Consider the following 144,179-nt stretch of genomic DNA (forward strand, 5'->3'; position numbering starts at 1 on the left):
GTGTAAAGGTACAGAGCGGGAGATTCATATTTAAAGATTTTAGAGGCCTTAAATATCCCTTCAAGCATAGTCAATTCAATTAATAAGAAGTGGAAAGTGTTTGGCTCCACCAAGACTGCTTAGATCACGCTGTGCATCCAAACTGAATGACGAACAAGAAGAAAACTGATCACATAGGCTTCCAAGAGGCCAACGGCAACTTTGAAGAGCTACAAGCTTTTATGGCCAAGACTAATCATAATGTGCATTCAACCGTCCATCCATCCATGTGGCAACAACCATGCCAACAGCAGAATTTGTTCCATTACAACATATCTGTTTCACTACAACTGCACTAATATGACATATCTGAAAGGACTGCTAGCATAACTGTGCTGTCTTTTGTCTGGTTAAGTTGTTAAATCTGAGATGGTAGGAGTCATTGATTGTAGAATTTAGACTTGACAAAATATTTCGATCTCATACGTACAGTGGGCATGTTTTATGTAATATATATGTCCCTTCTAAGATAAGAAAGTAAAAATGATGACAAATAAGAGGAGACCATTTAGCCCTCCTGCATTTTGTACTGTTCCCTCTTGTGTTTCACTTTTGATTAAAGTCAAGATTTGCACAATAGGTGGCTGCATCAACATGCGTAGGTGGTGAAGGAACAAACAAAGGTTTATTCCAAACCAAAATTATCCTGAAACTAGGATCGCACCTTCCCCCTTATCTCAACGACAGACTCGTTTCCTTCTAATCCTCTCTATTCATTTGCAGGTTTTGACTTCACACCTCTCTTCACCCCTCTCGACTTCACACCCCCTGAGTGTCCACTCTGCTCCTCCCCTGCTCCCGGCTCCTCTCCACTCCTGCCTTTTGTTCTCCCTTTCTTTAGCAGCTGCTGATTTCCCACTCTTTCTCACACCCAAAGAAAGGCTCCACAGCTGAAACTTTGTGTTTCTTTCCTTCTCTTTTCATCATGTGATTTTCACAATGTGTTTGAAAACTTGAATTATATCCTACTTGTTCTAGGTATCTCTGTCCAAGACTAAAAAGGATGATTTCTTTCAGCTTGACAGTCAGTCAATGTAGAAAATATCTTTAAGTCTAAGGATACATATGCTTGCTCTTCTCTGGACTGATACCAGAGCAATGTTTAAAATATATATATATATGATGTTTTTACCACATGCATTTAATATTCTGCACTTATTTACATAAAATGTAATCTACCAGGTGCTTGCTTAGTCTTGAATTTTAGCTCAGTCTTTTTGCATTTCATTTGCTGCTTCTACGTTATTTGCTAATTCTCCTATTTTCCTATCATCTGCAAACTTGCCTAGATTACTTTCTATACCATTATCAAGATATAAATTAGAATGAGCATTCGGACTCCAATTCCTGTGGGCCTTCACCATTACATCACTCCGATCTGAGCATTGACCCCTTATCTGTACTCCTTTCCTATTAACTAATTTGGAATCCATGCACATTTTCCTGAATGCCTCCAATCTGTAAGATTTGAAATTTAATCTTAACCAGCATTTTCATTGAAAGCCTTCTAAAAAACCTAAATATACCATGTAATACGCTCTGTGTGCATCTACTACTTGCTCATTCGATCAACTCTAAAACGTTGGTTAAGCCAGACCTACCTTTTCCAAATCCATTTATTTCCAATGCCACATCTCCATACAAGCAATCATCTAGTTATAATAATATCCATAACCTTACATCAGTTCAGAGTTATCGATATATAATTAACTGATTAATTTTCTCACACTTATGAAGGATGGGTACTGGGTACTAGAAATTGTCCATTTGCTGGGTACCACATTGAGTGACTGATGGAAGAGTTGTGTCAATGGCTTCTGAATAAGATCTCTTGTTTCCGTGACTGCAGTTGGCAAGATGCCATCAGGCCCTGGGGTTTTATTAATCTTGACTGCTTCTAATACCGGAAATGTATTTAGTGTATGCGTCTTTTATGCTGATATTTTTTAATACAGAACTTGTTAACTTTGAGTGTCCAGAAAAGTGCTATATAAGTATAAGGAATTATTAACTTCTCATTTGGTAAACACCTGAGTGAAATACTTATTTAGTACATCAGCCATTCCCTTCCATTTTCACTATATTTCCCAGGATTGTATTAGAAGATACATTTTACTTAATCATTAATGGTTCTTTTTCTGTCAAAGTTCTGCAAGAATGCTTCATTATTTATTTTAGCCTGCATTGCTGTATTTCTTTCTATCTTTGCCTTGGCTTTTCTTGTATCCTTTCTCATCTGTGCTCTGACTCATTTCTTCTAAATCTGCTTTCCTTAAAATGTCATCTTCAAAGCAAATCATGTTGTGATCACCGTTCCCCGATGTTTCTCTCACCTCTATTTGCATCACTCCGACTTGATTGTTTGAAAAGTCAAGATCTGTACAATCATTTCCTGAATGTTGAATGTGCTCCAACAAACTGGAAAAGAAAGAAATTATTATTGTTGTCTGCCATTTCTGTTCATGCTACTCAAGTGACTACCAGGGACTACACTGGGACTGTAAGGCTTTTTATCACTGTTGTTGGTGTGGTTTTTGTTCCCTTTCAATTTATTTTTATTTTATCAGCTTCAGAGGGAGAGTCAGTCACTCAGGATTGCCAGAAACATAAAACAAGTGCTTGATAGATGTAGCTCCAATTCTGCAGTGCAGTCAGAGTGTAGGAGTTGCATTTCTGCATTTCTGCTCATTCAGATTCACTGTTGTTGCTGACACAATGAGGATACGGGGCCAGCATTTTGTCCTTGATCGCCTGCTATAACTGGTAGTAGGGTTGGTGTTTTCTCTCCAGCTTTCTCTAAATCCAAGTGCCAAGATGACTCAAACACATGCATCTCTCAATAGAGCATTGGATGCAATCAATAAATCACCAACTTCAAATATTTAAATTGGACTATTGGAGTAATTGTGGATATTTATTATAACAGGGCACACAACTGGGGGGATGTATAAAACCTGTATGTTTGTTTTATTATATTTAAAAAACAAAAAGAAATGTTCAGGGAGACACATCGGTATTGTGATAATGAAGTGATACCACTTTCATCTTATGTGAAAAGATGTGAGTGTGATACAAATTGTACCATGGTAGACATAAAAGGTGCTGTCTAATGACATTATTTTTTATTTCAAATAATGTATTCTCAATAGAGAATCTATGCAGGAAGGATAATTGCTTACAATATTGCAATATTGTTATATTGCACTTTTAAAGAAGAACTACATACAGTACAGGGAAGGACTTAATGCTAAAGCAGATATGTATTTAATCAGTCTTCTTGTTGAATCCAAATGCTTTTAATAAGAAACAAAGCACTTCTTTTGCACATTGCTTGCGGCAGTCTAGTATTGTGCTTACAGTGCTCCCCCTTGTGGTGGACAATACGTGTTTTAAAGCTTTTAAAGTTCACGTATAACTAGGCATTAAAGATCACATCATATTGCTTTCAGTAATTGCTTATCCAAGATAATAATCAAATACAATCATGGTGACCCAGAGTCTAGCTTGGGAAGTACTGGGCTCAAGAGAGGATACATCCTGGATGGGGCACTAGTCCATTGCAGGGCTCACAGACAGAAACTAGAACAAACTCACACCAGGGCCAATTTAACAGAAACCAATTAACCTCCCAGCATGGGAGAACATACAACCGCCACAAAGATAGCAAGTGGAACCTGGACCCCAGCACTGCCAGGCAGCAACGCTTCCTGCTACTGTGCTACTGGGTCACCCTTGCAAGTAACCGTCAGATGTAAAATAAATTCAATTTCTGTTCTACTAAAGATGGTACTTTGCATTGTTCTCTGACATTCATAAATGTCATAAAATTATTTTTGAAATGTTCATATTTAACTACAGTATATGAACTATATACAATATGCTGGTGAACCAAAGAAATTCAACAGTCAGGTCTAATGACTTTAGTGTATGCATAAGCACATTACAAACTCAAGATTTCATCAAGAAACACCACACATTGTCATACGGAAAACATTACAGTTAATTCACCATTCTTTGAAACCCTGACATGGATATTACTGAAGGTGCCAGTCTGGAGGTGTGATTAGGACTCTTGTCTCAGAAGTGGACATTTGGGAGTTCAAAGAGGGAACTGCTGTTGTGCCTTTGAGCAAATGGTTTCATTAAAATGCCCAGTTTTATAAATGGGTGCTAATATAAGTGGCTTTGCCCAGAATCACAGTTATCCAAATCGAATGAAATAGATGATGATGATGATTGTTAATAATAACGATAATAACAACAACAACAATAATAATAATCACCATCATCATCATCATCATCATCATCATCATCTATACATTCATTTTCTAGTGCCTTTCTTCCAACTCTGGGTCGCAGGGGAGCCTAAGCCTATCCCGGCGAACAACAAGCACAAGGCCGGGTACACCCTGGACAGTATGCCAGTCCATCCCAAAGTACACACAAACACAAACACTCAAACCAGGAAAACGTTCTCGGAAGCCAATTAACCTACCAGTATCTCTTTGGATTGTGGGAAGAACCTGGAGTGCCTGGTGAAAACCCCCATGAACAAGGGGAAAACATACAAGCTCCACACAGACAGCTCAGTTCCAGAACTGAACTCAGGGCACCAGCAATGCTAACCACTGCACACCAGAGGCGATTTTGTGTTGAATTAATCGGTCCCTAGGTTATTGCATGTCCACCATTTCACAGACTGGCTTAAACAATGCAATGGTTGTATCTTCTCTCACATCTAGCGGGGCAAAAACAACCCACCATTCTCTTTCCACCTCAGAATCTCTTTCACCCACAGTGACTGTGTCTTTCGGCTGTCAAATATTTTATCCCTGAACATTTCAGAGATATTGTTTTTCCTGGTGTTAGAGAAATTTTGCAAGAAATTAGTATTTGATTGATCATTTAGGATACTTTACTCTTAAAAGATAAATTTAGGACTGATATATGTTGTCTAGGTTCAAAAGAAAGGACAGAATTGCTAGCGTGAATGACTAAACTTCATTCACACAGGCAATAGGAAAATGAACACTGAACACTGCACAAAATAATAACACTTAACTTCTGTTTGCTTATAGGCTGGAATATTGCCATCTGTAGAGCAGAAAATTGAGTTTTCCCCAAGGCCCACTGTCAAAACCCTCTAGCTGTAGTCTTGTAGTCTTTTAGTCTGTACAGTGCCTTGCGAAAGTATTCGGCCCCCTTGAACTTTTCAACCTTTTGCCACATTTCAGGCTTCAAACATAAAGATATAAATTTTTTATTTTATGTGAAGAATCACCAACAAGTGGGACACAATTGTGAAGTGGAACGAAATCTATTGGATTTTTTAAACTTTTTTAACTAATAAAAAAATGAAAAGTGGAGCGTGCAAAATTATTCAGCCCCCTTGCGTTAATACTTTGTAGAGCCACCTTTTGCTGCGATTACAGCTGCAAGTCGCTTGGGGTATGTCTCTATCAGTTTTGCACATCGAGAGACTGAAATTCTTGCCCATTCTTCCTTGCAAAACAGTTCGAGCTCAGTGAGGTTGGATGGAGAGCGTTTGTGAACAGCAGTTTTCAGCTCTTTCCACAGATTCTCGATTGGATTCAGGTCTGGACTTTGACTTGGCCATTCAAACACCTGGATACGTTTATTTGTGAACCATTCCTTTGTAGATTTTGCTGTATGTTTGGGATCATTGTCTTGTTGGAAGATAAATCTCCGTCCCAGTTTCAGGTCTTTTGCAGACTCCAACAGGTTTTCATCCAGAATGGTCCTGTATTTGGCTGCATCCATCTTCCCTGTCCCTGCTGAAGAAAAGCAGGCCCAAACCATGATGCTGCCACCACCATGTTTGACAGTGGGGATGGTGTGTTGAGGGTGATGAGCTGTGTTGCTTTTACGCCAAACATATCGTTTTGCATTGTGGCCAAAAAGTTCGATTTTGGTTTCATCTGACCAGAGCACCTTCTTCCACATGTTTGGGGTGTCTCCCAGGTGGCTTGTGGCAAACTTTAGACGAGACTTTTTATGGATATCTTTGAGAAATGGCTTTCTTCTTGCCACTCTTCCATAAAGGCCAGATTTGTGCAGTGTAAGACTGATTGTTGTCCTATGGACAGACTCTCCCACCTCAGCTGTAGTTCTCTGCAGTTCATCCAGAGTGATCATGGGCCTCTTGGCTGCATCTCTGATCAGTCTTCTCCTTGTCTGAGCTGAAAGTTTAGAGGGATGGCCAGGTCTTGGTAGATTTGCAGTGGTCTGATACTCCTTCCATTTCAAGATGATCGCTTGCACAGTGCTCCTTGGGATGTTTGAAGCTTGGGAAATCTTTTTGTATCCAAATCCGGCTTTAAACTTCTCCACAACAGTATTACGGACCTGCCTGGTGTGTTCCTTGGTCTTCATGATGCTCTCTGCGCTTTCAACAGAACCTTGAGACTATCACAGAGCAGGTGCATTTATACAGAGACTTGATTACACACAGGTGGATTCTATTTATCACCATCAGTCATTTAGGACAACATTGGATCATTCAGAGATCCTCGCTGAACTTCTGGAGTGAGTTTGCTGCACTGAAAGTAAAGGGGCCGAATAATTTTGCACGCCCCACTTTTCATTTTTTTATTAGTTAAAAAAGTTTCAAAAATCCAATAGATTTCGTTCCACTTCACAATTGTGTCCAACTTGTTGGCAATTCTTCACATAAAATAAAAAATTTATATCTTTATGTTTGAAGCCTGAAATGTGGCAAAAGGTTGAAAAGTTCAAGGGGGCCGAATACTTTCGCAAGGCACTGTAGCTTGCCTGAGGCACAGGTGGGTGTATAAACCCCAGATGATGTTATTCAGGTCTGCCACTCAAAACATGACAGCAGTACCATGATGCATTTGACAATCATGAAGGCCAAGACAAACTTTGAATATTTGTGTTCACATATATTGCTGTTTAAGAAAAGGTCATTTAATGTTCTGTATTGTAAGAAAAAAAAGCTCAGATAAAGTAATTGGAATCAGAATCAATCAGAGAAATATACACCACTTTAAAGTGAATAAAACAGTAATATTCTGAATGTTAATTAAGATGTTCATGCACATGATGAGTCACTTTTCAATTCTAATCAAGACAAATGAAATGAAACATACTAAATTCAGTTACACAGGCTGGGAAGGTTGTTGGTGTGGAGGTCTTTTTAATTTTAAATGTACCCGACACATATTACATTTTCCAATACACTGAGCAGACGTAATCATGGAAAACAAAATCTCATTAAATGTATGCCTTTGGTTCTGTTATGAATAAAAACAAAACCATCACCAGCATAAAAACATGTTTTATCCTTTTGTTATATTTATATACAGACCCTGTTGTAAGTGTGACCATGTTTGTTTCTGGTGTTCCATCCAGGATGTATCCTGCCTGATGCCCATTGCTTGCTGGGATGGGAGATGGATACCCCAAGATCCTGTATTGGATAAAGTGTTTAGAAAGTGAATGGAAGTTTTATATATATATACAAAAATAATTTTTATTATTGCTAATTACAATATGTATGCTTTTTATCAAGGGACTAAAATGAAGGACTCTGTTGTGACACAGAGAATATTTCTAGCACGTCTGTGTCCCTGTATAATTTTGTCCACCAGAGTGTGTCACAGTCCTGTGTAATCTGCTCTTTGCAGTAGTCACACTGAACAGGCCTGCAAGACAAGGAGTCACTCTGGCCCCTTGTGACACTGGTCACAGGGAGAACTCTGGGCGTTCAGGACTGAAAGAGCCTCAGTTTAAGATAAAAAGAAATCACTTGTTTTACTTATCACAGTCAAATTTGTTAAAGGACTGTAGATTTTGATTTGATTTGATGGCTAGCCATAAAACCTGTTTGGTGCAGTACAGCATGATCAATAGACCTATAATATAAAACTATGTAAAAAAAACAGAGCCTCTTCCTGATTGATGGTAGCGGGTAGGAATGGATGTTACCTGTTTTTATCATTATCAACAAGGGCATTATTAGTAACAGTAATAACAGCGATGCACCTGCTGGGAATATAAGGGCTATCTAAGTTTTAACCCATTTTGTAAATATTTTAATCAGTTTAAATTAAATCCTATGTAAAAAAATGTGATCTTTTGGAACTGCATTATTCTGACTTAAATCTTATCATTAAAGTTTTCTATGCAAGTTGTTAATTTTTTGGCAAATACTTATATAGGTTTATACAGTATAAACTTATCAGAAACATACACACTATAGCTCTCTCTCAGTTCAGTCACAAAGTCAGAAGTAGAAATGTGAGTTCCTTCAAAGAGACATTCTTTTAGGATAGCTCTCCAATTGGAGACATGTCTGAGTGCTTTAACAGTTGACAAAATAAAGAGTAAATTTTCAGTATGGACTGTCAAATATTGTTTTCAAACTGTAGTACTGTTCAATAAAATTAACAGTAATTGTTATATGTTGGGGTGGCACAGCGGCGCCCTGATTAGCAGTACTGTCTTGCAGCACTGTAGCCCTGGGTTTGGTTCTGGACCAGGGGGGCTATCTGTGTGAAGTTTGCATGGTCTCCTCACGTTCACATGGGTTTCCTTTGGGTTCTCCGGTTTCCTCCCAATCCAAAGACATACTGGTAAGTCTATTGGCTTCTGGGAAAATTGGTCCTGGTGTGAATATGTGCGTTTGTCAGTGTATGCCCTGCAATGGACTGGTGTCCCATCAAGGGTGTACCCTGCCTTGTGCCTGTTGCTTGCTTGGATAGTTGCCAGCTCCCTCATGACTCTAAATTGGGTGAAGCAGTTTGAAAATGGAGGGATGAGAATGTCATATTTCTCCTTAAAAGAATACTTCTTCCTTCATATTTGATGTTTTTCAAGTCAGTCAAATGTGAACGGAGAAAAGAATCTGGGAAAATACAGATTCTTATAAATCCATTTTGATTCTAAAAAAAAATCCAAGAGTTCTTACACATTAAGCGCAGACATTTCAGGTTTCAGAATAAGAACTACCCTTAAGTGTTGTAAATGAGAAAATGTCAGTCAGGCACTTGAAAGCAGAATATATTTTTTAGTTTGACTGTGCATATAATATAGTGACTCATGTCACCCCTAACCCTTCAAGGCAGTTTCAAGACCAGGAAGCATTCCCAACGTTAGTTGAATAGTTGTTCCCAATTATTGCTCAGACTAGTTTTTACATCAGTATTTTAGGACTCACATTTCAATGTCAAAATCTATGATAAGGATAAACTCTTCTCAGCCCCAAAGTTTTTCTGCTAAACACGGCCCACGCAAGCTAATTTGTTCATCCATTTCTGCAGAATCTTTCAAAAAGTTTTCCCAATTTATTACTCAAAGAAACTGACTGACCTTGAGGATCGTTTTCTAGTCATATATTGCGTAATATACTGAAGAAATTAAGCACAGAACTCACTTCCTAAAGTTCCGTCTTATTACCAAGACAAGTGTAAGAAACATGTATGAGTAAAACTACCACTGTTCCAGGGATCGATAGGTTATTCTGAGAACTGCCTTTTTACATGTTGTAAAAGAGTAAAATATTTAACAGACTTTAGTTAAAAATGCCAGAATGTCATTTCTGTACCTATGCAAAATGACCTCCAAAAGTGAGAACAAAAATAAGACATCAATGTTTATTGCAAACCAAAGTCACAAATACATTTTAAAAAAATAAAATTACAGTACATTTAATATGAACAGTTATTCATATGTAAGCATACATTTTCATTTTAAATACATTAAAACTTGTACAGTGACTGAAATGTACAAATGAATTTAAATACAACAATGTTAATGGAATGCCAGGGCTAGACAACTTTAGTGCCCACCTTTACAACACGTCCAAAAGGAAATGGAAGACTGGATGAGATTGACTCTACGGACAGGGCATTTGTTAGATTTTTTTTTGGTCCAGGTACATATTCACATCATAGCAGCAATGCTTTAGTTTAAGCAATTGTAGATTTGCAATTCTTAAAAAAAGGATAATAAAAACCAATGCCCGAACGAATACAATTCAGGACTGTACAGCAAATTTGCCATCTCCCACATGTGGAAGACGCAGGCAATGCCCGCCATTGTAGTGTGTCAAACACCATCCGATGCCAAGGCCAGAAAACTCATGGCCAACTAAAACCTCCCTCATACTTCTGTTCACACTGTAGCCCAAGAGCTCCAGATAAGACCTTATCAAGAGGGAAAAGGCACCTAGCAAAACATTCAAGGTCCTCCAACAAAAAAAATGTCTTGGAACATTTGATATTGCTGCAGTTCCTCCGCGAAGAAAAAAAATCGCCCAAAAGACAGCACCAGATCTCAGGAAATGAGAAGAACATATCTGAAAACTTCCCACTCAGCTTGGACCACTTGTACAAGTTACAGGCCACAAAGCTGCCTTGATCGATGTGCAAATATTTCACCCTGCTGCAGGGTCCGTTGTAAGATCCGTCAGTCTATGGCAAGTCCTTACAAGTAAGAGTCCATAGATGGAGCATAAGAAAATCCCAGAAAAGCTTCAGCAGCCTCCTTGATGCTTGCTGTAATCAGAGCACTGTCTGGAGAGCACCCGATGGAACTTGGGACCGGCTCGTCTGTAAACTCGGGATCAAAGTGCCGTAGATCATTTGGGCCAGTCTGTAATAACAGAAATTAAAAGTACTTAACTTTCAAGTCAATCCAGATAACAGATCAAAGGAATGCTACTGCATATACTACCAGGAATTCCCCGTTTTCTAAAATGTGTACAAACTTAATGCCTTTTCTTATTAATTCTAACCAAATTGAATCAAGTGGCAAAGATGGTCTTGCATTAAGAAATCTTAATTGTACTGCTCAACTAGGGCCATTTCCTTTCTCTTATTAAAGATTAACTTAATGGGTTAATATTTATTGGATTTAACTGTTCAGTGGCTTCAAACAATAGCTAGATACAAATCTGTCACAGATTCACACTGCTGAGAGAATAACAGCACTACCAGGCGGATGAGGCTAATCGAAGCTCCACCACACAACCCAAGCGGAAATAGTCAAGGTGCTGCTGCCAAGGTAGTGATGAGGGGGAGGAAGAGGTGCAAAAGTGCAGAATGTTGGGACACCCATAACCACACTCCACCCCAATAATTGTTTGCCTTCTCTCCAACTTTCATGTAGAACCTTGAACATGGCAAACCAAACCTAGTTTTATGAATCAAACTTACCACGTTTGGGTTAAAAGGAGGGGTGAGTCTTTTTGCATTCAGGTCATCCCAGTTGATAGGAGAGAAGAATACATGGTTCTTGATTTCGATCTAAAACATAAGAAAGGAAGAGGGCACATTTATTACAAATGCCATGATAAACAATAGCCCTGAATGACAGAGACCATTTAGATTAGTCTGCAAACTGCACTTATTGTAAGCCTAGAACACAGACCAGCAGCAATACTGCTAATGTTTTTGTATCCAGAGGTTCTTTTTACTGATCTTTGCACAAAATTTGTTGCAAATTCAGCCAGGTAATTACTTTGCACATAATCCTTTTATCAGTAGCATGAATTAGTTAAATATGTCCTGACAATGTAATCTTTCTACACATTGTAGGACACCCTGCTGCAGGGTCCTGCATAAAGATGTTTGAATGACACAGCAATGGTGGTCATGGTGTTACTTACAAAGTCATCTTTGCAGCCCAGTCTCTTGGTTCGGTCCTTCTGCAGCAGGCCCTCCAAGAGGTGCCTTGCAGAGTTTGAGATGTTGGGTTTCAACTGCAGAGGCTTGTTCAAGATATTGTCATACATTTCTGCAGTGTTCCGGCTGTAGAAAGGTGGCTGCAAATCAAAACAAAACAGACCCTTTACACTTTCAGTCTATAGTGCATGCAGAGATAAGTAAAATATAAAACACTAATCAAATTAATGACTTTGCTGTAAATTTAAACTCCATGCCATTATGTGTTTCTTAAAGGATGTTTAGAAATTTGCATACAAGTACACTATTCAATTTTTTTTCCCCAATTTACAGATAGTGTAGGAACAAGAAGATCAATCACAATCAATTACACTGTTTTACGTACCAGTCCATACAGCATCTCATACAGCACAGCTCCTAAGCACCACCAGTCAACTGTTCTGTCATATGGTTGTTTGTGCAAAACTTCAGGAGCCAAGTACTGCAAAAGAACACATGGATTTGTAAGTTTTGGTTTGAAGACCACCAGACGTATACAGGAGTCTCTCCTCTCGAATTCTGTGAAACTTAAATGTGTGTTTTAATCTTGCAGCAATCCCTGCGTTTAACTGCAGAAAAAAGCTTGCATACCTCTGGTGTGCCACAGAAGGTGGAAGTGGTGCCATTGGGCTCAATGTTCTCTTTGCACAGTCCAAAATCAGTCAACACAATGTGTCCCTGAGAATCCAGCAAGATGTTTTCTGGCTTCAGATCTCTACAAAAGGGGTGAAAGACTCATGAGAAATAGAAACTACAAATGCAAAAAACATCCATCATCTCCTGCTGCTTCTCAGTTGACAAGTAACAGAACAAAATTACATACGTTGGAATAAATAATGTCTAAATCTTTTAAAGGACCAAGTTAAAAACCACATGTCTTCTCAGAAACTGAAAAGATAAAAATTTGTATAGCAGAAGTCTGCATCTAAAAGTTGAGACCATGCCGGCTAACTATAAATGCAGAAGCCCTAACTGCTACCCCACACTTCCAGTTGTAGATGCGTTTTGGCTATGTATAGTTCTCGCCATTTTTAATTCTTTGGGGCAGATGCTACTTCCAAGTGAAGTGAAGAAAGCCTCCTTTGACCTGCTGTGCAGTTTATTTTATTTTTTGGGGGGTGTTGCAAACTCACCTATAAACAATGTTCAAAGAATGCAGGTATCCCAGTGCACTTGCAATCTCTGCAGCATAAAACCGTGCTCTGGGCTCAAGGAAGCAGCGTTCTCTTTGGAGGTGATAAAACAGCTGTGAAAAAAGAGTTTTTTTAAGATTCTGTGCCAAGTCCTGGATACCAATATAAATAAGGAGCAACATCAAGTCTAAACTGCTGAAACAATTGCAGGAAATAACCCACTGCTCCACTATTTTTTTTCCTTCCCCAATTTTGGCAGGCAAGAGAAGGGTCCGCATTCTAGTCTGTCTCCCTCTTTCATCCAATATCCTGAAGTTTCTTTTTTAAGAACAAAAAAAAAGTACAGCTGCCGCACTACAGTTGGACATGAAAGGATTTCCCGTCCTGTGACCTGTTATGTCTTACCTCTCCTCCGTTAATATAGTCCAAGACAAAGTAAAGCTTGTCAGCCGTCTGGAAGGAATAGTGGAGCCCAACCAGGAAAGGGTGTTTCACATTCTTTAAAAGGACATTCCGCTCTGACATTATGTGTTTCTCCTGCAAGAAACAGAAGCAAGCAGTTATGTAGGGATCTGCAAAAAAAATACAACTTCACAAACACCTTTCAAAGCATCCAGGTGCATTTTCTGCAATTTACCTCCTTCTTCTTCAAGATCGCCTTCTTCTGCAAAACCTTCACTGCATAGAACTGGTCGTCGCTGTGGTGCCTTGCTAAGAGGACCTTGCCAAAGCTGCCCTTTCCAATGACCTTTAAGAAGTTGAAGTCGGAGGGTTTGGCGTGAGGGTTAGAAGATGGCCCAAGGTTAATTTGCTGGGATGGGCTGGGCTGCAAATCAGAAAGCAAGACAATGAGTGAAACATGCAATTATCACTAAAATACATTCAGAGGCTCAGTTCCAAAAGAAAATGACTTACAGGAGGGGAAGGGTTGGTGTTCATGAGTTCAGGTTCTTGAGGTTGGTTCAGATTAAGGATTGACTGGACCTCGGGGCTACAAGAAAAAAAAACAACAAATAAGTTAGCTTCTCCCCTTCAGACCAAAGCCGATAAAACTAGGCAATGCACACAGCTCCTAAACAAAGAGATCCCAATACCTTAAAAATACAGAAAATTATAACTACTGGAAAGTTCACAATACTATCACTCCAGTCTTTAAACATGTATACAGAAACACGCGGAGACAAACCAGTACATCCTGTAATTCTCTCATTTCAAACTTCAGTTCACACCTAGACCACCTGTAGCGTCCTGCATGTTCTCCTACTTTGCAGTATCGCACTGTTAAAAAGTGCTTTAAGTAGCTAAAATCTTCCAGCAACCGTCAAACCATCAGCGGCTTGCTGCGCTAAAAGAGCAACGGATCATTTTATCTTAAGCACTTGTGCTGAACAAGAAAAAAAACTCACTGCTTGCAGGCGTAGGAGTTAGTAGCGAGCTTCTGAATGAAGTCATTGAGTCCCATTCTCCTCTGTTTCATAAATGCTGTAAAAAAAGAAACATAAACGCATATCAGATAAACTTTCTTTGCACACCTTATTGAACTTTTACATTATAATTCATTTCCCATGTCAAAACACTTACCAATAAGTATTGCAACCACACCTCTCATTTTAGGGTATGTTAAAGCAGCTGATTCGGTTTTGATTGTCATTGCTGTGCTTTTAGCGGCTGTATTTGTATTCCAAAGAACCTGACCCTTGTTCCCACCACACAGTAAAGTGCTCTAACTAACCGAGACTTTTTTTCCGCACGGTATTTATACTTGGAGGGGAAGTAGGTGGGTGCGAACTGAGAAGTAACATGATTTTGCAGCTACGAATTTCCTGGGGCGTGTCGGAACGGTCAGACACTCGGTGCCTTGAGTAGATCAATCATTAAAAACTCCACCCGGAGCCGTCTGGCGTCACAGAAGAAACGCAACACACATTCAAAAAATTAGGACTTCTTGTAAAGTACAGCAGTGGTACATTATGTGCAATGTCCGGATTAATGTTGCGAAACGTAAAACACAACTCATTGAATCTTTACGTCTCTGGATATGTTTTCAAACAGTCTAAAAATCAGCACCAGAAGAATCTCAAACTTGTTTTCTCTGCATACAATTTCGCTTTTATTTTTAAAGTGCCCTAAACACAATACACGAAGTGCAGTTTATTGTTTTTTTACGTCGCAAACTGTTATTCTAGTTTTATTTTGTAGATAAACTTAGTTTTCATATGTCCCGTGGTTTCAAGATTTACATGATGTTGAGTAATCTCGACAAACTGGACAATCGTTTTAAAAGTAGAATGTAAAACTCTCCAGATTATTGAACAGCAAATCTACGATAATTTTGGCAAACCCTTAGAAAAATGTTACAGAAAACGGTTTTCTGAATTACATATCAATTTGTCCTGAGAAATTTAATCTCAATCTGTTAGAGATTACTGAGCCTACAATGTATAAAGGAAGCCTTCTGTAAATGAAAAAGGAGAAAACTATGGTGGACTGGTGTTCATACACCCTGGATTTTAATTTCAACAAACGTTTTTGACTAAATTTCAATTCAGTTTCGGAAAACTGCTGTGAAGTACGTGACACGAGCCGACGAGATGAATCATAAATTGTTTTCTGCCTGCAGCAACCCTGAGTAACATCTTTAAACATGCATCCCCCAACCTCCTCCAACAGCGACTCAAATCCAACAGTATTTATTAACGAGAAAGAGAATGAATTTTCTGCATTAAAATGTAAATGTCCTTTACTCACACCTGTACGAAAATAGATTGATATTCCACAGATAATACAAAGTGTTTATTTTGCTTTTCAGGTTGTTTTGAGATTGAGGTCACTTTGCCGGAAAAACAAAGCTACACAGTACTGTGGCTACAATATTACCACCTCCCTCCATTCAGGCGATTCGCATTTTCGCAACGACGAAAATTCCTCTGACTGCAGTTAACAAAATAACCGCTAAGTGGGACTCCATGACAAAATTGCATTTACATGACCTGGTTTTAAAATGCATCGGAAATGCTTAACCGTAAATTTTTTAAATTCCGACATATTTTTCTATGATCAAAAAATAGTTGTTACTAATTCATCTATACCGTTTTCCGTAGCAGATTTCAGTAGCTAATTTAATTGTGACAGGTTATCCTGCCATCGCCATAAAACATAAATATATTGATGATTTTCTGCAAAAAATATTCGCGTAAATCCATGCAAAACGGTAAATAACTGTGCAGATCTCTACAACTGACTATTTCACTTGAAACAATACCGAATGAAGTTCTCCACATGGTAGCTATTATTATATAAAGTGAGTTTCATAGATTACACTAGACAATATCGAATGAGCTGTAAAATACAATTCCTGCTTTGGCCGCACTTTTATGAGCCATTTACGGTTTTAAAAAAAGACTATTACGAAAGTTCATACATTTCGGATACAAAATATCATACTAATGGTATCTACCACAGTTTAGCAAATAGACATTTAGCTGAGCTGTTTCTAATGTAACCGTTAAATTCCTACAAAGAAAATATGAAAATAAAGCACTATAGGTATAGTTTCGCTCTTCTTTCGGTAACGGAAAAATATGCAAAATGTACAAAACTGGAGAGTGTAAAAGGACACACTTCAGTACTTCGCCCGCAGATAAGACGTGGCACCGATTGTTCTATATTCTTCGTTTCGACACTTCGGAAATACCATGAAGAACTTTTACTTCCTTTCAAATTTAGTTTAACTTTGTGCAGCAAAGTTAAGGAAAACAACTGAAAAAGATGGTGACGTTGAGAATTAAAAACGATCGCAAATTCAGACTGTTCAATTATATTTTTAAATAATTATATCTAAAGGCAAACCAATAAATAAACCAACCCTTTAGCTCTGCAGTAGTCCTCATTCTCGTTTATATTTCCACACTAAGGCAATACCCTTCTCCCAGCTCCTTCGATATCAGATCAGTTAACAAAGGAACACTTGCCTCAACCAGAACAGCTAAATATATCAGCCCAGACCCATAATCAACCCATATTTGCATAGATAAGAATACAGTGTTAAAATCGGGTCAATGCTAAATTACATGACTGCAGTGGATTCTGAGCCAAGACGCTGTTGCAGTTTGACCTTAAACTTACGGCAAAGCTAAATGATCTTGAGAAAGTCAATCAAATAATACATCGCTCTCATTTTTCAGAACTTAAGACAAAACAGAGTTGTAACTCACATATTAATGACAGTGGAGAGGATTTCTTAAACTTGACCCGAAGCAGGCAGACGGAGTCAGTGCTTGACAGGAACCTTTTTTTTAAGGGAATTTATGTTAAGAGTAGCATTCCTTTGCTCACTGTACCGGATACCTTAAGGCGAAGAGGCCCTGCCCAATCTTTGTTTTCTAGCTTCTGGAAAATTTTCTTTCTGTGAGCGACTCGAGCAGTTAGTGACAAAACAGAACTAGAAATATGGTCCGGGCATTAAGTCTCCCTCATACTACCCCCACCGCCCAACCCGGACCCCTGATGATAGATTAAATTAAAACATGTAATTCTAAGAGTCTTAGCCTTAAACTATTATTCTCAAATCAAATTAAAGCAATTAAAAGCAAAAATAAATCAGACATTGTTTATATTACAGGTGAAATGTATAAAAAACGTCTCAAGCAAAATATACTACTTATTCTGAAAATGAGACATATGAATATACATATTAGATTTATCTAGTTTTTGCCATAATATAGAATTACATTTAATTTATACTCATTTTGTAGTGGTTATTTGCATTTAAGGAGATATTTTTAAGTTTGTTTGTACTAGTCAGACATTTAAAGGGGAGATTGTAAGGCTTAAATGCAATTACTGCTTCTACCTTCCAACAGTGGAGTTAGAAAATGCACAAGATCTAAGTAGTTTTATTTGAAGTGTTTTACCTAGAAGCAAGAGAACTCTGACTTTTTATAGATTTTATGAGCCTTTTACCTTGAAATGTACAGCCTCAGGTAGATCTGGAAAATTTCTCTGAATACAGATAGCTGTTGTAGATTGTCGCTCTTTCATCTTGCAGGAGGAAGAAGTGGAAAATAGTTTGCATGGACTGTTCTTGGAGTTGATTATTAAGTCTCATTAAGATCAATAAACTCTGGTGTAAGCTATTAAGCATATGACCCTGGTGTTTATACTGAAGGACATTCTTGAGTATTAAGTCCAAGTCATAACCTTGCACATTACATTATAGGCAACAGAGGTCAAGATTTCAATTAATGTTCTGTAATGTCATAATATGACAGAAAAAAACTGTACCACAGAAATTGCTTTCTAGTTTGAAGTTCTCCCGCTGTGATTATTTTCACAGCTTTAATAGTTTTAGCTGTTGGGTATCAGCCCTCAAATGAGAGAAAACATGGACACACTATGTCAAAATTAAATGTAGTTAAGTTTTGTGTGTCCCCCGATGGCTAGATTCACTAGCACACACAACACCTTCCATCTCGAACACTTACATATTCTCTTGTGGACTGTGATAATAGCTGTAACTCCATGATGGCCAGAGGAATTTTTACTCTCAACTGTTTTATTAAAACCATATGCTTCTTTTAAGAAGTCCTAGACTGATTCTATTTTGAAGACAAGCATTACTTTTTTAATATTTACTGGCAAAAATATACTTTCTTTTTATTGTCTTGTCCTGAAATCTTATTTAAATTATACGTTTTAACCCTCAACAGACAAGTATTTTCTAGTATAACAAAATTCCAATAATTTATATACATCTTACACTAATAAAACAGCAGCAGTATCTAGAAGTAAGAATAATAACAACCAGTTTTGAAGAGTGCTATTCAGGCAGGAAGACAACATAATACCACAAGAACCTAAGGCTGGTTTAAAAAAGGAGAGGAGGCAATTAAGTTAATCTAGAGATCATTTGGCTGCTTTTAACTAAGTTATCTGAGGATAACATCCAGCTGCTTCTTAAAAATAATCTACTTCAGTAACCTGTCTGTGTACCTTGTTCCAGACTCCCACAACCCTTTGTGTAAAGAGGGGCCCTCCTGATCTAAGTTTTTGTCCTCCAGTTTATCTCAATTCAGAAGAAACCCACTGGGTTTGTCTTTCTGGAATACTTGAATCAGGTCCCCCTAGTAGCCTTCTCTGTTCAAGACTAAAAAGGGTCAGTTCCTTCAGTTTGTCAGCGATTCCATTAGGCCAATGTTTTAGCCTGCTCTTTTCTGAAATTATTCCAAAGCATCAATGCATTTTTTGTAACATGGTGAATATTTATTTGTAATGTGTTCAAACAATGTTTTTAACCATATAAGTGTCAGGAACAGTTCTTTCCGGGCCCTGTGCGGACGACACGATCCGAAAGGTGAAGAAACAATAGGGAAAAATATCATGCTGGAGTCGGTCAGGAGACAGGGGGGCGTGTCCGAGGTGAGCAGGTGTCCAGGGGAAGTGAGTCCGGGGCAAACAATCCAAGCATAAATCCAAAAGGGAAATCCAAAACAGGAGGCAAAGTCCAAAACCAGGGTATCCATCCAAAGTTATTAAAAACCAGAACCGGGTCGGGAACGGCGGAACAATGAATCAGGAACAGGAAACTAAAACCATAACGGAGCCAGACGCGGCAGGACCCCGGGCTCTCATGAAACGGGATTCAATGAGAAGCGCCAGGCAAACGCCTGCGTCTGGCTTTAAAGGTGGAACTAAAAAGGGGCTGGAATAAGGAACAGGTGTGGGGAATAGGACAGAACGAGGAAGGGCTGGAGCGCCCTTAAGAGGAGGAGTAACGATCGTGAAAATGAGATTACATTACTTTATTAGCCATATACAATTTCATGCATTAGGGAATTTGTCTTTTCACATACCCCAGCTTGCTCTCCATGAGACACACAGGCTGGGAGAGAGAAGCTTGGGGTCAGAGTGCAGGGTCAGCCATTTATACAGCACTCCTGGAGCAGCTGGGGTTAAGGGCCTTGCTCTGGGGCCCAACCAAGTAGGATTCCTCTGCTAGCTGCAGGATTTGAACCAGCAACCTTCCAGCCACAGGCACAGATAGCCTTAGCCTCCATGTCACCACTCTACTCCTCTTATATAACTTAACATTCCGTCTCTTGATTACTGCATTGTCTACAATATGTAAATTATGTGTCAACAGAAACACTTCAGTATTTTCATAAGTACTTTTTTGCTACCTACATATCATACTCTGCACTTGTCTACTTAAAACATCATCTGCAAAGTACAGTATTTGCCTCATCTTGAATACTATATAAATCTTTTTGAATTACCTTTGCAGCTTCTACAGTATTTATTAATCATACAAGAAGCAACGACATCCATCCATTATCAGAAAGCCTCTTCTTCCTGGTAAAAGCTGAAACAACCCATATTCGACATAAGAGGCAAAGGAAATGGCAGTCCATCACAGAGCACACAGACTCAAGCATCATTTAAAGACACCTATTATCCCAGCCAGCACATCTTTAGAAAGTAATAGTGAACTAGAGCACCTAGCAAAAACCCACAAGAACACAAGGAGAATATGCAATCTCCACACAGAAAGCACTATAGTCCATAACTGCACCTAAAAGCCAAGAGCTCTGAGGCAGCAGCTCTGACCTCCATACTGCCATGGCATTGACATCATGGTATCGAAATTTCAGAAACTTTCTGCCTGTTTTCAAATGAAGTAAACAAGTCCACATTCTAATCCACATTGGGGAGCGAATCATGATGGGAACATTGAGGTCTCCTTCATGTACTGTATGGTGTGCAAATCCACTTCCTTGTTCAGAATAATATAATAAATCTCATGAATGATTAATTTTCAGGTTCTTTGTCAGGAGTATTTGGTTTAATTTGAACAACACTGAAGGTTTCTCTGCTAAAGCAGAAGGGTAACAATAGAGAATATAATAGACACATCTGTCTCTGTAAAAAGATGCACATGTAACTCATTCACAGTACATGCTTTTACACAGGCAAAAAAGTCAAATATGAACATTTTTTAAGTTTAAAACATTTCCTTTTGCTGACTTTAATTTTATTAGAGTAGGCCCTTGTGAGGTTTCTCTTTGGTCTTACTTTGAATCATTTATATTTTAGATAACACATTAACACATCTATTCTAGTTGCTCTGCACAGAAAAGATATGTAATATTTTCTCTTCGTATGAGACGAATTAAAAATGTATTTTAATGTTAAAAAGGCCTGAAGGGAAATTAAAAATGAGATTACTGAAAATGTACATTTGAACTGCTTTCCAGTAGCAAATGAGCACTGTGTTAATTAAAACAGATAATGAACATTTGTGGTAACTGCTGTATTTTCAAATTAATACGAACCAGGCAAGATCAATTTTTCCTCTTCGGATGGCTTCTTTTTTGTATTTCTGCATAAAAAGTGTAAAAAAAATGATGTGTAAAATCTGAGGGTAATAACTTAAATGTAAGGGACAGTATCTAAACTTTTACTGTATCTGCATTTGTTGATATTCACAAAAATGGAGTGAAAACAGGAAATGGACAAAGCTCACTTCATCTTCTAGCTTTTGTACATTTGGTGTTTCTCAGGATGACAAAGCATCATGTGCATGAATTGGATCCTTAGGAAGTGATGGGGTAGTCAGAATGACAGAACTGATAATTGTTAGCATTGTAAAGGACATACTGTAGAGAGCTAGATGGTAAACTGAATAGCAGACTCTTTACTGTTGCAGGTTAGGGTCTCTTATTAAATATTTTGTTGCTCTGGGGTTTCTAACAAATTGTATTATGTGTCTGTACGTCAAGTAAATGTTTTTAAAGAAAATAAACTTTATTACAGCAATGTACACAACTCTTTCAAATAATGCAATTCTAACAACACTGTTGTAAATATTACCAAGTAATAATTTTATTATATGCTGAAAACAATGTTTCGGCCATGGAGCCTTCTTCAGGTGTGAGCTGTCATGCCTGAAGAAGGCTCCACGGCCAAAACTTTGTGTTTTCTTTCTTTTCTTTTCAGGATGGAATAAACCTATTACTTGTTCCTTTACAGCCTACGCATGCTGATGCAGCTACCCACCTGTAAATAATACTATTGTCACAATTCAAACATTTAAAAAAGGGTGATTGTCCATTATCGATCAATGTTTTTTTTGCAAGCAGTCGTTAAGGCTGGATTTGCACAGCAAAGCCCCCCCAAGCCTTCCAAGTGTAACCACTTGCTGTGGTCCATTTTATGTCTCCAAAGACCTGTCCTGCCTTTGAAACTGTGATAGCCCAGTTATCCGCAACAGCACAAACTGTAGTAACAGGCTTTCCCTCTTCAGCCGCTGTACAGGGCACATGCGAGTAGATAATATGACAATGCACTAATGGGCAGCATGGTGGTGAAGTGGTGAGCATTTCTGCTTTGCAGTACAGAGGCCCTAGGTTCAGTTTCTGCAGCTATTTGTGTGGAGTTTGTATGTATATTGACTTCTAGGAAAATTGGCCCTGGGTATGATTGTATGTGTGCGACCACTCCATCACAGTGTTTTCCCTGTGATGGAGTGGTGTCACATCCAAGGTGTATCTCACATTGCACTCATTGCATTCTGGGAAAGGCTCTGGCTCCCCCACAACTGTGAATTGGAGGAAGTGGCACCAGGGCCTATGCAGGTGAGCCCTTTAGGCCATTAAGAAACATCATTCTCTGTTGTTGTAGTTTTTATATGTGGTGTCTCTTATTAAAGTCCAGTGTAAGAGTTCAGTTTGTGCCTCTTCACTGCTTACTTTTCAGCATTACTGTTCATCATCATTAATATAGTTTTTAACAAACAGCATTGCATTTTTCTTTTCTTATTTTCTGATTGTCTTAGATCTCTTTTTTCCCCTAGAAATAGTTTCCCAAATTTCAACAAAGCGAAATGGTGTAACTTAATATTCAATGAATTCCAAAAAGTAAGATCAACAAGATGTTTGCTTTCTGTTCTAGCTTTAAAATTGAGCAAAAAATAGACCTCTAATATTTCTTGAACCTCTCTTTAACAATACTGAACTCTTCTTGCTGTTTAAGAGTAGTTTCTCAAACTTTGGGATCCATACATTTGCTGGTTTTCTTTCCTGTTGAGTTTCACTTGATTGGTTTCAGTACCTCAACATATCAGAGGTTTTGCCTTTTTAACTATTGTGTTTCATGAGTACTACTCCCAGCCTTTCAATGGAAAAAAAACCGTAAAGGAGCAACTTGTTAGCTCAACTGTGGATTCAGTTAAGTGTTGGGCTTGATGGGAATGATGAAACACTGAAACACATATTAGAGTATTAGGAAATAGTGTTTACAAGACACAAATATTTCAGTCAAACAGGGTTTAAGTTTAAAAAAAAAACTTTTAAGGATAAGTATAACAGCAAGTGCAGTGTAGATAAGGCTAAATAAATATTTTATGTATGTTTTATGCCTATTCAATAAGGAAATATTTTAAATGAACTCTGTGGTTACCACATGAGATAAGAGAGTATGATTTTTTTATGATACCTTCTTTAGTTTGATTGTACTAGCAAACATAAAGTGTTTATCTCATGGTTATGACAGGCAGAGGTTTGTTCGTTAAAAGTAAGTTACAGTCAAGACTTTTCTGTGACTTATGTGAGAATGAAATAAGAACTCCTAGTCCCAGTCTAGAAAGAGCAGCAGTGCTGTGAACCCAATGCATTTTCTTTCACTTTACTGTAAATGCTTTATTAACAAAACTTTGTTAAAGTTTTTAAATAAGAATAAAGGACTTTCCATCCCTAAACAGATATCAGTGTTGTAAAACCACAAGAAAAGCCAAATCTTATAACAAGACATCTTAACCACCATGCAAATATATGTAATATAACTATAGATAATTAAATGGCATTTAAATAGAGCTATGCAATGACAAAGAAAGCCTTATTAATCTTCATGGACTCTGTCACTTTATATCCAGGTGAAATCCCATAATATAGTTGGGTGTGTAACTACATGCATTATCTTAGGTAGACATATCACTGTGCCAGCTGGATTTTCATCAGAGAAGTGATCAAAGTCTCTATGCCTGCTGGTCAAAAACAAGTAGCTTAGGTTTTCAAACTTGGGTTGCTAACCAAATATTTAATTTCGGAGGAAAAATCTTTGTTACACTGTCTGAAGTCATCTTTATATTTAACCTGACTTCACAGCAATAGCTTCATGCGTTCATGAGGATCAGGTATACTTTATCATTCAGGATCTCCATTTCTTTGGTAGGTAATGACATTCAGCTGCGCCTCTTAATTAAAACTAAAACTCCTAATAGCAAAGACGATACCTTGTGATAATGCACATCCTGCTTTTACTATTGCAGAAGTACATTTTCCCTCATAGCAGAGGTCTTAACATTTATATAGTCTTTTATGCAGAGAGTATAATACCCAGGAGAGCTCTAGCTCACAGCTCCCAGTCACCATGGCAACTGGCCGCATTCGCAAGCAAACTCAAACACCTCCCGCTGCGGTGAGAACATGATCAGGTCGGCTGTCTGTACCTCCTGCTCCAAATTAGCAGATAATTACCTCATCCGTGTTGTATATTTAAGGCCTTTCCCATCCTCTGTTTGGAACTCTTTCATTTGGGTTTTTGTCCTGAGAGTCTGAATTGCTTCTCAGATGATCCCACCTGTCTATGCTAAACAAGCATTCTACCTGTATCTGCCTGACCTTTTTGGACCTGTGCCTGGATGTTTACAAACAAACTTGAATCTCCCCCCATACTCAGCATGCTGCACAGCTGCTGAAAGCGTATACAGCACATTTCTTTGCTTTGCCTGCCTGTGCTGCACATCCTCTGGCCCACCTCTCTGCTCGCTTTCACCTGGACCTTGCAATTGGATTCTGAAGCCTGTCTTTACAGAGACCTATTTCTACGGTTAACATGGATACTTTCTACATTTGTTTCCCTGCATACCTCCATTGCTTCCAACCAGTTCAGTTCTGATGAAAGCTAAAGTGACTGTTATTCAGTTTCAATTTATCATGACTGCTTAAACCTAGCAAAATTGAGCACAGGCCATTTAGATATATGGGAATGTCCTACACTACTATTTTGCAGACTATTATCCTTATTTTACCCTTAAAGAGTGCTAACAAAGTAAAAAAAAAGATCAAAATTTACCAAATTGGTCAAAATTAGTTGAGTAATTAACCCACAGGCAATGTGCAAAATGAAAGTGATGTACAATGAAAAATGCCATAACCTGTTTGACACGTAATGTTAAATTTTAAATGTGTTATTATTGAACAGATAGTTTGCTGATTTAGTATTGTTCTGTGAGATAACAAAATCTTGAGCTCAAATCATATGGTTTCATGAAAACACCAGGTGTTCAGGGATGAGCAAAAATTGTGTTAAAATTGCCAAGATTATTTTATACACGAATGTATAAAATGTCACTCAAAATAATATTGCAACGCATACGGCCTCCATTGCTCGAGAGCGCTGGCTTACCAGAGCGGTGACGTCACTGCCCTTCCCTGTAAATAGCAGGGACCGAAGCCGCCGGGCTGATGGGAGGTTTCCCTTTGGCTGGGTCCCTGTTGAGCCTGGGTTTGAGTCCCCGACGGGGGGCTGACCTGATGTGGCAGTGGCGAGGGCGCCCACGTGAACCCCATAGTTCATTAATAAGTGAAAGAAACATGACCATGCTTAGCTTGAGTAATGATGGTGGGTATTGTTATAAACAAAGGTGGTCTGTGTATGAGAGAATTTACCTGGAGAACAAAATGTTCTGCTTCAACAATTAGCAGACTAGTCCACAGAAACATTGTAAATGGCTCTGCGAGGGACAGGCCACATCCTGTGGGCAGAAGGTCGCCACAGTCCAGATTTGACACATCTGTACAATCCATCTGCATACCTGGTTGTGGACTGCACTGGCTATAGTACCAGAAATTTTTAAGAAGAAATACCACTAAAGTATATATATAGATCACCAACTGCACGTTGGTGTTCAGGTGTAATATTGGTTCAGGTGTAATATTGCCAGCTGGGAGACTAAATCACTATCTTCTGTGAGCCAAAGAAGCTGAGAGAGTAGTGAAGTGTGTTATTCATAGATGAATAGTGTTTCTTCTGTAACAGGCCTAATCGAAGACAATGTGTGTGGCAACATGGTGAGTGTTATGCTGACATTATTAGTGCCATCTGGCAGGGTTGTAGAAGTGTGAAGATGTGAGGAGGAAACTTCTTTAACATAGAAATGTCATTGTGCAAACTGAGGTACCACCATACAGCTCAATGGTACAATCGAAAAGTCCTTAAACAGTTTTTTCTGTACGTTTAAGGGTATCCAGAAGTCTTCATTTTCCAAGAGGCCAATGCATGACTACACCATACTACGATAAAACACAACATCAAGAAAACAATGCCCAGGTCTTGCCAGGCCCAAAGTAGTCTCTTGACCTGAATCCAACAGAGCATCTGTTGGAGCAGCTTGCCAATGAAATCAACAGGGAGAGCTGTGACTAGGCAATCTTCAACTGCTGACTGCAGCTGGAATATCCCACAACAGTCTGTGTAGATGCTGATGAGGTGTATGTATAAAAAAACACTACCAGGACCATGCTAATCCTCAGGTAGCCCATATCCCATATGGACTTTGTATTTATGGTATGGTACTTGTACTTTGAAAGTGTTCCACTTTTCATACTGAAAATGATGTTTTGATCTGTATCTTTTTAATCACATTACCTAATCACATTTTCTGGGATTTTGTTAAAATCTAATTTAAACTACTTCATTAAATCAAACCCAAAGACATGATTGGTACATGAGAAGTGTTTAGTTGACTTCATTACTTCTTATTTTCTACTTAAGAAGTAAAGCGGCTTTTCATCTCTTATGGTCTATGGGTTTAGAGAAGTCACACTGTAAAAGTTTGATCATTTCGAAATATTTGCGATTTTCAAAACTGAAAGTTGCAGTCACCTAGGACTTGTAGGTAGTCTCTTTTCTTTCTTAGTTTATTATGTACTTGCAGCAAGGTTAAATTAATGCCTTGGTTTTTGCACTTGTAATATTTGAGTGAATAAATGTTGACATCACAGTTTGTTTATTCTTATTAATATGAAAAATTACCTAATATGTGAAAACAAGGGAAATGGCTTTTATATCTACATATATTTTAGAAAATATCTTGAAAAGATCTGTGGCTATGAGGATATAAACAAAAATCAAAACAGGTGTTGTCACAGGTAGAGCTCTGTCTGTTCTATTGCCTTCTATGTGAGTTCTGCAGGAGTGGCACAGCAGTATTATGTGCACAGTGAAATACACGTTTTTGACTTCAGTGGCTTTCCATATGAGTGTACTGCAATCAACACTCTGCCCCGTTTTCAGTAGCCTATGACTCTTGGGGTAAATGAGAACCTGTGGACATATTCCTCATATGCACTCAATTGTCATTGCCTTTTGTGTTTTAGGAATATCCGGGCTCCACAGTGCATTACAGGAGTCTTTGCAATGACTGTAAGCTCATAGACACCCAATGGGTTGATAGTGCACACTGAGGAAACCCAAACTGATCCAAAGATTCTTTCTTTTAAAACAATCGGCTAGTAAAAGTAGAAAATTGTTAAACACAGCTCTGTATCAACTAGTCTTCAAGTCTGAGATCACGAACTATATATGACGAAAACTGATTATCTTTTCCTCTGTAAATTGCCAGCAATTTCAGCCTTTCATTAGACTTTTATAAAGGGAAGATGAAATGTTACCTGGGTCATTATCGCAACAATACGTCCTTTCTCGGACTGGCAGAATTGGGTAGAACAGATCCATTGCCTATAAAAAACACAAACACAATATCAAGACTTTCATGGTTCTGGAACACATTAGCTTTGTCTTATTGTAACTAGCAATGAATACAATGGCAACACTCTAAAATGACTGCTGGCATAATACAGATTTTCTCTAACCTATTGTGTATTTCTGCAGATTCTATATTTATTTGCACCTGTTATTAGGTTTTATGACAAAACTAATGCAACCTTTTAAGCAGGTATAAAGCAGAACAGCATACAGAGTAAGTTTTTCCATACAGAATGAGGGGATAATGTTTGCAGGACAAAATTATTAGCAGTATATGCGTATGGAATATTTGTAGTGGTGTTGTATTATATCACAAAGATATTAACAGACCAAAAAGTTTTAATTCAGTAAACTAATTTATTACTTTGGTAAAAGGAGACTTTGGCTGTGCACTCTTAGAAATTAGTACAAACATCTTGAAATTGAAAGCCGTAGTCTGAAACTTGCTCAACATCAATAACTGTTGAGTTCAAGTGCAACAATCAGAGAAGCTAAACATAGGTTTATTGCAATTATTATGCTTTTCTTTCTGAGACAGAAAGGGATTTCCTGTGTTAATAACATCTAACATAAATATAATAAAATTGTCTTCAGCAGACACAAATACAAAAATGAACTAATTTCTCATGTCTAAGGTTTGAATGGTTAACCAATGCTGCTGTAATGGAAAACAGGTCTAGACAGTAATCTTGTTTTCAGATAATAAGAGTGGAAGTCTTTATTATATAGTGCCGAATGCCATTGCACTACATTTGAATGAACTGAAGGTGGAGGTCCACGTGACCTAAAATCCTTTTCAGCCTGCAACCTATTTCTGTTGAACATGGGGCTTGTTTTCTTTCAATGCCAAGGATTTCTCAATCAGCTTCTACTGATGATTTTGCTCAGAAACAAGGTGAATCACTTACAAGATGCACATTCCTTTGGACTTAATCAGACAGCCATTGACATACCTACAGTATTTTTTTTGCATGATGTAAGATCTTTAAGTACCTTATGCTTAGGATTCTTTACCTTCCACAGTTGATGCTGTTTTCATCCCTTTTCAAAAATAAGTCAGGAATTTAATGAGCGCCTTTTCACATTGAACACAACCTCAAAGTACTTTGGAAGAGTGACTGTTACATCAGGGCACAGGTAACCACCAGTAGTTTAAAGACATTAACACAAAACATGCACTTTAAAAAAAAACAGATACTGCCGTTAACAAACTCTGCATACTCGAATGGTGTGGAAAAATAAATGAAATACCTTCATTGTAAGGTTAGATGATTGGCAGTAATCCAGCATCTCAATAAAAAATTCAACACTTACTGTGTGCTATAACTAAAACATTTCTCGGTTTGTATTTTGAGATATGATGATGAGAATAGGAGTTGTCATATTTTCAAATCAAAGTAAGCAACCAATCTTGGACTGGTTCTCCCAGTGACCACTGCTTGTTTTGAAGTCAGTTTGTTAAAGGGGAACTGCAATGCTATTTTTATATTTCAGGGTTAGAAAGAGTCAGCATTGATACGTGCATTTCAAACCACAATGAAAGTAAAAGAGTAACTTGTAAAACCTCCAAATTATATCACAGAATTGACTACATTTCCAGGTATGCACAGTGCCATATTCTGCAATTCAGAACAAGGCAACAAACCACTGACGTGAAGCGGCCTTATTACATTGTAAACAAGCAGGTTTGTGAATGCATCTCTTTTAATAGAAATATTGCTCTCGACTTTTTTTGTTGTTTTTGTTTTCAAAAAATATTTTGAATTTATTTTGTTACTGAGATTAAATCACTGGGCAGAAAAATTGGGACTGCAGTTCCCCTTTAAATAAAATCATGCTACATAACTCCACTAGGGAAGATGCTGAAAAACAGAGCAATCAAGATTTTCCTGCAGCTTCCACTGATTCTAGGGTTCAGTAGTTTGAAATTGGAAGGGTCAATCTGACAGTGAGATTCAACAGCACTGCGAAGCACTTTTTTCTCTCTTGCACACCAAGCAAAATGGAAAGAGGAATGGAATCGAAGTATTCTAGAATAAAATGAGATTTTTTAAAAATAAAAAACAAAAATGTCTCACTTCATATACTACAATATACTATATACTATAAAAATTCTCCCCAAATGGGAAAAAAAGCGAAAAAAGGGAAAAAAGTTCCTAAAAAAGGGAACAGTATATGAAAAATTTGTGACTATATGAATAACAATATATATAGAAATATATAGATTATACTATGGACCTGTGTAAGTATAATGACAATAAAGTTGAGTTGAATTGAATTGAAATATAGAGAAAAATAGTCTTATTATAAACAGACTTTTACATTAGCATCCTTGACTTCAAATGTAACCTAGTCAAAGGCATTTTGAAAATACAGCCTTCTCACAGTCTAGAATGTGCTCATTTTAGACATCTTTCACCCAGACTCTTTGTACGTGACAGTTTGTTGCTATTGGTGACCTATTACTTCACTTTCTATGGGAGCCCATTCTTCCCACTGTGGTCCGATCACATGACCCAGTTTGAAGATTCAGTGTGTGCATTTAAATACGAGTCACGTTTACATGACCATGAATGGGTAACAGTTTGGTCAAGTGTAAGTGTGGAATGTTTTGAAACTGAATTAAAATTCCTTCATTTCATTTCTTTCATTGAAATTATAAATAATAAAAATAAAAATTGATTTAAGAAGTCAGTGTGGCTACAGTATTATTCCCTGTAAAGTTATTTATTACTGGATGCACAATACATTTACTGTATACATTTTTTTTCTCCATTGAATTAAACATCAGTAATGTTATTGTTTCCTTAGCTATTTTATTTCTGTCTTTAAAATATTATGTATTCCATAGAGCAAAGAGAAACAAGCAAAGACTCATAAAGTCATATGTAAAAGGCATAAAAATAATCAATAATAGCAACAACAGAAACTCCCCACATCGATTTTGCCACTTTTCATCAGCTGAAGCAAATGACCTGTGGAATTATCTCAGCTTGAACCTTAACCCATCCTCACAACCTCTGTCACCACTACTCACAATCTGCCTGTGCCAAGCTTCAGCCGAGTCACAGAGAGGAGAGGAGGTACAGTAAAATAAAACCAGCTGCTGGAAACCAGCATAATCCCTCCTGGGGTGATCACATTTCACCCTCAGCACAGCATGGGCTAATTAAGCACTTCATGTGTAACACAACCTTAGCAGCTTGTCAAATATGTGAATTATCTATTTTCAACTGTCTGTGTCATGAGTATTAAAAAAATGCTTGACATGCAAATTAAAGAGGAACCAACCACACACTTAAAAAATAATACTTTTTTTTTATTGGAAAGGGATTAATAGAGAAAAGTAATTTGTAGATTTGTGGAGCTAGTGTGAACCCGCAACCTGTGCCAACAGCCTACATATGAATACGTTTTCTATGCTGCAGAGTGATGATGTTTAAAAAAGCAAAATCTTAGCAAAACTGAACTGTGCTAACAACTCAACAAGAACAATGAGCAATTTTGGGCATCAGATAAGACTCACAGAGAATTTTCACTTAAATGTCACTGCAAGAGACAGATCTGTGCTTCTAGGGGACACTGTCAAGGAGCTCAGTCTGATCATGGTGGACGTTGGGGGCATAATGAACGTGCATCTGCTGTAGCCAAGCCGGTGCCCTATAACTAGAAACACCCTGCTGCCTTACATTAAAGAATAGATAACTCTGTGATGGAAACAGCTTAAATACGAACCGATGTGAGGTTATCTGATAAAAAAACCCTTCTATTAATACATAAAGTTCTTTCTTAAATGATGTCTTGAGGTCACGAAATGTTGCATTTCAATTATACCTGTTATATTTCTGATTGTCGATTGTTTGCCTTCAAATAGGTCTGGTAAGACTTGAAAATAAAAACCTCCTCTAATTGAAAGATTTTGAAAACTGATCTCAGAGGGCAGTTACCCGGCATCATTTCTAAACCATCATTTGCCAAGTCTTGCTTTAAAAGGGCAGGAAGACCATATGAAGTATAATCACAACTCATTGTCCAGAAACTCCAAAATGTATTCAGATGTTTAGGAAGGACAGTACAGAGAAAGGAGAGAGTTTTCCAAGTCTGAGTCTAGTAAAAGAACCTACAAATTGTGTTGCAAGTAAAAATGTTTCTGCACATCATGTTTCTGCACATGTTGCATGTGAAAGGTACCAAAAGGAACACCCTGTAGTGTAGCTGTAGTTGCTGTAAAGTCATGCAAAAGGTTTCCTTCTTTAAAAAAGGCCAGAATTTAATACATGACCAAGGGGGGTCTGTTACCTCTAAGAGCTACACTGGCCACCAACACAGCAAAATCAGACACCTGCCAAGATAACTGGCAGCCTCCCCTACATGTAGAGACCTGAAAACCATTAAAAGGACATCAAGTGCTGACAGTAGTAATGCCTTATACAGTGAAAATGTTTGCTTTTATTTTTTATTTCTGGCATCTATAAAATGGTGGAGGGAAAGTCGAATGAGATCTACAATCACTTAAGATTCCCACAGACAGAAATTCTTCTTGAATAGTAAAGACTTTGTCTGAATGCTGCACTACAAAGACTTATGTCTTATGTTGTTCACAGTAAAGTCTTTTGCAAATGTGATAAAGCCAAAGTATAGTTTATCAGAGATTGTTGTGTGCGGATCTGAAGGATTTTAATAGGCCAAGTCCCTTCTGCACTATAGTGCCTATGACTGTTAATTGTATTTTTTTTTCACCACACAGAAAACAGTGAAAAAACTCCTTAATGACTGCCTTGAGGATTATAATGCTCCATTTTATTCCGTCTGTTTAATAAATAAGCCTTTCTGCTCGTCCTTTCATAGCCCTTTTTTGATTTCCAGTAACCCTGCTCCTGAAAAGTTCCTGTATCTCTATTAGTACAATTAGCTTCTGATACTGTAACTGTTGACACATTTTTGTCCAAGTTGTCCTCATTATGAAGAAACTGTCTCCATTATGCGCAGTCTGACATATCCTTGTTCCTTTTCCATTACGAAGCAACTATACGCGTGCCAGAAAGGCAAGCTCTCTTCTCATCTGAATTTTGTTTCTAGACAGCTTCTGAGCAATGATAAGAGGGATTTCTTTTTAAGAGATGGGAGTTCTAACATCAGTAGTAACTGAAGCTTCATAAATGAATAAATAAATGAATTTCTTCCACTTTAGAGTTACCAAAGGTCACGAAACATAAGGAAGGTCTTAAACTTTCCTTTCTAGGATGCTGCCGGCCATGTTAAGGTAGGAAAACCTGAAGAAGATTGGTTATGTCAAGCCAATTGTTTTTTTACAAATTTAGTGGCTGAGAGGCAAATGCATCACAGCGTATGATAAATTGTTCTTTTTTTTTTACTTTACTGAACAGCAGAAAAAAAGGTGGGTCACAAAAATGAATAAAATAATCTGTTTGCTGTTTTGGAATATAAATTCCTAATGTTGGAAATTCAGACTGATTATTTGTCTTTATTTTGCTTTGTCCATTCCCTAAAAAAGTATCACTGTTAATTTACACTGTTTTTGCTTTTTCATGTATTTAACCTTTCTTAGACCACACTGTATAATAAATTCCTATAGTTGGCTTCATGGTTTACATGGTCACTTTTTGCTTACCTCTGATTTCCAATGGTTTTCTACAGTAATATTTGCTTTTACTAAAACATGACAGCATGAAGTTCCTTTGTAATGGTGGTTTCAGGTCAGTGCAAGCATCAATTATCTGATTAACACACACTACACAGAAAACACTGTTGCCATCTTGTGTTTTTTTGCCTCAGCCTACAGTGTGGCATACCCTGATACAAACAGGTTTATTTTCCCCTTAGTCTTGGCCATGTTATTTTTATCCTCTTTTTAAAGTAATATTTAACCCCATGTGGACTCAATCAGAAGAATATTGCACATTCTGAACAATACATGGAATATGTACTTTATAAATGCTAAAATAAAATCACCCATCTCATTTGAAAAAAATTGTTTTTACAAATTTTCACAGATGTTGTGTAACCCATATTATCTGCATTCCTGCACAGCATTACTAAAGAACTAAAGCAAGTGAAATGCCAGTGCAAGGTTCACACTTTCTTCTGCTGCTTCTAGAATAAGTATTGTGCAACAGTTAAACATTTGTCTAAAAAAACACAAATTCAAGTACATCCAGACAGTCTGCTCGTATTTGAATTAAACTGGGTGTCCTCAACATTTGAGGTTATTTCCTGTGGCTAAAATGCTTGAGGAACTGAGGTATATTTTCATTATTGCAAAGTTAATTACTTATACGTTACTTTTTATTACTTATAATGTTTTGTACCTTGATATTAAAAGTACTTTGTTGTTTGAGAATTGCATGCTCATGAAAATGGGTACAAATTGACCTTAAAAATGAGTGCAAACTGCATTTTTCCTTTCGGATTTATGGTTCTATTAAGAAAGCTTCAGTAATGAAAGGTACAACATACAGTATATGAACTCAGAATCATTAAACCACCACTTCATTTTGACACCATGGGATTCTGAGAAACAATAAGGAAATGAGACTGAGAAAATGTTGTTTGCCATCTGCTCCCATCCAATTGAGACCTATCTCATTTTCTCCAACTGTTTCTGGTTTTATATAATTAAGGATATTATTCAAATATATTCATTTAGCGGTCTCAATACATTATACATATGTGTTACAGAAAGCATAAGACTTCCTTATAGAAGTTTATATTTGAATAAAAGTGTAGAATGTAGTTCTTTTTATTTGACACAGTTCCCACAAGGCATGGAGAAATGGCACACTGGTGTGTTTAAGCCCATGGTTTTTGATTGCAGTAAAAATCCTGTATGTTATCAAATACTAGCATAGTTGACTGACAGAATCCTCTCTGCTTCCCAGAATAGTTCCTTTTCCTTTGAAGACTGAATGAAAGTCCTTCCTTAGTACCAAAATCTTCTTTGAAAAGTATTGACAGGTCTTAGAAATCCAAACAGAAACTCACTGCAAGAAAAATCTCAATGAAAGAAAAAAAAACTTCCGGCTCTTCAAACATTATTGCCTACAGAGTCAAGAGAATATGTCTAAGTATATTGGTGTTATTTTTATAGATATGTACTGAATCTGTGAGACTGGCAACTGAATAAACTGTATATTGGAATGGAAGTGTATTAAAGTTATGGAGATATACAGAAATATAATGGAGCATGCGAATAAAATCCACCTGCATCATCTCTCTATTTTCAACAAAAACAGAGTAGTTTATTCTATAAAGCCAATATTTTTGTTTCCAATAACTGGCATGCCATCACTCCTCATTTTTAAATAAAAACCCACTTGATTTTGCTTTATCTATCATGAACATAGTCTTCTAAAAGGAATATTAAAATGTCTAGAAGCTAAATATGTCACACAGTGGACTGTTTTAAATAAGAAACGTTTTTTAATGAAGCTACATATGCAGAGCAATCCTCTTGGTATTAATTGTTGTCTGCTAAAGATATAGATCATTTTTATATGAAAACACAAAAGTGAATACGGGAAGATGAAGCAGGGTGATCTAAATGTTTGATCATATGGTATTAGAATAGTATGTTAGAACCAGCTCAGCTGAACTATATATAAGTAGTCTACTCTGGATTCTGTCCAGAGAAGAGCAACCAGATCTATTCTGAGGCCTAAGAGAATGTTCTGCTCTGCCAGACTAACAGAGCTGAACCTTTTTAGTCCGAGTATGAGGGCACCTGATACAAGTATTCAAAATTCTGACAAAATCAGCCCAGTGAACGTCTTCAGTATTAACGGTGAAACATGAAAGGTCAGAAGTGGAAGCTATGGGGAAGTGCATTTATTGTGAGACTCGGAGACACTTCTTTACACAAAAGGTTGTGAGAGTATGGAACAAGATACTTGGCCATATCGTTGAAGAAACAGATGGATGAGATGCTAGGATCAATAAGTTACTAACCACCAAACAGGAAAGACGGGCTTGGATGTTCTTTTCTATTTTCTACTTTCTTATGTTCTTAAAAATGTTCTCTGGTTGGTTAAGGAATTACTTCAAATGTTACTTCAAAGCTTTGGCTTGAGATACAGAGTCTTCTCATTGTTGCAGCAAACTGTGCTATTGTAAGAAATGAGCTCATCGGGAGGAAAAAGTGGAAAATCTTTGACTGGCCAAGTCAATCTCCCAATTTAACTGAGCATGCAGTTAACATGCTGAAGGAAAAAAATAGACGTCAAACACCCCAAGTATAGAGAAGAACTCAAACTAGTTACAGCAAAGATGTGACAAAGCATCTCTACTGATCCCACAAAGAGTGTTACTTATCACCTCAAAGCAATATGCAACCATGTACCTACTTTTCCAGTGTGGAATGTATGTAAATGGATACCAGTACTTATGGTAACTTGATATCACTAGGTTGTACACAATGCATGATTTGTTTTACAGTAATATAATCAATGCATGGAATTACCCCAAAATGCAAAACATATGTCACATAGTACTTGTCATTCATATTAATCTAATGATCACAAATACATATTGCTTGCCTATAAAGCAACAAGGGCAGGTTCAGCTTTACTGCCCCAATACCTTTGGAGTGGACAGTCCCAGGACACTTAGGAGAGGGGATTGCTATTAGGTGTCCTAGAAAGCTTAAATGCACATTTGTTAAATGCTACATCCAATGTTTGCCTTTTCAAAACTGTATACAATAATTCTTTGGGCATGAATTCTCATACTGGTTGAAATTAGTAAAAGAGATGTAAGACAGACAAATTAAACTATTTTAAATTATTAAATACACCAGCCTGTTCAGCAGTAGTGTGGGGGGTGGGTCACAGTGTCACATGAAATAAAAATACAAAATAACATATTTTTTTACAAAAGACACTATGAAGTGTCCTGTGCTGGAGTGGCATCTCCTCTAAGTGCAGCAGCTGTGTGCTTTCAGGCCGTGAGCCTCATGCATAGTCCTTCTGATAAGCATTTTTTGCTTTCCATGATAAGAGTGTGAGCTGATAAGTACAATAGTTTGGTCTGAACATTTTTTTTTCTGCTCTATCAGATGTGACCTTAAATGTTCCAATGAGTTCAAAACAATAAAGAGAAATATCAATGGACTGGTAATACTTCTGGCTTTTAAGCTTTTTTTACACCAAACTTTTTTTTTCTCTGCAGAAACAGTAACGTATACTGTAAGTAATAATGTTATATTTTCTGTATTTTAATATTGCATGCTTGAGTGCATTTAGTAAAACTTCTCCAAAAGGTGTTGAAGAACTTCTTATTCCTATTTATTCTGTTAGTCTATTCCATTAAGTATATGAACTCTTCAAATATACAAATCAAAGACGTAAGTATGTGGAGAAGGTGGCACTTTCCTGAAAAAAAAAATCCTGTGCACATTAATAGTATTTGCATCAGCTTATGTATTTTAGTGGTTTTAGATATCATGCCGCTGTTGTATGTACTGAAACATTCTAATCACAACTCCTTGTTAAATATAAATTGTTTTGATTATATTGGAAGCACTGTCCTTGTGAAAAGACTGCAGGATTTCTCTGAAGTCCAGTTTGTTCCTGCTGCAACACAGTGTTGATGGGAAATATAGATACCAGAGTAATTTAGACATTATGTCAAACTGCTGAAGTTGAGTTACCCTGATGTCTTAAATATCTTTTGTTGTTAGCCTGATAACATTTAGCACCTAAAGAAATTTCTCTTGTATTAGTATTTAAATCTAATAAGTTGTGGGAGTGGAGGACACACTCCCTAGCTCTGTGGTTGAAGCTGATACCCTGTCTGACGTCAATGCCCTGTTTGTTGAAGTTGATAACAGAAATGTCTGGATGGGACAGATCTTTGAATCTATTAGCTACTACAAACCAAATATACTAGATTGGTTGAATGACTCTGTCATGGAGCAGCTGTTAAGCTGCTGGAGGGTGGATGAGGGATAATTTTCAGGAAAATAAGTACAGACATTCACACTTGGGTTGCAGCTGGTTCCTATTAGATTTTACTTTAAACAGGTAGACCACACAGGAGAAAGGGTGTCTCAGTGAGAACAGTCTCTCAGACTTCTTTTTCAGTTAGGAGCAGTGGCACCAAATTGAGTACAGAAGTTTCAGTGCTCACCCATCGACTTAGTCCTTACTAAAAACTGTACGGTTTGAAGCAATAGGCACAAGGCAGGATACACCCTGAATGGGGTTCCAGTCCTTTACAGAGCAGACACACAGACACAGACACAGACACACAAAGACATGCACACACTCACACCAGGGGGACAATTTTCCCAGACTTTTTCCATGATCTACCAATATGTCTTTGGACTGTGGGAGGAAACTGAAGCACCTAAAGGACAGCCACAGAAACATAAGGAGAACATACAAAGTCCATGCAGGTAGTACCCATGGAATTGAACCCAGGGTCCCAGTATTGCAAGACAGCAATACTATATGCTGCGTAACAAATAACCATTCTTCCGGCTGTTTATTGTGTTGGGATACTCCTCTGCCTAGTTACTATTTTAGGAGGATCGTTCATAGGCTCCTTAGTTTGTAAACGTCCTTATGATACGTCCTTAGTATCATAAGGATACACCTTGGATATGACCGCATTTGATTGCAGGCTATGCACACATGTATAGAGGGGAGGGTTTAGAGGTAATATCTAACCCAGACAGCATGTCTCTGGACTCTGGAAGGAAACAGGAAAACCCACGTGACCACAGGAAGACCACGCAAACTGTGCTCAGAAGAACCCCAGGCTGGAATCAAACTCTGGCAGCAGCACTAATGATCGCTGCAATGTGCCAATGTGCAATGTCCTTAATTAAAATATCCCAAGACCTTTCTTGTTCAATATTTCCACATAGTGTCACCTGTTGGTAAACATACATTCTGTGTGCTTTCAAGTCCTCATTCAGGCCCCAGTGTTTTAAAATTGTACATATTTTGCTAGTGTGCAGCATTAAAATGTCTCTCCACTGACCTAGTATTTCACATCACTCTGAGGACTGAGAAGCATACAGCAAGCCTGCTCACACTGAAGTGTGCCCAATAGTCTCATACACAGTTTTGCATTGCTTAAAAATAGCATGTCAGCACATCTGCTCCACCATCTGTCACATGGACATTTATCTGCAAGGGGAATATAAAGGGCCCGTTTCAGATGGTGGAATTAGAGAAATGCAAGCTGGGAATAAAATATGAGCAAAGGTGGCAAGACTGTATAAACAAGATCCTTTCAATCACTGCAAACAAATGTAATTGCTATGAAATTCAAATTCCTTAGCTGATATTCAACTCAAAATCCACTGGTACAACACACAGAGAATCACCTAACACGCTGAAGAAAAACACATAACATTTTCTAAAGTTTCTAAGAAATGAATTTCCTTTGCTTTAATGGTATTGAAGGTTTTACTTGAAAATAATATTGAAGGGCGAAAGAGTGAATTCTAAATTACATATTATGTATAAATCCTATCTATATTTTATGGGCATCACAGAGCACAATATTGTTTCCCATAGATTCTTTTTTTAAATTCAAATATGGAGAGTTTTACTCTTTTGATAACACAGAAATGGCTTGGAATTCCCTTAAAACCAACATTTCAGACTTTTGTTAGCCAGTAATTGATGACAAGTCTAGTTGAAAATGTTTAAATTTAAAGAAAAACAATCTTAATGCGCTTAAACCAAACTTAAATTATTTTGCCCATGGGGTGTACATAAGAAAAAGAAAACAAAAAAAAAGTCTGAAGTGGAACCAGATTGTTAATAATAAACTCTTTTCCTGGGCCCTATAATTGGGTTTTAAAACTTTTCAAGATGCTGGACATACATCAAGGGGTTTGTGGTTATATGGAAAGTCGTAACTCATTTAGAAAAATGAATACATTGTTTTCATGATTAGTATTATTCTTTGGTCACTTATAACACATCCCGGAATGTCAAATGAAACTTTTCAGAAACGTATAATTGCAAACAGATTCTTGTGGACATCACAAGATATGTGGTGTGCAGCAACCACACTTCTTAACTTTGAGCTAAATTCCAGGGAAATGTATGGAAATGACTTAAAACACCCTAAATATTCTTAAAACACCCATTAACCAACCCAATGGTAAACTATTATTTTGTGGCCTTTAAATAATTCAGCTCTTTTATGTTTGTCCTTTTCCCCATGCTTCCTCAAATCTTCCATGTTCTGCACTTCACGCATGCAGTGCAGTACCACAGGGGTGAAGTGTGGCAGCCATTATGGGCCAGCAGGCCTAGTACTACTCAGCAGATTAGATGGGAAAATGAGAGAATTACTTCACAATTCAATTAAAAAGGCTATTTATGAAAGGACAGAGTAAACTTTAGAGAGTATTAATATCTCTACCTTGGCCGAAAGAGCTTGGAACTTGGAGCCTTTAATTTATCAGAACTTCAGCTTAATAACTCAACACAGTGTCCCTCGTCACTGGGTACTAATTTGGGAATTCTTACCCAGAAGAAAAGTGATCTTCTACCGGCCCAGCAACATCTTCCCATCATACTACTGACCAGGCCCAGCCTTACTTAACATTTGAAATCTGACACTTTTGCTGCTGTTGTTACATACACACAGGAGTGACTACTCCATCTGGATCAATAAGGCTCAAAAGAACTTTCAAAGAATATTTATCTTTACCAGAAGACCGTAACGGAGCAGTGGATAAGGCGATATATGACATGGCTAATAATTTAACTTTGAGACCCTGCTCACCATCAGATGACAGACTGTAAAAGTCTAAAAGATGTTACCCTATCTAGTATCCACTCAAGGTAGCTAATTTTAAGCATTACTCAATGCCGAATATTTAATAACATAACATAACATAACATCACTTTATTAGCCCTAAACAATTTCTTGCATTAGGAATTCATCCTTTCGCATACCCCAGCTTGCTCTCCATGAGACACACATATAGGCAGAGAGCCTGGGGTCAGAGTGCAGGATCAGCCATTGTACAGCGCCCCTGGAGAAGTTGGGGTTAAGGGCCTTGCTCAGGATCCCAACAGAGTAGGATTCCTCTGCCAGCTACAAGATTTGAACCAGCAACCTTCCAGCCACAGGCGCAGATCCTTAGCCACCACTTCACCCCTTAGAAACTTAGAAGCTTGAAGAATAGAAACTTGTTGTGCTAGACTAGACCCCGATCTTTTCAGAAAGTCATGTATGACAGCTGGGCACAGAATAACTGAAACCTTGCTGACTGTTTGCTCACCTGGGCTCTTTCTCTGGGCTCCCAGGCCTCCTGCATCCTGTAGGTGATAACTGGAGCACTGCAGACACAGCATTCCACCATAATTGGGTGAGCTAAGAGATGTGCACTACTCATCGACCAAGGGCAGCTCAAATGCGCTTCTACATCTTGGTCTGCTGATGGAGTTTTCTGTTTATTGTCTGGATGGTGCTTATTCATCATTTTCCATTTTCTTACCTGCAAGAAATCAAATCACAACAATGTGATTAGTAAACTATAATTATGAGGTTTATGAGTTATTGAGGACTATATAAAAATGGAATTTGAATTTGAATTTTCCTTTCATTACAATTCATTTGGACTCACACGATTAAAAAATGCTAATATGATGTAATTAGTTTTATTTCAGTTGTCAATTATTAAATTATCCTTTAAAAAATAATGTATTCGTCTAAAAACTGCAAATATTACATTTAGTGTATTATTTAATATAGGGGACACTTTACCATACTACATGTTCAGTGGATCCTGGAAAACATGAACATAGTATGTGAATCCATCTGAAGATTATCTGAATTTTTGGTGTCATAGAATCATGGCATATGCTAATATTAACACTCTTTAAAAAGATCAATAAAGTAAAAAATAAATGAACAAGAAAAAAAATACATTAGAAAAATATATGAAACTCTGTTCCTTGTTAGAGAACATCTAGATTAGAAAAAACATACTTTGAAATTACACACATTGTTTCAAAATACTACTGTACGAATCAAAAAATCCCCTGCAATGTTTGCTTTAAACTTTGGTTTCTCATTCTTTATACTCAGGTATGATCCCATGCAATTCAGTGAAATAAACACTTTTTAGTGTGGCACACTATTTTTAGTGTGGCAACGATAAAATGCAAGTTGTGGTTAAAGGTTGAGTTTTACTACAAGTGTTCAAGGCCTTCAAACACTAATAACAATCTAATAATAGAAGCGCGATGAATGATTCTAGGTTTACAGGAAATAAACCTGTGTCTATACTAAATCAAGAATGATTACACCTTGGTAAGTATTCATGTTGCTAAAGTTGAGTTTGCACCCGTGTCATATGCCCAGCAAACATGTAAAATCTAACATATCTAACAACGAACACCAATAGAAAGAAGTATTTGTAACCTTTTCTAAACAATACTGTGCACACATTATTAGAAAATAGTGTATACTAAGAATTCATGCAGAGCTTTTCAAAAAAGGGTTTCCTGTGAAAGTTGCAAATAGTAGGTGTAGCCACTGTAGGAAGCAATGCAAACCACTGTATATCCGTGATGCATTCCTGTGATACTGCAGTTCTGTTCCATTCCTTTTTCAAACCCTGGATAAGTAAACAGTTTTATGCAAAAGTTTGGCACCCCTGGCCAAATTATGTTTTGTTGATTTTTGTTAACAACCTCTGCAGCAAACAAACTTAAACTTGACATATCTCTGCAAATTTTAATGCATAGTAACTATTTATTTACTAAATTTAACAGATTTAAAAAAAAAAAACAGTAAATGTGGCATGTGCAAAGGTCTAGACACCCTGTCAGTCTGTACTTAATAACATCCACTTGGGCAGAAACCACAGCTGCCAAACGTTTTTTTTAGGCAGCCTTTCTATTCTTGTTTTAGGAAATTTTTCCCACTCTTCCTTGCAGACCTCTTCTAGCTCAGAAATATTCTTAGGTCGTCTTGCATACACGTTTGAGATCTACCCACAGAATTTCAATAAGTCTGGGGACTATGAAGGCCATTCCAAAAACTTAATCTTTCATTTCTTGAAGTAGTTCATGGTTGATTTTGAGGTATGTTTTGGATCATTGTTTTGTTCTAATATCTAACCTCTTTTCAGCTTTAGTTTCTTCACTGACTGTGGGACATTAGCTTCCAGGATTTGTTGATACCTAGTAGAATCCATTCTTCCCTCTACCTGCACAATATTTCCTGTGCTACTGGCTGCCACACAACCCAAAAGCATAATAGATCCGACTCCATGCTTAACAGTTGGCAAGGTGTTCTTTTCTTCAAATTACTCTTTTTTTCTCCAAACGTACCTTTGGTGATTGCAGCCAAAGAGTTAAATATTTACTTCATCAGACCACAGCACTTGATTCCAAAATGCCTCTGGCTTATCTAAGTGTTGTGTTGCATACTTCATACGTTGACTTTTGTAATGAGATCACAGGTAAGGTTTCTTTCTGATGACTCTTCCATGCAGATCATGTTTGTGTAAGCAACACTGCACAGTGGATCAGTGCACCACTACTCCTGTGCCAGCTGAACCTTCCTGCAGGTCCTTTGCAGTGATATGGGGGTCCACGAGCAGTTCTAACTGAGATTTTTCTTGGTTTTCCAGATCTTGTCTTGACTTCAACAGTTCCCTTTAACTTCCATTTCTTAATGACATTTTGGACAGTGGAAATTGCAAGCTGGAAGCGTTTAGATACCTTTTTATAGCCTTCCCCAGCTTTGTAAGAGTCAATTATCTTTATTTTTTTTTATCCTCAGTCAGCTGCTTCGAGGAGCCCATGGTTGTTGAGTGTAAGCACAACACCCTGAGAGGTTTGAAGAATCAGGGAACTAATGAAACTCTGGAATTGTCATCACCTGTCTTAGATGAAGGCCTAACGAGTCAATTAAGTTCTGAGACCTTACAAACAAATAACACTAGTGGACCAACTGGAAGGGTGCCCTAAGTTTTGCACATGCCACATTTACTGTTTAATTTTTTTCAATCTGTTAAATTTAGCAAATAAATAGTAACTGTGCATCAATACTTGCAGAAACATGTCAAGTTTAAGTTTGTTCACTGCAGAGGTTGTGTTAACTTCTTTTCACTTCGAAAATAAACAAAACATGTAATTTGGCCTGGGGTGCCCAAACTTTTGCATAAAACAGTGTCCATGTTCACTTGTCTCTGAGCCCTAGGTGCCACACATAGTCCCAGCTCATCTCACAAATATTTACTGGAGCTCAGGTTTGGTGAGTAGGGTGCTAATAACATGACTATCACATTGTTACCTTGCATGACAGCTCTTGTTACATGAGCAACTGATATACAGTACCAAGTGAATATTTCACCCAGGAATACACAGTTCTGTATTAAACATTATAAAAGCATAGAAGAAGCATTAATACACTTAATAAATAATATTAATTAACCTCCAAAGCTTGATGGTAACTTTCCAATTGTAATGCAGGAAATAAGAGATGCTAATTGGAAGCTATTGACACAACTCTTCTGAAAGTCACTCAACACAGAGGTAGTAACCATAGACTGGACATTTGTTCATGTCATGTTCAATTATAAGTAGGGCCTGAGTTGTATTACTTGAAAGGTTATGAAAACAATTGCTATAACTAAAATAAAAGGATGGCTTTATCTAAACAGTATCCTAGAAATAGTCATCATGGATTTAAAAAGGGTAGGTCTTGCCTAACCAACTTGTTTTAGCAACAAAAATAATGAATACATATAGGTCATGTGACATGATATATTTTGATTTTCAGAAGACATTGGAAAATGTTTCTGGTAGATAATTATTTCCCAAATTGCAGATGGTAGGCATTCAGGGAAACGTTTGGGTGGAGAATTTGTTATTAAATGGAAAACAGAGGACACAGATAGGTCTACATACTCATATAAGAGTGTTATTCTTATTGGAGTAGAGTAAGTGCAGAATGTGTACTGGAGCCACTGCTCCTAATAATATATATGCATGATTAGATTCTGGTAAACTATTTTGTAAACTATAGACTATTTTGCAGATAACAGAGACTTGGGATTACCAAAAACACTGTAGAAACCACAAATAACATTTTAAAAGGTTTAGATGAAATTCAAGACTGGGCAAATGCCTTCAAGATATTTAATACACACAAATGCAAGTAGCAAAAACATTTAAACTATAAATACAAATGGGAAACACTAGTCAGAAGACTTAGGAAAGGCTACTTTTAGTAAAGACTTGGGTATTTATGTTGACACATCATTTACAGTTTGCAGATAATGTTGGAAAGCAAAAACTAAAATGTGTGATAAAATATTAGATCATGAAACATTAGATTATGTAGTGAAATGTGTAGAATTCAAATTAAAGGATGCTATTTTGAAATTGTACAATGCAGCTGTAAGACATCATTTAGAATACTGTGTACAATTTTTGTTGTTATAGAAAACATATACAGCAGCTGTTCTGGAATCAGTCCAGAGAAGGGCAACCTGATACATTCCTTAAGAGAATGTCCTGCATTGTCTTACAGCCCAGCAGATTTCTTCAGAATGAACAGTGACATCCAAACCAGACGGCACAAGTGGAAACTATGTGGAAGTGCACTTGATACCAAGTAAGCAGGTCATTTTTTTACCTTAAGGGTTATAGGAATATGTATCCCCTGCTATGTTGTAGAAGATAATCTTCTACAACATAGCAACGCCAGCAGCTATACCGGGACACTATACCGTAAACAGGTGCTGTCCTTGGATGAGACGTAAAACCGAGGTCCTGACACTCTATGGTCATTAAAATCCCAGGGCGCTTCTCGAAAAGAGTAGGGGTGTAACCCCGGTGTCCTGGCCAAATTTCCCATTGGCCCTTACCAATCATGGCCTCCTAATAATCCCCCTCTATGAATTGGCTACATTACTCTGCTCTCCTCCCCACTGATAGCTGATGTGTGGTGAATGTTCTGGCACACCAGGTGGATGCTGCACATTGGTGGTGGTGGAGGGGAGTCCCCATTACCTATAAAACACTTTGAGTGGAGTGTCCAGAAAAGTGCTATATAAGTGTAAGCAATAATAATTAAAAAATAAATAAAAATAATAATAATTCTCTGACTTATGTCAAGAAATGGCTGGACAAGAACTTTGAAACAACTACTAACTACCAAATAGACTAGATGGGCTGAACGGCCTCCTCTTTTTTACTACAAGCACAAATGTCTAAAAAGTAGAAGTGCTAAACTTCCTTATGTTCTCTTGACAAACTATGCTGTACATTGTACAAAGGTCATATGGATAGTGCTAGCCCCAAAAAGCTACAATGGTGATAAATGAGGTTAATTATTTAAAATATGCTATATATAAAAAAAAGTGGCACACATTCCACACATGCTGAACTGCCTGAGATTTTGAGTTAACTTTGCACTTATTTAAACTGCTACCAAGGAGACAGTGCAGACTTTAGCATGTCACACCATTGAAAGAACCTGATTACATAATCTCTTACAGAAGATAAGGCTTACTTATGACGTGTGGCCCAACTTTCACTTATCATTGCCCTGTCACACAATTTCCAGTGCACAAAATGCAGTATGTTATTGAGTAGGTGAGACGTCGTAGAAATGAGAAAGATATATACAATACATTTTTATTTATTTATTTTTTTTAAATATCTGCCTCTGTCATTAGGAGCCTTAGCACTGTAGATGGTGTAATTAATGATTATTCCACTGAACTGAAATTCAAAAGGCTAGAACAAAATCTATGGGCATTTGTCCTCAGAATAGCAGAAATTAATACTGAATACATGGGTAGCCTTCTTTAATTAAAGCTAACAGGGGTTGAGTAAATGAATCTTTAAAAAGTCTCAGCTATTGAAAATTATACTGTTGCTTTAGTAATTTGTGGAGAATATTCTATCCATACTCAAATAGCTGCATATTCCTGATAAATGTTATGGCAACCGAGAGCTCGTGCCAGAAGCACAGGACATAAGGTGGGATTCCACCCTAGACAAGCCTGTCATTCCAGTGCATAGCACACACACCATCACAGATTAGAGACTCCAACTAACCTAACCAGCATATCTGGACCCAAGAGCTGTGAGGCACCAGTGTTAACTGTTGTTCGACCATGCAGCTCCCTGGAAAAAATTTATTTCTTTGTGAATCCCCACTCAAATACAGTCACTATCATGTTTAGCTGTAATGTTATTTTTCTGTCTTTATTTTTACTTTGCAGCTTTCAATTTAAACAGTTGCTTGTTACTTAGAGTTACATTTGTATTTGTATTTCTTTTCCTTTTAAAATTAGGATATTGCCTAATTCTGACCAAAAAAACATGAAGGAGGTATGAGCAGGCAGCATTCACAATGAACGGTGAGAGGATATTTACTTCTTAGTACTTGTTTTGACTTTATACTGGATTTTGTCTGTGTATGTTTCATTTACAATGAGTGCTAAATACTGAAAGAAATTCCCATGTGATTTCAATTTCCTTCAATAGAAGTTCTAACATGCATATTTAAGAAAGCAAAACAGTATTTACAAATGTTTGTTTGAATGTGGGATAAGTAATAATTTCCACCCTCATCTGGCATCTAATTATGCAGTAATGGTGTCTTATTAGCTTTGTCAGTCAAGAGGACTTTTGTTATCGAAACATAATTTGCAGTTGGTTATTGTCAGAAAGTCAGCTAAGTACACAATGAAGCTTTCCCACAGTGGAACCACATGACAGCAGAAGCAAGAGTGTTTAAATAATTTGTACTGATCTTTTTCTCTTTTGCTTGAAACTATAAAGTTCTCTTTATGCCTACAGTATAAAACATGCTGTGCACTATATTTGCTTAATAATAGCAAAGAAGGGATTGTGCTGACTCAAAACTAGATGAAAAACATTCAAAATTAGAGTGGACTGAATTAATCTAGTGCTTGATTCTCAACACAGAAATAATATGGTATGTGATTATCATATTTTAAACAAAGGTGTGGCAATGAAGAAAATGCCAGCATGGTTGTTTTCCCTGTGGTTTGGTTTCTCCTTATTAAATTGTTGTGAACAGGCCACATAAGTACTGCAGCTCTTCATAATAGCCAGAAAGACGTGAACAAAAACAGTGTAGACGTTTGTTGTAGATGTTTTACTGTATATCACTCTGAACTGATCCCACTCCCGAATTTCAATAGGTGGAGACAGATATAGTCTGCAATTTAGTTTTGAAGTAAACAAGACAGAAATGTTCCCAATGTGGTCAGGTCACTATTAGTTTGTTGCTGTTGTTTTTTTTATAACTTTTCATCATGTTAAGACAGAATATTTGTATAGGTTATTAAACTGAACTTATTATTGAATGATAAAATAAAAAGAATTATTTTTTTACATCACTAGCTTTGAATTTTGTTTTGCATGATACATGGATCTGGTGTAGGGACTCCAAAACACCCTGTTTTGATGTTGATTGAAAGAGTTATTTTTGCTTAAAAGTAACTACATCTCTTAAAGTTAAATCATGTATAATCAACAATGGACAAGAGTAAAGAGGTGGCTTTGTCCTTTGGGTAAATGTTTAAATAAAATAAAATGTCCATCTTTCATTTGGTGCTGTGATATAATGAACTGTAACACCAGAGACGCTTTTGTTGGTTTATTTTTAACATTTTCAGAGCAAACCAGATCTTTAGTTTTCTGTGTATTGCTGGGAACATGGCAAGCTGGATACTATTTTACTTTTTTTCTTAAACTTAACATTCTTCTTTTAAAGATATGCTTCCTACAATATGTTACCTATGTAAGACCTTTTGGAATCAACTATAATTCGAGGTGGTGCAAGCTTACTAAACCTGAACTAATTCATTAGTTTAAGGACCCTAAATTGGCCTCATGAACAAGTTTCATAAACAAGTTTGTATTTTCTCATAGTAAACTACACCCGAGACATCTACTGCATTCAGATGGCATTTTTTTCAAAAGGAAAGAACAAGAAATGGGAATCTCATCATCTAATACTCAATTGCTTGCTTAGTATATTCCCTGTTTCATAGTTAAGGGCCCTTGGGTTACTTGTTATCTACACACACTCGTATCTTATTTCAGGTTTGTGTGCTTGCTGATTTCTCAGTCACTCTGTTGACTCTTCCTTTCCCATCAAATACCCTTGACCCTCCTCACTCACACCTCTTTTGTCCTGGTCCTACCTTTCCCTTTCTTTTTCAGCTTTGTGCGGCTTATTGCTCTCCCTTCCCCACCATGTTCGTTACCTGCCAAGACCGAATGTTAGGATCACATTCTAAACAGCCTTCTCCCACATCCTCCAGCACAGTCCGTTCTGACAGCACCTGCACATCTTGCAGGCTGAGGCCCTGCTGCAGAACCTGTAAACTGCTGTGATTAGCATTGCGATACATAACATCAGATCAGATCGTAAAACCTTTTGGTTGAACTCTCGACATAGGTTCTCTTTAGACCTGTAGTACAGGATCATATTCCTCACCTTATTTACTGTGGTTAATGTACAGTATCTTGGACTGCAGCTTTACATACTGCTGTGTGTTAGACTGTTCTCCATCCTTCCATTTGTCAGACAGCTCTCTGTAGTAAAGCTGCTAAGTATTGAATTAACTTTTTTAATTACCAGTGAGTTTAGAATATTCCTTTAACACGGTGTGTTAATAATTTTAAAGTCAGCTTTGGAAAAATAATAAAATTGGTATCGGAGAATGTTAATCTTAAAGTAATGAAAGCTGCCTTCAAGCTAAAAATACAACACATCTGAAAAGCAGCCAGTAGCTTTGGCATTTCTCCAGCACACGTCAGAGACTGGAGCATTTCAGGGCTGAAGGATCACTTGCTTTTACAAATTATTACATGGACTGATCTTTGCATTTTCAGAATCACAGTCAAAAGTGTCATTTAAAAAAGGACCTGTGTTCCCTTCAAAACTTTATGAAGTTTTCAAGGGAAGCGTGTTTCACTGTGGAACATAATCTGAAACTTTTTAGACTTCCTCGTTTGGAGGTTTTCAATTTTCCTTGCAAGGGGAAATTTAATCAGTTGTTCCATCCATATTTCCCCCGAGTTTTCCAGATTGATCACATACAGTACGTAAAACCACATATTTTGAAAATAATTTTACACTTCTTCTGTTTTTGTTTAACATCTGGTCCATCCATTTTTTATCTGCTAACTTTTAACATGTTTATAAACAAAGCTACTGAGAATAAAGTAAACCTGATTAGGTAGAAGCACTTTTTACAATATTGTACTAAGGGCCCTTTTATGAGAAAATCGCATATAATATACAGTATATTGCATTGTTTTATTGAGAAACCATTGTAAAGTAATATTACATTTGTATATCCTGTCTGCAAAATAAAATAAGAAATGAACAGGAAATGTGGATGATGTAAACTTTTCCTTTAAAAGTATCCATGAAAATATGAAGGCAAGATATTGCATTTTCTTCTATTTTTACAAAGGAGAGGTGTAACAAATATGTTTCGGATAGGACAAAAGAAAAAGAAAGTAACGACAAAATACAGATGCATGGTTTGTATTGCTGTTTTCAATGCAACAATTCACTTTTCTGCTAACGTTACAGTGGGGAAAAGGGTCTGGCAACTGCTGACCTCTCTTTTATCAGGAACTGGGAGGCAAGCCAAGGCTGGTAAACGAAACAAGCATGTTACTTGTAACTGAGTAAGTTATAAATGGAAAAGAAATGAATCTGCTTACATCATTGGTGCAAACTTGGTTAAGGATCTTAGGTAATTTTGAGTTCATTTTAAACGGAGCAACTTATTTATTCATTCTGAGGATCAAGTTTTCTTACTCAGGACCTGAAAAGGTAAGGATAGTATAGAAACAAGCCAGAAATGATAGGATTCACATACAGAATATAACACAAAATAGAAATTATTCCGCAGTCACCGAGAGGCATTGTTTCTCCAACCAGAAGCTTTGGTTTTGTATCTGACATTGTGTTCATAATATCAATGGGTTTGGGGGTTTTCATCAGCTGGTCACATGGATAATAAATGAAAAAAAGGGCAAATGGCTCCTTGCTCTCCTCACTGTCATCCATCTCTTCCCCCTTATTACATTTACCATTTAAAAAGGCATATTTCATAGAAGGTCATTTGTGTTGTCAGGTATGTAAAATAAACCTGTCAATTTTAAAGGCAACGTAGTTTTTCCAATTTGGCGGCATGGGGCACTTATCAATGACATTTCTTGAAGGTCAAGATTACTTAGTTGAAACATGCAGGAGGTCTTCTACGAGTCACCAGCTAAATCCAACTGCCCCAGAAATACTGTAAGAGGGAGTGCTGGTTCTTTGAGGTAAGTGGACTTTACACCCCTCTTTGCCACTGACAGAATGACAGATGAGGCCAGACAAAGACCAATTCTACTTTCCTCCTGGGAAGACCTACCGCTTGGTACCACCTGTTCATGAGGTGGCATAAGTGATCGAATCTTCAGTCCTCATTTAGAAAATTCAGTGTTGGGAGAAAATAATGAATTCACAACTCTGTGCTTTGGATTGTATTTGTGTTGTACTTAGGAGCTGTGTTTCTTTGAAAAGAAACAGGCACCTTCAAGAAAACCTAAATTGATAAATAATGAATGCCTTTTTAATGTTCCCAGAAAGAAAAATACTTTTCAAAAATGATTGTGTGCAAACTGTATTGAAATAAATAAAGTACACTAGGAATTAAGTCCCTTAGAAAAAAAGAATCTGATGAGAAATAAACCTTTTTGATTGATTGACTGTTTTATATGAGCAGACAATTGCTTTTCTTTTCAGTTTACATTGCATATCAAATAACCTGAAGAGAGATCAATGTTAGGTGATCTTTGCAATTGTTTTAGCCACTTATAAAAAGTCAAACCCATTCAATAAAATGGAATGTCAGTGTTGACACTATAATACCCACCTTGTAGTTATCTTTTAAATGCTCTTCAAATTAGGTGACACTTCATGTTGACAGTTTTCAAATAAATGAAGTGGCATTTTAAGCTTAACTGACAAATAAGCAATTAAAAAATATGTGCATATGTTATTAAATTAATTGTAGATGAAGCTGCAAATACAGGGTGAAGCTGTCAAAGTTTAACAGACATTGCCATTATTATTCAAACTGACAATCTATTCTTCCAAAGTATCTTTGTGTTAGGGCTCTCTAATTGTAGATAAAGTAAGATACCATGTTTACATCCCATTAAGTGGGAAGAGTTTATACAACCAGCTTAACTGTGTACATGCAATACTGGTTTGCCTGTTTCTACTGGACAGGGCTAGATAATAAAGGTATTCTCTGTATATACTGTTTGTTTTTCTCCTCAAACTTTAGTCGCAATCATTTGGATTGTCTGTTTCCTGTTTTTGTTTGTTCTGAGAGGTACATGTCTACACTGTGAGGTACCTCTACTTGGAGATCAGTCATAAACTTAGATCAGCCATGATGTTCAATCCCATATAAAATATGTCTTGGGACATACAGTATTATAACATATAATAACTTTTTATTAAATGTCTTAACTGTCACAGTTACATTTTGTTTTTTTCCTAACAGGCACATAAACTAATTCTTTGTGTGCTAGTTTAACAAGCAGTAATTGTGAGTTCCAATATTATTTAATGCCAGCTGTTAGATTTTCTTTTTTTGTCTGTTGGTAACATACACATTTTTTTTCACAATGACATGAGCTTTTAAGCTGGTCAAGAAACCAAAAACACAAACAGTAGAACACAGTTGATTTATGGTTGATTTGATCTGCTCAATGTTTAATGTTCACTTCATTGTGGCCTGCTTGTTTTAAATAGCTGTATTCCTCTTTAAACATGTATTGTATAGTACAGTATATTGTAAAATAGAAATGTCAAAGCAGCTGGACACTATTTTAAGTACGGCAGACTAGCTCACTCTAATCAAGGCCAAACTTGCAGAATTGCGTGGGTTCTTAGTATATAAATGTTTAATGGAAAAGTGTGTAGGAGTATTTTGAGGGAGGTCCAATTAAGTATCACTAATGAAAGCCCAGCTCCAGCACTGGTAGTCCAGACATGCATGTGATATAATTAGAGGTCTCAGCCCAGTCTCTTGTGGTCTCCTGTCTTGTCACAACAGAACTCAACACAATTTGTTTTGGGAAGGATAAAAAATACTCATTATTTTGAATTTCTGAGGAGTTTGATATCTCAGAGGTTACAACCTTCTCTTCTTGACTTTGTAGAATGCTATAAGAGAGTATTATTTTAAAAACACATTTACCAAAATACATAACCTTCCAAAAAGGCAACATAATTTTTTAGCATTATATGACAAAGGAGTGGAGAGCTCTTGAATGTGTAAAATCTGAAGACATGGAGCTAGAAGTATGCTTACTATCTGTATCTTTAGTCTTTGAGATGACAAACACCTTTAAGAGCAAAGCTCTAAGTGACTGTTTGCTTATTAGAAAGAGATTAGTTTGCACCTGCACCATGTTTGTCCCACTGTATTGACCTTGAACAAAGTCAAACAGTGGCATTGAATGTGGAATTGAATTTGAAAGAAAAAGGAAAAGTTGCAGGTTGCAGGGGCTGACTGAAATAAGGATACATGATGACAAACATGTCTATACTACCTAGCAGAGCCATCAAATGCCTGGTAAAATCAGAGGATTCTGAGCTTTAGTGACTTACTCCAGAGTCATTACATAGTACCAAAGCCTATACAGCACCAAACTGAGTTTTTAGCTAGATGCTTGACAAAAGAGACTTCTGTCAAAAGAAATTGTCTATCCAGCAAACATTTTTTACCTCCTTCATAAAGAGTTGCTGCTGCAAACTTTTCCTTCAGTAATTTCAGTTGGACTGAAAATCCTTTCAGTTTCCTAATGCTATACAGGAAGGCACGGAAGTAAGTCTAACCCGTCCAAGAGGATTATCTTTTCTAGTAGCTTTCCAGACTCAAAACCTTTCAGCCTTGGCTTCTAGTCAAGAAGTCCTTGTTTGGCAGACCTCCATGTAGCCTTCCGTGACTGCAGGGTGCTTTATGAATCTCACTCTGTGACGGGATGTGACTGGAAAGGAGAACAGAGTACAACAGCCATAACACCAGACTTGCAACAGCCATAGGAAAATTAATTTGAAGTACTTTTCACTTCCATTTTAATAAGCTACGGTGCCCTTTCTTAACTCAGAGAAAGGGCTCTGAGCTTTGGCTTTGGCTTGGAGTGCTTTGGCTAGGAGTCATTTCAAGGACTAAAAGTAATTTGAGACAAAATAACTCTGATTTTAGCAGATTATTTTCCAGAAACAAGATTATAAACAAGCTTGTTGTTTGTTCTGCAAAAAACCTCTTATAGAGAGGTTATATATCTATAGAACATCCTTATATACTCTTATATCACCTTATACCAACTTCTAGTATTAATTAAAATCCTAAAACACACTATTGACCATGCATAAAAGGATGTGATGCAAATAAACAAAAATGTTATCTTTAAAATAAGATGCCGCTACACAATTACAATCTGTGGAATCACCTCTGTGGAAAATTATTGAATGAAATACCCCGTTCTTTAAAAATAGTAGAGGCATGCAGATAGTAGTGAAGAATACAAGATATTCTTCATTTTATAGCCATACAGTCTCATACAGTAGATGGAATCAATCACACACTTCATTGAGTAAGATGGTTATTACATCATTAGTCCAAACAAACAGCTTGTTAGGCTACAAGTTACATAAAAAATGCAAATTAAAATTTGATGGACTGAAGGGTCTGTTTTATTTCTGCATGTGTTGTGAGAGCCATCAGGAAATGAGTATGTGGATCTATCAGGTTATTTTCTTTTTTTCCACACACAACATGCAGCAGTTGAAAATTAGTCTTTAGACCTTTTTGGGGTCAGCCCATGTAAATAAAAAGCATTATTTATTTAAATGACACAAAAAGATATGTTGTGGAAATGGTTTTATATCAGACTTGCACAATAGAAGAGCTCTCAAAGGTACCATGATTTTTTTCTGTCTAAAATGGATTTGTAGGTGTGAGATCAGTTTCAAAGTATTTTTTTTCCAGTGAACAATTTTTTTAAATTCATGTAATTAATGTAGTTTTTAAGTTTGGGCAAGGAGGACAGCAACCAAGGTCTCCCTCACCACTGGTATTCTCCATGACTTTATATCCTAAAAATGATGTGAAGTATCATTGTGATAACCTGTAATTGCAAAAGACAAGTAAAGAAGGAAACAGCTATACCAATAATGCTGTAAACCTTGCCCTGCGGTGAACTAGCGTCCTGTCCAGGGTGTACCCTGCCTTGCGCTCGTTGCTTGCCGGGTAGGCTCCAGCTTCCCCCCGACACTGTATGGTATAAAGCGGTTTGGCAAAGGACATGGCATGACTTATATAGCTCTTTTCTGGACACTCCACACAAAGTGCCTTACAGGTAATGGGGACTCCCCTCTACCAGCACCAATGTGCAGCCCCACCTGGATGATGTAACAGCAGCCAGAGTGCACCAGAACGCTCACCACACATCAGCTATTAGTGGGGAGGAGAACAGAGTAATGTAGTCAATTCATAGATGGGGATTATTAGGAGGTCATGATTGGTAAGAGCCAATGGGAAATTTGGCCAGGACGCCTTGGTAACACCCCTACTATTTTTGAGAAATGCCCTAGGATTTTTAATGACCACAGAGAGTCAGGACCTCGGTTTTTTGTCTCACCTGAAGGACGGCGCCTGTTTACAGTATAGTGTCCCCATCACTATAATGGGGCATTAGGACCCACACAGACCACAGGGTGAGAACCCTCAACTAGCCCCACTAACACCTCTTCCAGCAGCAACCTTGGTTTTTCCAGGAGGTCTCTTGTCCAGGTACTGATGAGGCTCACATAAGCTTACCTTCAGTGGGTTGCCAGTTGTGAGTTGGAGGGTGATATGACTACGGGCAACAAAATATACTTACAATCCCTAATACAACTAAGTAGATCCCTTTCAAGTTTATGTTTGAAATTTTACAGTTCAGCATCTCTATGAATCCCTCAAGTGACTGATCAGAATTGGTTAATATTACATTACTCTGTGGTTACTGTACATCCATTCAGTCTCATCTGCTAAAACTGGATAAAATGCAAGGTAGAAGTCCGTCTGGTGCTGAAAGCTTACAATAATAGTAACCATTCATGTACTTGTAAAAGGTAAGTTGTGATATTTTGCAATTACCTCCATCATCATTTAATACGGGCAAGGAAACGCACAAAACAACCTTTCCCTGCATTTCTCATTTCAAACAAAAGACAGTTTACAGTGTCATTTGCACCCCTTCATTTAACTTGTAATAAGCAATTTCCCTCAGTGTGAAATCCAGACTATGACAGCCCTGTTTGCTACAAAGAATATTCTTATCTGTCTGGAATTCACTGAAATTAAACTCAGATTTCCCTTGATTTTCAGCTCACTTTTAGGGGCAAGTAAGCAAAATGCCATTTGATGACATTCAGAGTTTTCCACATCTTCTCTGACAGAAGTTTTTTATTACAGTCAGTGCTTGCGGTGTAGTGTAGCATACAGAGATTGTTAAAATTGTTTTTGTTCTCACCACTGGAAAACAAACTAAATACTCAAATCCAGCAATTTCATATTGTATGAAAATATCTTTATCAGTAAAAGAGCTATCAAAGTTTGGTTTTCATACAGAGGGAAATTGCTGTAAGAAAGTGTGGAACAACTGACACAGCAAACACGTCTCTTTTACACTTTCTATTGTTATTGTCAGATACTGTATATACTGTATATTTTGTGTTTCATTTCAGGTCACCATTTGTTTCTGTTAACTAAGTTCTGTTAAAGAAGAAGGAATTACTTCTTATGTTTTGCTATAAATTATGTTATATTTGCAATATAAGTAACACAAAACACAAAAAGGCAATTTTTTAATTGTACAGATTCAAAAACAGAATTTAACCCTTTTAATATCTTGATTAAATATTGTACTGGAGTCTAATTTAATGAACAAAATTAGGCAATTATTCATGAAAAAATGTTATTTTAATTCCATCATTTCTTGAAAACAACTGAGAAACATAATCTAAACACATCTAGCAGTCTCAGTTTATATCACAATCTTGTGACATGCAGAGTTATCAGTGATGCTCACTCTTGAGTGAAATGTACAATGTACATTCTGTTAATGAGCAAAACCCACAGTGGGACTTTGTAGTGCCAGACAATACTGTAAGAAGCTCCAGCGACAACATACTGCCAAATGTTTTCACTAAATTTGATGGAAAAAAGAAACAGAAATACTAAAATCCTAATTAAATATCTTAAAATATTAATCTTCCTAGAACATTCCCTTAGGGCCATTAGCTATTCTATACAACTGCCAGCTTGAGACAAATGACTACGAATGTATGAAACCAAATTCAATTTAGAGAATGTATATAAATGATGAGAAAATCAGAGTGACATCACATCTACTTACTTTGCAGCTTTTGCCTTTGTCCATGACACATGGCTGATCATCTGGGAGGAAGTCTCTTGTGTGGTTGAGGTGGCAGCAGCTGTAAGCTGGGAACTGCTTATACCAGAGATCTTGGTCCATCTGAGATTTGTGCAGTGATGTAGAATTAGGGTAGAGGAAAGTTTTACTTTGACCCTTTTCCATAGTCACCTTGGGGTTTCTCATCCACCTCCGGACCTAAAAAGAATCAGGGCATATTGCATGTCATGTATTGTTTAGTAGTTCAGGTGGGTAGCTGTGTCAGCATGCGTAGGCTGCAAAGGAACAAGTAATAGGTTTATTCCATGCTGAAAAAAAGAAGAAAGAGAACACAACGTTTCGGCCGTGGAGCCTTCTTCAGGTGTGAGAGAGACAGGGCAGTAGGCAGTTTTACCTTTGCCTACTGCCCTGTCTCTCTCACACCTGAAGAAGGCTCCATGGCCGAAACGTTGTGTTCTCTTTCTTCTTTTTTTCAGCATGTATTGTTTAGTAACTACATCAACAAATGCTCTTTGGTAATCAGCTAGATGGTAAATTCAACAGCATTCTCATGCTGCAGATGGATATGGGAAGTCTTTGTAGCCTTATTTTAAAATATTCTAAAAGTTAACATTAGTTTCCTCCTTTTGGATTTCAAAAGTATGACTTATTAAAGTGGTGAAGTCAGATACAAATAAAATTATAGCATTAGATCATTATTATTATAACACGCACATCAGATGTGTGTGTTATTATAATAATAATGGTTTATGCTGGGACTAGGGATATTTGAAGTAACACAAAACATTGAATCTGTCATGTTGTCATTATTGATGTACAATAATGATTAAATTCTAGTACATTAGCCTGTAAATAAAGTGAATCTTACTTACACATTATTTCTTGAATCAAATGCAGCATTTATATTTAACAATCCCTAGAATCAAACCGCTCAAGTGCCTAGCGGCTCATAGGATACAATGGAGATTTAAGTGCCTAACTATTTTGGTTAGAGGAATCCTGTGCTTTATACGTGTGAATGTGAAGTTAATTTTGTAGATAAACATGTCAAAATAAGTCATTTTGACGGATATTTTATTTGAGCAGGCTTTGAGATTTACAATAACTGTTGAATCAGAGAGGTGTTGTGTGAGAAGTGAGCAGGGTGACTCAGCTTGTCATTGACTCTGGTGCCCCTTTCTTATGGCTTTAATAAGAACATTGGCTTCTGCTTTCAGCACTGCACTGTAATGTTTACAGCTGTAATAACTGAACTATGTTGGCACACATACCGTGGAAACCCTGCCGAAGAATTCTCTTAACAATATCAAAGTTTCCTAAATGGCAAGAGAAACTGTAATTTACATTTCAAGGCCCCTTTATTTAAAAAAAAAAATCATGCGTAACATAATTATGCCTTAAAAGCAAATGAAAAGTGGTTTAACTATTGGTGTGTAAAACTCAACTATAACTAAACTAGTGAATTTTGTGTTTGTCTCCCAAAATGTGTATTACTGATACATAGGAACAAGTAATAGGTTTATTCCATGCTGAAAAAAAGAAGAAAGAAAACAAAATCTTGTGTTTTCTTTCTTCTTTTTTTCAGGAATAAACCTATTACTTGCTCCTTTGCAGCCTACGCATGCTGACGCAGCTACCCACCTGAATTACTGATACATGCAGTGTATCAGCTATACATGATACATATGCTGTAACATGTATGGGATTTGCGATACTTTATCGTTTAGGAGGATTTTTCTGGTCTACAAGAGATCTGCATGGAGTACTGACGTACAGAAGACATAATGGATGGGTTAATACCCTCATTCATTTTTTAATTTTTTTAATTGAATAATGTCAGCATGCCCAAAGGGGTTTGGAAGCCAGTTGACCTTGGACCCCTAGAGGTTTTATTGCTTCTTACTAAGACATTTTTGGTTCCTCTCAAAGTTGTCTTTTGGTCTTTTCTGTTTTGTATTCCCAACATGTATGGTCACTTGCATTGTTAACCACCTTGGGGGAACCTTGTTGTGAAAGGTGCTATAGAAAAATAAATTGAATTGAAATACTTATGCTGCTGAGGTAAACCACCAGAACTAATTTTCTAATACAACACAGGACTTTAGTCAGCTATGAGACACTCAACAAAGCATCAGGTCTAATTGGTATTCACGGCTTATAAAAGAGTGAAATAGGGAAGGCACAGGGGGAGTAAATGGACTGCATTTGTACTGATGAGCCCTGGAAACAAGATGTTTATCATCACTGGCATCTTCTTGTAAAGAGCTGATGATGATATGTACCATCGATAAAGATTGGGAACAGTTTGGATCAGTATCATATTAAAGGCAGACAATAGATTGAAGAGTCTGTGCATTTAAATTAAAACCTTAAGACACTCTCTTGATGTTTCAAGGACAGCATAGCTTAGATTTGGATTTACCCTCCTCCCTACCAGATACTAAATTAAAAGACACTGTATTTGCCATTTCTGACTGGTCACGGTTGTTTTGGGATTCTCCTGAACCGAAGTTTGTGAACGTATGAATGCAAATGAAAGTGGTTTAACCATTGGGTTGTGAACACACGGACACTGTGGAGTAGTAGAAAGTGCAGAACATTTCCTGTTCTTTTTGCAAATATTTTCCAGACAACCTATGGAATATGTGGAAGCACATACTATGGAAGCCACAGGAAGTGCTTGGCTGTGCGGCTCTCCGTGACAAGTGCTCTTGAAGGGCCTAGCAACAGCTCACCAAAACTTGTCCTCGAAATAGATGACACATAACTGTCTTCAGTGACTCATCGTGACTGCAAAAGACCTGCAGGCATACGAGATCTTGAAAGTCATAGAAAGAAAAAAAGATGCACACACATTGCCTAGGAATGGAACGACTGGAAGCTCTAAGCTTTATGCACAGCCCAAGCCGGGTTCTCAAGAAGTGGGGCAGAACCAAATCCGTGTCCGGCTTTCTGTACACTTTAATATTCCTAGGCATAACAATTCTACATGAGCTACCAATTTAAAACTCTCATTAGTGAAATGAAGAAATGATTTTAATTGTAAAGAGTTTTTTTTTTGTGCTGTGAAAATTAAAAAAGACCCAGGATCGTTGATTAAAAAAAAGAAACTGTCAGGGCTCACAGCTTGTTTTAATTATCTCAACCATTCATAGATTGTTTTTGAAATGTCAAAGACTCCCAGTCTATGGTATCATTAGAAAAGTTTACAACACTGCAAAAGAGAATAATTTAAGGAGTGTTGATTTCTATAACCCAGCCATGCAGAGTTACTCCTGTATGCCGGTCCCAAGCCAGGACAAATGGGGAGGGTTGGGGAAAGACCTGACCTGCCCTAGAAAACCATCGTCATGAAAATTCATGGAAAATCTCTCACATGTTTCAAATATGGTACCCAATGGTAGACCCCCCAGGCCAGCAGGTATCCAAAAAGCGACTTGGGAAGAGCAAGGATCATTTGCGAGTAATCTGGGATTTTATGACGCAAATGGCCTTCGGGAAGCCCAGATGCTGATGCTGCCTGCGATGAAAGACAGAATCTGCGCTGCACAAAAACGCAGAAGATCTCAACATGGAACGTCCGCGGAATAAGTCAAGGGAAACTGGACATCATCAAGCAAGAAATGATCAGACTCAACATAGATTTGCTTGGTATTAGTGAATTACACTGGAAAGATAATGGCCACTTAAAATTGGATGACTTTTCAGTGTATTATTCTGGGCATCAAGAACTTAGAAGAAACGGAGTGGCGCTCATAGCACACAAGAACATAGCCCACGCAGTCGAGAGCTACACCACCATCAGCGACCGCATAATGGACATCCGTATCCGTGGAAAACCGCTAAATGTTACGGTTTTACAAGTCTATGCTCCAACAACAGATGCTCCAGAAGATGAAAGAGAACAATTTTATGCCAAAATCGAGGAAGCACTGGAACAAGTGCCCAAAAAGGATATCATTTATATCATGGGCGATTTCAACGCGAAGGTTGGCAGTCAGGAAGAGGCGAACATCATAGGCCGGTGTGGATTGGGAGAAAGGAATGAAGCTGGTGATCGTTTGGTCCAATTCTGCCATGAAAACCATCTCAGGGTCTCAAATACATGGTTCATGCAACCGAAACGCCGTCTGTACACCTGGACAGCCCCCAATGGACAGCATCGCAATCAGATAGATTACACTATTTGCAGTCAATGCTGGAAAAGTTCAGTCCTTGCCATCAAAACTTTCCCTGGTGCTGACTGCGGTTCTGACCACGAACTGCTTGTAGCCACCATCAAGGTGAAATTCTGCAACATAAAAAAGAATGCTTCATCAAAGCATTTTGATGTCTCCAAGGTACCTGTTTCATACACAGTCGCAGTGAAGAACAGATTCGAACTGCTTGGCAATGAAGACAAACAGCCGGACGAATTGTGGCAGGAATTCCAATCCATGATTATCAAAACAGCACAGGAACATATACTATACAAGAAATTAGAGAAAAGGAGCAAGTGGCTGTGGCCAGAAACCATCAACATCGCCAATCAAAGAAGAGCAGCCAAAGCCGTTGGGGACCGAGACGAAGCTAGGAGGCTAAATGCGGAATTTCAGAAGGCAGCAAGGAAGGACAAAGAAGCATACTGGGATCAGCGATGCAAGCAAATGGAGGAGGACTGTCAAAAAGGTCACACCAGAAATCTCTTTGCGCAGGTCAAGAAAATTCGAACTTCTTTCACTGCCCGCAAAGGAGCAATCAAAGACAAGAATGGGAAGGTCCTGACTGGCCAGCAAGGCATCAGAAGCAGATGGAGAGAATACACGGAAGAGTTGTATGCAAGCACTAGCGACCCTGAGCCACCCCATGATGACCCAGTGGAAATGGAGCCAGCTATCCTGGATGAGGAAATCGTATGGGCGCTGAAGCAGTTACCAAACAACAAGGCACCTGGTATTGACTCCATCCCAGCAGAAATGTTGAGGCCTGTTCCACCAGTGGTTATCAAAGCGATCTGCCAGAATATCTGGGATTGGAAGAGATCAGCATTCATCCCACTGCCTAAGAAAGGTGACGCAAGGGGCTGTTGCAACCTCGAGTAATGAAGTTTGCCTGGTTGCTATCACCATGGTTGAAGGCAGGCAGTCTCTCGGAGAAGGTGCTTTGAGAATGAGATGTTTTGCTTTAACAATCAGCAGACCTGTCCAGAGCAACCAGGAAACTGTCTCTGAGTGGGGCAGGACAAATAACTATACAGGTCCAAGACCATCACATCCATCTGCTCATTCTGTGTCATCAATTTCTGACTGCAGTGGCTACAGAATGGAACATTCGTGGAAGAAATAACCTACACATAAGAAAACTGACTACAGCTTTCTATGTGCATGAAAATAATCAGCACATGCAGTGGCTGTTTGGGGAAAATGTTGACAGCTGAGAGACAAAAGTGTTATGTTCTGTGAGATAGGGAACATCAGAAATGGTGGCAGACAGAGTGGTGGAGTGTTTTATTCATCAGTGATACCTATTTTTCCCTTGACATAACCGACAGAAAACAATGCATGTGGAGACATGGTGAGTGTTAACTTTACAGCTCAGTTATGAGGACAGCTGGTGGAATGGTGGAAATGTGATAATATGAGGAAGAATGTCCTTTTAGACAAAAATGTCTTTGGTGCATATTGAAGGTAACCTTACGAGTCAGCAGTACATTGATGAAGTCCTTGAGGAAACAGATTTCAGCTTCCCTCAAGCCATTAGGAAAGACTGAATTTTCCAGCAGTACCACTGATGACACACGGTGCTAGATTTACAAGGGCATGACTTCAGAACTATTTAGGTCTTGCTTTGTTCAGCTTTTAATCCTGATCTGAGTCTATCATAAGATCTGAAGGAACAGCTCACCAATGCCATCAACATGGTCATGGAGGCGACCATGAACACGGGCAAAGTGACAAACTGTCCCACTGCATCTGCCCTGAGGCTTTGCAACAAAACCAGAATTGTGCTCATGCTCAGAAGGTTTGTACCTGATAATTTCACAATGTTTTAATTTTATCAGTGTCAGGTTTCATGCTGAACACCCATCACGATTCTTTGATTTAGCATTTTCTGTGAATTGTGATTTTGTTCAATTTCAATATTTAAAATATTTGATTAAATCCATTAAACCTGAGAGTTTCATTTCTTTTATGCATCCATTTATGCCTTGCATTGCTGCTATACTTCCTATGCACAATATATTTCAAGTATATACAGCATAATGTATATACCAAAATGTTTTAGAAATAAAACCTTAGATTCAAGCTTTACATAGATGATTACATTACATTAAAATAAATAACGTTTTGGTTCTGACACTATAGCAGCATTTGTGAACAGGATTCTATCAAGAAAGGGCAAAATAAGTAATGTAGCAGCCTATGTCATACGCTTTATCCAAGCCAGTTAGGTGTATGTACAGTAAGTGATCAATACCAGCTCACTAGCTCAAACACACATGGCTGTGACTGGCTGAGGCTTTGTATATGTGGACTACAAGTGTGCAGTCTGTGTTGACATACGAAACTGTACAGCTTGCACCGCAGTATCTTGTAATACCAAGGGGAGATGCATAACACAGATTTCAGATGAAAGCTGAATGGCTTGAAGAATCCTCTCCATGTAAGTATGAGCATTATTGTGCTATAGAAATGACATTACCATTAGCCTGGTATTTGCATCAGATACCAGCAGCTCTGAGTCATTTATGCCTATAATTAGGTTCACGGAGCTTCTGTGATGCCCAGTCATGCTTACAGTCTTAGCTGTTGCTCAGCTGCTGGAGTGATCCTACTAAATATGTCATTTCTGTCAGCAGATTTCAGCAATTAAATGAGAATATAATTGAAATCAAGTGTGTTTTTAGCCAGGGAGGGAGTTAGATAAGTCCAGTCACTCATGGGTGCTTCCTGTCAGTTGGTAACTGGTTAGACAGAAGTTTCCCTGGAGATGCTACTGACAGCCACAAGGCCAGAGCATTCCCACTCTCTTTCACTGAGGCATACAATCATTGCAGTGTGATTAAAATTGATCAGCCTGAGTTCACACATTGCTTCTGCACAAAACTCAGTAGCAAACATTTCTTCCCAAGCCTGTACCACATTATGTGTCCCTTCAATCTTAGGCTTTAACTAGGAGTAGGACTAATGTTCAAACATTTCTGAAAGGGCTACAGTGCGACAGCCCATCTTCCAAGCATACAAAGGTTCTTTGGTACAAATTAATTCATTTTTGGAAGCACAGGTGATATTCATTTGTGACATTGTTTCTTATATTATATTGGAATACACTACAAAATCATTTAACATGCTTTTAGAAAAATATTATTTGACATGCACATTTTGACACAAGTAAAAAATTAAAAGGCTGCATTTTAGATAGATGCAAAAGTAAAATATGTACTGTATGTAATAAAAGGTAAATTAAAAAAATAAAATATATATTTTACTATATCTAGTAATGCTATTCTATATACTGTATATATATATTGACTTTTGAAAAACAATATTAACCTTTATAGAAAACAATCAAAAGTCTCGTAAATCATTACAATTCACTACAGAACTGAACATTGTAACTGTATAATTATTGTCTTAATGATAGCTAGACCATATATTATTGCAACTGAGATACCTGCTCAGACCACTGACACTCCTAATATGTTGGACATATTGTAAAAGGAAACAAAGCAAATCAATGTGAATGTAATGGCACAAATGTAGTTTAAATTAAAGTCAATTTTGGAATATCAACATACAAAATATCTTCTCTTGAAAGAATAAAAAATAATTGTTTGAAAAATCTAATAAATTTGCTTTATATCTTAAATGGTATTGTATTTATACAAATTTGATAATCGTAACTAAAACTTTAGACAAAAAGTCTCTTATTATAAAATTAAAAAACATCTTGTAAAATGAGAACAGAAAGACACCTAATTACTCAAATTTTATAATGGACTGTGCATGTAGTATGTGCATCATAAATAAATATTAATGAACATCCTATATGTCAGGATTGGATTTATCTGAAAATGCTAAACATCAAAGAAACATAGATTTTAGTTTCAACAAATCCACAAATTTGTTACTATGATGATACAGTATGTTCGTTGGTCTCTGAGCCCAAACTACCCCATGACATCCAATCTCTCCTCACAAATGTTCAACAAGACTGAAGAGCAAAGAAGCTACTGCATAAATTGTCACACACTCATTTTGCATTAAAGCTGCTGCTATAGTACACAATTAACATGAGGACAAGCCTTCACTCCTGGCCAGATCATTAGTCTTTGAAGTCCACAACATCCGAGTCTGTTGTACACAAAAACATCTATATATCTTTCTCCACACTCACTGATGTCAGTCAGGGATCATCTACTCAAAATCTTGATTCATCGTTAAAGAGGGTTTTGCTCCACAGCTGGCAAGTCCAGCTTAAGTGTTACTCCAACATACCAATATCATGAAAACCTTGTTCTCTCAATGGTTCCAATCTGTGTTTTTGTTTCTTGCTGAACTAATTTGATTTTTCAAATTTGAACATCAACAATTTAAACCACTTCATCACCTAAAACCAAACTACCTGCTCATTAACGAGGTTGTTAAGCCCTTATGCAGTTGTCAAGGTCACACAAGTGTATGAGTGGGGAATGATTAAATAATCAAAATTAAGCCAAAAAACATTTAATCTCTATCTAGCCTGACTTTTACCAACCTGTCAAAACCAACCTTTTCTTAGCAGTTCAGTGAACTCATGTTGAGAATTACCACTCATGAGATAAATATTATAAATACATTTTGCTTAATGAAAAAAAAAATCATTTTAAACCCTCTCTAATTAGAATAATTCAACACCCGTTAGAGCATGGCTAGTTTTTCTGCCTCACAACACTGGAGCCTTGAGTTTGATCCTGGAGCTGGGCCATTACAAATCTGTATTATTATTATGTTCTCCCTTTCTTATTATGTGCTCATGTGGATTCCTCCCACAGTCCAAAGACATACTGCTAGGTTATTTGACTTCTGGGAAAACTGGGCCCTAGTTGGAGTTTATGTATGCCAGTGTTAATGTCTGTGTGTGCCCTGCAATGTATTCATCTCATCTCATTCAGGGTGTATCCAGCCTTGCGCCAATTGCTTGCTGGGATATGATCTGGCTTCCCTTTGACCTGTATTAGATGGTGGTTAGAAAATGGATGTATGGATATAGCATCACTTAAAAAATAAGAAGTAAATGATAAATTAAAGACTGGAGATAGAGAAAATTACTTTCTAACAAATTTAATAAAAGCTGTGCCATACATTTCATTGCCCTATGATGTACTCTTCAAGTAATCAAATACAAAATAATAGATGATATAACATAATATGTTATTCACTAATGGAAGTGAAAAAGTGAGATAAGATATGGCGAGGATGCTTTTAATGACTGCATTGCGCTTACTCCACTTTATCATCTATGGAAGTTACCACACTTCTTGCTGCTTGCATATCTAATGTGAACTTTGTGTTACGTAAAATATTTTATTATGGGACATATAGGAGGTTTTATGTAAAGGCATTAATTAATTTTTGGACTGAGAGCACTGTTTTCATAAAAAGAATGTTTGATGACATTGGTGTCACCAAACAATAAACAGTTCCTTGTAAGTTTTACCACATTTGTGGAAATCATAAGAAGCATTAGGGGATAAGATGTTTTCTCTTTAAGAAAAGCTGCAGGTTTAAATTTGAGCTGTGGACCCAGGCTGCTTCATGCATCAACAGCCGCACAAAGTGTCTGTGAATAAATGCAGTCGACAGCAGAGAGAAAAAAAACAGCATCTTGGTAAAAGAAAAACGAGTACAGCCAAAAAGAACAAGACTTTGGAACTGCAGACAGATGAAAATGAAAAGCATGTGAGAAAGATTCTCTGCTAGTATCATTACCATTTGGTTCTCCCCTGCAAGACACATTACTATCTACGTTTTAATTCATTCCTGTACCTTTTCTAGGCCAGACGTGGATCATGATAGTATGTGTCCCTGCCATTCCTGTCTTTGTGAGGACTTCCTATTGACACCCATTCTATTTTTAATAACCTTTTCAAACTGAAATGAAACATTACAAGGGGTGAAAATAAACCCAAAACAATTATCTGTTGACTGTTATAAACATCAAAGAACAAAGGCATTTGGTTTATTGTCAATCTTGTTTCCACTGTGAAGGTGTCCCCATATCACCTGCATGTCATCTTGCTGTGGACATTTTCTCCATGTAATACATTCCTTTCGGTAAATGCAAATACTTTGTCTTGTTGTCGAGGAATTGCTTATGAGTCATTTGGGGAATGTGGGGTACTGAACTAAATCTTAAAGTAGAAATATGTTTCTAAGCACAATCTGGCTTGTGACATGATCCCCTAACTTAACAGCATACAAGACCACACTGAGTTCACTGTCATATGGATTGTTAATAAAGGATCCATAGCTTCACACATCAATTATTGCCATGTATTGGTACAGTAATTCAGCAAAGATTCTTCTTTTTATTTCATAAGCATTTGACTACCTTTTCCGGAAAACACTCAAAATACCTGGAGAAAAAAAATCTACATTTTTACTGTCAATAACTGGTGATAATCGGCGGGGTTTAAAAAAAAATCATGCTTCATTTGTTGCTCTATTCCCCTTAAATAAACTGCCAATGCTTCACAGTTAGTTTCACTTCTGCACGGTAATTCTAGTAATAAAAAGTAATTTTTTTTTTGTTCCACAAATAATAACTACCAATTTGAAAAAGGACCCTTTACAAAATTGATTTAATTTTGCAAATCGGGCACTGTCAAAGGTTTTTGGTTGTGTTTTGTATTCATGCAAGTTTTGCTTGTTCATTCATTTAAACTTCCATCTTGGCTGACTTCTGTTAATCGTTCATTCATTCCACATAGGACTTTGGCATTTTTAAGCCAATGAGCACAAGAAAAAAGAAAAATCCAACATTCACTTTGCTGTTTATTCACAATCTGCTTTGACAGCCCTGCAATTCAGCATATTTTCTATTTTACAACAAACAAACAGGGAATGTTCCCTCAATACGTGGGCTGTTTTCTAAAACCCATCCTCCTACAACAGTATTATCTCTCTCCAAAACAGAAGAAAATCCATCATGGAATTTTACATTTGTCCGGAAACAACTTGAAGAAGCGTTTGCACTGTTTTGCTATCTCTGCATGAGTTTGTATTGTTTGGCATTTGAACCGTCCTCACAAATGTGATATTTCATTTAATTTATGACATGTCTGTCCTAATGTTTTCAACATTATTGATTACAATAATAATATGGAAGGCAGAGCATTCATCATGCATTCACCAGGCTGAAAACAAGGACTTGAATCTCTGACATGATTAAGCATGTTGTATGATACTTGCATCTTTAAAAAATACAGAATCATTTCAATTTAAGAAGTCACAAAATGTAAATTGTAAGTCATAAGCAAATTCTGCTTATGACTTATCTCTTTGGTTTTTGAGTTATTTTTTTTTACAGAATTCGCAGGTACCAGTAAGTTAACTGTGTGGGAAAGACATTTCATTGCCAGCAACTACTGCTGCACACCTTATTGTTGTGCATTTGATAAATAAACTTTGATTTGATTTGATTGTTGCCCTGAATGTAATGCTGACTGTTCAGTAATTAAATATATTGGTAAAACAAATGAAAAAGAGAAATAGATTTAAAAAGGTACAATATGAATCTTAGACCTTAGTCCCCAGTTTTTTATTGTGTCTCTGTAAACTTGTGATTTTTACTTGTAGCTAAGGATTTATAATAAACATACACTACACAAAGACAACAACCTTCTTACAATAGTAAACAAGCCTGGGACAGAGTGACCTACACACATTTTCAATTCACTGTAGAAGTTACCATATACAGTTTCAATGCTAGTACTGAAGGCTTATTGTGTGAAATAAAAGGGCTATTTCATAGTCCAGGAATCTGAGAAGTCCCTCAACCTATCTCACAAAGCCACTTTTCTGAATGAAAAAAACTGGTGATGCATTCACTACTCGCGCATAAAGAGCCGGCGAACTGCATTTGAGATGGACAGATGCTTAAAAGTCTTTCAATGAAAGCGGAGCTAAATCCGATTCCTCCCCTGTAACTAATTACAGCAAAATGCTAGGGCACGCAGTTCAACGTGTGGCGACAAGCAACAGCGGTACTGACCTTCTTCTTCATGAACTGGAAAGCTGAGCATTTCTTAAACGAAAATCCATTCTTGTCACTGTTGACCATTTTCATCGCCCTGGCTGGAGAGCTGTTATGTTCTGTGGATCCCAGTGTTGCAGCTGCTTTGTCAGAATGCTCTATGTTGCTGGGGAAGCGCTCTGCACGCTGTTGTCTCCTAATAATTTATAGAGAAGGAATGAGATGCACTGAATCACATTCAATCCCTTTGGGCAGATTATTCCCTTTGACACCCGTTTATCACTCAGGTGATACCTAAGCCTCTTCAGCGGTACCTCAGAGATGAGGACAGCCGGTCTGGGAGGTAATCTCACTGAATGTGACTGGCTGCAGCCCTTAGCTTAGCTGCGGAGTGTGTACAGTAGTAGCAAAGCCGTGATGGTAAGTGCTCTGCAGATACTACCAGTTTATCAATGAAAGCTCTGCTGTATGACGCTTGCTGTCTCTTTCATCACCCCCCCCCCCACCACCACCCCTTGCAGTTGGATTATCTACACAACTGATGCTCGGCTTGCTGCCCTCTCATGAGCATTTCAATTAGGCTGCAAAGGGAGACTAAGCTTAGAATAAAATGACAATAAGAGCATAACCCATGCTGTCACCAGTGATGGATAATTTGGGAAATTTGCCTGACTGGACTTCTCAAACACAGCGTATGCACTGTGCTGTTCGTAGAGAAAAAGCCATATTACGTGTACATACCCTTGCCTGAAGAAAATCTATTAGCAAGACAAAGGAATTCTTTGCAGCATTTATGTGAGAGTGTTTAAGGCAGCCTGATATTAATATTTTTTATAACAGGGAATTCTTTAGTTTAAACCGCCACTGCAATAAAACCTTTTCTTTTTACTTTTCAGATTTTCAGTCACCGAAAAGCTGGGTACACATCAGTGATAATAAAATCTTTAAAGGCTAACCTTACAACCTTATGAGGATGAATCAGAGATTTAAGAAAAAAAAACACAGCAACATCTGCCATTGTAGTGATCTATATCTGACTACCTTCTTCTTTACACTGCAAAAACACCTTTTTTTCCAGAACTTTCACTTTCATATTAAACAATTAAAATCCATGTTAACAACTGTTTTTTAACCTATCCAATTCTTCTTAAAGCTCCAGTGTGGCAGATATGCTTATCAGTACACTAAAGAAATCATCAGTTAATTGTGATTTGGCTAAACCCAAAAGAAAAATGAAATTACAGAACCAGCAAACACAAAAGCTACTTGCTTTATGAAAACATTAAGAACATAAGAAAACTGAAGAATATGAATGAATAATCTACTTATGGATATTCTTCTTATGAACTTCTCTGGGTTCCCTCTTTGGGGTTTGAAGCAGCTGCACAGAAAGGTTGTCTTGGTAAATTGCTATGTCAAATCACTGTTAGTGGATCTAAAATCTTAACTAAAATCTATACTATAAGATGGAATTAAAATCGAAGGCAAGCATAACTCAATGTTTCATATAATCGGATTTGATCACGTGGGAAGATAAATACCAAAATATTATAAAATGTTATAAAAATTAAATTGTGAAATTTTCATTCATTCATTCATTCCTAAAATAAAGTATTGAAATGTAAAATACATGCTACAATGTACAGAGCTGTGTTAAACAAACCGCCCAAGGAGCAGAAAAAATAAGAGATTGGCAGGTTTGAATGAGATGACAATTTTCATAGACTTCACCTTCACTGCTCCTATTGACTTCAGTGTGAACTGTCAACACTACAAAATATCAGAAATGAATAAAATAAACATTGTAAACATTAGAAATAATAAGATTACAAGATATCATAATTGAGAACAGAGCCATGAAGCTTATTTGGTTCTATTACTCTATTCTCCCAATGGTAGAACTGGGAACAAGTATTAAGTATCAAATATTAACTACCCTTGAACCCACTACCTTGACCATGGAGATCATGTCTAGCCTCCTCACAGTCATCCCAGACAGAAACTGTGCCTGGGAACCTGGAGATTTGATTAACCAAAAGATGCAGACTAAACATTTTGGTTCATGTTTTCATTGATGTTTTTAACGGGGAACATTACATCAAGATAAACAACTAAAGTTTGCAAGTTATAAATCCCATAAATTGCTGACCCTTGAACCTCCCCACACACCCTAAACCATAGTAATATGGAAAAAGGTAATAAAAGCACAGGTAACCAACTTAAAAAATAAAACCAAAAACAAAGATGATGCAGTAACTGAAATAAAAATCAAAGAAAAGCCACAAGCTCGACAAAAAGATTTTACACTATGCCTATTCTGATAGTTAGTTTCTTATGTTGCTCAATATTTCAGGAAGAATGTGACCTTAATTTTTTTTTTACCAGACCATACTCCTCTGAGACATGAGTCTTCACACCATGTCTGAAATCGGTCCAGCTGTGCTTTATGGAAACCAGTGAAAATTAAAAGCAGCTCATAACTACTGGCCCATGACACCGATGCCTGTAAAGTGTTCAAAGGTCGTATCCATGTTGCGCGTAGCTCCATTCTTTTCTGCCACTCTGAATATAACTACACAGCATGGTGTGACAGCCATGCGACCCCCAGAAAAAAGCACACAGAAAAGCCTATTTGCATGCAGCAAGGATTTCAGGGTTTCTAATGCTCAACTTTGTATCATTTCACCATGGGATCCATCAACTGCCATCCAAGTGCACTGCACAACATTCATTTCCTTTTTTATATGCGTGTTTAAGTGAGAAGTAGTCCCTGAAGCTTCATTTTCATTTTTTAAAATTTGATCCACAATAATTTTATAATAGCAATATACGATCTCAATCATTTTGATCTATAATTTTACTTTATAGCAACATTAAAAATATTTTACCCTGCAGTCTGTCTTTTGCTCATGTACATCGGTTAATCATGCATACTATATATTCTGTAGAATATATCTCTTTAGGGGATCTCTCTGATAGAGCTATCCCACTGGAATTATGTTCTGTGATTGAGAGCTAATAAATACTTTAATGCATTGCTAAAGCAATGGTTATGCCTTGAAGCCTCTTAAAGCATTCCACAGAGGAACAGCAAAAGACGTAGAGATCAGTGTTACACCCCATCTCTTCACACATAAAGCACTATTAACATTGTTAGGTCTATATGTTACTATGGCAAGCAGTTTCTACTCTGTAGAGGTTATTTTAGAAACTTAAATAGGCTGAAGACGCAATAAATATTTTTGTGTCAAATTAAAAAAAACATAAAACAGACAGCCAAACATGCAACCACTACTTCATTAGGTTGCACTAGAATCAGGTGTATGAAAGCAGGGGGGTTAGTCTGGCCCCACTCTCAGAATCACTGAAACCTTAAGAGATAATTTATTTGGCCATATACAATTTCTTGTATTAGGAATTTGTCTTTTCGAATACCCCAACTGTCTCTCCATGAGACACACAGATACACAGACAGGGAGAGAAGCTTGGGGTCAGAGCGCAGGGTCAGCCATTTATACTGCACTCCTGGAGCAGTTGGGGTTAAGGGCCTTGCTCAGGGGCCCAACGGAATAGGATTCCTCTGCCGACTGCGGGATACGAACCTGCAACTCTCCAGCCACAGGCGCAGAGCCTTAGCCATAGAGCCACTGCACCCCCGCCCTATTTTTTATGAGAAAAAAACCTTTGCAAAATCTTTTCAATAATGTAACTGAAATGTAGCTGTTTGCCTTCTGTAATTATGAATAATTATAAGTTTTCCTTATTTATTTGAAGAACAGTCAATTGGTGCTAAACCTAATTTCCCATGAAGAACTGCTTCTGCATAACACAGCCAAGTTAATGTCAAATGCTTGGTAGGTAATGGAAAGAAGTGATACAAAACCCCCAAAAACTGCTTAATTGGTATACTTAGCTAAATTAGCTAAAGGCTGTTATTTAGACAGAAACCCCTAATGTTTTCCCTAATGAAAATACTGGATATTAAGCATGCTGTAATTGCAGTAAACATTAATGTGTCCATTTTCAGTAATGTGTGAGTTGGAGCCTAACCCAGCAGACACAGGGGAGCACTGCATCCTGGGCTGGTCACCTCCCGCTCACTGCGTATAAACACAGTATAAACCGGAGAACTGGGATAAAATCCATGTTAACAGCATGCATTCCTCACAGAGGAACCCAGAACCCAAGAACCCAAGACCTGTGAGGTCACAGCACTAACCACCATGCTGCCTGACTGAAAATGTCCCAGCCAAAAATACCAGCTTTGTTTAATATATAGTCTGTTTTAGTATTACTAGCCCAAAACAAAAATTAGTAGGTTGAATATTAAAAATGAGTAGGCAAAATGTCACAACCGTAAGTCCTTCCTCTTAAGGGCTCTCCGGCTCTTTGCCATTTTGCCTGATTTTCGTGCACCTGACTCCTATCCTGCCCCTCCCTATAAAAGCCAGACGATCCTATCATTCCAGGCTCAGCTTTGGAAGACGGACACCCGGAAGCCCGCCCACCAGCGGGTCCAGGAGTGGCCCGACGGCACAGGCTTCACAACGGCGTCCTGACTAGCTGGGTCCGGGGCTCGGAGCACCTGGTCCTGTTACCCCATTTTATTTCCTCAACCCTTCACCGGATCCTGCTCTGGCTTTAAACTTTTGTCATGGATGGATCACCCGGCTCTGGACTTTTGCTCACCCTGGATCTCCCTTTGGACACCCCTTGGACTTTCGCCTGGACCACGCTCCCCTGAGCACCAGTGCACCATCGATACGCCCCCCATTTGTCTACCAGCCCCATTCCTGATCCTCTCTCCCACTTGTTTGTTTCACTCCCTATCGTCTGCATAGGGTCCTGATTAACGCTTTGTGACACAAAATATGGCAAGAATGGGATTGACTTTTCAGTAGGTTGTAGGGTAGTTTTTTAACATAGTACAAAAGGAAATAAACAGGAAGAATCCATTAAATTGAGTGTTGTGTGATGTCAAAGAAATCTGTAAGATTCAACCCACTTATCTCCAGGTCAGCAACAAACACCAGCTAGTGACTGCAGTGATTCATGTTAAGCTTGTGTGAAGCTAAACACATTTCTTTTACTTCAGTCACAATAATACAGAACTGGTACTGTACATGTTGGCCCTGCTGTTTGGAAATTACATCATTTAGGCAAACGTATTAAATGAAAAAATCTGTACATATCATTTTAATGTTGTGGTGATTTGCTTCATTAAAAAAAGTTCTACTGTAAGGGGAATGAGAATCATATGGGGAAAAGCATACAAGAACAATGAACACAGGAAGTGAAAGAGAAATTATTAAAATTGTAAATGAAGACACCTCAGATGAGTTGTAAACAGTACTTTTAAACCAAAAGGTGCCTTGTTAGTATATAAATGTGATTTTATAAGAACAAGTGAAATATACAGCCATGTGGATGTAGTATTAATAGGTAAACAATATAGTGTTCAAGAAGAAAGGCGTGACAGGAAAGGTAGTGGTGTACTGTATGTTGTGGTACTACATTTAAATTTTTCAAACTCAGAAAAAACTAGGGTTTATGCAGAAGTACTTTATAAACCACCTGACTGTGACATCGATAGAAATAATATTCTACACAATGAAATCTGTGGAAGCAGGATAGGGATTATGAAAGGAGGAAATTAAATAGTAGAGACCTTTAATGATGTCATGAAGTTTGTAGGATCTCAGAAAATACTAAATCAGGTCTAGTGATGCATGCAACTTAATATTTATCAATAATTAATAATTTAATTAAACCACTTAATAATTATCAATTAAAAACCACTAGGAATTGGTTGTGGCAAACATCTTTGATTGGGAGTAAAACTGATACTGAATTACTTGATCCTTTATGTTCACACTTCAGAAGTACATTACAAATGTACCACTAGAGGCAACAGAATTAATCTCCAACAAAAGGAAAGAAAATTCACTGCAGTGGCTTACATGGTTTAATGGAGCAACCCAAAGAAAGAGAACACTTTATAGAGCATGTAAAAGGTGCACAGACCATTAAAACAAAAAAGGAATTAAAGTGGGTTTCAAGAACAATGCAGAAAAGATATTGGAAATATTTATTAGGGTTATGAAATGCATATTACAATTCAGACTACAATTTATATATAATACTATTATTGCACTCTTTAAATTCTCCTTAAATTCCTTATTCTAGGTACTCCTAAAGAAAGACATAGGTTGACAAAGAAATAATAATGAATTAATGTAAGAGGGCTGCGCAATAATTGCAAGTGGAAGTGATATTACAGAGGTGTTAACTAAGCAACTAAGCATTTGCACTGGGTTTAAGCAGGAGCTTGATCAATATGGAAGAAAGCTCTGCATAATAGAGACTGAAGTGTTAGTAAACAGGAGCTCTTAAACACATGAAAGGGAATGTGCAGAAGACTGGACCGGACCTTCTCTTAACATTTTTTTAGTTTATTATTTAACAGCATATGTCACCCAATGCAAAACAGAGAGCTTTTTCACAAAGAAGCCTCTTCAGAAATAGCCATTAGTGAATGAGGGATGAATGTGGAAAAAAAACTGGTTTGCGTTTACTTCCATTACATGAAAAGGTTAAGAAACATGAATAGCTTAATTGAAATTATATTTATTTTGCAAGAGTATTGTGGGTTATAGACTGAAAAAAGTACATACTGAATTGTATAATTTAAGCGATGTTTTAGAACAGCAATGGTAATGAATAACAGTACAAGATATGAAATATTTTAATATTTCCAAAAGACTCTTAATACAAAAAGATTAATTTGGTGGTTTAGCCAAACTGTAATGATTCACAAAGTGAGTTTTATCAGGGTAGATCATTTGACTGAGGAGAGTGAGAGCCCATCAGATGGATCTAGATTAGTTAGTAAGGATCTGGAAGGAAGGGGCTGTCGGACACCCCTTTCCCCCTTAATGAAGGATAGTGGGGAGGGAGGGAATAAAAACAAACACACAAGTGAGTAAGCAAGGAGAGTGTTATTCATACACAGGTAAGTGGTAGAGGGCAAAATTAGGGAACAAACTCTAACCAAGCTCTTGTTTTATACTCCGTTTCTCAGATGGAAATGCATAAGGACCCAAACTCTTAGTCAATGTCTTAGACATTGCATTTTGCTTTGTCTTGCTCTTTTTATTACATTTTTCGATTTATATTCAGAAACACAATTTTACAGAACTCCATCCATCTACAGAATCCATTTTCTAAACCGCCTTTCCAGTGAAGGGTCTTGGGAGGAAGTTTTTCCCAGCAAGCAACAAGTGCACGGCAGGGAACACCCTGGATAGGACTCCAGTCCCTCTCAGGGCACAAGCAGACTCAAACACACTCACACCTGGGCCAATTTTTCCAGAAGCCATTTAACCTACCAGCATGTATTTTGGCATTGGAAGGAAATCACACAAACACGGGGAGGACATATAAATTCTATACAGCTAGCACCTTAGGAATTGAATCCAGGGCCTAAGTAGTATGAGGCAACAATGCTAACCACTGCACCATGGTGCAACCCAATTCTATGGTAATAGTATGCTAAAATGTTTGGCCATTTGATTTCAGTTAAACCTGCCTTCTGTATTTTGCTATAAACAGAAATACTTTTACAATAAAAGTATTATAAAAGACTTTTATCTCAGTATATACGTACATAAAGAGGAAGAAATAAAGTTGATGACAAGGAACATTTGCCAATTAGCCAATTACTTTGGATTGAATTTGCTACTATATCACTTTATATTGGCAGTTAATGTGTAGTTAACCTTGAGTTGCTGGGACCACAAATATAAAGACACTAAAGTGTGAAATAAAAACTCTGCTTTCTCAACACGCATCCTAAGCTTATTAATAATATTTGAGGCTTGTTCAAGGTTGTTGGGTCTGGAATGCTTAAATAATTACTTTTGAACATACAACAAAAATGGAGAGGAATGAATACTAGGAAAGGAAACACAAAAATACTTTTACCAATTAAAAATGCTTATTCAACATGATATAACGAGAGACCAAGAAATGCTGAGAGAACATTTTGGAACTCATATTGCGTTTTCTCATGTATGTTTGAGGTGTTATGCCACAGCTGTACACTAGGCACAGACATGGTTGTGATTTGTCAGAATCCAAGTGCAAGGGGCAGGACAGTGACGGAATTGCCCAAAGGGACTTGACTTTTGGAAAACCAAGTGCTCCAGATCAACTGAGGGAATTTGATGAGGAATTAAGGTGATAATTACATAATTAAGTATGGGCCTGCGGAGCTTGGATACACCCGGCCTGACAGCAAATAAAAAGGCTAGGGCATGACAGTCCCAAAAGAGGTCATGTCACGGTACCATGGGTGGAGAAAGGAGGCTGGCATAGCTCAGTGCCATCCTTAAGCGAAGCTTTCTACCAAAGTCTGCCAACTGGAAACAGGACGGTTTGGCTGCCAGGTTGTCTTTCTCATTGGCCTTGGAGTGGATTCCTACCGCCAGACTCCCATGGAACGGACAGGACAGACCAGGAGGACAGCCCGCTGGAATCACCCAGGGTGCAAGGATCTCGACTGGCAGACTGAAGCACAGGAAGATGAGGGATGAACCACCAATGTCCAAGGCTGAGCTTCATCCAGGAGGCTTCTGTTACAGGCCGGGATACGCAACTCTGGTTGTAGCGGTCCAGTAGGAGGTCTCCAGGAATTGATGCTACACATGTTCTATCAGTCGGTGGTAGTGAGTGCCATTTTCTACGCAGTGGTGTGCTGGGGCTCTGAGATTAGAGCAGTGGATTCTAAAAGGCTGAACAAGCTCATCAGGAGAGCAAGCTCTGTCATTGGGTCTGACCTGGACCCCTTGGAGGTAGTGGCTGAGAGGAGAATGATGTCCAAAGTAGAGGCCATCATGGACAACTTCTCCCATCCCCTCTATGACAGGCTTGCAGGAATGAAAAGCACGATCAGCAATAGACTGATTCATCCACGGTGTGACAGGGAGCGCTACAGGAGGTCATTCTTGCCTTCTGTCATAAGACTGTACAACGCATCCACCTTGCGTCTTGGCAGAGGCAACATCGACAGTGACCCGTTTCTGGACTAAACGTATCTACACATCTACTGCTACATCTGTTCTCTTTCTTTTTCTTGTTCCCGTTTACAACCATTTTTTGTGCAATACATATATGCCAGGGACCTGTGCAATACATTTATATTTATATCTATATTTTCATCTATATTTATATTCATATGTGTGATATGATTTTTCTGTGTACTGTTCTGTTCTAGTTTGTTCTTGTGTTCGGACTGTGAGTAACTCTTGTATTGTATTGTATGTATTGTACTATTATTATATAATTCATTACACTGTGGCTGTGTTGTGTGTGTTAAGCTGCTGTTGCACTGCAATTTCCCTCACGGGATCAATAAAGTATCTATCTAGATTCAGGGTGCACACACGCCCTCGGGGGGGTCTCTTGAAGGACCAGGCCAGGTGTGCATCATCAGCATGGACTCCTGGAAGGCAACTCTCCAAGGAAGTGCCTAGATAGGGATAGAACCAAATTCCAGGTGCGATTTGGAGCAGGCCCAGAGACATCTGCTGAAAACAGGTCCCTGCTTCTGACCCATCCACTGGTCCCCTCTCAGCTACTGAAAGCCTCTGGACAGCACAGCAAAGGGGAGAGCTCTTTGACAGAAATGAGAACTGGAACCCAGGAAGAAGAAGGGCTCCGCTGGGAAACTGGTAGGTGGCTCAGGAGTGAAAAGAGAAGGAAAAGAGTGAAAAGGAAAATAAAGTGAAGAGCTACAGTACCAGATCCAGGATTGCGCTGAGCGCCAGGCACAATGGAAGGTGGAGACGTCCAGCAAAGAGGGGAGGTGGGACACTCACGCTGGAGTGGTCTAAGGAAGGTGCACCAATTTCATACTGCAGGAAATGCAAACACTTGGGGGCCACCTAGGGCGCACAACTGGGGGGCTCCACCTGAAACCAGGCCAGCGGTCCGTAGAGTCTTTGCACGAGTCTGAACTCGGTGCTGAGACCAGGTCCAAAATGGGATCCCGGAGAGGATCTAAGGGCGCCCTAAGGGGGGGTAGGTGGATGGCCGAGGTAGCCCTAAAAAAGATCTTGGTGCCAAGTGAGAGTGAAGGCATGTTGTGGTGAGCACTGGGAAGAACTGCTCTGAGTGGAGGCTTCCCCAGCAGCAGGGCAGAATGAAGGCAGTCTGTGACAAGCTCTAAAATCCCAGACAAATGGGGCTGCTCGGAGATGAAGCCGGGTTAATGGTGGGAGTGAGACAGCTAGAGAGAAGCTGACTATGCAAGTAGCCACATAAGAGTCAGGTGGGTAGCTATGTCAGCATGCGTAGGCTGCAAAGGAACAAGTAATAGTTTTATTCTATCCTGAAAAGAGAAGAAAGAAAACACAGCATTTCGGCCATGGAGCCACCTGAAGAAGGCTCCACAGCCAAAACGTTGTGTTTTCTTTCTTCTCTTTTCAGCATGGAATAAACCTTTACTTATTCCACTGAAGAGTCAGCCTGGAAATAGCTGGAGGGTGGGGTGGAAGAGTGTTCATAGCCTGAACAGGAGAAAAGTCAGTTTAAGATATAAAGAAGTGAAGGCTTTCAGGCTTCTTGGAATCATGATTTAATTCTCATTCTATAGGGGAGCAACACCACAGTTGCTCATATGGGATCTACTTAATTTTCTTTTGCTTGCACAAAATATTTAAAATACAAATATGGGCAAAACTGCCGAAAACCATCTATAATTTATCTGAACAGTATATTTGCTTTTAAACAACATACTGTGACTTTTTACCCAATAAATATATTTTCAGTTTCTGAATTAAAAGCACAAACATCCAACTTACATTAAAAGTTTAGCAACTGAGGAATTCTCAAAAGTCAGGTTTAATGTATTAATTGCCAAAAGCAGGAATGTACAACATGCAACAATGTGTAACAATGGTTTTAAATAATTTGAGAACTAACCTAACATAAATGCTTGTGCATACAGCATAGATCAATTGTAAAATTAAAGTGAACCAATAGTTTGACACATTGATTAGGCATACTGTACAGTATGTCTAATATTGTATTCTGAATTTTTTGTTCAGTTTTGGTCATCGTGTTACAAAATGGACTGTGGCATCCTGTAAAGAACTGAATAACATGAGGATCCAAAATATGTACTAAAATGTATGTCACGTAAAGTCAGGAAAAAGGACCTAAATCAATTTAGTCTCGAACAGACAAGATTACAGAGAATTTGATTAAGGTATTCAAACTCCTGAAAGGCACTGACAAAGTCAGGCTCATCATTGGAACAAGGACCCGAAGGCTGAAGTGGAAATTAAATGCAACAATATTCAATTTTAAAAACAAGCTACCCAGCTATGTTTTTTAACTGACTCTCTGTAACTTTTCAAAACAAGAGGCTGGTTGAGATATTTATTAGTAGCTAAATCAATGACATGGGGTCCCTTTGTCTTTGATCTTTCTTACATTATTATATTCTTGTAGTAATCCAAGTCAAATCTGGAATCTTTGAGCTGAAACTTTAGTTTAAAATTTACCAAAATGAAATCATATTTGACAAACATCACAGGGTCTTAGCTGGCAGTAGCAGCAGTATGAACTGATCTTTATCTTCAGAATTTTCTCCACAATTCCTGCCTTTTGTGTCACTTTTGTTTCTTGGTTGATAGTTTTGCCAATTAGAACTTTCCAGTGAGATCCTCAAACATATAATGTGCAATGTTACAAATTATTCTTCTAATTCAGGAGGATACCTTCTAAATAATATTTGATGACTTAGCAACCTTGTGGATCATAGATGAGAATACAGATCTGCGAAATCAAGTTTTAATGTAAAATATCAAGATCTGAAACATTTCCAGGAAAATTTAAATTGCTAAGTGAAATTTATAGTATACATTTTATACCCTTATTTTTAAACAATTTCTGATAAGATGATTTATTTAAAGTATTGTTCCATAGTAATTTGAGAAACAGAAAATTAAAATCAGTATGTTTCTAACTGAATTACCTTTCTCAACAAAGGGCAACCTTGCATTCCTTAATGTTATACAATTTAATTTCATTTTAATTCTTTTGCAGATCAACTTCATTGACTAAAATATCCATCCATCCTCTGACCATTTTATTCAATTCAGGTTTACAGGGAAGCCGGAGCCTATCCCAGCAAGCAATGGGTGCGACACCAGTCCATCGCAGGGCTCACACAGACACAAACACACTCACACCAAAATCAGTTTTCCCAGAGACCAATTAACCTCTCAGTACGTCTTAAGAATGTGGAAGGAAAATAGAGAAAACCTGGAGAAAACACACACAAAAACACAGGGAGAACAGATAAATTCGAAGGAGATTGCACCTCAGGCCCAAAACTGAACCCAGGGCATAAGCACGTTGAGGTAGCAACATTCCAAAGCAATTGCCTTGGTCACTCTGTACCAGGAAGCATTTTATATTTACTCTTAAATATAAGAGTTAACTGATTTAAGCAACTGTATATTTTGCTTATATCTACATAGATGAAATACACACAATTTGTAAATATTTACTTGAATATATTTACGTAAAGTAACCCAATTAATCTGAGTGATAAACGTTCCTAACCACACAATAATGTGACTAAAACTTAAGACACCGTGAAATGCCTTTCAGCTAAAATCTGGATTGTGATGTACAGCTTTAATCATCTCCAATTACCATTGAATGTGTTCCTGATTTAATTAGGAATTAATTAATTAGTGGAACCAAAATGTGATTAATCCTAATCTTTCAAAATTACATCTATATGTATAATGTATAAAGTTATGTGTAAAGTTACTGTGAAGTCCTAGTGTCCTGTCCAGTATGAATCTAACCTTCTTCCCAAATTTCCATGATGACTTTCTTACAATTCCTTTAAGTACAGTGGAACTAACGGAAGCACATGAAACTATGATATATTTCTATAGAAGAAAATAATTTCTCATCTGTACACAAATAAATCATTAATACAATTAATTAAATTACATGATTCATTATGTAATTTAAAATTTCCTTACCATTATACCCTAGTTTAATCGAAACCAGTCTTTTCTTAAATAACCAAAATGGTTTGTAGTTACAAATACAATATTTTGAGTTTCAATTATATACAAAGTAGCAAAAACTAAACTATTAGGAGTCCATGTTTGTGAATAAATAAGTTAACAGCTACAGTATTTTTCTTATCTCAATTAAAAGGGCATTTAGAATCTGGTGGTTAAATAATTAGATTACAAGTAAACAAGGACTGAGTTTGGGCAGCCTTGTTCTTTATATTTGTCAGAAACAGTTGTTGGTCTAAAATGGAAAATATTTATGATCTAAAAATATTTAGGGGTGACTCTACCCAGGAACGGTCATCCTACCATATGATCTACCCATGACCAGCCCAGAAGATCATTCAGGAATGAATACAGCCATTCCCATAATTCACAGCATACATTAATACACAGTGCATGATGTCCAGTACATGTACATGTAATTTGATACTTTACATGACAACTCACAACTCACAGTACACAAAACTCTATTTTTGAAACTTTGAAACCCAGTAAATGTATTCAAAATAGGCTAAAGAACTCTAACAAAGTTTATTTCAGTTAGACTAGTGACTTAATTTCACAGAAGCCACAGACATGCATTCCTAAACATTCTTTCATCAGAGAGCAAAGGAGATAAGCTTATCATGTGACAGGTTAATGGTAGCTTTTACGAGAGACACCACTATCGGTATTCTATATATATCTGACACAGGGAACAGATTTGTAAATCCCCACTGATAATGATTTAGCACCTGAAGTGCAAGCTTTTGGTTTAATTTGAAAATGATTCTGATTTCAAAGACTGTTGTGAGTGGAAATCAAAAAGTATCAACAAGACAGTGTAAAACAGTATCTCTCCCTCAATCTTGATGAATCAAGACAAAATTTATCAGGCTGATCCACAAAGCCAGATGTTTCATTATTAACATTCTTGCACATCTCACTATTCCCATGGAGTTTATGCAAGACTGAAATTGAGATTACAATTGCAATAGGATAAATGATGTCTGTCCTCAAGCAGTTTGGCAGGGTGCAATATCAGCAAGGGGAAAATGAATCCAATGAACGTTTTACTTTCATTTTTATCTGGTACCTCAAATAAAAACAATGTTTCTCTATTGCTACTTCACCAAAATTAACTCTTTACAAGAAGTATGATAAAATGTGTCTAAAAATGTTTAAACATTCTTGATACGGAGTTAGTTTCATCAACAAGGCTTGAAAGATTGTTCCATACTCCTGCAAATCCTGTTGTGTCTCCAGATCTACGTTTTAAATTCACTTCCAAGTGCATTTCCATTTTCATTTGTGTCCTCCGATTTGTGTTTCATTGGTCCTCTAGCTTGACTTTCTCAGTGCCTTTGAAGATTTTAAATACTTGTATTAGGTCTCCTGGCAATGTTCTCTGTTCAAGACTAGAAAAACCATTTGCTTTAGTCTCTGAGTGTAAGACATTCCCTTAAGAATTTGTTTTGAAACATTATGACCAAAATTGTACATAATATCGCAAATGAGTCTACAATTTTAACATAACATCCCTTAATTTAAATGCTTCACTTAGCTACTGTATATGCTCTAATGTATTGTTTACTTTTCCTAATGCTCCCCCACATTGCCTGGAGTGTCAGCCAGTGGGTGTATACTGCCCTGTGCTCATTGCTTACTGGGATATGGTCTTTAGGTCCCTCATGTACCTTGATTGGATAAAACACTTTGAAAATGGAAGGAGAGATGGTGTCACCAATGACAATGTTCCCTATGCTCCAGACCTTCTCTAACAGCCAGTGACTCTTCTTTATCAATATCTTTCCTGGCTGATCCCAGACATATCAGCAGCCAGCTCTCTCTCCTCTTCTTCTGGTAGGATTCAACCTGTGTCATCTAGACCTTTCTCTCTCAGTCGTGGGGAGAAGCTACACTACTAAGGCATCTCACTACCTCACACTGAGTCCATAAAAGACACAAAGAAAAGAAATGCCTTTCTTGTTATTGATAAAAAGAAAACATAAAACCTGAGAGGACATAGGGTCTGCTCATCTTATTGAACTGGAGCAACTGCAAAATGATAGTGGTAGCCTTGTTATTTGACAGTTTAGTGGGGCCAAGTGGTTAGCAGAAAACTTGAGATTAATAGTCCAAGCACATTCCTATGTGTTTGTATGTATTCTCACCAGACATTTTACTGGAAGAGTACTAAGCCAGAGGAGGGGGGTGCTACAAGGCAGGAGAACTAGCTCTTTGTCCTTTATCGCCAGCTAGATATTATCACAATAGTTTATTTTGTGAATTAACTAGTAAAATGAAAATAATAAAATTCAAACCTCCTCTCCGGAATTTGCTCTTTTTAATTAAAATGTCCTCAATCCAGGCTTTATTTGCTGTAATAAGACCTAGCTTTTTTCCAATCCAAAACAACAGAGTTACCCTTCCATTGGGTTTTTCACAAAGTAATTGCTTTGTCAACAACAGAGCATAATCTATTCATGGTTCTCCTTTGAAACACAATAGTTCAGAACTCAGAACAAAATACATGATGACTATTGTTGACTATTGTGCCACAGCTGTTGAGTCCTGGGTTTGATTCCCACCTGAGCACCATGTTTCATGTTGTTTCAGTGTAAAGTATGAATTTTGTCCAGGTGCTGCAGTTTTCTCCTATATTTCTAAGATATTTTTCTCTTTGCCTTTTCATCCTGGAGCTGTGAAACGTTGAAAGCAGCAATGATTTTAAATCTCCTTTATGCTCACTACTCCTGTGATACTGAGATACTGGTACAAGCCTGAAGTGGATTTTTTTTCTCCTAACTTTTGAAATATTTAGTATTGTTTAGAAATCTTTGGCGTACCAGGAGTACCAGAAAGCATGGTGAAGTTAGTTCAAGCAACCTAAAACTGGTAAAGGGAGGAGAAACACTGGAGGCAGTAAAACAAAGAGTGAAAGCTGGATGGAACAAGTGGAGAGAAATAACTGGAATAATCTGTGACAGGAAAATTCCTAGAAAGGTAAAGTGCAAAATGTACAAGACTGTGATTAGACCTGTACTACTATATGGAGCTAAATGCTTGGCAGTTGGAAAGAGGGAAGAGAACTTGTTGAGAAGAACTGAAATGAGGATGTTGAGATGGATTCTGCAGATTTCAATGAAGGATAAGATCAGAAATGAAGAAATCCGTAGATGATGTATGGTGGTGGATGTATTTGAGAAGATGCGATAGGCGAGGTTATGGAGGTATGGACATATCATGAGGAGGGACTTTGAGGAAGTAACAAAGAGGCTAATGGAATTTGAGGTAGAAGGTAACAGGGGAAGAGGCAGGCCTAGATAGATAGATACTTCATTGATCCCGTGAGGGAAATTGCAGTGCAACAGCATCTTAACACAGACAACACAGCCACAGTGTAATGAATTATATAATAATAGTACAATACATACAACACAATACAAGAGTTACTCACAGTCCGGACACACAAAGAACAAACTAGAACAGAACAGTACACAGAAAAATCATATCACACATATGAATATAAATATAGATGTAAATATAGATATAGATATAAATATAGATATAAATGTATTGCACAGGTCCCTGGCATATATTGCATAAAAAACGGTTGTAAACGGGAAAAAGAAACAGAACAGATGTAGCAGTAGATGTGTAGATGTGTTCAGTCCAGAAACAGGTCACTGTCGATGTTGCCTCTGCCCAGACGCAAGGTGGATGCGTTGTACAGTCTTATGGCAGAAGGCAAGAATGACCTCCTGTAGCGCTCCCTGTCGCACCATGGATGAATCAGTCTATTGCTGAACGTGCTCTTCATTTCTGCAAGCCTGTCATAGAGGGGATGGGAGATGTTGTCCATGATGGCCTCTACTTTGGACATCATTCTCCTCTCAGCCACTACCTCCAAGGGGTCCAGGTCAGACCCAATGACAGAGCTTGCTCTCCTGCTGAGCTTGTTCAGCCTTTTAGAATCCACTGCTCTAATCCCAGAGCCCCAGCACACCACTGCGTAGAAAATGGCACTCGCTACCACCGACTGATAGAACACATGTAGCATCTTACTACACACATTGAAGGACCTGAGCCTCCTCAAGAAGTAAAGTCGGCTCTGTCCCTTCTTATAGATGGCCTCGATGTTCTTAGACCATTCCAGTCTATCGTCGATGTGCACTCCCAGGTACTTGTACGAGTCCACCATCTCCACGCCACTCCCATGGATGTATACAGGAGTAGGTTTGACCTTTTTCCTCCTGAAATCTACCACCAGTTCCTTTGTCTTTGTTACATTCAGTTCCAAGTGGTTCACCCCACACCACTCCACAAAGCTGCTGACCAGTCCTCTGTACTCCTCCTCCTGCTCACCCTTGATACATCCCACAATTGCAGAGTCAGAACTAAAAGAGATGGATAGATTGTGTGAGAAAACATATGGAGGTATGTGAAGTGAGTGAGGAAGATGTGCTCGACAGAGACAAGTGGAGAAGAGCAACCAAAGCAGCTGACCCCAGGACAGTCTGGGACTAAGGCTGTAAAAAAGAAGAAGAAGAGAAACCTTTGGCGAGCGAACTATACTTCATACTAGGCGGATATACTAACTATGGGACAAATCAGGTATTAAATCTGTGACAAAAAGTGTAGTTTCTGGTTTAAACAAAGATGGCTGCTTGAATTCCATTTTGTAACACTAACTTCTACTGTTCAATTTGACTAATAAAAACAAAAATCATTGTACTGACCATATCATTGACATTGACATTGCCATTCTTGAATATAGCAATATTGCCATACAATTACTCTGATTTGAATATTCAAGCTTTTCTGCCCTGGGAACCACAAAACGTATTGAAACATGGCAGATATCATGAACAGCCCAAGCTGCTTCTTATTTACGCCTCACAAATAACTCATTTTAACGCATTTAAATGGATTCCACTTTCGGCTTTTGAATGTGCTCCATTTCCTTGTTCATTATAGAAGGTTTATTACAGGAATTCAATTTTATTCCATTTCTAAGTTTATATGGCAAGGAAACAAAATTATGTAAAGGAATGACTGATGATGACTTAGTGTGTGTTACAGAGGCACCCTGTCATTCTGGGCTCTTCACCGGATGGCCAGGTCTTCAATCACTCTGTGGTGAGTATCTCTCCCTTTTGTAACGCCAGCTGTGACTGTGCTCCCAATGAATCCTTTCCTGTCTTAGTGAGCCTGCTTGCCAGTTCTGCCTCCCACCTGCTGCTCTTGGCATGAAGATCCAGATGATCCATGACAGATCAGAAGCTCCTTTGTGCAGTTTAATATAGCATAGCAGCCTGATTATATTTCAGCACCCGTTTCTCGCAGGCACAAGCACATGAAGGAGATTCCTGAATGTGGTGGCAGTGCTTCTCAAGAGCCAATTCCCCAGGCCTGATTGAGTCTGTAATCTACTCGATGTTAGAGCAATTCCTTGAGTAGTGAGTGTATGAAGGATCAAAGTGAGTGCTGCTCTCAAAACCTACAATCATACCCCTTCAGGACATGTATGAAGTGATAAAATGAAACTTAGAATAAAAATCGAATTCATTGGCTGTACAATGTTATTGGCAGCCCATTGCTGATAAAATTTTTTCCATATTTTGAATTTAAACAGATAAAGGTATTATTTATATTCAAAGCAACTGAGTAAACTAGATGGGCTACGAGTAGCCTTATCTTTATTACCATTTTTATCTCATGTACCCAAACACAATATCACAAGATGATTTGCCATTTCCCTCTTATTTTAAATTAGATTAAGTTTAGTTGAGACTCCATTATGAAAAAAATAAAGTATTGTGAAGGTTGGTACATAAAGCACAATAGTTTAATAAATGTTTATGCTGCTGTATCTAAAAATTATGTATTTTTAATGGAAGTTATGCATACTAGTTACTGTAGGTAATCATTAACATGAAGTGGATTGCCTTATTATTTGTAATAAAATGATGATTAATAACCACATATAATGTTTATATTTAAATACAAAAGGCTCCTATGACCATATATCCAAAGCTTGAAAATCAAGATATAAAGTTACTCAGAAAACAGCAGAAAACAATTTGTTTTTCTAAACACTGCAATGTTTCCTGAAAAGGAAGACAATCAACAGACAATGACAGAGGTGCGTCAATCTTTGAGACAATTTAGAAGGAAGTTCAAAATGTACATAGAAAAGCCTTGTAATGTATTGAGGTCTGCGCTTGCTTAAGGCTCTTTGGAGGCTCAAAACAATTGCGTGACTTACATACAGTACATTTACAGTATATACAGAAAATTCAAATCATAATGAACTGCTGAGTGAAATTATACTTGTAGGTCAGCAGATCATTGAAGGCAGCCTTACATTGCCACATGCAAATGACCTGAAGCTGATTATAATTTCTAAAGCAAGAAAGCTTCTCAGTGATGCCCCATTTGTCGTGTTCATCTGTGATGGAGTATTCAAGGTGAATCAGAAGGAAAACAATGGCAGTCAGAAATTCACCAATTTAAACCCAAGCAAATAATTTTACAGTAGATGTGGATAAAAGGTTTGGTGACAACACCACAAGGTGTAAAATTAAATATTGAATTGAATAAATGATTTAAGTGATGTCGGTAGATGAGAAGTCATTTTATTCATCTTGAATGTGAAAGCTTTTGTCCACGTATGTTTTTAAGATGCTTATTTTATTTGTTTTATTAAATAACTGTCATACTCATATACTCTTATAGTTTCTTTTAAGTAAGAATGAGATTTTTTCACATAATTATAGTGCATATAATTTATTCACAGATGATACTAGGGGGACAATAATTTATTTTTTGATTGTAGCTGCTCATGAGAGCAGACACTATATTTTTATTGCAGAAGGATGTTTATGGATTATTTCCAAAGGATCATTTACGGATCAGTAGTATTTCATAAAAACAACTATTAAAGGCACCCTGTTAAATGAACACAGGTCTACTTTAATCAATATAACCCACACAACGTATTTGTTTAATTTAAATACTACCCAGAGTAAAACATAAAATGAATCCATAGCACAGATGGAAGTGACTGTTATGTAAAAGAGAATGTGTAACAATTCAACAACAAAGATTTCAGAGAGTCCCTTCAGTTAATTTTAAAATGTACATTGGCTACACAGGTGTAATTTCCTGGCACTTACACCAGAAACTTGAACAAAAGTATATGTAATACAGTGCAATGTATTTATTGCATTTCCTGCAATTGTTTTATGCACCAGATATGTTATATCCTCCCTCTAATGCATATAGTCCCTGGATTAACTTTTAAATCACTTACCTTCTTACTTACTTTATCTCTTACTTCTTTTCATGCTATTTCTACACACTATGTAGTAGCTTTTGAAGTGCATTTAAACTGTATCAAGAGCCCCTTTTACTGCTTTCTAAAGTCATAGTCTCCTTACCTTTAATCTGCTAACTAAAAAAAACCTCTCAGAATGTGTGGATAAAAAAAATACAGAAAGGAGAAACTGCATGTGGAGTTTAGTCACAGTACATTATTTTTTGGTACGTGAATACAAACATTAATTAGTGCAATTTCATGAACCATGCAATGTTCAATTTACTCGTTTTTGTTTTTAGCTAAATGTTTGGCTTAACCTTTTCAATCTGCAAAAATTACATCTGACGTTTGACAGGTTTGGGAAGAGTCCTAATTCATCCTTTCTAATTACTCTGCTTTTCTACGTTTGATCCTATAAATTTCATCTCCATCTAAACCTAAGGTGATTTCAATTCATTTTGATTCATTGCATGACTGTATAGTGCCTTTGCCAAAGGTTTTTGCACCCCTGCAAGGTTTTCACTTTTTATTGCATTAAGGTTTGTATTCATGACTCTTTATGTAGCAATTTATTATTTGTTATAATCATAAATTACTCCATACATTCACAGCAAAAAGTAAATAGATAATTTATATAATTAAAAAAATTTAAAAAGTCCTGATTGCAGAAGTATTTGCAATACCCATCGCTGTGGCAAACCTACATTCATTTAGTCACACAAAATTACCTTAATTAGCCACAATTATGTAAGTGGCTGCTGTTTGCTTGCATTAAAACTGGTTCTCACGAAAAACAGTAGTTTACTGTCTCAGGTCCCTCAATTAGATAGTGCCTTTCACGTTTTCAATGAAGACCAAGGAGCTTTTAAATCAGCCCAGGGATAAAGTTGTATAAAAACACAGAAAAGGAGAGGCATATAAAGACATTTCAAAGACGCTTTATATTTGTGGAAGTGTGTTGAAGTCATTAAGATCCTTCTGGTTGTCCCTTCAAAGTTAGCAGTCTGCCAAAGGTGACTTTGAAAGAGCTTAAAGAGTTCAATGGCTGAGATGGGAGAAAATGTGCTTGAGTCAACAATTTCCCACTCAATCAACAAAGCTGGCCTATATGGCATTGTGAAAAACCCTTGACAAATCCTGGTAAGCATTTCAGTGATACTACACACACGTGGCAAATGTTTTTGTGGTCGGCCAAAAAAGAAATTGCAAATTTTAGTCTGCAAAATGTTACATGAGACACAAACCTAGCACAGCGCATTACTTATTATGTAACAGTTATACTTCTCATCAGACTAACCTTATTAAATAGACCTTTTACATAAATAATCTACAAAACAGGTGTTGTTTGACTATGTTTAAGGACAACATATAATTAATTATTTGGCCACCTCTGAGGTGAAGTAACTTACCTCCATACTTTCCATTTCTGTAATTTCCATGTGAACATCCAGGACTTTAGTAAGATGTGAGCATGTTTTGTTGACCAATGCTTTAATCATGCTTGACCCAAAAAAGCAAAATTAGAGCAAAATTAATTTGTGCTTTTTATTGTTATTCCTGTTTGACAACCATTTACAATCCTCAGGAATCCTGAAATAGGGATTAATTTAATCTAACACTATATAACTCAGATACACTAGAAAACCTAGAACATAATGCATAAAAATGCAAAAAGATATGAATCAAATGTTTCATCCAATAAGTATTATTCGTGTTCATGTATAATGCAAATGATTTTTGTAGGCTGCAGAAGTAATTCTCATATTTTAGACACCATACACTGTGTACAAAACCAATGTACAAAAAGTACTGTTTTTTTAATTTCCTTTCTGAGACATGATGAAACTCAATTGTTATTTTTTCCTGTCAGCATGGAATACACAATTCTTATTAAACTCTAGTGGATAATATCTCACCAAAAAATCTTAGGAGTGTAAGAAACATTAATGATGAGAACAAGTCAGTGGTGCGCATCAAATTCTCATCCCAACATCATGCTTAGTTTGGCAACACAGCAACTTCCATAGTATGTTTTGTTGCCCTATTCCAAGCATTGATTGCTCCTTTTGTAAAGCAGTGTTTTCTTGTATCATCATTATGTATTGTTGGAACGAAGAAGGGGCCCACATATTTGAAATGATCATTTCCAGGAAGAATAAAAAAACAGTCGTATATAACATTTTGTTTCATTAAAAAAGAAAAACAAGAAAACAGAATGCTCATTCTGCTCTGAGCCAAAGCATGACCAACTGTGAAGTAAAAGAGACAGTGTGAAATTAACACATACTATAGTCAGTTACCAGAGGAAGTGACTCAGGGGTGTTTCTGGACCTGTGTCCCACAGGCATAGAAAGAGATTAAACATAAACAGAGCTACAGTCGCAGGCTTTGATAATGGCAAGGAGAGAGGTGTTTGATAATGGAACAGTTAAGATTTTTACCAAATATAAATAGAACAATCTTTCACATTTGCTTCAATTGCTATTTTGAAACGATCATTTAGACGACCAATATATTCGTACAACCTTAAAATAACCTTCTGATCCCATTGAACTTCTTTAAGTTTTGCCAGCAAAATGTTCTTCTTTCTATGTCCTTCTGCATATTTTACTCACTTTACACTGTACATACCAGCAAGAAAGATTCACAGAGCTATGAGAGTATCTGGACCACACTGTAATATACAACATTTTGGATTGTACAGACATTAAGACACTACTTACTACTCACAGAAGAAGGTATTACATTTTAAGGTATCAATTCCAAATTAATCTCTAACACTCATTACCTGGCTGTGATTTTTTATGTAACGAAGTTACAAGATCTGAAGGAGTATTCTGGTTTCACAATATTCGTTTGTTACTTTTCTGTTTTCTGAAAATAATTCTTGATCCTGATCTGAGCAGCAAAGACGTGAAACACCTAAGCAACTGAGATTCATTTCTTTCTCATGCATTAAACTACAGTATGTGAAACACATGAGACTGTGTCCTAAACACATTGTCTCATTCATGCCCTCCTATGCAGCATGCATTGTGAACTGATGTCATCATCAAGTGTTATGTTACTGGGATCAAATGCTTATCAGTTGTAAAGAAGTTCAGAAGGAAAAACAACCAAGCTGAATCAGAAATGGAGAGAGATGCAGTACATATGCATGCACAGATTAAATAAATTATATGTATTATTTAACCAGTAGTTTTGTAAAGTGAGTAAAATTGGTTGGGCAAAACCAAGAAAAAAATATTAAAAAACCAATGATTATACTTGTGATCGCACAAGAATTATAGAAAATACATACTAAGACACTATTTTGAAGTTGCACAGTTAAGCTTAGCTATGACTATGATACATAATAATTTCATTACAGTACTGGCTGCTTAGCAGCCAGCATACATTTATTTTAAACAGACATAAGTGACTAAGATGAACTACTTAAATAATCAATTTCAGGATAGCATTCTACACATTTCCCTTAACTACAGTATTGTAACTGGAAGTAATCATTATGTTAAGTCAACTAAATGCAGTTTCAAATTTGTAATTACTAAGAAGATAGGCATATTACACCAACATATATGAAACAAGATGAACATTACAAAACTGATGTAGCACGACTTCAGAAATGAATTGCCAATTGTAGACTTCTGTGAATCTTCAATAATATGTTCTTAAGATGTAGCCAAAATGTGTAATGAACTGAAAGGAATCCGTTAACTAAATTAACAGCAACATTCTGAGATGCTTGGAAAGTATTATGTATGAGACATTTCACTGAATTTACCATTTGTTTGTTTATAAAGCTGGTGATATTATTATACAGTATGGATTTAAAATTTTAAAATGTGTGCATGAAAATACTGCATACAGAAGTAAGTGAAGAGCTAATGGGTAGCTTATTTGATCCAAGATCCCACACTGTAGTTTGGATATTGGCTATTTTTCTGCATGATTTGCCTCTGGCTGTGTGTTTTGTACTACTATTGCACAGCAGGTTCTCCACACATAATTATGCATGTAGGCTTCCAGCTATACATATATATATAGTCCAGTGCAGGAATTAATTATTCAAACATAGATAAAAGTTAAAGTGAAGAAAAATACAACACTTATGATTATAAAATTCACATAGTAATCCTAAACACTATACAGTCCTTTCTTTAAGATACGAACACATTGTTTTAATCATACTTGATGGGATAAAATGACATGCTAATTGTGCTTTATCACATTTATTTTCTGTTTTAGTCACTGAACTCTTTGCACATCTCCAATAGAACAGTTCTTTAATTTGTCAAGTACCTAATGAATTCTATTCTTTAATGGTTCTTCAACAAAATGTGAATATAGGGTAGCTTACTTTGGGCATTCAATGAAATGTGTTTAAAGTTATTATTTTATTGTCATTACACTTTCATTTATTATTTTTAAAAAGTCTAAGGCTTAACAACTTAAAAATATGTTCTTCACAGTTTACAAATAATAAAAAACTGACCAGGTATGAAGACTGCATCCAAAATATTCAGAAAATATTTCTTTACCTCCTTTCCTCCTTTTTTAGCCTGTTTTTTAAAGGCTAAAAAGACATTTTCTCTTCCACTGTGACAAAGGTAAGTGATTAGAACTTCAGGCAGCTTTAATTTGGGGATCAATACAGAAGAAAATAAGCAGCTAACTTATTGACAGTTATCACTTCAAATGGAGAGGCTTGCCAACCTCTTGCTAGACCAAGAAAGTAATTAGCAAGTGCCAAATCAAATTAGACAGACGTGCACTTTAAAATGTGTTTTGTTGCAGTATTTTGTGTGCAGTAAAATTGATGTTGAAACTAAACAATTATATAGGCTAGATACTGTAAGTACCCAAACAAATACTTTTCCAATAATAATAGCTGTTTGGTTGGAACTAGTACTTTTTACAGTACATTGTACAGTACATAAGATTCAGTGCAATGCAGACATATTAGCTGAATCTGTTATTTCTCGCTTTTGTTTCTAAGTGTTAGCAAGTACTGCAATTTACTATACAGTTTAGTGAAAGGTTTGGTACATAATGTAAAACATTCAGATCTAGTTTGTTTTCATTTTGTGCAGGCAAACTCCAATATGCAGTTAAAATAAAGTAAAACACACAGACAGAAGTAGTTTTAAGTGATAATACACATGGGACTTTGTAGTAAGCTTGAGTGAACATAATGTATAGGACATTCAGTATATATTTCTGTGTATGCATAATGGTAACAGTTTATTATTTCTCTTTAACCTGTGTTAATATGTGAGCAATGGAATAAGGAATCTTCTCAGGGGTGGTGTGCAGGTTTCAGTGAGATCTTGGAAATTTCTATGTTTCATATGTATGTGTGCAATAAAGAGATTTTGTTATCTTTAAAATATCTAAATGTTTCTTAACAGATGAAAAGAGTAGGCTCATTTGGGTTTGAAATTACATTATTTTTAAGAAGACAAAAACACTTTTTAAAATGGATACACTTTAGACTCTGAGATCTCAGAATGTAACAGTCAGCTGGGAAAATGTGATTTTTGTGTAGAGGATTTTACCAAATGAAAGCAAGGTCTGTAAATTATTAATCTGTTTCTAGAAAGATGGTAAATAATTTATATATGCAATTCTGAGAAGATGTGAACATGTTCTAAGGCTCTGCTTCCTGGCAGAAATGACTTTGAATTTTTCTGATTCCTGTGAAAGCTTTGTTTTAACTTGGTGTAGTGGGATGGGAAAAATTAAACTGAGATGGAATTTAAGGAAGTCCATAAAAATCTAATCTTTACAAATACTGTATATTGGTTTTTAAAAATACATATTTTGGATTAAAGTGCATGAATAAAGGGATGCATTTTTCCATTAATAACAAAAGCTTTCATAGTAGTGTAACTGTGGGTTCGTGCGACGGTGGTAAACGGATGTCCTTTGTCCAATTTATTTCTGAACAGCCACATTTACACTGGCTGCATTCTTTCTCTCTCCTTAATCTCCCCTCTTTTCTAGTCACATTCTCCCCACACCCAATCAGAAAACACAGAAATCTATACTGAATTAATGTAAACCTATCTACAAACTGAAACAGAGAATTCCGTATAACTCTATACTCCATATAACTATAAAAATATGTTGAATAAAACAACAACAACAGGACCAAAGCTTACAGCAGAAAGAACTGAAGCAATGGTGACACGAGACTGATACCTGTGGCCACCACGCATTTTAAAACTTACAGTACCTGCTGTTTCAGAAATCACTTTCAAGCAAATGAACTGTAATTACCAGGAGGGCCTGCTGAACTGCTGAAAAACACACATCCTAAATATAAAACCCCCAATTATTGCCATCAACCTCTTTTTGCCATTCATGGGAATGCAGGGAATATTGCATTCTCTTGTTAAATAGCTATAAATCTAAATAAACTGATTACACCTGTACTTTTATGTAAAAATAAGAATGGGAAAAAAACGATGATTTACTCTGTATCACTGTTTCACATTCGAGTCCTGGATCCTACAGTCCAGCAAGACTTGGGCTTTAGATAGAATTTTAAAATCTATGGGTTTAAATAATCCAGGGCAAAAATGTTCTTTTTGCCTTTTTTGTTAAGTCAACAATGACTAAAAAACCTAAATCAGAATTCAGCTGAAATGAGGCCCAGAAAATCCATGAGCCTTTTGAAGACAAGAGATCAGGCTCTTCGGTCTAAGCCTTTAGCACGCTATACTGTTACCGTCTTCCGTTTCAGACTGGGCGGCATCCACACTGTCACTTTTTCCATTGGAAGAGCAGAATCTGCAACCAGACATTTCCAGCAAAGGTCATGCAACATCTGCAAATTTCACTTACATGTCCAAGATGTTCATGACCTGAAGAAATATATTATAGTCATTTTCCTTTCAATTAACTTTTTCCTTGTATATAAAAGCCAGATTCTACTGTATATATTTCTAATGTAATGCACAATAATGTTATATTTATATAATGTAATCTCTCTGCCACCAGCATGGCGAATCGTGATTTAGTTAACCAAAACAATATAATTGTTAAATAAATATGGTGAAATAAACATTTTTTAATTAAATTAATTAGTTAATCAAATTGAATCAGATTAAGAAGTGGTAATTATGTTTTATGGAACTACATATTTATACAATTATATCATTTCCTTAGCTGAAGTGTATACTGTATAAGCTTTAATCACAATTTTTAACACTTTTGTAAGAGTATTAATCAGTCAGTCAATTAATTAGCAATTAGTAACATGGTTATTGTATTAATCAAGTCATTCCGTGTCCTTTGCCATAATCTCTAAGCTATGTTTAGCCAACCTGTGCCCAGCAGCACTCATTATAGCAAAAACGTGAGCATTAGTCACCCACTGCAACAAAGCATCAAAATGTAATTTAGAAGCAGCTGGGTTTCACTTTTGGTCAAATGCAAATCAATACCTGTGCACCTGTGCATCTTTAATACCAAATAGAGAGAATATCAAAACTGAAGAGAAAAAAGTTGTAAGTGAAGCTTGCAAATGCATTTGTGATGTAACACTACCGCACATTTAGGGAAAGGGTAGTTTATGAGTTGTGTGGAGTTGCCTATCCTGTACTGGTGTGCATTTGCATGGCTCTTAGCATTTTTCTAGGACACTAGGAAGAACATCCCTACCAATAACACCCTGCTTTGTCTTTTGCAGAAGCTTCTGAGAGATGTCAAAATTAATGAATTTCAGTGCCCATTATATTACTGCCAGCTGTATCTTTTACTGCTCATGATACCATTGACTGCCTCATGCTTGCAGTATAACCCATACTAAACTGAAGTGAGTCAGTGGCATAAAATGTTAATGCAGTGGAGACCCTAAGTGCTACAGTCAAATGCTGTTCTCTGCTTGTCTTCTTTGATATCAACCTGAAGCAACTGGCACATGTTAGTCACTTTCTGCTGATGCAAAATATCATATATTATATTATTATATAATTTAAGAAAAGACTGGGGGAGCTACTGTTCATGGTGTCATAGTAGTTAGCATTACTGCCTTGCGGCACTGAGGCTCTGGGTTCAAATGTGGACCTACAGTAGGGTGCTATCTGTGTAGAAGACAGTAGAAGACAGAGTGTATATGTTCCCCCTGTGTTTACATGAGTTTCCCCTGGATGCTCCAATTTCCTCCCACAGTCCAAAATCATACTGAATGGTTAATTGGCTTCTGGGAAAATTGGCTCTGATATGAGCGTGGGCATATATGTGTTTGTGTCTGTTTGCCCTGAGATGGACTGGAGTCCTGCCCTGGGTATTCCCTACCTCTCACCCCTTGCTTGCTAGGATAGGCTCTGACTCTCCCTTGACCTTTGCAAATAATGCTTAAAACCAAGGCGTCAGCTTCAGCAACATGGGTATGTAAATGTGTAAAAGTTCATTGTGTCCCCAGTTTTATATCCACTTCCCCAAACTTTTGTAATAGAAATGAAAATAATTGAAGTAATAATCATTGATCTGGGATTGTTTCAGTTTTGTCACCCTTAAATGAATTGGCACTGTATTAGGAATTTTCCAGTCAATGGGTAGTACCCTTGTGTCGAGAAACTGCTGGAAGAGTGTAACTAATGGCCCATAAATAATGCATCATTTCCTTAAGTACAGCTGGTAAAATACCATTTGGCCCTGGGGATTTGTTATTCTTAAATATGTCTAGTACCTGCAGCACTTCTGATTCTTCAATGCTAATGTCATTCCATATATGTATATGAATGTACAGTATTTAATGCACAAATTCATGTTTCCACAGCTAAATGCATATTAGGATGACTTAGCAACCTAATATAACTTTTTCTTTCATGGTAAACACTCCATAACCCTTCTTCATCTAAGAGTGCTCCACTTTTTATCTCTAAGACATTCTGCTTCGTCATTTACTGTTCTTTTGCTGCAGTATTACTGAAAAAAAAACTTTTTTAACCTCTTTATCGAATTATTCATTTCAACTGAGGTGTGAAATGATAGAGCAAAGCTGATTTGTCACAGAATGAGCCAAAATGTGAGCCACACAATCTCAGGTATTACAAAAACAAGTTGTTAAAATATAATCTCAAAGGAACTGTCCATCCATTGTATGTGTGTAGCTTTAGTTTTATTACAAAGAAGCATGAAGTGTGAAAGTATCTGATCATTATCGGAGTTAGTGTTTATCACAAAGATATCTGATTTGAAAGCTGCAACTTGGAAATACAGATTTAGCTCCTTGACTACCCTCCAAGCTAAGTTTCATAGCTTAGAATGCATATTATTTTAAGCATTTGGTACTTCATTTTCTTTCATGAAAGTGTTGCAAATACAAAATTTGCTGTGAATTTATCTTTTTCCCATCTAAAATCACTTTTCATGTGGTATGATGACTAAGCTATTATTCACCAAGCCACTTCTGCTGAAACTTAATGCAGCGTTAAAGAGAGAGAACAGACTTCGACGGAGAAAATTGTAACATGACAAAATCAAAAGAATGACAAATGATTTTGCTCTCTCTATATTTTATTTTAGAAATTACCATCTCAACCCTGAACTGTAATCGTAATAGGAAATCATACAAAGTAACCATACTCATTTTCTTTCTTTTACTGACAGTGGATTATCATTTGTGTGATATTGTAACTGTTCATGAACTGTTTCATGAGGAACAATGGCATCCAAAGATTGTTTACTTTGTGAATATTTGAATGTTTTTGGAAGGACAATTTTGGCTTAACCTGCTTGGCAGCCCCCTGGCTACAGGACAAGGTGGCTAACAAATCATGAGAGAGAAGAGTAAATCAAAGGGTAGCTGCTAATGTGGAGATGGGATGGAGGAGGGATGCGACAGATTTGAAAAATGTATCTGTGTGAGATACTATATATACTGTAAAACTGATTTAAGTAATGACTATGATTTAGAACAGCAGGGAGAGACTGACTTGTTGTCGTTATCCCTCGTAAACTTTAGTTCAGTCTATTTATTGACAATGCACAAAGAAAGTCAATTATGCTAACTGTTTGTTGTCCTTTAGAAGAGAGCAGGAATAAGCATTTATAAATCCCTTTCTGGTGGAGCAATAACATTTGGTTTAGAGAAATAATCATCAGTAATGAAAATCAGTGTGTTTTTGTAACCAGGGAACGTGGGTTAAATGAATATTCAACCAATTAAGAAAGAAAACAATACGTGGATATGAAGGGTGACAGTACTGAGCGGTGTCAGTGACAGTGGTCACTTTTTAGACTGAGACAGACAGAGACAACTTTTCAAGTCATTTATTTTCTTTAAAGTCAACACCTGTCACAAATAACACACACACACCGTGCCTTTTAGCCTTGCTTCACCAATGGCACAGTCACTTATTTTTTTATGCTTATTTTGTTTCAAAAGATTTGAGTATTGTGAGTGTTATGCTCTAGCAACATAGCTCAGGGTGCTTATGACCAAAAGCAACAGTCCAGAATGTTAGGATGGTTGTCTAGATAAAACAAAAGTCATATCAAATCAATTAGGTTTACTGTTTAACAGAGTAATGTCTACCATTAAGACAGATACATATGTGAAGTCAGTATATCACACCTTCATCCTTAAATATGCCTTTACTCAAGTTCTTTAGCATGTATTGCTACATGGCTTTTAATAGAAAACTACTATTAAACAAATTCACACAATTTTCTAAAGGAGGCATAATAACTATATTAGTGGGAATTCTTTATTTACTCAATATCCATTTTAAAACCATCCAAATGAGGTGGTGAGGGCACATGGGAGTGATGAGTAGATTCTTTATTATTGTATTTTACTGTCGATCGATTTTTTATAAATAATTTTTTGCTTGGATTTCAACATCACATTTTTTCCACAACTGGATTATCTGCATTGGTGTATTGTAATATATTGGTGGGGTAATGATAAAAAATGAGATTTTCTATTATAGGCAGCAACTTTAAAGTGCAAATTCTCAGTAGTGTCATAATAATGTCTGAGAGACTACACAGGAGCAAGGTCCCATCACACCCTGGCTATTTACAGACCTGAAATCATCGCTGGCAATCCTGTCTTAGCTGAGTCCGCGATGAAGTATGCTGGGAAGCCATGAGGCAATTTGTTCCAATTGTGCTTTTTTTGGAGGGCTTCAGTTCTGTTTGGTCATTTTATTTCTTCCATTCTTCCATTCTTTATCCTTTTAACCCCTAATTGTAAGGTTCAGATGAAGAAAGGTTCAACCTTTTTGAAAAAGATTACATATCATATTTAATATAAATGTGGATCAACTTTCTTCCCCTGCCCTAATAATAAAAAGCATTTAATAACATTCTCTTCTGGTTTAATTATAAACTTGATTGGTTTAAACTTTAGGATGATTAATTCTGAAAACATCTTCAGTTTCCTTGTGTTTTATGGCCCTGATAGATCCTTTAGGTGCAGATAAATGCAGAAAATGTGACATTTCAACATTAAAGGTCTCTGGAGAGACAGATTTCTAAATAAAAAAATACCTGAATTTAATTGGCAAATAAATAGCTTGATGGGAATCATACAGACAGAGTACAGCAGGAGATCATCAAAAAATAGGGGGTAACAGCACGACCATGTGAATGCTCGCATGTTATACTAAAGATATTAAGAAAATATGTCTGTCACCAAATAAAAACTAGTTTGCCCTTGACCTCAGAAACAAAAATGTTTCATACAATAAATACAATAATTTTATCAAAATTTGTAGTGCAAGATGAAGTGGACAAGCATACATAATGTCACAGGTTATGCTGCGTCACTTGGTAGATTTGAGGTTTTCCTGGAGAAGGACAATAATATTTATTGATTTTTTTTTCACAAAATTAGCAGTTTTCTAAAACATCAAGATGATGCTTACAAGCTAAAGCAACTATAAGACATGTTTGGAAGTTCAGAGATTGAGACCTCCGCTAATTAATATATGTTAAACTCAGCATATAACCATTTGAATTCTAAACAATGAAACTACCATTCAAGTTTTGATAAGAAAAGGCTACAATTCTAAAAACTGAAAATTGAGTTTATGTTTCAATGTGAAATTTGCTTTTACTCTTATTCCATAGATGCTCATGTTATGAGGCATAAATACTGTATACAGAAGGAAATTAATTTATTTAAATGATACACAATATACTGTAGTAATGACTGCGCATTTTTATACATGGAAATTTTAATGTACTTCTATCCATCCGTCTATTTTTAACCACTTTATCCAATACTAGGTCACGGGGGAGCCGATGCCTATCCTGGCAAGCAACAGGTGAAAGACATTTAATGTATGTATATAATTGATTGAATAATTATTACTATAATGTTTCCTAATGATTTTATTAATAAAATCCACTTGCATTGGCACATCTTTCGATTTTAGAATTACTAGAATTACTAGAATTTACCCATTACATTACCGTAACCAAAAGTATTATACAATTTATTTTGATATGAGATTTAAATTGTGATATGTTAAAACCTACAGAAATTGTTAAAAAAACAATTTGATTACCTGAACATGGTTCAGATTTACAACCAAATAAGATTATGTTTCTTGATTTTATATTCACAAGCAATCCCAACTTGTACATGTCTACATGACTACAATTTGCAAGATCTCAGAGATCATTGTTTCATGTACTATATTAGAAGCAACTTGGCTGTAGTAAACTAGAACATCTTTTTTAAAGATGGATAGAGCAACATTGCCAAGAATAGTACAAGAATGTAGCAATTATGAGGAGTCAAAAAGCACAGCAACCATGCCATCAATTTTAATTAAACTTAAGAACCTGAACTGCCAGAACCTGTAAGTATCCCACAGGTTACTTTCTTTTAGCTTTCCTTCAGACCAATTAGAAACAAATTCACACAGGTCATTAAATGTTCTGAACTGTTACAGCGATAAATTCTCTAACACTTGTACAATCCTAGCAAATTTTAGAAGTCAGCTAAATTTACAAATGATTCCCCTCTCATGTATTAATTCAACTACATTCAAAACTAAAGCAGTCATAAAATATTTATCAGAATATTTCATTAATAGCAGATGTATGATAGTTTAATACTAAACAAAAATGTTGGTTCAGCTGAGTTATATGCAATAAAAGTTCAAAGTCGCTTCAGTGTTTCCATGCAGCCAGTTACTGAATCAGACGAGTTTGCTGAGCACTAGAAATACTAGCACTAGTTGAGCTTTGTAACACTAACACAAATAAGTCTGCTGGCTTTAATGGGATTTAACTGTCATTTAATTTTTAAAAATGTGCTACTCAACTAATAACCTAATTTATTAGTATTGTGAAAAAGTATTATTCCTTTACCAATGCTTCGGTTATATTCAACACTGACATTCACAGTCATAACCAATAAATTGGTTGAAATAAGCATTTTGAGGTGGTGATGATTTAGTACTTTAATAAATTGTTATTGTATCCAATATTTTGACTGGACTCAAGAACCCGTTATACTGGTGGAACGTATATGTTATTTTGGGTAAAAAAGCTATTTGTTTTTAGAGTCAGCCTTGTTCATGCTATATGTTTGTCATTAGTCCATGCATCCATTTTCTACCAACTTTATCAAATACAGGGTCACAGAGAAGTCAGGGACTATCACAGAAAGCAACAGGCTCAGGGGAGGATTCTCCCTGGATGGGAAGCCATTCCATCACAACATGCACTCACACAGATACACGCACACTCACACTCACATTTGGACCAATTTTTCCGTATCATTTTACCTACCAGTATGGTTTTGGACTGTGGGCGGAAACCAGAGCACCCAGAGGAAACCCACACGAACAAAGGAAGAACATAGAAACCCCCAGCAGGTAGTATCCAAGGACTGCAATTGAACCCAGGGATACAGTGCAGAGGCAGCAATGCTAACCACTGTGCCAATGTGCCACCCAATATATTACTCAAGCATTAAAAATATATTCTTACCAAAACTAAAAAGAGCTGCTGATCCCAGCTCTCCAGACATGGAAGCAGATTCTCACAAGCACATGCTTCTTGGTCTTATTTTAAGTTAGTCCATTTGTGCTGAGGCACACATAAAACCCAACAATACAAAAGCCAGGCAATTCAGAAGACTCCTGCAGAGTTACAATATGTGAAACGGGACACTTCTTCGATGTTGTAAAGATTTTCTTCTGAGATAAATGACAAGCAGCCAATTAAATGGCTTTTGCATTGTATCAATGCTGCTTCTGACTTATGAAGGGTGATAGATAATAATGTTATAATAGTTTCTAAATATTTGGCACTTTGTTGCTCCTATCTCTCAATTCAAAATCTGATATATGTCTTGGAAAAAAGAAGCAAAATGTATTTTTCCAACAAATTCAATAGTACAATACATTAAGTTAATAGTGGCAGATAATTTGAACTGTACTTCATACCAACTGTATTTCTATCACAAAATTGATTTATTATTTTATTAAATAGATTTTTGTCAGATGGCCTTTGAAGTAAAAAAGAAGAACATCTAACCCTCACTGAGGGACACTGCCGTAACTGTATATCTTTATATATAATGCCAATTCTCAATGGGGTCCTTAGACATAATAAAAACGGCCAATGGTGTTTGAGTTCATCATTTGACTTTACAGCTGACTTTTACATTTAGGTCTACCTAACCAGTCTGAACAGGAAATCAACAGTGATATAAACAGAAGCAGATGAAACTGGTGTATCATTTAAGCAACAAGAAAACACCTGATATTTTTCAGCATCTTGGAAGTAAATATTTATTGCTGCCTCTGTTTGTACTGACAGAATGCCAGCTTGAACTCCCTGATCTATTCTAATATAAGATAAAAATAAATGGGTCCTGTAATGGAAAATTGATCTGTTTGGATGGACTTGAAGGAATTCTACATTCTATCCAAGGGCCAAAGGAAAAAATATTGCTGATTTAAAACCAGTATTTATCAATTTCATTGACTAAAATCTACAAGTCTGTTTCACACAAAGTAGCACCAATGAAACCAAGTACTGGATTAAATCAAATTTAAACCCCCTTGTAAGTTACAAATTACCCACCCAATACTTTTTTATTTGCTAGGGAGTTCTTGCTTCTACCAACTGGAAAAGCAACATTAAAGACAGAGCTCACTCAGAAATAAACATATACTGAACATCTGAAGAGTACTGAAGAGTCATACACCACTAATACATGCATGCTATTAGAAAAAAGTATAATACTTTTGGATAGTATTTAAAGGTTTTGGGTGTGATTTTTATCAATTGACTTATTGACTGACCGTGGTACACTCGAGTAACTGTGTCTGTTGCATAAGCCCTGAATCTCATGATTAGTGAGATAGATGACTAGACACAGATGATGAGGTAATAAAATGTTGAATGTGAATCCTGTGGAAAATTAAGAAAGATAAACAAGGAAAGGAACCAATATGAACATTCTCTTTAGTGATGAATCAAGGTTTTCTGCAGACCACCCTGATGGATATTAACAAGTATGATGCAGACATGGAGAAAGCTATAATAATTGTATTGTACAACAGACCAGTCAATAGGAGGTACAGGTAAGATAGTCTGGCTAGAAACGTGTCAACAGGCACATGCTTGTCTAGAACCTATGAGAAGAATGAGAAAGAATGCAATAAGGGCAGCATGATCACTTAATCATCAGCCCCTTTACACTCCATAGTTAGTAGCTAATTTATCCGAGGATCTCAATCCAGCTTTTTCTTGAAAGATGTCAGGCGACAGGCTTCAGGAACATAGCAATGTAGCTACTCCAGTAGCACTTCAATGGAATTTCTACTTTATATTTCAAGCTGGTAAAAACAGGAAAATAAAATACAGACAAGAGCCAATATGTTTCACTTGTGGAGAGAACAATGACTTTGTACCATTGAAACTGTGGAACAGTGAAGGCAAGTTCTCTATACTGATGTTTTAACATTTGTGATATAAAGCAGAAAAAAGTCAGTTTAGGGCCAAGAGATTAAGAACATAAGAAGGCCTATGTACTGTACTAGAGGTAGGCAATTGGCCCACTTAACTCATTTGGCAACCTGCCACTTAGTTAAGGATCTCATCCATCTGTTTCTTGAAAGAAGCCAGAGTATCATCTTCACAACTACAGTACGCTAGGCTACTTATTCCAGACATCCACAAGTCTTCTTGTAAAAAAAGTGTTAACGGTTTTCTGTTTTAAATTTTCCCTTAGGTTCCTTAGGTATTTTTAGGTCATGTTTCACTGTTGATTATAAAGAAGTCCATTGGACTGACTATGAGGATTTTGAATACTTCTCAGGTCCCATTCTAGCTTCTGTATTTTCAGAACTTCTGTGTCTATAAGAACAATTGGTATGGATGACTAGAATCACTTCTTGGTCAAATGTTTCTTTGTAAGGTGATAAGGAATTCCTCAAAGAGATGTGAACATATTAACTTGTCTGGCTTTGACTTCAATGCTTGGCATTTGTAGTAAATAGTGGAAAAAAACTTCCAAATGTAGGCAATTCTGAAGCTGAAAGAAAACATAATTCAGAACCATAGTACTGAAATTGGCCATTCCAAAATCAACAATTTGGAATATGCAGAAGTAAAAAGAAACCACAGGTATAATTATCAAACAGCCAAGACTGGGTTGGCCAAGAAAAACATCTGCAGCTGATGATGGAAAAATCACGAGACCTATCAAGGAAAACCATAAACTTAATGCCAGTGAAATCACTAAGACCTCTCGAGTACTGGAGTGAATATCAGAATTCACAGTTTGAAAAAGACAGAGAGCAAACCTAAAAAGTGTATATAAATATATAAACTTTTATATAACAGCATATAAGCCTCTGTTCAGCACAACAACAGAAAAGATATATCAGCATTTGTTTACAGGAACAACGATAAACCAGGAGAGATTTAGAAAAAAGTTGAATGGACAGATGAAACCAAGATACACCTTTACTATAGTCATGGAAAGCTTAAAGTATGGAGCAAGAGAGGAGCTTCCAAGAATAGCACTTCATCTATGAAGCATGGTGGAGGCTAGGTCATGTCATATCCAGGCCTGGGCATTCCTGGCTGCTTCTGCAACTGATTCACTCACCTTAATTAATGATGTAACTAATGATGGCATTTGAGATTATGATAGTCGAGATTCTTAAAATAAAAATAGTCTATTTTGCACCAGTTTGTGTCATTTTCTATTTAATTGTTCACAAAGTTACAATACATGATGGGTTTGAAAATTAATTCCATCTTCAAAGCTTAACTCCATCTTCAAGAGTCAAAATTGTCTTTTCTTTTACAGGAGTAGATCTCTCAACACCAAACATAAACTCCAGGGACTGGGGTCACAGGCTTCATTGGAAGCTTTTAGCAATCTACTGTACCCAGCACAAACCATAACTATATTAGGGAACAGGAAAAGGCTCTCTGAATCGATTACATCTTCATAGATTTCCTTTCATTTTGTTATCGTGCTTTAGGTGCCTTTAATTTTTTTTTAAAAAAAAGGTATTACAAAATCAGAATTGAGGATAGATTACAGTGAATACTAGGAATTAAAAAAAGAATAATATACCTTTTGTATATTGTATTGATTTACATTGATTTTCTTATATTTGAAGTTAAATGTATAATCACTAATTGCAACACCCTGGTATTGAAAGAAAACTCAAAGGTTTTTGCACTCTATCCTATGAGACAGGGGGTACTGTATAAACTACACCTAAACACTTCCTCTGATAAAGTTAGTCTAAAAAGAAAACAGCACAGCTCAAAGCAGAAAGGAATCAATTGTTCAGGAGTCAGACAAATCAATTCATTCATTTCTGTGCACACTGGTGTGCTCTGGTCTTTGACATAAGACTCAGACATCTATCAAAAGTCATTGTTAGCCAAAATTCACAAGGTGATTTTACACTACCAACTTCCAAAGGCCTAAGCCAGTTCCTCACAGCTGTATTAGCTACAGTATGTTACCCTCGGCTATAGTCAGTAAGTAGCACTGCCAACACAAGTTTACAAACTCCAGGTCAAATACCTCAGAGTGCCCTCTGGTCTGAGTATTTTACCAGATGTCGCACTCATCCTCATCTGAATAGGCAAATGCTAACTTGAAAGATCTAATATGTACTGTAGAAAGACTAACTGATTTTTTGTTTTGAAAAACTTTGAATACAAACTACTTTTACAAACAAAGGAATGTGCTGATTTTCTAATTCATTTTATTTTTTCATGTCAGGACTCAAATACATAACAAAAATAAGCAAAAGGCTTCCTAATATTTATTTTATTAATAAAAACAGATTTTATTAATGTATGTACTGTGTATTTTCAGTACATGACTTGCACACACAATTCTTTCAAGACAGAATTAAAAAAACACTCAATGCTCAATGGAGAATATAATAGATCTGGAAGCTGTACCTTTAGAAATAGCCTCTTCAGTGATCCAGCTTTGAACATATCTCAGATTAGTCTTCTGTCCAGCAACATCAACAGAATGGAAATATTTTAAAGGTTCTAAGCTTTGTTTTTATTACTACAATAAAACCAAGAATCAGTTACCTGTCTGTATATTATCTGAAAAGAACTATAGGGTGTTAAAAATGCATAAAATATGAGTAAGTAAAAGCTTAATAAGGTGAAAGCATGTTTTCAATACAGTACAGTACTTTGCATTAATGCATCTTTTCGACCATTTCTATCAAATGTATGATCCTACGCATGTTTCTTTGAGATTGCAGTGTTAACATAACAAAATAAAAACAAACACTTATGTGACACAATCAATAGAGGTGTTTACTGAAGGTGTAGATTGAGCCCTGTAGACCAGATAGACTAAGTCTCCAGTTCAGGTATATCATTTGCTGCCCACTGACAGTGCAGTTGGTCAAAGTCACTGGATGGGTTGAGTTGACCAGGACATTCTTAGCTGTGGAACTAATCTATGTGATTTCCCTGACATTTGTCATCTTACAGCATTGTAACTGAGAACTGAACTATTCCTCAAATCAATGCTTATTTTTGAAGAGGTTAAGTGTATTTCACAGTGTGTAAAATGGTGAATAGCCCCAGCATATCCATGTTTCTAAAGAAAAGCAAGCCTTTTATCTCCTGATCATTCGCACTCTTATTTTGCCACATAACTGTGTGAACATATTCACATTCAAGCTAAGGAATACCTGGAAATGTCTGCAAATCTTTGGACTTTGTTACCACCAATAAGAAGTTATCTTTTTTAGGTTGAACGTATCACACCATATTACAGACAAATAAATAAATTACTCTAAAGCATATACTCTAAAATAGTGCAGTACTAATATGGATCTGTTTTCAAATACATGTACTGTAGGCACAAGACATTCTTACACAGAAATGTATCATTCAAAGTCTTCAAAAATGCACAAAGAACCTATGAGTCATTATTTCAAAGGCTCCTAACATGAACCTAATTCAAAGGACTAAGCTTTTTGACAAAATCTAAAATTGGAAAAATACAATGAAAAATGTGATTTTTGACAGCAATGTTAAATTTAAACCCATTTGTGTTGCCTTCTTACTTCTGTGAGTCATTTGAAACTGGGTCACTAGGGAAACTACACACATTTAGATGAGCGGCTTATTTGTGAAATCACCTGGAAGCTCACTTTGACAGGTACAAAGAAGAAAGTTAAAGTTCTGATATGAACTGAACTGCTCCCTACGTATGATATCAAAAACAGCTAATCATATTCAAAATTCTAGCAATAAAGTTAAAAAAACAACAAATGATACAAAAACTAGGACAGAAGAGCACACAAAATCGGAGAATTGCATACTTTTAGCCACTGCTAAACAAACTCCACAACGGTGGCTTCAAACTGTATGTGATATTTTTGTTGGTAAGGTGGTAGAATCCAAAGCGTGTTTATAAACAAATAATTTCTTCATAACCACAAGAATCCTGTTTTATAGTTCTCAAAGTAAACTTCAGTTTATGGATGAATATGATTTCAGGAGACAACCAGTACAGTGGACTGGGATGGTGGCACTGTGGTTAAGTATCTATGCATGTAGCTAGAAGGTTGTTGGTTCAAATCCCTCAGCTAGCAGAGAATCCTACATCATTGGGACCCTGAGCAAGGCCTTTAACCCCAACTGCTCCAGAGGCACTGTATAAATGGCTGACCCTACACTCTAACCCCCAGCTTCTCATGCTGTCTGTGTGTCTCATGGAGAGTAAGCTGGGGTATGCAAAAAGACAAATTCCTAATGCAAGAAATTGTATATGGCTAATAAAGTGATCTTATCTTATATAGCAAAACTAAGGTCAAATATATTGTTAAAATAGAGAATTGGGTGCACAGAATTCATTAACAGGGCAAAGATTTATATATAATATAAGTAAACTGAGTTTCTAGAAATCCTACATTGTTTAAATGTCCATTTTACTATGGAACGGGCAGTGACTTTCATGAGTAATTTAAACACTGCTTTAAATGTAAGAGTTCTATTGGCTTGTGAAATTTGATCGCCCACTTTAGGCCTTCAAAATATTCATAGTGACTCCAGGAATAGCCAAGAGTGTAAGTGATTATTTAATCATGAAATGGCGTTAGCGAATAAAATGGGAAACTGACTACTGTTGTAAAGGAATAAAAACAAGTTCACAGATCTCACAGACTTCACATAAAATTTCACAGATCAAAATATGCAAAAGTTATTGAGTTATGTATGTCATTAAAATTGTGTCTTGATTTTTTTTCACTAAATTATTTGCTACATTCTGACATTTAAGAATTCAACCTGGAGGAAGGCAACAACCAAATAACTACAACTATACCTTTAATTATAGATTGCAATATGATTGGCCAAAGTACAATTCGGCTTACAATAGTTATGCATTTAGCAAAAATTGCGTAACTCCAAAACCTGATATGACGTCTCTGTCACCACTTTGAGGGGGGCAAATGTTCACTCATCTTCTTTATGTGAGTTAGATAGAACATCGACACTGTAAGCAAATCAGGAGCTGTCAAGGACACATCCTCCAGATCAGGGCTGCTGTAGTGACTGCAATGCCCGAGGCTGACGGTATCAGTGGAGTGAGACTTTGCTGAGTCAGTGCTGGCACGGATAAGGCAGCAGGTGCTGACTTTCAAATCTGACACTGTAAGGAAATCAGCTGGAGCAGTCAAAATCCTCTGGGCAGCACTACACTTGGCACAGCCTAGGAGCTGTTAATAATTTACCCCAGGGCCACAGAAAAGGGCAAAACGAGTTCAGCCATAAAATATCAGCAATGCATCTTCACTTGAACAATCTTCCTCATTAAATTCTCATTTGTTAGGAACACTGGAAATAATCTGATTTATAAAGAGGCACGGTCAAATAAAGTAACAAAAAAACGGTTTGCTGCAGTACATTTGGCTTGTGTGATATTGCTTACATATATTGCCATGGCATGAAGTAGGAACAAAAAAAAAGAAGGCACTCATTTTGTTGTGTATTGAGTTCATTACAGTGAAAATAAAATGTACGGGACTTAACACTAGGCCATTCAGTATTTACAAATGTGCTTTACATCATGGCTCAGGGCATGAAAGTATTAAAACAAATTCAATTTAGAAAGAAATAAAAACAACTGCAGATTCCTCCTGAAACTAGTGACATTTATGGATATAAATGCCAGCTTAATAAATTCAACTTTTAGAAGACAAGTGTAAAGCCTGCATTGTCCTTGTAAAATTAATTACACAGAGAATGGTTACACTGATATAAAAAGTAAAAATAAACTGGCACATTAAAGAAATCCATTTGGTTGACTTTTTTTTTCCGGAGAGCAATATTTTCAGGGTCTAGTTCCAGTCACTGATTACCTTTAGCGTTGCTGTGTGTGAGATACAAATTTAGTGTTATATTAACATGAAACATTGGGCATTATTAGCAAGCTACGGTTGTGCCTCCCAGGAGAAATGAAATTGCCTTGTTCATCCATATCCTTATAAATCCACCACTTTGAAGAAGATCATTCAGGCACTTAATATACTGTATTTCTTAAAAGGTCACACTGCCAAGTTAGAGACCCGAAGGAGCTGTCTCTTCAGTATTTTTTAATTAGACACATTATTTTCAACCTAAAGGGCTAGTCTGCTAGAAAGTATAAAGAAATAAATTAACGTCCGGCAATAATGCCTGTGACTCAGTGTGCTTCGAAATCATTCAGCTTTACGGTTATACCAGAGTTGGTGTGTGCCATGTAAAATGTGGAGCACCTCAAAGCATAAAGCACTCTTGTATCATTAATATGAGCTCAAAATATTTTCATATGCATAAATATGTTAGGGTGGCACAGTGGAGCAGTGGTTAGTATTGCTGCCTCACAGAGCTAGAGCCATGGGTTCAATTCCACACCTGGTTTGCTGGCTGTGGATATGTTCCAGCTCCCCCATGACTCTGTATTGGATAAAGCAGTTAGATGGATACATTCAAAAAATAATTCATCCTAAAATACCTTAAAGCACTTTCCTCTCCTGAAGTGCAGCACACATGTGAGTCAGGCATGATATCCATGAAGCATTAGCTGCTCAGCTGTATGGCAGATCAACAAAAGTAAAAGGTGAAAAATTGTCTGAGCAATGGAATTAAGGGGGGGAAATCAGGGAGGCCAGATCGTACAAACCAATAGTGGAATTTTTGGCAGGACAAAGTGGATAAGCCCCCCCTAGTCTTTCTGAAAGGGCAATGGGATTTTAATGACCAAGAAATCAGGAACTCAGTTCAAAGGTCCATTGTGTCCCTGATTACTAAATTACCAAATAACCTGGTTAAATGGTTACCACACTATTCAGGTCTAGAGGCAAAAGTGCCACCTACTGTACTTGTCCTCCAATATCTCTTGCAACAGCAGGTTGTTTTTAGGAAGGTGTCTTGCCTAAATCTTAAGATCAGAGGGCAGGCCTAAATGATCATATTAATGGTATTAATACACTATTTGGGTGTTATTTAAACTTACTTTTGTAAGGGAAGGTCAGATGTCTTTACCTAATGAATTGCAAAAAATAATAGCAATCATTGGTTAGCCATTAAGAGATACACTCAACGCATAAATATAATGTGATGTTTAATTAGACATTGCTCCACAACAATGTTGTCAATGTCAATGTTGATCTTTAGAAAAGAGGTTTAGGATTTACCATTTTAAAACCTGATAAAAATGTTACAAATCTCCAAAGCTCCATGAGAAAAAACAAAATATAGTACAGAAGATTAACTTCTCTTTGTAATTATTGGTGTATTTAGTGGGCAAAATACAAATCTGGACACATTCTGTTGCCTGTTGTTTCACCAGTATTAAACACCACTCCTTATACGTTTTCACTGTTTCAGTACTTTATATTATATCAGTACTGTACTGTATATTCTCCAATGTCAGCATTGATCATCGTAAGAGTATTCACAAAAGCGGGATAATGCAAATGTTATTGTTCAAATCTAAAACTCAATGTAATATGATTCAGCGAATACATACTGTACAATATCTGTATACAATGACACTGTAATATCTATGATGAGTAAGCTCCCTGAAATGTTAAGATAAGATCACTTTATTGGCCATACTGTATACAAGTTATTAGGAATTTGTCTTTTCACATACCCCAACTTGCTCTCCATGAGACACACAGACAGGGAGAGAAGCTTGGGGTCAGAACACAGGGTCAGCCATTTATATGGTGCATCTGAAGCAGTTGAGGTTAAGGGCTTTGCACTGGTGCCCAACAGAGGAGGCTTCCTCTGCCAGCTGCAGGATACAAACCAGCAACCTTCTAGCCACAGGCATGGATCCTTAGCCGCAGAGCCATAGAGTCACTGCACCACCCAATTTTGCTCTCTAAGTCTGTCACTTTCTTTTACTGAGTATTGAATTATCTTCATTTTGATTTTGAGCATTCCAATAAGGTTAAAAATAATAATAATTACTTACACTTATATAGTGCTTTTCTGGACACTCCACTCATAGCGCTTTACAGGTAATGGGGACTCCCCTCCACCACCACCAGTGTGCAGCCCCACCTGGATGATGCAACGGCAGCCATAGTGCGCCAGAACGCTCACCACACATCAGCTATCAGTGGGGAGGAGAGCAGAGTAATGAAGCCAATTCATAGAGGGGGATTATTAGGAGGCCATGATTAGTAAGGGCCAATGGGAAATTTGGCCAGGACGCTGGGGTTACACCCCTACTCTTTTCGAGAAGCCCCTGGGATTTTAATGACCACAGAGTGTCAGGACCTCGGTTTTATGTCTCATCCGAATGACGGCACCTGTTTACAGTATAGTGTCCCCATCACTATACTGGGGCATTAGGACCCACATGGATCGCAGGGTGAGTGCCCCCTGCTGGCCCCACTAACACCTCTTCCAGCAGCAACCTTAGTTTTTCCCAGGAGGTCTCTCATCCAGGTACTGACCAGGCTCACACCTTCTTAGCTTCAGTGGGCTGCCTGTTGTGAGTTGCAGGGTGATATGGTTGCTGGCTGTGTGGACTACAAATCTTTTTATAAATGCTATTAAGCCAATAATGATAGCACATGATAAAATCAATCGCTTTCTGATTTCAACTTCTCTCAATATTTCAGAATGTACTTCTAATGCTCAGATGTAATGTAGTCATATATCATATAAAAAACACTAAGTTAAAAGTTAAAGAGAATATGCTGAAAAAAATGCTATTTGAAATATATATATATATTTTTTACATTTTATTTTAAATGTCATACTAAAATAATAGAAACAGTTTACAGCATGTCCCTGTTCTGAGCATTACTGTGTCAAATTGAACTGTGAGGAATTAAATTATTTGATTTTCGATACAAAAAGGGGACTCCATTGTGGAAATAATTGAAATATTTTGTTGCATTTGTTGCTTTCATGGTAAGAATGTATGTAGCAATATTTAGTGTGGTACCAAAGTTATTTTTTACTGTGTTATGTTTAAGTCAGCAAATCATGCACCTACTGACAATAGCACTTCATTCTGTGAAGGCTTGAGCCAGAGACTATTTCAGTTGATGTACAGTAAGACACAAGGCAGGACGTCACAGAGGACAGGATTCCAGTACATGCAAAGCACACGTAAATGCACAGGAAAAATTAAGACACACCAATTAGCCTCACCAGAGTGTCCTTGCAAGGTGGGGGAAATCAGAACACCTGGGAAAAATGCTTTCGGAGAAGGACCAAAAACTCCACATAGATTTGAGCTCGGAAATTAAGAGACCACTATGTCACCATCTGTTTTCAGGTAACAAGTAATAACACCCTGACCGCAGGGAGAATTTCATTTTTTTCTTTGCAGTTTTGTAGATCTATTTTACAGTCCATGCCAGATTTTTTTTTGCATACTGAATAGGTTCGATATAGTTGTCAGCACACAAATAAAATCCCTGTGAAAAAAAAATCATGGGTCCCTTTTATTTAGCCAACTCACCAGTGTAAAACTCAATTCAGACCACAGTATGCAAAATGAGGAATGTATACTTGAAAGATTATTCCTGAATCATGTCATCATAATCTTCCTCCTACTGCACTTTGGTCTTAATTAGACTTTTTCTTACCACTCATTAGGCCTTTGTGCCACTGAAGCAAAAGGCAATGCAAGAGAATCCTATTGTCTGTAGAATTAGTATCTGTAGAACTTTATGACTCACACCAGTGACTGCTATGCCATAGATTATGCTTCACTAGCTAGACATCCCCTGAGGAGTGTTTGAAAGGCTGTCTGGTGAATTGCCTAGCAAACACCAATCAATTAATGAACTAAAATAAAGTATTTTAGTGTATTGTACCACAGTGAGAGAGAAAAAATAAATTATGAATTACAGGAAGCTTTTTTTTCCTCAAGGTGACTTAAAGCAGAGGCAGGTTTTCAGGTTCCATATCAAATATGCACAATCACTATTGTTTTCTTTATAGACTTTTATGTGGAGTCTGAAGAAAGTATTACAGCAGCTGTCTCTCCCCACACATGACATTTTAGCAGTGGGACCCTATGAGGCAAGAGGCCTGGTCCCAGAACATGCCATCCTGCTCCAGGACCGGGGAGGAGGGATTCTGGAGATCAAGAGTCATGGATTTTGGAACCAGATATTTCCCTTGCAAACCACACACTGCACCTCCCACTGTGAGCTACGGTGAGGACTATTTGTGCCACGGTTCCTCAGGACACTTCGAAGAGCAGGCCTGCTGATAGCAGTCTGTTGTGTGTTTGGGCCTGTCCCTCCTGTAAATAGTCAAAGGCAATAAATATCTTCTCCCTATCAAAAGCTGCCCTGGATCTTTCAAACTAGCCTCACTCGACAGTATTTTTAGTAATTTATTAATCAGAAAGCTTATAATTGGTTCTTACAGGGACAATGTTATAACAATGTTTCAGAGGAACTTAAAGAATACAGACTGTAGTACATTTGCTGAAGTACGGTGTTGACAAAAAAAGACGGCACCCAAGATGTTTTAAACAGTCAAAATAAGGTTTTGCCCTGACTGTCTTTTCATTGATAGCACAGCCATGTCTTCACTAAGCTCTTGTTATTGTGTTATTTCTTGCTTTTAACTGGCAGCTCCAGTCATTGCTGAGGTTAAACATGTTTATTAGCATAGAGCAGGTTACCTGAAAAGTCAATGCTTCTTGGTGAAGGGCCTCTATCACTGCCCCTCCATTAAGTACATGTAACATTGGGTTGACAAAGCAGTCTGTCACTCTTTTATTTGCCTAACCTCCTGAAGCTATCTGTTAAAGGACATGGAAGGGTGCAAAATGCATTTCTTCTCAGCCAGCCAGCGATATGGTAATAGCTTAAGAATTTCTTTACAGGTGAAAAGTCTACAAGATAGGACAGCAGTGTCATGGTTTGGCACACAGTGATGGCAGGATCATTTACTGCAGCCTCACCTCCTGGGGCCTGGGTGATAACCAGGCCTTGACTACCTCTTAGATGAGACGGCAGAAAAGGGGTAACCTAGCAGGTCTGGATGGGGTTAAACTCAGCTCCAAGCATTGGACCATAGTGGGCTGAGTACGGAAATGAATACAATTAGCAAACACAGAAAAGTTCATCCTGTGGCATCCACAAGCAAGACCTGTGGATGAGCTACTTTGTCAGTCCAGTCTTGTAGAAGCCAAATGATGGGGCTGAGCAATGTGAGCCCTGTGTTATAACAGTATGTTGCCAGTGAAGAGGATGTGACAGAGGCATTTATCAAGGGGTATAACTATGTTTTACCTGAAAGGGAAATAAAACATTTTAACTTTGCAACTAAAACGACTATAGTGAAATTGTATTATTTTCATCTTGCCAGCATTGTTTTCATAATTATATGAAATACTTGCGTTTTTTAAATGTATGGAGTACAAACAAGATTAACTTTAAACTTAATCATTTACATTTTAAAAATTAATATAGTAAATATTGTACAGTTTCTAACCACATGTTGTTTGCAATTTTTTCCCGTTTTCACAAGTTTTTATTTAATTGTTTCTTTGCTTTTCATAAATGATCCTTAATTCATTCAATCTTTTGTATATTACAGACTGAAAGCTATTAAATGCTGAAGATTTGTATTAAGGTTGTCAAAGGTCAATTAAAAGAGGTCAATAGTAGAACCACAAAGGAATTGTTCTGCAATTAAATAATTTCCATAATTAACAGTTATTTTCCATGTACTCAGTATATAAAAATAAGAGGCATCATTTAGATTCACACTGTTTTTAATTTAGCTGTTTCATAAAGCAAGTATAACACGGTAAGCTCTCTTTAAAAACTAAACCAGACAAGTAATATTTCAAAACACCTATTTTAATATTATTATTTTATTTATTATTATTTATTTTAATATTATTCTATATTATATATGGATACATTTCAAAACACATCTATTTTATTAGCTATTAAAAACGTGTAAAGAATACTGTACTCTGCAACATAATTTGCGCATTTTTCTCTATAAGCAGATATGAAATTAACGTGACAGTAAACATTTTATAAATATGTTGAATCTAACAGTTCATGTAAGAACTGTTCCGAATATGCTGTAGATAAAACAAAATTCTGAGACTTTGTGAGAGTACACCCACTGCAGAAGAGATCTTTGAACTTAAATCATTGATAAGTGTAGTGTGTCTTTGTCACTTGATATCATTAAATGCAAATGTAATTAAAAAAACTTCAGTCTAAAAACAGCAACCAAATTATTATTCCTTTTAAACTCTGTTAAGAAACTATGCCATGAGCTACTTTTCCCATGCTTTGAACTAATACAATATTGAAACACACAAAGCATTAAGACTTTATTTTCATCTGTCTACCCTTTAAGATAAAAGAAAAAACAAGTTCAATTTTACTCTACTGAGATAAGAGAAGGAGAGGTACATTTGGTTCATCAGAAGGGTAAACAATGCAATTCTCATTAGATGTTTTCTGCTACTTATGTGTCCAAAAGTTCTTTGAACAGGATTAACATCAGAGCTGGTTTCCACGATGTGATGCTTTTTAAATGTTATTAAAAGTAACCCCTAGGCTGGGAACAGTCCACTGTGGTGCCATCAAACTTCAAAGAGGTGTTTGAAGCGCACAGAGGATAGGTTTACATTCCTCTGTGATCAGAGGAAGTGCCACAAACTGCGATCTTGTATTACCTACAGGGTTCTGGTTTTAGGTTGATCTGAACCAAATTCAAGTTGAGTTGGGAACTCATGCTTATTGTTCATTTTTAAATCATTTTTAGATGATTTTTAAGTATTGTTTTTTCAAGTCTTTTGTTAGTCTAACAGCAATCATTAAATTTGTTTATAATTATAAAATTAATAACAATTATAAATTGAAGTTTATTTATTTTGTAACTATAAATCATATAGTTTATATCATTATTTTATATAGTTATATTTTATCTAGCAATCATCATAAATCTCTTTATAATACAGGAAATGCAAATATGATCAAATAGAATTGAAAAAGCTAGAAACAAAGCAAGACAAAGGCAAAACATTTTTCTGAAAAAGGACATTTTCAACAAAGAAGCACCCAATGTGGCTGACTCCCTTATATTCTTTTGATGGTGTTCCAAGATTAAAGGCATAATAACAAAGGATCTTCCACCTGTAGAGTGTAGATGAATTTTGGGAATGCATAATAAACTAGATCAATTGGCCAAAGGTTACAAGGAGAGGAGGAAACAGATAACATATTGACTAGATACTCAGGATCTAAATCATGTGATGCCTTGAACATAAGCTGATTCAAGATCTCCAAGACAGGAGTGATTTGTTTAGTTGCACATGACTTAATCTGGATTCTTGCTGTCTGATTCTGACTGTATAGTAATCTCTTTAGTGTAGTTTTAGAGATTCTGCATGTTGGGAATCAATTGTTGAAAAAACAAAGTTATGGACCTGGTATTCACTACAGATACAGATGAAACCTGGCGATATTTCTATCAATATGATACCTTTAAATGACATTCAAATTCTTCATTTTAAAATAAATTTCACAGTGGAATCAATTGACAAGGTTACAGCACAGGTTTTATTTATCGGATGGGAGATTCTTACATGACATCACATAACATGACATAACAAGAATCATCCAAGTGTTTATATAAGAATTGAAATCAGTATTAAAACATTATTTGAGTATCATGTTTAGTGTGGACTTTAATCTGAGGATCATCTGAACAGAAATAATAATTCAGACTTATAATTTTTGTATTTGACCAGGAAAAACAATTTCTAAACAGCAGAGAGCCTAGTATTGACCCATGTAGGACACCAGAGATAATTGACCCAACCTGAGGAAACCCCCAGAGGAAATACAATGTCAGAATTCAGCATGGTAAGATTTAAGTCATTTAAAGACAGCACCAGGGATCCCAAACAAACAAGTAAGTAAAATGTCACATTTTTTAGTACTGAGATATAAGGGAATCAACTGTCATAATAAGATCATTAGCAACACTTGAAAAGCAGTTTGAGTGCTACAGTATGTGAATATCTAATGCTAGATAAAAAGCTTCAAAAAGTTTATTTTCAGAGCAACAGCATGTTCTAATATTTTAAAATATAAAGTAGATATACTGTATATTAACATAACGATATTATGTTAAACACCAAGGGACAAAGCCTGGAGAAAAATAGTAGCAAAATAATTCAAAGAGAATGGGGTTCACCAACTGGAGTTGAGTCTCACATTGTATACCAATTCAGTAAGACATGAAGGCATAAGGTGAGAAAAAGAAGAAGCAAAGTTAGGCACACAAATGACTGCACTGTAAAAGCATAAGAGGAGGCAAGAATGTGGTAATGAAAGTTATGAAGCTCAGTTATAACAAATTCTTAAAGTATTTTGAGTAGGTGAGTACTAAATGTAACAGGGCACTATGGCAACTGGTGGAAAAAGGTCTGAAGTATAAATATATACCTATATTCAATCATTTACACCTTCCAAGATTGAAGATTCACACGCAAATGACAACTTTTCCGCCTACATTTCATTATACAAAGAAAAACATTTTCATGGAGCCCTGCAAGGCAAGAGGAGACAGAGCAACTGTACCTTATCTTCCAAGGAATTGAAAAGAAAAGCAAGAATGAGAAGAAAGTACAGAATCGGCAAACCTAATATGGCTGTCAATTGTGAAAGTTTACAGAACACAGAGGTGCAAAGTGAATGACGGGAAACGCCAGATCCAAAAGAATAGTCATGTGATCCGAAATATTTAAATCCAGATTAGCCACATGGGAAACAAAAGAGCTATTAGTAATGATTAAGTCCAAGATGTGACCTTTGTGATGAGCTGGATCGTGGACAAGATGTGTAAGACGCATACAATCCAATGTACTTGAAATTCTAGTACCAGACTGGAATGCAGAGAGTAAATATGGATATTAAAATTTACTTCTTATCAAGTTTAAAATACAGCAAAGATAACACATCAAACCTAAAGAGCCTTAGGACGTCTGTTAGAATAACAATGAGCAGAGCAGGAGAGCCTTAAAACCACTCAGCAGATGCATACTGAGTTATAGTAATGGTGTTCAGACAGAGAATGAGGTTGTGTAACCCAATCAGACCAATTCAATTGGCAACACAGCAACATTCTCACACTAGACACATCTAAGTGGTACAATCTGATTAAACAGCGTATTTGTCGTACGCAAATAGAAGAATGTATGCCACAAGCATATTCTTCCAAACAATTTGGTCTGAAATGTCAAATAAATACTTGGTATCATTTTTGAGTAAGTTAAAGTGAAAATTATATTTGTTTTCTAAAAAGTAAGACTTTTACTTTTTATTCTTTTTAGATTATATCTACCAGTTTTTGTTTACAGTGTTATGTTGCATTTTCCATTTTCAAATTTTCAAAAGAAAAAAATAGGTCAGTAGTGGAAAAGAGACTTATAGTTCTATTTCTGATGTTTTCATTCTCTGTTGAATAGCTCACTGAGATAAGTTCATTGACAATGTTAGGCTTCAAATTACTAATGGTAGTCACATTAATATAAATTTTGACTAAACGGTTGTGGCAAGCCTGTAGCTGAAATTAAATAACTGTAATTGTGTGCAATTGATCCCTGTGACTTTCATGACACAATGAACCCTAAGGAGGTATTCTAGGCTAAGCAAATGAGAACACAAATAAAAAAATGTCTTGTTTGTTGGTGTTTTGGAGCATTTTAATTGCCAAGGTTGGGTTTGAAGAAAGGCTGGCGTTGGGCTCAGGAGCTCAAAATGTATAATAACCGAAAGCAAAGTATTTTACACTTCAAGTAGTTAAGAATCTTGCTTTAATTTTTTGTTCACAAAACTGAATAGTGTAGTCTAAAATATATGAATTAGTACCTCCTGATGAATTATTAATACTTACATAAATGACTGGCATTCTAGAATAATAGTGTGTAACCTGTGGCAAATCTACCTATGAAGAATTGCTTTATATTCAACACCACAGGGTGCCCAGAGTGAGCTCCCTGTGGTAAATTCCATTCTGACAGAATTCTTTTACCCACTGAGCAGACTTTTGCAATCCAGGAGCATGTAGATACAAAAGTCAAAGGCACCCCATGGTTTTCATCACAAACGTTAATTTTAGAAATCCCTTGACTTCAGTTATCAGTCACTCAAACTTGAGGTCCCAGGGTTCACTCCAGGGCACTATTGTTTTCTTTCTTCTTGACATCTGTTTTGTTAAAAAGTCACACCATTTTTTTCAAATGTTCGTTTCAACACCAGCGCTCTGTTCAAAGGTCCTAGAAATTGTTTTTGTCATTTGTTTGTTTTAAATGTAACCCTGAAGCTCATTTTAAATACTTTACAGGTGTAGTAACACATTAATAACATCAAAACATCTGTGCAAAACATAAATAATTTAGAAAAAAGAAATGTAGGGCTACATTCTTAAATGAAGGAACCCATAATTAATAAAATCTCCACCTTGTTCTTTGGACTATTTTAGAATGCATTGAAAAGTTCTTAACATTGCAGGTTGTCATGGTAGTAAGCAAATATTGCACATTAATGAGAAAGTGCAGGAAATGAGTTACAGAAGAATTTGGTGGATGTGGCTGAAATGAATAAGAAGCTCAGAAATTAATTCATGTGAGTTGTGTTATTAAATATAGTGATGAATGGAGAGCTGACAATGACCCAGAGAGACCCGACAACCCTGCCAGAGTACAGACATCAGGAACCACATCCAGTACTCAGGGCTGTGTCCTGATCTGTCCTCTGTGCTGATCACCCCCACTGCAGGTCACCGCAGGGAAGCAGACTGCACTGGATGCATGTTTTGTAGAAAAGCGCTGCTGGAAGTGATCCTTTGAACTAGAGCTCCGGGTGAAATAAGACCGGTAAAGAGGAGAACATTTACTGTGTACATAAACCATCGAACGAGGAAATATGAAAATGAAATGAATCTATTGTTTATGAAATTTTATTGCCTGTTGTTTGTTAGTTCGCTTGCAATTCTGTAAAATTCTGAAAAACCTCCAAGTGCACTGGAACTGAATGTGCAGTATAGGTGTGCAGTAGACAGATCTCAATGAGTCACAGCAGTTCATCATCCAGGTCTTTTCAGTTTGTAATTTAGCTGTCTTCAAATCATTTGGTTATGTCAATGTCAAATTAGTAGGTGTTGACATTAAATTGTCAGGCACATGCGTACACATTGTTGATTTCCACCTGGAATCTTTCACTTTTACTGCGAATATCATGTCTGAAGAAACAAACTGAGTAAATACAGTACCACATTCTGTATTTTGACATTCCTGCATCCAGCACATCAACACAACCAAAGGAGGTTCCCATACCAAAAAGTTTATTGTATGGCTTGAAGGTTTGTGATGTGATAGCTCTTCTTGGTCTTAATGCATCCTATTTTTGGTTAAACATATTTTTATTTTATCATGTCTTTTTACTGTTATTTCTAAAAGTCATTTACAATGAAAGCATGACCCCATTACAATCTAACATAATACTAAGCTATTCTAAATGTCTAAAGAAGATACACCAGATGTTCAGGGTACCATATTGCAGATGCCAGTGAATTTTAACACTTCTCAGATTGATGTTGCTATTTAATCAATTGTGATATCAAAAGAATAACAATAACCAGGCTATATATAGCTAAAATGTAATTCTCACACAACACTGCTGTGATGCCCACTTGTTATCTTGAAAGTTTGTAACATTCTGACATCTTAATAATCATTAGTATCATCATGTGAAAATACTGATTGTTAAGTATTGTCTTCCCATAACATACACAGAACATAGATGTCTTAGTATTTTTAGTGGGATTATAATGTTATGTCTGAATGGCTTACATAACAAGATCACCAGTAGGGTGGGAAAAACCTTGCTTGTTTGGTTTTAAAACTGCTTTCTCTGCCATATCCAAAACACCATCTTTCATCAACTTTTGGAAATGTTTGTGTCATTCTAAAAACGTCTTCCTAAAAATAAATCATGCATCAGTTGCTTGCACAAAGCTCAGTACATGATTTTACAAAGGATAAATCCACAAACAGTCCTGCAATTTCAAATTGTTACCCAGCTCCTGGCAGAACTGCACATTCTGTTCAGCCAAATTGAGAATTTACTCACACAAAACAACAAACAATTAGAACTTCTAGAATTCATTCTCATGAGAGATTAGTTTTAGATATAGTAAACTAAACTTGATTAAAGAGCAATTTGACATTGTTTAATCTTCTAAAGTGTAGGATGTTATCCCTCCAGGACTGCAGCAGTTCAAGGGTACATAAAAGCACCTTGTAATCTGTTATAGCCAATTTGTGATGTTGTGATAAATCAGCAGGTGTTTGCAGCATCTCTACTTATGCGTAGAACAGGACCCTATGCAGACGGTATAATCTGGAAGTAAGTGGAAAATGACACTGGGTATAGATGACAAGGAACTGGGCAGGTTTACAAACAGAGGGGGGCGTGACGACAGTGCACTGGTGCTCGGGGGGGGGCATGACCTTGGCGAACTAGTCCAAAGGAGTCCAATGGGAAAATCCAGAGCGAAGTCCAAGAGTCCAGAGAGGGGTGATCCATCCAAGACAAAAACAAGACAACGTTTAAAAACCAGAGCGGGTTCCAGTGCAGGGACAGGGAATTAAAAACAGGTTAACGAGGCCAGGCACTGCGAGCCCCGGACCCAGATGGGCAGGACGGCATGGTGAAGACTGTACCATCAGGTCACTCCAGGACCAGCTGGTAGGTGGGCTTCCAAGCGTCCATCTTCCAATGCTGAGCCCAGAATAGTAAGAATTTCTGGCTTAAATAAGGAGGGGCTGGATAGGAGGCAGGTGCACATAATCAACTAAACTGTGAAAGAGCCGGAGCACCCTTAAGAGGAAGGATTACGATCATGACAACTTGTACTTGTACAAGGTGGAACACAGGGCTAGGTCCCATGACCAGGCATCCCAAAATGATCACGGATCAGGTGCAGAGATCAGTGAAGTGTGCAATAAAGACACACACTGTGTGTGCAACTGTGCCACCTCTAGACAGGGAATCCTATGCACAACACTTTGAAGCCAAAACTACTGCTCGTGAGAAAATAATCGTAGATAATAAATATTTTACAGTGCATTGACTTAAGCACAGTGAAATCACGGTTAAATGATAGGAGTATGTCACAAACAATGGAAAGACAAAGTATGGTAAATTGATGGCATAAATGGTGTAAAACCAAAGACTGCCTAAGAAAGGAAGGAGTAAGCCAGGAAAACAATAATATCAGTGGTCCAGAGATACAGTATAGAGTATAGTGATGTTGGATATAGGATATAATGCGTCTTAATGTGGCAGCGTTCTGGAGAACTCTTTATTCCACAGTGCACTGTCCAGATGTTCAGGTTGTACTCCCTGTTCACTCACGACTGCACAGCAAGACACAGCAACAACCACATCATTAAGTTTGCAGATGACACCACTATAATAGGACTGATCAGTGATGATGACGAGTCCACTTACAGGGATGAAGTCGTACAGCTGCTTAGGTGGTGTCATAGCAATAACCTGGATTTGAATGTAAAGAAAATGAAAGAGTTAATAGTGGACTTTCGGAGACACAGGCCAAACACTCACATCCCACTCAGTATTGATGGAATGGAAGTGGAAACAGTCACCAGCTTTAGGTTTTTGGGAATTCACATCTCTAAAGATCTAACCTGGACTGTGAACACTGACTCTATCATGAAGAAGGCTCAGCATCGCCTTTATTTCTTGAGGTGCCTCAAGTGATGAGGGATGCCAATACATGTGTTGGTGAACTTCTACCTCTGCACCATCGAGAGCATCCTCACCAACGGGATCACCGTGTGGTAGGGCAACACCTCTTCGCGAGAAAGAAAGACACTGCAGAGAATGGTTAATATGGCCCAGAAGATCATCGGCTGCGGTCTCACCGAGATTAAAAAGCTCTATGAGGACTGCTGCCGTGGTAGAATTTTGGCCATCACAGAGGACAGTCACCACCCCGGGCATGAGCTCTTCACCCCACTGCCCTCAGGAAAAAGATATAAGAGCATACGGACACTTACCACTAGATTCTTCAATATCTTCTATCCACAAGCAGTTAGCAGTGAGATTGGCGAACACATTTAGCCATCCCCCTCGGACCACACCTACACCATCGCCATCTACCTCATTATGATTTCTTATATATTGCACATCTCCAGTCATTGTTTACACGTCTGTATTGTTTACATTCAAACTGTCTACATGTTTACTTGTAGATTGTCTACTGTTTGTATATTGTCTTGATGCACTGTTTGCACTTTGTTTTGTTTTTTACACTTGTTTTACAATCGAGAGACTTTCTGTAAGATAGAATTCCATTGTACCAGTACCAGTTACATATGACAATAAAGTTCTAGTTCAAGTGTTAAAGCTTTGTACAGCAGCTGAGCATACACCTATTGGAAGGTATCATGCATACTGTATATACAGTACAAACCCACTGCCAGGCACTATGTGTATAGTGCACAATTTTTCAAACCATACTTTGCCATTGTATGTCTTTAATCATTTGGAGGTCCACATAATATTACAGTTTAGGAACAGCTATGCAGCTCTTCTTGAGTTCTATCTGTAGCACAGGAACTTAATGTGCCCAAGAGCCCAGAATTGTTGCATGTAGCAAGCAATGAGAAACTGCTCTGACATGAAGTGTGACAGGTCATATTTTACTTTTCATCCGGTCTTACCACTGTGAAATTTTATTCCACTCACTACAGATATTAAAAAAATAAACAGGATGTTTTAAACAAAATATGAAGGATTAGTAAATTAAACAGATATAATCAAACCAGCCCTGGACATTTTAGGAACTTCCTATGCTGTTACTGCTGAACATTTTATTTCGGAAACCAGCTGATTATATGATTATATGCATTTTTTTCAGTAGTACAAAATTACGCAGTGTCCCACATTCCTCTGCAGATATGCGTCATATGTCTGAGTACTGTTCCTTGTACCACCTACAATGACTCTAGCTAGTTGCAGCACCGAGCCCACCCAAAGGAGTCAGGCCACTTCAGAACAATGAGCAATTCATCCAAGACATGACTGCAACATTGTTCTTGAGGCACGAGAAAGACTGATAATATCTTTTCTCCAAAGCTCTCCTTTGTGTCAGGAATACAAGTGGGAAACTTGAACTCCAGCCTTCAAAGAAGTAAAGGAAGGGGCTGTTCTTACAAGGTTCAGTATCATAGGAAATGCTCACATGAAGGAAGAGGAATCTGTCATTAACCTTAACAAAGAAATTCATGATTCAAAATGCACTGTGGCATGGAAATACATACCAGTCAGTCATTACTAACTTTTAATCAGTTTCATTTTATATACATTTCTTGCAAATTTTGAACATCTTATTTGATATGCATTGACTGAAATGTTTTTGCCTTATATGACTTCTTCCAAATTATGTGTTCAAAGATAATTTTTAGATCCTCTGACCCTGGGTGGAATAAAGATGGGAACAATAGCAGTCACTTTTGTGGACTGTATAGCAGATAAATCTGCACTGCTTATCAAATAGATACACAGATGATACTATTCTGACATAACCTTTAGAGACTTGCATTTTCAACAATTTGTAAAGTCCATTCAAGTGTTATCATAACTGTATGAACAGATGACAATATATTGATAATACTGTATATTGTCTTCATGTTATACTATTTCACGACTTCTTTTTAAACAAGACAAAAAACTTGATTGTGATTTGAATTGAAAGTCAATGTGACGACTAATTTTTTTGGCTTCATGCAACATTTAAAAATTAGTTAAAATAATGACAGCTGCAAGAAGCATGTCACTTTTCTTTTTTGTTCCCAGAATACCTTTACTGGCTCTGTGGCTCTGATAAGCCTGTAAAGAAGACAGTTACTATGGAACAGCATGACATTTCAGATGTGATGACTTTTCAAATGTGATGACATTTCAGATGTGATACCTGGGCTGAATGTCTTTAGAGGGTAAGCAATGTAGTGTGATATTTCAACAACTGAAATAAAAACTATTTTTTTAAATAGGTAATTTACAGATGTGGCATAACATATAAAGGTTGGCAAATTATCTGAAATTGTACCAAAGTACTCAATTGGGTGAATCATCTAATTACTCACTATTATGTTTTGGTTAATATTTGTTTTGTTTTTTTGCTCAGAGATTATTATGCTTTAAGTTATTTCAGAGAAAAAACTCCAGTGAACATAATAAACATTTTCTTTACATCAGAGTCTAAATAGAACAAAATTGAGAATACATAAAATCTCAATTATTTTATCTTAAAGAAAAGGTGAATTTCATCTTCTTCTGAATGCAAAAAATCTGAAGGCAGAGTGTGGGATTTGTACTTCACCCTGCAGTCAACTAAGATAAGGGCTCACTTAACAGATATCAAACACAGGGGCTTAAAACCAAGCGAAAACAACAATACCACAAAAAATGAGTAACAAGGAAGAGCTGGAGATCATATTTTAAAAGATTCTGCATCATTCTTAAAATCTTTTTTGTCAGTGACACATTAAAACTCTTTAATGAGAGTTTTCTTAGTTCTCAGATATCCTCCACTAAAATGCATTTTCGAGCATAAATCAGAATCTTTATACTGCATTTCCAGCTGCATTGTTTATTCCTCTACACACTCCCACTCACAAAGTACAGTACACCATTCTATAGATGAGAGGGTTTCCTTCCCTTGACTCCAGAGGCTCCTAGTAAAAATATAGTTCAAAACACTCTGAATTAAATATGCAGCTTCAAGAGACTTCAAAGCGTAGAATGGTTTACAGTACTTCACAGCAATGCTTTTTTGCTGATAAGCAAAAAAAAACATTTACATTAAAAGAACAGTATTTTGTGTTATCACTAATATTTTTTTAATCCATTCCTATTCCATAAGGCATTAATTGACTTCTTTTAATTTTGACAACATATTGTATGCTCGCCTTTGAACTGATAACAAGTGTAAGTTTTAGACATACTGTACGTCACCTCCTATTTAGGTGACATTGGACTGTGACCTGATTTAGTCAATCTGTTGTCATGCAGGTCAACTTGGGGTGAACAACAAAACAGAACGTTTCATTGCATCAACAGCTATGTTGAACATCTTGAAAACAAAACTAAACACACATCTATATTATGTAGGGAGGCAAACATGACTTAAAGGCTGATTGGAGGATTCACATCAAGGTCAAACTTTGATGCCCTATATCTCATAGAAAAACAGTCTATCTCACCTACACCTTTGACAGTGTCTCAAAGATAAAGAAACGATTTTACTTTCTGATCTCAATAATGGAATCTGACGAATTCTACGAATTCCACATTTGGATTGAATGAGTACTGTATATGCGGTTCATTTTCAACACATGTTTCAAAAGGTTCAGAAAAGGGGAGAAAAATTTGTTTTATTTGCTAATCCAGTGAAAAGGGAGTAAAAAAAGAGAAAGCAGTATTGTCATTTCGAAACATGCCCTAGACAATACCCCATTATTTAAGTTGAAAAGGTGTTGCTGCTTGTCGTTGTGATTCATGAACATTAAGCATGGTAATTTGGTAATTCCTTGGAAAACTACTGCCCATTAAGCTATATAATACTAGATTATGCAACATAATTAAGAAAAAAAATATTATCCCAGATCTATATTTTCCTATATATATAGAGCTATATATTTAGCTCTTCTTTACTTGTTCAAAAAGAGAAAGGTAGATGTTTTTCAAATAATCAATAATGAGTCTGTTGTCATCACAGCATTTAAATTGAACCAGGCAGTAAGAATTTTAAAACATAAATTAAAGTTGAAATGAGAGGAGACTATGTGTCTCCACTGGCCCTCGTAGTAGTAGCAAATTGATCCAAGGATCTCATTCAATCATTTCATAAAATAAGTCAGGGTATCAGCTTCCACTGTATGGAAGGGTAGCTTGTTCCACACCTCCTTAACCTTTAGGGTGAACAACTGCCTCCTGTTCTCTGTCTTAAATGTGTTTCCATGTAGTTTCCACTTGTGTCCTGTCGTATGTGTTTCACAGTTTTATTCTGAAGCAGTCTGCTGTATTGTCTTTATCAAAGTGTTTAACATTGATTTATGAATACTGTAGATCAAGTCTCCTCATAGTCCTCTCTGTTCAAGGCTAAATAGGTTCTTTTAAGCTCTGGAATAAATGTATACAGCTCCTTATCTTTGTAGTGATTCTAGAGGAGAAATAGTTTGACAAATGAAGTGGTGATTAGATGCACAATATTCTTTTGTACAATTTAATATAACTGCCTTAGCTTCAGTTCTGTGCTTTCTAACATTGTTCTAGTTTTTTTTTTCCATTTTCGTTAATTTCATTTGCTGCTACTAAAGTGTTAGCTAATTCTCCTGCTTTTGTATCATCTGGAAGACTATTAATTAATTTACTAAGTACACCAGAATCTTGATTATTGAGATGAATTAAGTACAGCAGGGGTTCACTAATTGCATGACTGCAGTCTGTCATTTCCCCTCTATCTGTACTCTCTGTTTTCCATTTATTAACCCATGTTCAATCAATATATGTGCATTTTCTTCAATGCTTATTTAATTTGTATGATGAACTTTATCAAAAAGCTTTTAAAAACATAAATATACCATATTGTATGCCGTGTGTTTATTAATGTAATTACTTGTTCAATGTTCTTTAACACATTAGTTGAGCAAGACCTACAATTATATATTCATTTTGTCCCTCCCCTTAGATCTTGTTTCCTTTTAGATGCTTCTCTAGTTTAGTTTAGTAATTATTGTTTCCATAATCTTACATGTCATCTAAGCTGTCAGACATATTGATTCAGTTTTGTTATGCTTTATATGGATGACCATTCAGTCTGAATTGAAGTTCAGGAGGGAGATGACAATCATGACTGTCAGGTGCTTTACAGCATATTATAATGATTCCTGATTATCTTAAGCAAATCCATCTCTTTCATCCCTCCTCCACCCCATCTCCACCTTTGCAGCAGTTCCTTGATTAAATTGCTCTCAGCCAAAGATGTTATGGCAAGTCTCACTATACCTAAGCACTCAATAAACATCCTGAAATGCAATTAATTCTTGAGTGTCGGTATTCTTCCTAAAATCTGTTTTGTTATATTTTGGCAATGATTTGTATTTTAAGAAGAAAATAATGGACATGGTATTTGAGTGAATCACTGTAACTATCACATCATTGAGGATGACTAAATGTATATGCTGTATATGTTGTTATTAAACATGAATGTATTATAATTTTTGGCATTGTGGAATACACTCAGTTATTTATTTACTTTTTACACTACATGTACTTTTTCTATGTAGTGTTATAAGTCTCAAGAGATTCCCAAAACACTTTTATGAACATTACTCAAATATATTGACAGCATATTGTAGGCTGATATTTTGAATACTATTGTGTTGGTAAATTTGCTTTCACTGCAGCAGTAGTACTTAGCAAGACTGTTCAATGATTTATTTGTGAACAAATATACATTTACTGATACATATTTACGTGTCTTCAGCTCAACACTAAAAAATGTTGTGTTTTGTCTTAATGGATTATTTCAGTCTAACTGTTGGGAAGCAAATTAATAAATACTTGAAAAAGCAAACAAATCTGTGTGACAAAAAACAATGTCCATCTACTGTATATAATAAAGATTTTTTTAATCTTTTGAAATTCCTTTAAAATGGGAAATATCTGACCTATGATATAAATCAAGCCGGATATGTATATTGTGCAAATTGCAATTTTCCATTTTTAAACATTCTAATGTTAAATATGTTACAGGTAAATACAGTAAATAGTAAAGATAGAAAATACATCCCATTTCTTGTGATTTTATGTCACAACAAAGCTTAATGATTTAAATTAAAAATACTAACATTGAGCATACAAAATACTGGTAAAACTGACTATTAGCAAAAGAACCAGATTTCTCTTAATATCTCCTATTTGGTGTATTCATACTCTTGGCACAGTTATTCCAAAGCATATCCAAAGATGGGTCTGCAATTGGTTTGTTTTATATACAGAATTACTTCCCCCATGGAAGAGAGCATGGGAGGGACAAAAAGTGTAACTGTCCAAATAAAAATAGACTGATCTGCCTTGTCAACAGTAACAAGGAAAATAGATTTGTAGATGATTTTCTGAGAAAACAATTTTTACAAGGTTGTCTTTCCAATGAGTATGAAAAGCACAAGAAAAAGCCAAGTTTGATTAATTAAAGGCAATTTGAGTCCCAGTTGACTATCCGAATATCTATCTGAATATCTATGTACTGTATCTGACTATATGAGAAGAAAAGCCACACGTCTATCAAAAAACATACTATGGCAAGAGAATTACCTGTGAATGTTTTCCAAGGCCCTGTTTTATATGATTTGCTTCTCCCCTGAACCTCTTCTGTCCTAAAGACTCTCTAATGTGAGATTTCTTTTAGGCAAACTTTTATTGTATTTAAAAACAGATTATTGACATACTGTAGCATTCATATGTCATGGATTTCCATGCTCAACATCTTTCATAATATCACTTTAAACAGAACATTATATTTACTATTTTGTGGTGGTGGAGGGGAGTCCCCATTACCTGTAAAGCACTTTGAGTGGAGTGTCCAGAAAAGCATTATATAAGTGTAAGCAATTATTATTATTATTTGTAATTTGCAAAGTATCCATGTCTATGAATGCACTTTTGCCCAAATATAAGATCACATTTTTATTTTAATTGTTGAGGTAAAATCTAACTTTGCAACACATACAATGAACGGTAAGACAGAACAAAAACCCAAAGAAGCTGATCCTCTCCCTTCCTTTTATAGAAGTGAATCTGTGCAGCTTTAAAATTACAAACAAAGCTTCCAGAGAGGAGGAAGAGTTATTCATGCAAGTTGGAGACAGAGCTCCTTTGCTGATAGACCGTAAGTGAACTCCATTCATTATCAGCAATAATTGTTTCCTGTGCAAAAGTCAGCTGCTTCCACACAATAATGAAGTTGTTACCCTCCTGGCGCCAAACCAAGGTCACAGTCTTCTCTTTTGTTTTCACTCACCTGATGGTAAAGCCATGCACTTTTACAGGATATCCCTGTGGACTGCCACTTCTGCTTAGAGCAACTATACAGAAAATTCACTTTGTGTCAAATCTAATCACATAAGAAGGGGAGCTTTTTGCAATTCACTTTTACAAATAAATTATTAAAAGAGGCATCTCCTTTCAAGGATATAAGGCTTGCTGTTTTAAACAACCTCATATTAACAATTTCTCTGCCATTCCAAATATACAGCATGTGTACATACTGTAGCTGCAACAACATGTGATGACACAGTTAAAAGAGAATATTTTAAAACTCAGAAACACACTACATGTAGTAACGGTCTGTTAGGGTGGATTAACTGGGTCATTTATAATAAAATGTAAAGACATTTTCTTTTTATAACATTTATGTTTAATAAAAAGTGCTGATGGTCTCACTACTCAATGCTGAACAAAAAGCGTTGATGGTTTTAAGCAGCTTTTGTTTGAAGCAAAAGTAGTTCATAAAATCTGACTGTAAAGCTTTATAAATTGTGTGAGATTGATAGGTTTTTTAATCCAAGAGATCTATATTAAAGCTCCAGTTTAGAGCAGTGTCAGCTTCTGTGAAGGCTGCTGAGGCTATAATAAATTAAATGACAGGACAATCTTCAGTGTAAGATTGGTATTAAAGCCTTGTATCTTCCCATTATAGTGTATAGGCTCTAAGACAGTTGTCCCTTATCTCAGTGTTTTTTGTCATTAAAACAGTCTTAAGAATTTACCTAAGTTAGTGCGTTACTACAGTACAGCATTCCTTTCATGTTCATGAACTGAATGGTATTTTGTTTGGTCAAAATATACCCCTAGTAGTCATACTGTAGCTTAGAAATAGTTTCCGGTGGTGAGAAACATAAATTCTTTATCACTTTATGACATGTTGTGGGAGCTAATCCACTGTTGCTAAATGTTATTGTTAAACAATTAAGGTCACATTGTGTCTAAAAATATGGAGAACTTGAGTGAGTAGACTATAGGGTAGATTATTTGACTTGAGTAGAGCAAAAGCAAAATGTTATAAGAGCCTTTTATGACTTTGGGTTTAATATATTCAGCCTATTGTTTGAGCAATGAAACTATACTGTTGTGTGAGTGATTGAGGTTTACATTGTGATGTACAAAGAAAACAATTTAATGGGTTTTTAAATGTACATAAAGGGCTATTCCCAAACTGAACTGGTAATTAAAAAAAGAAGAAGTGTAGGCCAGACTTTTTAGCTGTCTTTCAGTTCTGGCACAAACACACACAGTTTTCTGTGTTACTGTAGCTTCAGTGTCCTTAGGAAACCTCATTTTTCTCACCATCCCTTATAATAATATAATAATAAACTTTATTTTATATAGCACCTTTAAAGGTGGCTTCTCAAAGTGCTTTACAGGATGACAACAACAAATAAAAGGAATACACCAGATAAAACACAATTTCAATATACAGAGGAGACATGGATGGTGGTACTAAGAAAAGCAGAGGGTGAAGAATGGAACCAGTTTAAGTAAAGGCTTTTCTGAAGAAGAGGGTTTTGAGTCTGGATTTGAAGGAGTTTAGAGAAGGTTACTCTCTGATATCCTTGAGGAGAGAGTTCCAGAGCTTGGGAGCATAACAGGAAAAGCCCCTGTCACTTATACAATGTAGACGGGCTTGGGGGACAGTAAGGAGAGCAGAATTAGAAGAGCAAAGGTTGCGAGGTGGGGAGTAGGGTAATAATAGTTCAGACAGGTATTGAGGTGCCAAGCCATGCAGAGCCTTATAGGTGAGCATGAGGATTTTAAAGTCTACACGGAATTTGACTGGAAGCCAGTGCAAGGACTCCAGGATAGGAGTAATGTGAACACTTGCACTAGACTGGGTCAGGATTCTGGCCGCTGAATTTTGGACATACTGCAGTATGTTCAGAATAAATTTAGATACCCCAGCGACTAGAGCATTACAGTAGTCAATTTGAGAGAATATAAATGTGTTGATCAGCTTTTCAACCACAGTTAATGATAGCATAGGGCGTAGTCTAGTGATATATCGAAGGTGAAAAAAATATGTTTTGATAGTATGCTGCACATCGAATGTTAAGCCAGAATCGAATATAACCCCAAGGTTTTTCAATTTTGATTGAAGCTCAAGTACAGAACCATCTACAGATAGGGTTACAGGACTGGCTTTACGAAGTTGATGGGGGGTGTCAATAAGCATGACTTCAGTCTTGTCGCAGTTAAGATGAAGGAAGTTTTGAGTCATCCAAATTTTTATGTCAGAGATGCAATTAGATAGAATAGAGACAGCCACATCAGTGTCAGGTTTGGTATGGATGTATATTTGAGTATCGTCAGCGTTAAAATGAAAGCAGACGCCATGTGATCTTAAAAGCTGACCAAGTGGGAAAATGTAAATGCTGAAGAGCAAGGGGCCCAGTATTGAGTCCTGAGGAACACCAGACTTGACAAGACCAATTTCAGACCTATACCCATTAAGAGAGACAAAGTGACAGCGATCAGTGAGGTAAGATTTGAACCATTTGAGAGCAGTTTCAGAAACTCTAAACACAGTCTCAAGATGAGAAAGTAAGATGTTATGGTCAACAGTGTCAAAAACAGCACTGAGATCAAGAAGGATGAGTATAGAAAGAGAAGCCAAATCAGAAGGTATTAGAAGAGCGTTGGTGACTTTGACCAGGGCAGTTTCTGTGCTGTGAAGTTGACGGCACATTCAAGAAATTTAGCAAGAAAGGGTAAGTTGGGGATGTGGCGAAAATTGTTAAGATTGTCGAAAACCATGTTAGGCTTTTTTGGCACGGGGGTAATGGCAGCAGTTTTGAGGACCGTTGGTACAGTGCCAGTGCTCATGGACTCATGTATAATATTGAGGACAATGGGACAGAGAGAAGAGAAACAGGACTGAAATAAAGTGGTGGGAATGGGATCTAAAATAGATGTGGTGGGTTTCATGTGTGTAACTAGTTTATTGAGGGATGCTGAGTCAATAAGACAGAAGCTGGAGAGAAGGGAACCAAAGAAGTTGGATGAGGAGGAAGGAGGTATCATTTGCTGCAAAATATTCAGAATTCTGATCTCTAAACAAGAGTAGTCCCTATTAAAAAGAAGAACAAGCATACAACAGGACATTAGCTAACAAAAGAAAATCATTTTTGTTCTTGTTCTCATCTTTTAAACATCAGTGATGTTCCAAATGTTTTAAAAATGTTATTATTCTACAAAATATAGTAAAAATATCACTTTCAGTGCTGAGTAAGTGACCTTCACAGTGTCTGAAGCTAGTTTCTTCCATGATTTTTCAAGGTGTTTGTTTTTAATCTGTTCTTGTTTTTAATTTGTCTAAACTAACTCCTCTTTTAATCCTAATTTAATTGAAACAAAACTACAGAATTTAATTTCATTGTATTTTAACTCATACATTGCTACTGGCTGGATACACAGTGCAGGTTAATCTTACACATCCGTGCTTACGTAGCTGTTGTTTCATGCTATCTCTGTGAGGAATTATCTAGAATTACCATTTTATATAATAATACATGGATGAATATATTAATTAAATCTTATATTGTTTGGAAGTTTTAAATTATATTAAAAAATGATTGGAGTGAAACAGGAATGATGAATAGGCAAAAATCACCAGTCCATTATTAAAGGGATTAAAATGAGCTCTTACTCAGAACTTCAAAACATAAGAAGTGACCTACTGGATATTGCATTAATGAATTAATTATGAGCACAGTTTTTGATGGCTGAGTAAAAAATAAAGACTAAAATACTTTATGAAAATAATTGGAGGATTGTTAAAATACTGTACTTTCTGCCCAAAGATATGTCTTTACATAGAGGCTAATATTTTATGAAACTTCAACGATTTTGTAGTTCTTTGTTTATTTATTATCATGATTAGGCATCTCTTAATTATTTTATTTATTGATTGGCTGATTGGAACTTATGGAATCATTTGGAATTCCTGAACTGAATACTATATTAAAATAATATACAGTATATAATAAACAAACATATTTCAACCCAATCAGAAAACTATTGCAGATGGCTTATCCAGAAACGGTCCTGTATCAGAACAGGGAATATCCCCAATTTGGATAATGGAATGAAGAAAATGAAGTTTGTTTCCAGACACTAAGCACATCTGGCCACTCACAAAACATACAAAAAATGTCCACATACTGTAGCCTCCTGAATAGAATGTGTACTTCATTGGGTTCTGTCTTCAGGGAATGACATTTACATTATGAATGAAACATAAGACGATGGTTAGAATTTTTTTACTGATTTTCTTTGAAACTTTGAAACACTTTTGTTTCATCCAGTCCAAAAGTATTCATTTTTTTTCTCCATTCATCCCCATGTGGATTTTAATGCATGGGAATCAGACTGAGCTGATTCACAAAGTTCACATTTTAGCAATATAAAATATTCACTGAACCATGCATTCACCCAATTATCTAATATACCCAAACTGTTTTATATGGAATGGATCATAGCAAATTAAACAATTGTTTGCAGGCCACAGCCTGTTATTGTAAGAATGCCATCTGCATTCCTTTTCCTGTGCCTACCACATTTTAAACAAATACATCACAAAACGTTCTCTTAAAACTCAATTTTCCTTCCTATCCATACATATTAAGCATTCAAATTACTCAGCTGTGGTTTACAAACTGCAAAAATAAATTTGTAGGGCTGAAAAAAGTTTCAACTTTTCAGGTAATTCACACAGGGGGCTCCCATGACCCCCAACAGATTATTTGTTTGAAACTAAACATTTAAGTAATGGTTTTACTGGAGATGCAATTCCTTCAGATATTCCATTTAAAAGATAAATTGTAGAGTCTTCCATGACGCGGCCCTTTTTGATTTTTAAGTGGTAAAAAGTTAATTTAAAGAATCAAATCTTGTGTCCTCGTTGCTCAGGGGAAAAAACGTTTTTGGCCATGTTCAAAGCAGAGCATTTTTAGAAGCATCTCCATCTGCTTTATCCTGCTGTTCGCAGAGTTTTGACCACTTTATGAAGGTTGAGCAACAGTTTCTTCCCATTTTTGAAACTGTGCTGTTCAAAGACTAGGCAGTGAAGCAATATCATACTAGGCAGATACAGTATAGTGGAACTGGTACACCATTAAATTTGTGATTGAAATTAGAGAGTCTTTAGCCATTTAAGATGGCAGCCTTATCCAAAAACTTGAAAACCCCTTCTTCTTATAACCTGCTGCCATGATTGAATTGAAATTTGTCAGGTTCCATCAATAACTAAAACCTTCTGATTTTTATGCACACAAAACATCGTTAACATTCTGAGAAAAATGGAAAAGCTTATAAACGTGATAAGTAACATTAGTCGGCAAACTATTAAAGTATCATGTGTTGAACCGTCATTTTCTGCATGAACCAAGATGGCCACTATTTTGGTCTAACAACTCAAACTTTTTGTCTAAGGAACTGGTATTGCTTGATCATTCTGCTGCTTAGAGTTTGATATCCTGTGAGGATCATATCATTCTGATATAGGCCTCAGAATTATTCTGGCACCAAGGGTATTGTGTTAGAATTGTTTCATTTGTATTTACTCTAATGATGTCTGTTTGTCTCACTAGGCTATTTCTTGTCTGAAATGTGTAAAACAACTGTGTACAGGCATTTGGGGGTCTCATTTTTAATGTACTACTGTAGTATAAACATGGTAAAGAACATCCCTGTTCAAAGCAATGCTGACCTTTGCACTTAACTACAATCAGTTATCTCTATTTACTCCCCTAACAAACACAAACAAAAGATTGATCCCCAAGGGCCACTTGCACTCACAGAAAAAGATTAACCCCGTGGACCCCAGCTACCCAGTGTCCCCAAAAAACTATCCTGTAGTGATATTTTCAGAAAACAGCTCTGGTCAGTAGCCTGGTGTATCTGCCAAAGTGAAGAAAGAGAATAAAAATACTATGTATTTTTCACACCTCTCTGCACCCATTCTGACTTCACACCTCTTGATTGGCCTCTCTTTCTGTCCCCTGCTCCCGCCTCTCACTCCTCCTCCCTCCCAACCTTTGTTCTCCCGCTACTTTACCTTTGCCTACTGCCCTGTCTCTCTCACACCTGAAGAAGGCTCCACAGCCGAAACGTTGTGTTCTCTTTCTTCTTTTTTTCAGCATGGAATAAACCTATTACTTGTTCCTTTGCAGCTTACGCATGCTGACACAGCTACCCACCTAAAATACTATGTAATCCTTCAATGGCTAAGTCTCTGTTACAGCAACTCTAACACAGGGCAGGGGGAGTTAGACGATGCCTGTGCCTTCCTCTGCTGTTCTCTGTAGAGTCCCCGCCCCTCTGATGTCTGAGTCCTCTCTTGTGTCCAGTGGTGCACACTCCTCAAATTCTTCTCTTCCAGTTTTGCTCCTGATCAATCCTGCTGGCTGGGTTTGGGCTGGGTATGTCTGCCCTTCCTTACCAGGGCTCCAGGACTGCAATGAGAGGCCGGAGTGTCCTGATGATGTCTTGGGTGTAGGCAGACCTACGACTGAGGGCTAATGAACAAACTGACCTGAAATAATCGTATATTGTCTATTCTTCCCCCATTTTAGAACCTTCTCCAGGTCTCAGGCCTAGTTAATTAAACATGTCACCTCTGAACTGTGTGGTAATGGACAAGCCTACACAGTGTGTCAGTCAATCTTTGTTAATTGGCATGTGTCCCACTGTTTGCTCTAGGAAGACCTTTGATTGAAAGGAAACTCCAAGAACAAAAAAAAATAAGACAACACCAAAACTGACAACAGCACTGGCCATTATATGCAAACAACAAGTCAATATAGTTCTCAAGCTACTGCCCTACGCACAACTTGTATCACTCCTTGACACTAAGACTTCAATTGTAATAAAAAACATAAATTAATTTTAGCAGGAACTAAAATGGTTTTAAAAAACAACGTGGGTAACTGAATCCATGAAGGACTTGCACCTTAAGACATTACACTGACATATTTGCAGAGAAAGTTATCATGACAAAAGATGCCCAATTTTGAGATTGCTGCCTGATTTGTATTGTATTTATAAATCTTCCTGATGTAGAAAACAATTCCACCCAATGGAATGTAGCTGTGTAACTCAGAGTGATGGATGAAATCACCTTCAGGTGTTTTCCCTCCCCTGGGAAGGAGTGTGCATTTTATAGAGACACTAACTCATAAAACAGAACAATCTAATTAAACAAGCAAGACACCTTCAGCAGTTTACATTTACTGTAAGTGGATCTGGAAATCAATCAATCAGTGAATTGCGCTTACAAAATAAATATGCTATCTCAAAGCCCTTCCTAATTACTGAACGGAGCTATTTTTCAAATTAGGTAAATAGACTACAAAGAGTGACAGACGACACTGTGGTCACAACAACAGGCCACAGGGTGCACTAGCCTGTTGTCTATTCTCCTAATGATACAGTATTTACTGTATAATCTAAAGTAACAATCAATGTATAACTGCTGGGATTTCACACATTTGGAATCCTTTTCTCTGAAACTATAAATTGCATACTTTATGTATGCGAAGTATACCTCAGTATTGTTGACCACGTGTCTATACATCTGATGTATATGACATTTAAGGAAGATTCATTAAGTATATGTCTTGATGTGTTCATTTGTACATTGGATATTTCAACAGAAAACAATACAGTATAAGGAGATACATATACTGTATACGGAGAAAATGTGATATGCTGTAAATACTGTATATTATTAAATAGGCAGTTTACAGGTTTCAGACTTTCCTTATGTTAAACTAAGGCTTCTTTGTGTCTTTCTGTTGTTGGAGGAATTTTTCCCCGCTTCCCCTTCAAAGTCAGGAGACCGTCTCAGAAGTTAAAATAACTTTTTATTTCATGCGTATGAGAGTGAAAAACACAGAGATGCTCAGTGTATTTTTCTCAAAGTAGTACACTCTAGTATACTAGTAGACTAGTAGTATACTAGTATACTAGTCTAGTATACCAGTATACTAGTAGAGTATACTCTAGTATACTAGAGTATACTAGTTTACTAGTATACTCTAGTAAACTAGAACAGTCCTTAAATATTTTTCTGTTACCTATGACGCTTACCTGTGCTTACAACATTAGCAGTGTTCTAAAATCATACACATCTTTCTACCTCCCTATTTGCTAAAGATAACTTCTTTTAATACAATTGGTTACTAAGGTTCGTAGCATGCATTCCTATACAACGGTATAGAATTATATAGTAGTCCTTGTGTCCAGCATTCTTCCAAACCAGTTCACACCAGTTCTTAATATCCACTTTATAAAATATTGCATCTTCTGCAGGAAAAGTGTGTACAAAGTTCACAGAGACCCTCTCAGCACTGTGCAAACAGCAAGGCTGGACTTACAAGTAGGCATCATGACCGAATTCCAATAGTACCTTGGCCAGGGTGGTGTTGTGGACACTTGTAATAAAAAGAGCTAATATACAAGTGTTTGACAATTTAGATGTAATTTCTTAGAACGCCCATTTCAGATGACATGGTTTGAAATATTGAATGAAAGCCATAGTGAAGATATTAAGCGAAAATAGTCCATTTAGGAGACAGAGGTTTGAGTTTAATTTTATTTTTCATACCTGATTTGTAAAGTTGTGGGTGACCACATTTAAGATCCTCAAATAGAGGATCTACCCCATGCCCATCAGTAGTAATGTGTGTGTGGGGGGAGTTAAGTTAATCCTGAGTGCCATTTTCCCTAAAGTTGGTTTAGAGAGCAAATCGATTGGGCTGGACGGCAGAAGACAAGAGAAAGAAGAGACAAAGAGACTGAAAGAGAAGGGCCACAAAAGACCTTGTGTTGCCCCAAAAGACTGCAAGTATCCCACACAATCGTTTTATCCCAAGTGTGAATTCTCTCTTTTATTTGCAGGAGAGACATGGAAAGGGAACCATACACCTCTTGTTTCATGACGTTCTGCAGCAGTAGTAACAATTTGTGTTCACCATGATAAAGCCCTAGTTGTATTTTATTCTGGAGATAAGAGCTTTGGTATGTGTCCTTTTGCTCTGCAAATGGAGAAACAGAAAGCTTTCTTTTTAAGAAATGAAGAAAGACCAGTGAAAACAGCTTTCTCTTCATTACATTCAAAGAGAGCCATAGGGGAAAGCAGGCAATTTCAAAGATGCAGTTCTGCTGTGTATAATCCAAACTATGTTATGTAACTGCTTTGCTGCTGGTAGCATGCTTGAAACTATTAATACTGATAAATACTGAAGTGTCAGAGAGACCTGTCATGCATTTTACACACATTTCCAATATTCCCTGTGATTGTAAGCAGAAGCATGATCTGGTTTGTTTGAATTTCAGTTCTATTTCCTGTTATTTTGCTCCTCCTTCAACATAAAAAGAGAGCACAGATTTTAGTAATAACAGTTCTGGACAATCCATTCATTGTATTGTCTTTCATTGTACTGGTCGATAAAATATAAATTATAAACTAATCTATATGAAAGGAACTGCTGTATTATGAAGTTAGGCAGACCATAGTGATCAAAGAAAAAGATTGAGTTTTTGGGTAAATTTAAAGTTTGCTTTGATACTGCTGGTCAAAGTGCTATCAAAGCTGTTCTTCGAAACTGAAAGGCCTTCTTTGTCTGACATCACACACTCACTCACACTCAAGCAGACAAACATTTCTTTCAGATTAATGGGAAAGTTTGCTTCAATTCTTTGGTATTTACCGAGTTTCACATATGTAAGTCCTACTTGAACTTTGTGAAAGTGCAGCAGGAAAAAATAGCATGATTGAGAAAACACACGCATTAAACAAAATTAAAGGTGCCTAATATTTTCAGCTCCCATTAAAAAAAAACCTTCACACTAACTCCCAGTGTTCAGAAGCAACTAAAGTGTCTCTTTATTTACTAGAGTACCTTATTACTTTACGCAGTTTCTCACTGAGATTGTGGTTTAGATATGAAGATAAGAATATATGGGTAGTGGGTGGCACAGTCTTTAGAATTGCTACCTCACAGCACTGGAGCCCTGGGTTTAGTTCGAGACCTGGAGATTCTATGTGCATGAGCTTTGTAGGTTCTGTCCATGTTTGCATGGGTTTCTTCCAGTACAAACACATACTGTACTGGTAGACTGCCCTGTGACTCTGTATTGGAAAATTGATAGATGAATATACAGGTAGAAACATATTATACAAAGATCAATATTAGCATAAAATGAGTCTCTAAAAATAAAGATAGCACAAACCTCTGACAAGGTTAGTTAGGTAATTTATTAATTTGCACATATGCAAAATTTGATCCACTTATTTTCTAAGACCAGCCAATCACCAGATGCAAAACTGGATTTAAAACAATTCCATGCATTAATTCAGGTAATGCAAACACCCTCTTTAGTTGTATAGCTGTGCTATTAAAAGGAGAACATTTTAGGCTGTCTCACTCTGACACATCAATGATTTTATAATAAAAGCAGAGGCAGTTTACTACTGAATTTCTGTAAAAACAAAACTGGTTTCTAAAACCTACACAGAAAGATTTTCCAATTATTTTTTTTTTCTTATAAGAAAAAGTTTTTAAAAAGTGAGTTTATCAATCTCTTCCTTTATACTATATTTAACTGATTAACATAATGTTTTAACCTTATCTTAATAAAGTGAATATTGGAATGTGCTCTACAGTTACTGCATTATTGACATTTTGGTATATTCAAAATTCTCAAGTCATTTCAGTTTCAAGTGAAAATGTTTTATTTCTCTCATTAGAATTCCAGAGTAATCAACCCTTATGTTAGTACCGCAAATCAAAGAATAAAAGAGGAAGAAGAAGAAAACTGTGTGATAAAAGCTTTAGCATTCTTATTTTCTTTTGGAGCACTGAAAATTGCATAACATTTAATTATGGGAATTTAACTATAACATTCACATAATAACAATGAAAGCAATTATAAAACCCGCATGTTGTTTCTTTCCAGTCTTAAATATCACTGTGGGAACAAGTTACTATTGTAACAAGCTAACCACATTTCAAGGCCATTGTAAGGGAAAGAAGAAAAAATCAATAATAGCCACAATTTACTGAATAAAATGATGTCTTAGCAGCTCACAAAGCATGACTTATGGGTCATATAGCTTGACCTCATGTCAGTAACTGTCAAAAGAAAACTGTGCTATTCTGAGGTGTCAAATAAATGATCTAGACACTTACT

General features: G+C 36.8%; 1 protein-coding gene across 2 annotated transcripts; it reads right to left on the minus strand.

Moving 5' to 3' along the window:
• Window positions 1-9,660: 9,660 nt before the first annotated feature.
• Window positions 9,661-69,602, minus strand: sgk1 (serum/glucocorticoid regulated kinase 1). 2 transcript variants are annotated; one of them, XM_015349054.2, is made up of 14 exons: window positions 69,436-69,602; window positions 57,184-57,399; window positions 40,971-41,186; window positions 27,607-27,673; window positions 14,284-14,359; window positions 13,793-13,868; window positions 13,515-13,703; window positions 13,283-13,414; window positions 12,878-12,990; window positions 12,336-12,459; window positions 12,091-12,186; window positions 11,690-11,845; window positions 11,238-11,327; window positions 9,661-10,674 (listed from the first exon to the last, which is right to left on the minus strand). In XM_015349054.2, the coding sequence occupies exons 1-14, from the start codon at window positions 69,508-69,510 to the stop codon at window positions 10,507-10,509; spliced, it is 1,794 nt and encodes a 597-aa protein (XP_015204540.1). In that variant the 5' UTR covers window positions 69,511-69,602; the 3' UTR covers window positions 9,661-10,506. The 2 variants fall into 2 exon arrangements, with proteins under 2 accessions (XP_015204540.1, XP_006625888.1); XM_006625825.3 differs by lacking the exons at window positions 27,607-27,673; window positions 40,971-41,186; window positions 57,184-57,399; window positions 69,436-69,602 and adding an exon at window positions 16,743-16,854.
• Between the last annotated feature and the right edge of the window lie 74,577 nt (window positions 69,603-144,179).

The sequence above is a fragment of the Lepisosteus oculatus genome, chromosome 2, assembly GCF_040954835.1.
Source record: "Lepisosteus oculatus isolate fLepOcu1 chromosome 2, fLepOcu1.hap2, whole genome shotgun sequence".
Classification (NCBI taxonomy): Eukaryota; Metazoa; Chordata; class Actinopteri; order Semionotiformes; family Lepisosteidae; genus Lepisosteus; species Lepisosteus oculatus.

Bases quoted from the DNA above. Each gene is read 5' to 3' on its own strand.
- sgk1 (XM_015349054.2), bottom strand. From the start codon at position 69,510: ATGAAAATGGTCAACAGTGACAAGAATGGATTTTCGTTTAAGAAATGC. The intron at 13,704-13,792 runs GTAAGTCATTTT...TCTGATTTGCAG, and splicing joins ACACCAACCCTTCCCCTCCT to CCCAGCCCATCCCAGCAAAT. The intron at 13,415-13,514 runs GTAAATTGCAGA...TGTTTCTTGCAG, and splicing joins CGATCTTGAAGAAGAAGGAG to GAGAAACACATAATGTCAGA.